General features: G+C 40.2%; 4 protein-coding genes and 6 long non-coding RNA genes across 10 annotated transcripts; 4 read left to right on the top strand and 6 right to left on the bottom strand.

The window, feature by feature from the left end:
* Nucleotides 1-16,029: 16,029 nt before the first annotated feature.
* LOC131247545 (uncharacterized) lies at nt 16,030-16,960 on the bottom strand. The gene is made up of 3 exons (XM_058247737.1): nt 16,762-16,960; nt 16,285-16,436; nt 16,030-16,191 (listed from the first exon to the last, which is right to left on the bottom strand). The coding sequence occupies exons 1-3, from the start codon at nt 16,958-16,960 to the stop codon at nt 16,030-16,032; spliced, it is 513 nt and encodes a 170-aa protein (XP_058103720.1).
* A 25,432-nt stretch (nt 16,961-42,392) lies between these two features.
* Nucleotides 42,393-43,725, top strand: LOC131251709 (uncharacterized). Its single transcript, XR_009174022.1, has 3 exons — nt 42,393-42,515; nt 42,956-43,021; nt 43,655-43,725. It is a non-coding gene; the product is annotated as an uncharacterized LOC131251709 (long non-coding RNA).
* An 8,395-nt stretch (nt 43,726-52,120) lies between these two features.
* On the bottom strand, nt 52,121-52,637 carry LOC131251666 (uncharacterized). The gene is made up of 3 exons (XR_009174014.1): nt 52,544-52,637; nt 52,387-52,450; nt 52,121-52,313 (listed from the first exon to the last, which is right to left on the bottom strand). It is a non-coding gene; the product is annotated as an uncharacterized LOC131251666 (long non-coding RNA).
* A 513-nt stretch (nt 52,638-53,150) lies between these two features.
* On the bottom strand, nt 53,151-54,995 carry LOC131247529 (uncharacterized). Its single transcript, XM_058247736.1, has 6 exons — nt 54,908-54,995; nt 54,675-54,746; nt 54,031-54,581; nt 53,815-53,919; nt 53,303-53,566; nt 53,151-53,209 (listed from the first exon to the last, which is right to left on the bottom strand). The coding sequence occupies exons 1-5, from the start codon at nt 54,993-54,995 to the stop codon at nt 53,417-53,419; spliced, it is 966 nt and encodes a 321-aa protein (XP_058103719.1). The 3' UTR covers nt 53,151-53,209; nt 53,303-53,416.
* A 141-nt stretch (nt 54,996-55,136) lies between these two features.
* On the bottom strand, nt 55,137-63,968 carry LOC131251590 (uncharacterized). Its single transcript, XR_009173992.1, has 3 exons — nt 63,353-63,968; nt 60,131-60,192; nt 55,137-55,212 (listed from the first exon to the last, which is right to left on the bottom strand). It is a non-coding gene; the product is annotated as an uncharacterized LOC131251590 (long non-coding RNA).
* LOC131251614 (uncharacterized) lies at nt 55,384-59,837 on the bottom strand. Its single transcript, XR_009174006.1, has 3 exons — nt 59,772-59,837; nt 55,498-55,558; nt 55,384-55,411 (listed from the first exon to the last, which is right to left on the bottom strand). It is a non-coding gene; the product is annotated as an uncharacterized LOC131251614 (long non-coding RNA).
* A 3,761-nt stretch (nt 63,969-67,729) lies between the features above and the next one.
* LOC131251557 (ATP-dependent DNA helicase Q-like 2) lies at nt 67,730-104,287 on the top strand. The gene is made up of 2 exons (XM_058252314.1): nt 67,730-68,007; nt 104,105-104,287. Exons 1-2 carry the CDS (start codon nt 67,813-67,815, stop codon nt 104,165-104,167), a joined length of 258 nt encoding a protein of 85 aa, XP_058108297.1. The 5' UTR covers nt 67,730-67,812; the 3' UTR covers nt 104,168-104,287.
* A 1,508-nt stretch (nt 104,288-105,795) lies between these two features.
* Nucleotides 105,796-106,199, bottom strand: LOC131251563 (uncharacterized). The gene is made up of 2 exons (XR_009173971.1): nt 106,072-106,199; nt 105,796-106,034 (listed from the first exon to the last, which is right to left on the bottom strand). It is a non-coding gene; the product is annotated as an uncharacterized LOC131251563 (long non-coding RNA).
* Nucleotides 106,200-106,464: 265 nt separating this feature from the next.
* On the top strand, nt 106,465-107,819 carry LOC131251542 (uncharacterized). The gene is made up of 2 exons (XR_009173970.1): nt 106,465-107,460; nt 107,601-107,819. It is a non-coding gene; the product is annotated as an uncharacterized LOC131251542 (long non-coding RNA).
* Nucleotides 107,820-129,027: 21,208 nt separating this feature from the next.
* On the top strand, nt 129,028-129,990 carry LOC131247513 (PAN domain-containing protein At5g03700). The gene has a single exon (XM_058247735.1). The coding sequence runs from the start codon at nt 129,028-129,030 to the stop codon at nt 129,988-129,990; it is 963 nt and encodes a 320-aa protein (XP_058103718.1).
* The last annotated feature ends 14,189 nt before the right edge of the window (nt 129,991-144,179 follow it).

Raw genomic sequence — 144,179 nt, 5'->3', positions numbered from 1 at the left:
GATTCCACCATGATGTATGTAATGATGTTTATGATAGTCCATGCCTTGGGAGCAATGATGGTTTGAAGTCCACATTGTAAGAGCAATGATGGTTAAATGTCCGCATTGTAACTCTCCCTAGGGCCCATTGTTAGGCCCATACTTATTGTGTGTGGGTCGTCTAGGCCCATCTTCGTTACGAAGAGAGTTCATTACCACATAACATGCTTAGTATATGTGACGCCCTGTCATTGTTGCACATGTGGGCGGGCACATGTGGGTGGACGTTGATGTGGGCGGGGCTTATGGGTCTGGGCAAGCTACCAGTGGTTGGCAGGCTACTATGCTAAAAGGCTACTGTGTTTGCAGTGGGAGGTTAAACTTGTCCCACATCAGAAGCGCTGTCCAAAGTAATGGTGGTTATATGTGTGGTTAGGACCTTCTTTGTACGAGGCCTTTTGGGGGCGACCCCAAGAACAAAACCATGTGGGCTGTGCCCAGAGTGGACAATATCGTATAATGTTGGTCGGGTCGTTACAGTATAGCTTCATGATTCATGCCCATACGCATTATATGTATGTTTGATATGAGGAGTGACTGATCATAGAATATGCCTTCGGGCAGATTGTTTATGGGGCTCCCTAATAGGTAGGGTTGCCCCATATGAGTGCACGATACACGCAGGATTATTGCATAACTGATAGTGTGATTCATGCACCTCGCATTTGTGTGATATGATTTATGTGCGCCCTAGTGACATCAGGGACATAGCATCCACAAGCATAATGTAGATGACATAATTGGATACCGAAAATACTGTTACTAGCATCGGGGTGTTATAGACGTCCCTTGGTGAAAATCCTTAAACCTAATGTTACTAAAGAATGACTCCAACGTCGAGACTGAGTGGATACATGAGCGCACAAGGGCCAAATACCACGAGGATGCATCTTCTACTGTGTCGTGGTCAGTTGAAAGGGGGTGTGGCCTTACCCACCCGAGGGTAGGGACAATTGCTAGGCTGAGTATGACCAGCTCATAAATGGGTCCGCTATCGATGTGTCGGATAGGTATTGGCAGACTATTAGACAGACAGATAGTGAGGTTTCTTATGCTCACTTGGAATGTGCACCTGAGAAAGGGGTAGTGTTATTTGGAGCGTATTAAACCCCAGTGATTTTTCAGAGTGAGAATTATACTGATATTTGATGCTCCAGTGATGAGCTACATTGATATGTGGATTTGGATGTGGATTGATATGCTTAAGTTACATCACACATCGCATGGTCTTAGTATGGCCGACACCATTCACGCCTTGCATCGCATGGCCTTGATATGGCCGATAGTATTCACGCCTTGCATCGCATGGTCTTAATATGGCCGATAGCTTTCATGCCTTGCATCGCATGGTCTTGATATGTCCGATAGCATTCATGCCTTGCATCGCATAGCCTTAGTAAGGCTGTATTCATGGATTCGCTAGCATATTTCGCATTACTTTGATATTATATTCTAAGCACGCTTATATTGTGCACACACTCTCACTACACTCTAACCTTTCTATAAGCTTATGCACGATTGATGCATGCAGGTGACGGTAGGACGTAGCCATAGCTTAATAGGAGCAGGAGAGTGCAGTCGAGCTTCAGGAGTTTCTTTTACTATTATCATTGTATTTCCCTTTATACGCATTGTACCTTAAAGTTTTTTATCATAGAAGATTTTGTGATGGTGTTCTTGTAGTTATTGTTCGTGGGTTATGCTATGATTATGCTTATTACGAAACAACTTCATGTTGTAAATCCTCCTTATAGGATCTCAGGATTGAAACCTGACATATGGGTGTCAGGAGCCGAGAATGGGGTACTACGGAGGCCGTTGCACCAGATTTGGCAATCGAGAATTTTGTGAGCCCAGTTTCTAAGTTTGGTGCATGACAAAAGTTGGTATCAGAGCATAACTTGGGAATAACTAAGAATAACATCACATGTCTGCTATGAGTTTAGAATAATTAAGTCCTGAGTTCGGATAACTTAGTGATCTTCTGTTATAAACCTTTAACGTGCATGACTTCGAGAGTTCTCAAAATTGATAGGCATCTTATTCTTCCCTATAGGACATGCCGCCCAGGAGAGCGACTCTCGTTCCACCACTTGCGACTCCCGCTCTACCACCTACGACTCCCACTCCACCACCAGAGATCCCTACTCCCCAACCTAAGGATGTCGTTCCTCCACTCAAGACCGGTGTGTATCCGACAATACCTGGGAGTGCCTCCTAGTTACGGCAGATGTTGCAGGCTATGACGACCACCCTTCAGGGGCAGGGCAGGCACCCCATTGTTTCGTCAGCCCAGGCAGAGCAGGAGCGCGCAAGTGCGCTTCTTTGAGAGTTCTGACAACTCGATTCCCCTCGTTTTTAGGGCGAGGTAGATCCGATAGTAGCCGAGAGATGGCGGTCCGAGGTGGAGAAGATTTTTAATACGATGGCATGTACGACCCAGCAGTGTGTCTGGTTAGCCATATTCTTCTCTAAGGTGAGGCCGAGCACTGGTGGACCTCCATCACCAGTGTTGCAGGAGTTGACTTCATCTGGACATGGGAGGAGTTCATTGATCGATTCGACCAGCAGTACTTTCCTGACTACATTCGTCGGCAGCGAGCGTTAGAGTTCGAGACTTTGGTGCAAGGAGACATGTCTGTGAAATACTATGCGGCTCGTTTAGTGGCGCTATCGAGGTTCGCGCTGTATTTGATTGATGATGAGGAGTGGAAGGCCCATCGTTTTGAGAGCGTCTTGCGTTGCGGTCTTCGAGGCCGTATTATTGGGCATGAGCTCCTGACTTTTCAGGTAATAGTACAGAGGGCTCAGATTTATAAGACTGAGTGGGCCGGCACATAGAGCAATCGAGATCAGAGGAGAGACCGGAAGAGGTAGGTCCCCTCCGGTTGCTCCCAGCAGCATCAACGGCCACAGAGGCACAGGAGCCACCCATCTACCAGAGCACCAGTAGCACCAGCGGTACCTCCAGCGCCACCCTAGCGGCCATTTACAAGCACCTATTTTGGATGTAGTAGGATAGGGCACCGCATGCATGAGTGCCCCTACCCTCAGCAACAACAGTAGCCGAGAGGGTCACATTAACCTCCACCGCAGCAGTAGCGACCCCAATAGTAGTGACCATAGCCACCTCAGCCGCCGAGGACCTAACAGCAGCAAAAATAGTAGTATAAGCCGCCCCAGCGGTAGTAGTAGCAGTAGCACCCTCCGAGGGAAAAAGAACCTCCCAAGCCAGCTCAAGCTAGGTTCTATTCTGCTCAGCAGGACCTGTAGTCCTCCGAAGGAATTGTTGAGGGTATACTTCCAGTCTCCGCATGTATCGCCCAATTTCTGTTTGATTCCGGTGCTTCATATTCTTTTATGTTTGAAGGATTCTGTCGTTCGATTGTATTGCTGACAGAATCTGCTCGCGAGGGGTTGACCGTATCGACGCCCTTAGGGAAGACTACAGTGTTAAGCCGATTTTTCTTGTCTTACCCCATTCTAGTTGGTAATATCTTTTTGCCTGCTGATCTGTTCATGCTGCCGATGTCCGAGTTTGATGTCATCCTGGGCATGGATTGGCTTACAGAGTATCACGCCATCTTGGACTGCTCCGCGAGGATAGTCACGTTCTGTATACCAAGCTTACTGCAGTTCTAGTTCGTTGTCGAGCCCAGATGAGAGCTATTGTCTTGTTTGATGTCGTGTGCAGTAGAGGAGCCCATGGCAGCGAGTGTTGATCAGTTGCTGGTTGTTTGTGATTTCCTCGACGTGTTTCAGGACATTCCAGGATTGCCACCATGCCGGCATATTGAGTTTTAAATTGATCTTATGCCCGATACCTTGCCTGTCCTGAAGGCCCCATATCATATGACACTGATGGAGTTGTCAGAGCTGCAACGGCAGTTGGATAAGTTGCATGAGTTGGGATTCATTCGTCCAAGAAGTTCGCCATGGCGAGTGTCGGTACTCTTCATCAAGAAGAAGGATGGCTCATTGAGGCTCTACATAGATTACCGCAAGCTCAACCGGGTCACGATCAAGAACAAGTATCTGCTCCTGACGATAGATGATTTATTTGATCAGCTACAGGGTGCACAGTTCTCTTCAAAGATTGACCTGCGTTCCGGTTATCATTAGATTTGAGTTTGGGTGGAGGACATCCCAAAGACGGCTTTCAGGACGCGCTAAGTCATTTTGAGTTCCATGTCATGTCCTTCAAACTGACCAATGCGCCCATCATGTTTATGCAGTTAATGAACGAGGTCTTCCATCCGTATCTTGATCAATTTGTTGTGGTGTTCATCGACGATATTCTGATATATTCGAGGACCCATGAGGAGCATGTGAAGCATTTGGAGATTGCGTTTCAAACCCTCCGTTCCCACCAGCTGTAGCAAAGTTAGAGACGTGCGAGTTCTAGCAGGAGCAGGTGAAGTTCCTCGATCACGTAGTAACGAGGGAGGGTGTTGCTGTGGACCCCTTGAAGCTTGAGGCAGTGGGTGAGTAGGGCCAGCCCACGAACGCATCAGAGATTCATAGTTTCCTAGGTTTGGCGGGCTACTACCGACATTTTATTGAGGGCTTTTCTCGTATTGTAACCCCGTTGACCAAGTTGACTCAGAAGGGCGTAGAGTTTGTTTGGAGTGATGACTGTGAGCTAGCATTTATGGAGCTGAAAGATCGCCTCACTTCCGCTCCTGTCCTCACTCTTCCCTCTGGGAGTGATAGATTCGTTGTATTTACCGATGCCTCGCATGTTGGTTTGAGTGTTGTCCTGATGCAACATGGGAGGCCAGTGGCTTATGCTTCTTGCCAGTTCAGGGTCCATGAGCTAAACTACCCCATGGATGATTTAAAGCTGGTAGCAGTAGTCTTCGCACTAAAGGTATAAAGGCACTATCTCTATGGGGTTAGGTTCGATATCTTCTTCGATTACAAGAGCTTAAAGTACCTATTCTCTCAATCCGAGCTAAACACAAAGCAAAGGTGTTGGATGGAGCTCCTGAAAGATTATAATTTTGATCTCCAGTACCACCCTAGCAAGGCAAACTTGGTGGCAGATGCCCTCAACCGTCAGCCACGAGGCCTAGTGCCACATATGATGATTTAGGAGTGAAAGATGCTTAAGGATGTGACAGCATATGACTTTAAGATCAGTTTGCAGTCTTCTATCGTTCAACTATCGAGACTGTCAATTCAACCCTCTCTTGTCACAAGGGTGATCAAGGTTCAGCAGACAGATGAGTCGTATAGGGTTACCGAGCAGAGGCAATATTTGGTTCTGATGGTGAACTTCGCTTTAGAGATTGATTATGTGTCCCAGATATTCTTGAGTTGCGAGAGATCTTATAACCGAGGCACATCGATCGTGGTTTTCTATCCACCATGGCTCGACGAAGATGTACGTGATATGAGGCGACAGTATTTTTGGGCGGGGATAAAGTGCTAGATCGCCGATTTTGTAACCAAGTGTGACACATGGCAATGTGTCATGGCCAATCATCAGAAACTCCCTGGTCCATTGCAGCCGTTGAGCATCCTGACTTGGAAGTGGGAGTACATGTCAACAGATTTCATTATGGAATTGTTGAGGACTCAGCGCGGTTATGATGCCATCTGGGTTATCGTGGATCACCTGACGAAGTCGGCACATTTTCTTGTGATTTGTGCGACCTAATCTTTAGACTGGCTTGCGAGATTATTCATCGAGGAGATTGTGAGACTGCACGGTATTCCAGTTTCGATCATTTCTGACCGAGACCCGAGGTTCACGTCTCAGTTTTGGAGGAGCTTTCAGAGAGCAATGCGGTCTATTTTGCAACTCAGCACCACGAATCATCCGTAAACCGATAAGCAGACCGAGAGGGTCAACTAGATCCTTGAGGATATGCTTTGGGCCTGTGTGATTGACTTCGGGAGTAGCTGGGATGAGCATTTACGATTGACTGAGTTCTCATATAACAATTATCAGGCAACCATTGGCATGACTCCTTTTAAGGCATTATATAGCAGATCGTGCAGATCTTCGAGTTATTGGACCAAGGTTGTAGAGCGGGGTCTCCTAGGTCCCAAGCTTGTGATGCAGACATCTAAGGCCATCGATATCAACAGGAAGAGGATGCGCACAACTCAAAGCCAACATAAGAGTTTTGCTAATCATCGGCATCGTCCCTTAGAGTTTGCAGTTGTAGGTCATGTGTATCTCAAGGTCTCGCCTATGAAGGGCGTAGTTCGATTTAGAGCGAAGGGCAAGCTTGCCCCAAGATTCATAAGACCTTTCGCGATCACTAGGTGCGTTGGCACCGTGGCCAATCGACTTGCCTTGCCATCTCAGTTGTCTGGCGTCCATAACATTTTTCATGTCTCTATACTGAGGAAGTGTGGGTCAGACGTAATCCCTGTTATTGATTGGCAGTCGTTGGAGGTTTGTGAGGACGCTTCTTACATTGAGCAGCCAGTTCGTATCCTTGATCAGAAGGAGCAGGTCCTCCAGACCAAGGTCATTCCCTTGGTGAAGGTTCAGTAGGGTCACCATTCTGTTGATGAGGCGTCTTGGGAGCGTGAGGCCAAGATTCGAGAGCGTTATCCCCATCTCTTTGATGATTGATTATATATTGTATCTTGTATGTTATTTCTCATTTTATACGATGATGCTATGTTTCCTTTTTCCTTATAAGTTATGCCTAGTTGCACGATAGTATAAATTTCGAGGATGAAATTTTTATTATGTGGGGAGAGCTGTAAGGCCCGTATCTTAGACCGTACCGTTCCGTAGACTCCCACGTCCTCTCGGTCGAATTCCGGTAACCCACGACTAGTAATTAGCGTTTGCACGTGTGACCATAAGTCGCATCTTAAAGATCTGAGTCGGCTCGACTCGAAACTTGTATCCTAACGACTGCGCCGTCGCCACGGTTCCAACGCCACGTCTCGCGCGTCGATGCGATACCCAGACCAGGAGTTGCGGGCCCACGTTCATTTCGAGAAAAATGCCGCGCATTGCAAATTCCAAAAGAATCTCTACCAAATGTCAAATTAGTCAATCAATGTACAGGTCAAGTACACATCCTATCACAAGTACAAACAACCCATATCCTACCCATTCCACTCTCATCCAAAGTCAACTCTCTCTCTCTCTCTCTCTCTCTCTCTCTCTCTCTCTCTCCACCCATCCTTTCCTTACACTCATCACCCATCACTCCACCTTTTCGTCCCATCACTTCTCTTCCTCTCTCTCATTTCTTTCTTCACTCTCAAGCAACCAAGGGACCCAATGTCCAAGCTACTCCAAAGAGCTAGGTGTGGTCCACTTCTTCCCCCCCCCCCCCCCCCCCCCATCTCCCCAACCATCCAAATTTCATCATCCTCCATCAAAGAAGGAGCTTAGGAGATTAACATTCCATGGAGCTAAAGGAGAAGGCCAATAGGCGGGTGATCCACTATTGATTTTCATTTAAGGGCCCACTTATGATGGGACCCACTTTGGTGTATGTGTTGTGATCAAAGAGGGGCACATAGTGGCGGGGTCCCTCCACTACAGTGATCTCTCTCTTTCTCTCTCTCTCTCTCCATATCTCTCTCTTTCATTGTTGATGGCTGACCTGATGATTTATATATTGTATCCATGTTGTCCATTTAGTGGACCACACTACAGCCCACTTGTGGTTCCCACCCTACTGCCTGTCTGTTTGGATAGGCCTTGATGAAGGAAAAACACAATATCAGCTTTATTCAAAGCCGTTGGTGGGCCACACATATGGACCCACCTTAAATACATGTGTTGTATGTCAGCACTGTCCATCTGGACGGTGCCATGTGGGTCGTAACTTGATGTATTACACTAAGGTCGTCTAAGGCCTAGACACTGGACAACAAATATTAAAAAAATAATAAAATACACACATATATATATGTGATAATATAATATAATATACTAATATATATATTATTATATGGTGGGCCCCACCTCTCTGAAATCAGATTGGCTGGTGTATCTCACACTAGCTAATAAATAGCTGATGTATTAACGTTACCAAGTTCTAACGTTCTGATCATGTGGGACCCACCTTGATCGTGAGCTATGTAGTTGCTATAAGTGAGGTAAATCCACACCGTTTGTCCATCTGGTGGGACCCACCTCTGGTGTAGACTAGACCGTCCATCTGGATGGTGGGCCTGGCCACCTAACCAGCTACCAGCTACATAGATGTCCCTGGGTGGAAATCCCCAAACCTGATGGTACCAGAGGATGATTTTAATTTCAAGACCAAGTGGATATATGAGCGCATGAGGGCCGAATACTAGGAGACCGCGTCTCCCACTGTATCGTGGTTAGTTGGAAGGGGGTGTGGCCTTACTCACCCGAGGGTAGGGGCAATTGTTCGGCTGAGTATGACCAGCTCGTAAATGGGTCCGCTATCGACGTGCCCGATAGGTATTAGCAGACTATTGGCCAGGTGGATAGTGAGGTTTTTTACTCTCACTTGGACTGCACGCCTGAGAAAGGGCAGTGTCATTTGGAGTATACTAAACCCCAGTGATTTTTCAGAGTGAGAACTATACTGATATTTAATGCTCTAGTGATGACATTCATTGATATGTGGATTCAGATGAGGATTGGTATACTTGAGTTGCATCTCGCATCGCATGGCCATGATGTGGCTAATAGTATTTATGCATTGCATCACATGGTCTTGATATGGTCGATAACATTCATGCCTTACATCACATGGTCTTGATATGGCCGATAGCATTCATGCCTTGCATCGTATAGGCTTAGTATGGTTGATATTATTCATGGATTCGCCAGTGTATTTCACATTATTCTGATATTGTCACGCCCTAAACTCGGTAACCGGATTCATAAGGAACCCGATAGTCGGTTCTGACTGCAATAGCCTCCTTAGTACCACATTCTCGGCTCCTAAAGCAGGTTCCAATCCCAGGATCCTAAAAGGAGGATTTCCATAACAGCATAATCATTACTAATACGAGCATACCCAAGATCACAGTAAGTACATCTGAGAATAATAAAGGCTCATATCACAAAATCCACTAAGAATTTGAACTTTTACAAGTATCCATAAGTTCCAAAAGCACATACATAAGATGATAGAAAAAGGAGAGAAAGATCAGCAACACTGGAGTCCTCAAGCTCAACTCTACTCCACACTTTGCCGCTACGACGCCTGCCTAGGATCTCCTGCACACATCAATCATACATAAGCTTATAAAAGCTTAGAGGGTGGTGACAGTTTGTGACAATGGTGCACAGAAGAATGGTAGGAGGAACAGGAAGGGAAACATGCTCCATGACAATATTACTAGCCTTACCAAGGCTTATCATGAATAGGATGCAATGAGTACTGGGCGTCTTACCAAGGCAATGCATGAAGGGGCTTATATAACCGATGCAAATGCGATGCGTAATAATGTCAGTGCTCATAACCAATCCATATATCAAGTATATTTCCAATCATAAGGAAATCAATGGGGTTCATTACACTGCTGGATGACTGTCGCTCTACAGACCCGCATAATCAAACAAGCATAAGAGACCTCACTACCAGCCTGTGGACAGCCAATCACTAGCGAGGCTTGACGGTAGTGGACACATTTCATGAGTTGGTCAGACTAAGCCCAGTAATGCATACTTACATCAGGCGAGTAAGGCCACACCCCATCCAACCAACTACACGACAGTGGGAGTTGTGGCTTAACGGTATAAGGCCCTCGTGCGCTCATAGTTTCCACTCGGTCACAGTGTTGGAGTAGATCCTTGACACCATGGAAGTTTTAGGAATTTCACCCATGGGCATCCTATGCACCCAGTATGCTCAAGTAATATTTTCGGTGTCCATACATCCAGCCATCCACGAATATCCCTGTGGAGGCAAGGCCTTGATAAAACAAGGACGGTATCATCATGAAATACGATGCCAATGCATGAGTCATATATACAGATCATGCACAAGCTTCAGGCACTCATTGTGCACGAGGGGAGAAACTCCATCCCTTAAAGACCACCATACAATGCAATCCATTAATACAAATGATACATATGTGTCACAATGAAGTAAGTGTGCTACTTGTGAAATATATTCCTCCTTCCCAAGGAGGGATAAGGTCTAAATACATAGATAGGTACTCTATGGAGAAGTGAGTACTTTGGGGTGGCGTACAAGCTAAGAGAGTCATAATCCCAATGAGGAAAAGGTCATACTCAAGGTCCAAGGTGGGCATTCAACCACCTATAAGGGCCCGATGGGCTTACCTTAGGGCCACCAAGGAGGACATCCAACCTCAACTGGGTACCAAAAGGTAGCTTACTACGCATATAAGTAAGGTCTAAGGCCCAAGTAATATATGGCCTAATGGGCTATACATGAAGCCCAACTTATAGGCAATATGGTGGGCCCTCAAGCAAGGTTTAGGCCCAACCATAAAGGTTATGAACCCACATATTGTGGTGGGCCTCATGGGCAGCCTAGTAGTTCAACTATGTGGGCAATTTCATACTTGAAACAAGTGAGTTGGGCCTCACATCTTAGCCCAAGTACAGGGTTAATTTGTGGGCAACCAAGGACCCAACTACTTGCATTTTATAGCCCATAAACCCATCACAATAGAAAGAAAAGTATAGGCCCAAAGGTCAGTGGGCCTACTTAAAAAGGTTCTAGTCAAAAAGGCCTAAGGAACTAGTCAATTAACCATAAACAATGTTCAAATAAAACTCAACTTGGATGGGCCTCAGATGAGCACTAATTACACCCAAAAATACTAAAGGAAAAGGACAAGGTAACTGATCAAATCATCCTCAAATCTGATGCGCCATGCTGTCCCAAAAACAACATTTATGGGCCTATCTAGAAAGTTTCATGCATAGGTAGCTCTATGGGCCTGGGTATGTGGCCCAAAAACTCATCCAAAGGGGCCCAATTGAATGCTAATGAAGGGAAGGATGATCAAGTCTCCTATGGACCCCACATGGATGAATGGTTGAATATAAAATACATTAAAGTAGGCCCACAAAGTGGCTTGAACGGCCAACCAAGGCTGGACGGCCCAGCCTAGATGTCTCAGTCTAGTGGGCCACTCCAGGATGCACCACAGATGGTAAAGAGGCCCGTTGGCCCTGAAAATTTTCAGGTTAGTACTTCCATGGGTGGGTCATACCTCCACAAAATTTTGTGATTTTTAGATAATTAAAACTATTTTAATTAATTTAGATAAAACAAACTATCCAAAAAATCTGGTTAATCTGGACATCCCAACTTGGTGGGCTGGTCCAGCCCTTACCACAGTGTACACAGGAGTCCATTGGCCCTAAAATTTGGTAGGTGAGTCCTAACATGGTCAGAACACTTCCACGTAAATTTTCATAATTTTTGGATGCCCATAAGTATCTTAATTAAATTCAGGATTACAGACTGTCCTGGGTGAAATGTTGTTAGAAGTATAATTGTCCCTTTGTTTGGGACCACATGGGGAGGGTGCGGGGCCTCCAAAATTCCTAAAATTTGGGCCCAAGGTCCCACATCAAGCCTAAAATAAGTTGGAACCCAAAAAGATGGCTCACTATCTGAGAAAGTATTTTTAAAATTTAGTTTTTGAGGGACTACGCTGTTGGACTGGACAACAGAAATTTCTGGCAGTCCACTATGTTGGCCAACTTTTTTGGATGCCCAAATGGGGTTCATTGGGGCTGAAATTTGATATTATTATAGGTGGCTCATGCAGTTACAAGTATAATATATTAATTTGTATCAGTCTTCCCACCTAATTACTAGAAATCAAGCCCCAAGGTGGCCCAAAAATCTATCCAGACAGATTTGGACAGCAACATGTTGCTATCCAAACCACCCCAAAAGATAAATAACAGGGAAATAAATCACCATTTTCTCAAGGTGTGGTTCACCTAGATGGGTCACAAAACTCCAAGACCTAAGCCCCTTCCAAGATCATACATAAAATTAAGCCTAAAGGCTATTCAAAATATGCTAACAATATGGGACAACAAGGTGGGCCTGGATGTCCAATCACTTGGGCCTGGTTACATGACACATCAGGTGAGCCACACATACATCAGATTTACTATAAAGATAGGAAAGAAAATATGAAGAAGAAACACAATCCGGCCATGGGGTAGGGCCCGGCCACTAATGGGCCCTCCTAAGAATGAATCATACTCATACAACTACATTGATTGTACATGCAACATAAAATCACTACATGCATGATCTATAATTGCTATGGATGGTTAGGATGTCATCCCAACATGATCTTTAAGGTCTAGATGACCTTGAGATGGAGTGGATCATTAAATACATCATGATGGGGTCTATGGAGAATGGCCACATCATGGATCATGACATGCGTGTAGGATGGGCTAAAGGGCCACATCCATGGGATCAAATGGGATCCCCACCATGGATTGGTGGGTCCCATATGATCCAACTATGAAGAAATGAAGAAATCATAGAATTGAAATGATATCAACAAAAAGGATAGTCACCCACAAGAATCCATCTCTCAAACTTCTATATCATGAATATCTTGGAGTAAGGATAAGATTTTGATGGTTGAGATGTGTTTTCAAGGGTTAGATTTGAGGGGTTTTGGGGGCTAGAGAATTTGAGGATTTTTGGAGGAAGGTTGCTAGCTATGGAGGGAAGAAATGAGGAGGGAGAGATAAGGAGTGTGTGAGAGAGACCATGATGGTTTTGTAAGAAAAATAATCATTACCATAGGGAGGAGTTTACAAAGTTATAGGTTAGACTAGGTCTCTTGGTGGTGTTAGTTATGGATCTTTGTGTAGTGTGTGGGTAGTGTACCTTGGAACTTGTGCCAAGGGTGATGGTGGTCCACATGCATTCCACCTAAGTGGGCTACATGATCAATGGTCATATAATGAAATGTACACAACTTTTGATCTACATATCGGATGGACATACAAGAAGCGTCGTTAGAACCGCAACGACGATGCGAACAAGATGGCATAGGTCTTAGGCCGATCCGAGTCGGGTCAATGTGACCAAACTCAAGGATGACCGCAAACACTAGCCAAGGGTCACGGGTCACTGGGATTCGACCGGTTAGACCGTGGGACCATGAGAAATGAAATGCATACATACACATACATGCACATGTAAGAACTCGGGTCGGGTCTTACAATCCTCCCCATCAACAATGAAATTTTGTCCTTGAAATTGACAAAACTGGAGTAACAAGGATGCATAAACATCATCATCATATATATATATATATATATATATCTCAATCATCAATCACAAGAGAAGCCGATACAAGCAATCAAGCATCGAACAAATGGGGATAATACTCTCTAATCTCGGCTTTGTGTTCCCAAGACACCTCGGCCTTCGAATGATTTCCTCAATGCACCTTCACTAAGGGAATGACCCTGGTGCTGAGGAACTGCTCCTTTCGATCAAGAATATGAATCGGCTGCTCAATGTAGGAAGCATCCTCATGGACCTCGAGTGGCTATCAATTAATCACAGGAATAATGTTCGACCCACATTTTCGCAATATAGAAACATGGAACATGTCGTGCATCGCGGACAACTTAGGAGGTAAGGCAAGCCTATAAGCCACAGCACTCAAGCACTCGGTAATCTCAAAAGGTCCAATAAATCTCGGGGCGAGCTTGCCCTTAACACCAAAGCGAACCACGCCTTTCATAGGCGAGACCTTAAGATATACCATGTCCTCGATTGTGAACTCAAGGGGTCGACGCCGACGATCAATAAAACTTTTCTGCCGACTCTTAGTTGTGCGTATCCTCTGCCTGATAATATCAATAGCCTCCGACGTCTGCTGCACAAGCTCGGGACCTAAGAGATGATGCTCTTTAACCTCGATCTAACAACTAGGAGATCTACATGGTCTACCATAAAGTTCCTTAAAAGGAGCTATACCGATAGTCTCCTGATAACTGTTGTTGTATGCAAACTCGGTGAGGTGCATATGCTCATCCCAACTACTCAAAAAGTAGATTACACAAGCTCTAAGCATATCCTCAAGGATCTGGTTGACCCTTTCGGTCTGCCCATCCATCTATAGATGATAAGCGATGCTGAGATGCAACGTGACCCCCAGCGCCTGCTGAAAACTCCTCAAAAACTGAGACATAAATCTGGAGTCTCGATCTGAAACGATCAAAGCTGGGACATCGTGCTGTCTCACTATCTCCTCAATGAACACATTTGTAAGCCAGTCCATAGACCAGGAAGCACGCACTGGAATGAAATGAGCCGACTTCGTCAGATGATCAACGATAACCCAGATAGCATCATGATCGCATTGAGTTATCAGCAAACCTGCGATAAAATCCATCGACACGTGCTCCCACTTCTACTCTAGAATGCTCAATGGTTACAAGGGACCAGGGGGTCTCTGGTGATCGACCTTGACACATTGGCATGTGTCACAGTCGGTCACAAAACTAGCAATCTGACGCTTCATCCCTTGTCAAAAATACTACCTCCTCATATCACGATACATCTTTGTGGAGCCCGGGTAAATAGTGAGTCTCGATCGGTGTGCCTCGGTCATCAGATCATGATACAACTCTAGCACATTCGAGACACACAATCTACCTCTGAAGAGTAATTCACCATCGGAACCAATCTGCCAGTCTGACTGCTCCACAGATGCGGCATCTGCTCAGTACTCCTGAAGTGACTCGTCTATCTGCTAAGCCTCGATCACCCTAGCCACCAAAGAGGGTTGAATTGACAAGCTCGAAAGCTAAATAATGGAAGACTGCAGACTGAACTCAAAGTCATACTTTGAAACATCTTCGAGTATCTGCCACTCTCGCACCATCATCTGAGCCTCTAGGCCTCATAGCTGACGGTTGAGCGCATCTGCCACCACATTTGCCTTGCCTGGGTGGTACTGAATATCAAAATCATTATCTTTCAACAGCTTCATCCATCGCCTCTGGCGTAGGTTCAACTCAAACTATGAAAATAAATACTTCAAGCTCTTATGATCTGAGAAGAGCTCGAACCTGACCCCATATAGATAATGCCTCCACACCTTCAATGCGAAGACAACTGCTACAAGCTCCAAATCATGGGTGGAGTATTTCAGCTCATGGACCTTGAGCTGGCAGGAGGTATATGCCATTGGCTTCCTATGCTGCATCAGTACAACACCCAAGCTAACTCTGGAGGCATCGGTGAAAACAACAAAACTCTCACTCCCATTAGGAAGAGTGAGAACAGGAGCGGACGTGAGGCAATCATTTAACTCTGTAAATGCCTCCTTGCAGGCATCACTTCAGATGAACTCGATGCCCTTCCGCGTCAACCAGATCAGCGGTGCTGCAATATGAGAGAAACCCTCGATAAACCGATGATAATACCCTACTAGATTAAGGAAACAACAGATCTCGGACGCGTTCGTGGGTTGGCCCCACTGATGCACTGCATCAACCTTCGAGGGGTCCACAGCGACACCCTCCCTCGTTACCACGTGACCGAGGAACTTCACCTCCTCCTACCAAAACTCACACTTCTCTAGCTTCGCATACAGCTGGTGGGCACGGAGGGTCTCCAGTATTATCTACAAGTGCTCAACATGGTCCTTCCAGGTCCTTGAGTACATAAGAATATCATCAATGAATACCACTACGAACTGATCAAGGAACGGCCGGAAGACCTTGTTCATCAGCTACATGAATATGACGGGCGCATTGGTCAATCCGAACGACATGACTAGAAACTGTCCTCCTCTCGGACCCGAATCTGATGGTAATCGGAGCGCAAGTCTATCTTGAAAAAGTACTTTGCACCTTGCAACTAATCAAACAGATCATCAATATAGGGAAGCAGGTATCAGTTCTTGATAGTGACTCTGTTAAGCTCACAATAGTCCACATAGAGCCTCAATGAACCATCCTTCTCCTTCACAAACAATACCGGGGCTCCCCAAGGTGAACTGCCGAGACGAAGAAACCTAATTCTCGGAGCTCATCCACTACTCCTGCAGTTGCCTCAACTCCAACAGTGTCATCCGATAGGGGGCCTTCGAGATAAGCATGGTACCGGGCACCAAATCAATTTGAAACTCCACCTGTGGACGCGGCGGCAAACCCGGTATCTCTTGGAATACATCTGGGTACTCGTAAACAACTGGTAGCTGCTCAATACACATTGCCATAGAATCCTTGTTGACAGAAGCCAAGAAACTAGATAATGGCTCTCCTCTGGGCTCGACGATGAACTGGAACACTGGCAAGCCTGGAATGTGGAACGTAACTATCCTCGCGGCACAGCCTAAGATGACACCATACTTCGCAAGCCAGTCCATACCTAGAATAACGTCAAATCCTATCATCGGTATCATGAACAGATCAACAGGAAGAAACATCTCACCCACTAACACTGGGCAAGAAGGGCAACGATGGGTCAATACAATAGACTTCCCCATGGTAGTCGAAACAGCCAAGGCCTCAGACATGGACTTCGATGTAATACCGGTTGATCGATAGAACTGCTCGGCCACAAAGGAATGGGAAGCGCCAAAATCAAACAAAATATGAGTAACATAGCAGAAACAAGAAGAATACCCTCAACGACTCCACCGGTTGATGACTGCGGGTCCTGGCCTGGTGCCTGCTGTGCAGAATAAAAGCGGCCCTTAGCTGGTAGAGGAAACAAACCAAAAGACTAGGTTGCGATACACACTCGACCCAAGGACTGGACATACGGATATCCCCTCTACTGGTGCTGGTGCTAGTGCTGTCTCTGTTGCTACTGCTTCTGCTAGGGAGGTCTACCTGGCTACCTTTGCTGCTGAGGAGGAGCCCTAGGAGTAGGGGCTGGAAGTTATGCTCTTTGCTGCTGCTGAGGAGGACGAGGAGGTAAATGCAGTGACCTTTGCTGCTGTATGGGGAGAGGGCAATCATGCCTCCGATGCCCAGCCTGTCCACAACTGAAGTAAATACTAGAAAATGGGCCAGAAGATGGAGCGGCTAGTGGTGTTGATGATGATGAAGAAGCTACTGTCTGAGCCGCAGCTGCCGAAACCCTAATCTGCCCCTCCACCTCTACTGACGGTGCTATCTGGAACTGTCGGCTGGTGTTCTCCTCTTTCGGTCTTCACCGGAACTCTTCTCTCTCGATCTCTAGGCCATAGCCAAGTCCTCCTCATAAATTAGTGTCTGATGGACGACCTGGTCGAACGTCTCCAAACAATGCCTTACCACACGGCTGCGAAGGGCAGGACGCAAGTCAGTCACAAAACGACGGGCCCTCTTCTTCTCATTGATCGTGAGATGAGGAGCAAATCTAGACAAGGCTAAGAGACAGGCCTCATACTGAGATACTGACAAATCTCCTGAACCAGGGTCTCAAACTCGATCGCCCTCTGGATCTGGACGTGCTTGGGGAAGAATTTCTAGTCAAAACGGACCACGAACTCCTCCCACGTCTAAATAAACTGAGGCCCGACCATCTTGGATACGGACGACCACCAATGATGGGCCTCTCCCTGAAGAAGATAGGTCGCAAGGGATACCCTCTGATCCGCAGGACACTGCATAGTATCAAAAATCCTCGCAATCTTAGTGCACCACACCTCGGCGGCAGAAGGGTCAGGGTCACCACTAAACCTCGGGGGATCATGCTGCCAGAACTCTTAAGATATCGCGCTCGTATGCAGCAAGTCAGACTGTCGAGAAACCTCGACGGTAGTAGGATGATGGGTCTGTAATGCGGTAGCAACAAGCTGCATCAGCTGATGGAAATGCTCGGCTCCTATAGGCATTGTCGGAAAGGCAGGAGCGGCACTCACCTCTGGGGGAGGTACGAGTGTGGCTGGTGGAGCAGGAGCCTCTGTAACCAGAACAGTAGGCTGAGGAGGGGGAACCGACGGGGGAACTGGAGCAACCGAAGGAATAGGCGCTACAGGAGGAACAAGCTGGATCAAGACCTCAGGAATCGGATCCTCAACAACTGGAGCAGGATGTGCTCTAGTAGAACGGGTATCTCAGGTGCCTCGTTGACAGGCACCACGACCTCGAGTGTCACGGCCATAGGTGCCACGTCTAGGTGGCATCGTCTACAAAATAACGACGATACAAGGAATCAGGGCAATAACAGGCTCAACACGGAGCAAAAGAAGGGTCTCGGGACACTACTTGTCCTATGCACTTAGCGGACATGTGATGTTATACCAAGTTATTCTAAAATTACTTATTATGCTCTGATACCAACTCCTGTCACACCCCAGACTCAGTAACCAGATTCACATGGAACCTGATAACCGGTTCTGACCGCAACAGCCTCCGTAGTACCCCATTCTCAGCTCCTAAAGCAGGTTCCGATCCTGGGATCCTATAAGGAGGATTTCCATAACAGTATAATCATTACTAATACGAGCATACCCAAGATCACAGCAAGTACATCTGAGAATAACAAAGGCTCACATCATAAAATCCACTAAGAATTTAAACTTTTACAAGTATCCATAAGGTCCAAAAGGACATATATAAGATGATAGAAAAAGGAGAGAAAGATCAGCAACACTGGAGTCCTCAAGCTCAACTCTACTCCACGCTCTACCACTACGACGCCTGCCTAGGATCTCCTGCACGCATCAATCATGCATAAGCTTATAGAAGCTTAGAGGGTGGTGACAGTGTGTGATAATGGTGCATAGAAAATTAGTAGGATGTACATGAAGGGAAACATGCTCCATGACAATATTACTAGCCTTTCCAAGGCTTATCATGAATAAGATGCAATGAGTACTAAGCGCCTTACCAAGGCAATGCATGAAGGAGCTTATATAACCGATGCGAATGCGATGCGAAATAATGCCAGTGCTCATAACCAATCCACATATCAAGTATATTTCCAATCATAAGAAAACACCAGGGTCCATTACACTGCTGGATGACTACTGCTCTACAGACCCGCACAGTCAAACGAGCGTAAGAGACCTCACTACCTGCCTGTGGACAGCCAATCACCAGTGAGGCCTGACGGTAGCGGACCCATTTCACGAGCTATTCAAACTCAGCCTAGTAATGCCCACTTACATCAGGCGAGTAAGGCCACACCCCTATCCAACCGACTACATGATAGTGGGAGTCGCGGCCTAACGGTATAACGCTCTCATGCGCTCACAGTTTCCACTCGGTCACTGCGCTGGAGCAAATCCTTAGTACTATGGAAGTTTTGAGAATTTCACCCATGGGCATCCTATGAACCCAGTATACTCAAGTAATATTTTCGGTGTCCACACATCCAGTCATCCATGAATATCCCTATAGAGGCAAGGCCCTGATAAAGCAAGGGTGGTATCATCATGAAACGCGATGCCAATGCATGAGTCATACATACAAATCATGTATAAGCTTCAGGCACTCATTGTGCATGAGGGGAGAAACTTCATCCCTTAAAGACCACTATACAATGCATTCAATTCATACAAATGATGCATATGGGTCACAATGAAGTAAGTGCGCTACCTGTGGAATGTATTTCTCTTTCTCAAGGAGGGAGAAAGTCGATACTCTAAGGAGAAGTGAAGTCCTCTAGTGGGGGACCAATACTTTGGGGTAACCCACAAGCTAAGAGAGTCATAATCCCAATGAGGAAATGGTCCTACTTAAGGTCTAAGTTGGGCCTTCAACTACTTATAAGGGCCCTATGGGCTTACCTTAGGGCCACTAAGGAGGACATTCAACCTCAACTGGGTCCTAAAAGGTAGCCTGCTACACATATAAGTAAGGTCTAAGGCCCAAGCAGTACATGGCCTAATGGGCTATACACAAAGCCCAACTTATAGGCAATATGGTGGGCCCTCAAGTAAGGTTTGGGCCCAACCATAAAGGTCATGAACCCACATTGTGGTGGACTTCAAGGGCAGCCTAGTAGTTCAACTATGTGGGCAATTTCACACTTGATATAAGTGAGTTGGGCCTCACATCTTAGCCCAAGTATAGGGTTAATTTGGTGGGAAACTAAGGGCCCAACTACTTGCATTTTATAGCCCATAAACCCATCACAATAGAAAGAAGAGTATAGGCCCAAAGGTCAGAGGGCCTACTTAAAAAGGTTCTAGTAAAAAAGGCCTAAGGTGTCACGCCCCAAACTCGGAGACCGGGCTCACAAAATTCCCGATCGCCGAATCCGGCGCCGACAGCCTCCGTAGAACCCCATTCTCGGCTCCCAGCGCCCATTCGCCAGGTTCCGATCCTGGGATGCTACAAGGAGGATTTTGTACGTCAGTTTGATTCGTAATAAGCATAACCAAAGGCATAACCCACAAACAACAACCAAAAACTCCATCACATTTCCACTATAATCAAAAACTTTACAAGTACAATGAGCATAAGGGAAATACAATGAATATAGACCAAAACTCCAAAAGAAGATCAGCCACGCGTCCAAGCCTCAGCGTTGCTGCGATCCAACGTCACCTGCACGCAACGGTCGTGCATAAGCTTATAGAAAGCTTAGAGGGTGGTGAAAGTGTATGCTCAAGGTGATAATGTAGTCATGCAGTATCAGAGTAATGCGGAACATGCTGATGAATGCTAAGAATCCCATTAGCCGTACCAAGGCCATGCGGTGTAAAGAATGATGTCGGCCATACCAAGGCCATGCAATGCGGAATGCAAGTCAAGCATACAAATCCTCATCTAAGTCCACATGTCAATACGGCTCAAATCTGGAATATCACCGGGGTCTAGTACACTCCAAGCCAGATTGCCGCCCCATCGCGCGCAATAAGGTGAGTGGAAAAGACCTCACTATCCGCCTGCCAATATCGGCTCGGCTCGTCAATAGCGGACCCATTCCTCGAGCTGGTCAAACTCAGCCTAGCATTGCCCCCTACTCTCGGGCGGGTAAGGCCGCACCCCCTTCCAACCGACCACGACACAGTGGAAAGCGCAACCGTCTGGTAATCGGCACCCAGCGCTCATGCACCCACTCGGTCTAGACGTTGGAGCAACCTCCTGGTACCATAAGGGTTTAGGGACTTTCACCCAGGGATATCTATCGCACCCCATGTAGAACAGTATTTTCGGTATCCAATCCTGCCAACCACGATGCGTCTGTGGAGGCTATGGCCCTGATGTCGCTAGGGCGTAGAGTAACCATATCACACAATGCGAATGCATGAATCACACTATTCAGTCATGCAGCAATCCTGCGCGTATCGTGCGCTCATGTAGGGCAACACCCCCTATGCGGGAGTCCCTAAACAATCTACCCAAAGACTTATGCTATGATCAGTCATCTCTCATATCAAGCATACATATGATGCATATGATCATGAATTTATGGAATTTAAACATGCTATATAGGATGGATGACATGCATAACGAAGGTGGGCCTAGACGACCTGCACATAACACGCATGGGCCCGCCAATGGGCCCTAGGGAAAGGCATAATGCGGACATTTAATCAACATCGTACTTGCAATGTGGACGTCAAACCAACATTGCTCCCAAGGCACGACTGTCATAAATCATGTCGGGATTGCACATTGCAATGGACCTTTGGTATATCCCATTGGGCCTTCAATACATCAAATGAGCCGTATCATATGGCCTATATTCATTAAGCGGGCCGCACCAATGGGCCTTATGTACATTGCAATGGGCTATAACCCGGGGGCTTCAGAACATATCAAATAGGCCTAAGCTTATGGGCCTTACACGTGTCAAATGGGCCTCGACAATTGGGCTCCATATGTACATCAAATGGGTCTACTCACCTGGCCTTATATGAATCAAATGGGCCTCACCAATTGGACCCCATGTGCACATCAAATGGGCCTCAACTCATTGGCCCCATCACATCAAATGAACCTCGACCCATGGGCCCCTAATACATTAAATGGGTCTCGACCCATGGGCCTTATATATACATCAAAGTGGGCCTCAACCATGGGTCACAAGTACTGAGGTGGGCCTCCCACCATCAATAAATTATATATAATATAATATATATACACACACACACACACACACATATATATATAATATTATATTTAATATAACATTATATATATACATATAACATATATTATATATAATATAATATTATATATATATATATATATAACATATGATATTATATATATAATATAACATTATATATACACATATAACATATATTATATGTAATATAATATTATATATATAAATATATACACACACACACCAGCACACACATGCACCCACACACACACGCGCACATATACGCACACAGTGGGCTCCACCGTCCAGGCGGACGGTGGAGGTAAAACACATACATCGTTGTGGGCTCCATGTGGGGCCCACCATAATGTTTATATGTCATCCAACCCCTTGATAAGGCCAGTGGGCCTTAGATGAAGGGTAGAAACAAATTTCACTTTGATCCTAAACTTCTGTGGGCCCCAAAAGGGTTTCAAAGGTAAGGGTTAAATCCTGCTGTTTCATACGATGTGGGCCACCTGAGCCTTGGATCGAGCTGATTTTTGGGGTGGGCCCACGTCAGGTAGGGGCCCACCATATGAACGGTTTAGATAGCATATAAACATCAAGGTGGGGCCCACGGCTACAGCCGTGCTGGGCCGTACGGCGGCCAGTCCGCCCGCCCGCTGAGCGCAGGCAGCGCCTGCGCGGCTCTGACACAGCAGCTGCTGCTGCTGTGTTCAAAAATTATTTTTTTTTTTATTTTCGTTTTCTTCCATGGATTTGCAGGTGGGGTCCACCTCTTGCAGATCTGCTCCGTCCAATGGCTCCCCATGCCTCGCGACAGTCAAAACAAGCCCAATATTGGCCCTGTTTCAGCGTATAAAAGGGTTAGGAGAGGTTTCAATGGTGCAAACCTCCATTTGCCACGGTATGGCCCGCCTGAAGGTCTGATGGATCCCACCTTCTGGCTCAACGCCTAAAATCATCTTGGGAAAGGAATGAACGGCATGGATTTAATACATACATCAAGGTGGGGCCTACACAAGTGGGCCATCCCCAACCCAAGCATTTTTATTTTTTATTTTTTACATTTTCCATGAAACGTCCAGCGTCCCTGGACGCTGGACTCTGCAAATATACTAGAGGTGGGCCTTGCTTATGTGGGCCGCCTCATGGAGGATGGTGTGTATACTACATGCAAGGTGGGCCCCACTCGTAGGTGAGTTGGATGGAATACATACCCTATGGTGGGGTCCATTCAAGTGGGCCACATGACCTCATTAACATAAAAATAAAAAAATAATTAAAAAAAATAAATAAATAAAATAAAACAATTAAAATAAAAAGGGAGAGAGATAGAGAGTGAGACCGTGTGATGGAGGGACCCCGGCACTATGGGCCCTCCTTTGCACTAAATCATACATCAATGTGGGCCCCATTACACATGGGTCTATAAAAATTAGATCCAACGGTGGAGATCCCTTCTCCACTAAATTAAATGGTCTAGATGACCCTAAGCATGCAAAGAAATAAACATCATGATGGGGTCCATGGAGAATGGCCCCATCATGGAATGATCATGATGATCCAAGTGGGCCATTGGCCACATCTTAGGGTCCAAAGTGAGATCCAAACCATTGATCGGTTGGCCTCACTTGGCCCAACTTAAAAGCATCAAAATCTATCCTATCCAAACACCCACCGCTAGATCTTCTTGCTCCCTTGGCTTCCTTAGCTCCTTGTACTACCCTTTGATGGAGGAAGATGGGAAATGGATGGTTGAGATGAGAGATGAAGGGGTGGGAAAGGTGGACCTCACAAATGAAGTTTTCTCACCATGGGGGACTCATACGTATGGTGCTCTCTCTTGGATTTGGATTTTTGAAAAAAATGAATAAGAGAGATAGTTGTAAAGGGAGAGAGAGAGAGAAAGAGATGGGTGATGGAGTGATGGGGGATGGTTTGGGTTGAAAATTGTGAAAAGGTGTATGGTTGTTGTTGAAATTTGGAAAAGAGGAGTGGTGAGGTGGAAAGAATGGTGGACTTTTGTAAAAGGTGGAGATGGGTTGATGTACTTGAGGTATGGGATGCTTTAATGGTTGATTGATGGGACTAATAGTAGAGATTCCCTCGAAATCCGCAACGCGCGGTGTTTCTTCGGAATAAACGCTGATCGGCATCTTCTAGCCTGGGTATCGGTTCGGTGCGCAAGTCACGGCGTTGGAACCGCGGCGACGACGCGGTCGCTATGATATAACTTTCAGACCAAGCCGACGTCGGTGCGCGGGACCTGGCTTATGATCGTGCGCAAACACCGAATACGGTGCGAAGGTTGTCGAAATTTGACCGGAAGGATCGCGGAAGCTAACGGAACAGTACGGATTAGGACACGGGTCTTACATAAGGAACTAGTCAATTAACCACAAAAAATGTTCAAATAAAACTCAACTTAGATGGGCCTTAGATGAGCACTAATTACACCCAAAAATATTGAAGGAAAAAGGCAAGGTAACTGATCAAATCATCCTCAAATCTAATGCACCATGCTGCCCCAAAAATAACATTTATGGGCCTATCTAGAAAGTTTCATGCATAGGTAGTTCTATGGGCCTGGGTATATGGCCCAAAAACTCATCTAAAGGAGCCCAATTGAATGCTAATGAAGGAGAGGATGATCAAGTATCCTATGGACCCCACATTAATGAATGATGGAATATAAAATACATTAAAGTTGGCCCACAAAGTGGCTTGAATGGCCAACCAAGGCTGGACGCCTCAGCCTGAATGTCCCAGTCTAGTGGGCCACTCCACGCCGCACCACAGATGGTAAAGAGGATCGCTGGCCCTGAAATTTTGCAGGTTAGTACTTCCATGGGAGGTATATACCTCCACAAAATTTCATAATTTTTAAATTAGTAAAAGTATTTTAATTAATTTAGATAAAACAAACTATCCAGAAAATCTGGCTAATCTGGACATCCCAAAGTGGTGGGCTGGTCCAGCCCTTTCCATGGTGTACACAGGGGTCCGTTAGCCCTAAAATTTGGTAGATGAGTCTTAACATGAGCGGAACACTTCTCTGTAAATTTTCATAATTTTTGGATGCCCATAACTATTTTAATTAAATTCGGGATTACAAACTGTCCTTGGTGAAATGTTGCTGGAATTATAATTGTCTCCATGTTTGGGACCACATGGGGTGGGTCCGGGGCCTCCAAAATTCCTAAAATTTGGGCCTAAGGTCCCTAATCAAGCCTAAAACAAGGTGGGACCCAAAAATATAGCCCACCATCTGAGAAAGTATTTTTAAAATTTAGTTTTTAAGGGACTATACTGCTGGACTGGACAACAGAAATTTCTGGTAGTCCACTATGTTGGCCCACTCTTTTGGATGCTCAAATGGTGTCCATTGGGGCTGAAATTTGATATGAATGTAGGTGGGTCATGAAGTTACAAGAATCATATGTTAATTTTCATCAGTCTTCCCACCAAATTACCAGAAATCAGGCCCCAATGTGGCCCAAAAATCTATCCAGACAGATTTGGACAGCAACATGTTGCTGTCCAAACCACCCAAAAGGTAAATAAAAGGGAAATAAATCACCATTTCCTTAAGGTGGGGTCTACCTAGATGGGTCATACAACTCTCAAACCCAAGCTCCTTCCAAGATCATACATAAAATCAAGCCCAAAGTTGTTCAAAACATGCCAACAATATGAGGCAACAAGGTGGGCTTGGATGTCCAATCACTTGGGCCTGGTTGCATGACATATCTGGTGAGCCACACATACATCAGATTTACTATAAAGATAGGAAAGAAAAGATGGAGAAGAAACAGGATCCAGCGATGGGGTAGGGCCCTGCCACGAATGGTCTCTCCTAAGAATGAATCATACCCATACAACTACATTGATTGTACATGCAACATAAAATCACTACATGCATGATCTATAATTGCTATGGATGGTTAAGATGTCATCCCAACATGATCTTTAAGGTCTAGATGACCTTGAGATGGAGTGGATCATTAAATACATCATGATGGGGTCTATGGAGAATGTCCCCATCATGGATCATGACATGCGTGTAGGATGGGCTAAAGGGCCACATCCATGGGATCAAATGGGATCCCCACCATGGATTGGTGGGTCCCATATGATCCAACTATGAAGAAATGAAGAAATCAAAGAATTGAAATAAGATCAACAAAAAGGATAGTCACCCATAAGAATCCATCTCTCAAACTTCTATATCATGAAGATCTTGGAGCAAGGATAAGATTTTGATGGTTGAGATGTGTTTTCAAGGGTTGGTTTTGAGGGGTTTTGGGGGCTGGAGAATTTGAGGATTTTTGGAGGAAGGTTGCTAGCTATGGAGGGAAGAAATGAGAAGGAGGGAGAGATAAGGAGTGTGAGAGAGAGACCATGATGGTTTTGTAAGAAAAATAATCATTACCATAGGTAGGAGTTTACAAAGTTGTAGGTTAGACTAAGTCTCTTGGTGGTGTTTGTGGTTGGTGGTGTTAGTTATGGATCTTTGTGTAGTGTGTGGGTAGTGTACCTTGAAACTCATGCCAAGGGTGATGGTGGTCCACATGCATTCCACCTAAGTGGGTCACATGATCAATGGTCATATAATGAAATGTACACAACTTTTGATCTATATATTGGATGGACATACAAGAAGCGTCGTTGAAACCGCAACAACGATGTGAATAAGATGGCATAGGTCTCGAGCCGATCCGAGTCGGGTCAATGTGACCGGACTTAAGAATGACCGCAAATACTAACCAAGGGTTGCAGGTCATCGGGATTCGACCGGTAAGACCGCAGGACTATGTGAAATGAAATGCATTCCTACACACACATGCACACGCGAGAGCTCGGGTCGGGTCTTACAGATATTACATTTTGAGCATGCTTATATTGTGCACACACTCTCACCACCCTCTAAGCTTTTTCTAAGCTTATGCATGATTGATGCGTGTAGGTGATGTTAGTATGCCACTATAGCTTGGTAGGAGCAGGAGTATGCGGTCGAGCTTCAGGAGTTTTCGTTACTATTATCATTGTATTTCCCTTTATGCGCATTGTAACTTTAAGTTTTTTTATCATAATAGATTTTGTGATGGTGTTCTTATAGTTATTGTTTGTGGGATATGTTATGGTTATGCTTATTATGAAACAAATTCATATTGTAAATCCTTCTTATAGGATCCCAGGATTTGAACCTGTCATATGGGTGTTGGGAACTAAGAATAGGGTACTACGGAGGCTGTCAGCGCCGGATTTGGCAATCGGGAATTTTGTGAGCCCGATTTCCAAGTTTGGGGCATGACACTACGATTTGCTATGGTGATGGTAATGACCAAAGCATCATCCTGTGGATGGTGGATGCCTCGAGCATCCTCTTCAATGAACACCATGCTATATTTTTCGAGCTTCCTCTCCTTCGAAGGCCGAGCCAGAACCTTAATCTCAGACTTAGGCCAACTAATGCTTCTTATATGGTTTTTTCGAGCATTATTTGAGTCTCTTCCGCCCTAGTGGCCATCGACAATGATTCAAATTTCTTTTGTGGGTCGATTATCACCCGGACGCTCTTTCGTAGTCCTAGCTCCTTAGTCCACGTGCTTCCCAAGGTGGCCCTCTCGGATGAGCCTCTCGATTTCCTACTTCAGATTATAACTATCACTTGTATTGTGCCCGTGATCATGATGGAAATAGCAGTATTTGTTTTTGCTTTGTCGGTTCGGGTTACCACGGAGTTCGTCCGGCTAGTTGACGAATCCTTTGTCCGTGATTTCCATCAGGACCTGCTCTTATGGCTTATTGAGCGGGGTGTACGTCGAGAACTTGTTGTCAAGTTACTTACCTGACCTACGTTCATCTCGAGGCCGATCATCCTTTCGTTTCTTACTGCTGGCTAAGTCGACTTCCTTTTTGGTCAACTTTTTTGCCGATGTATTTCTATTCTAAGCCGCTTCTTGCAAGATCCGAGTTTCCTCGACATTGGTGTATTTCTTTACCCGGGCCATGAATTTGGCCAAGGTGGATGGAGGATTCTTATCCAGGGATAAGAGAAACAGTTTGTCTCTTACCCCTTACATGTTTCGTCCAAATGCTTTCGAACTTATAATGCTTCGAGATTGAAGTGCTTGATGTAGTCCTTGAGGATCTCTCCCTCCTTCTGGACTATGTTATTCAGATGCACTGATGCCTTGAGTCTTTTCTATCTCCCGATAAAGTTGGCGACGAAAGCGTCACTAAGCTCGGTGAATGAGCTAATGGACCTCGGCTTCAGTTGCTTGAACCAAAGCCGAGCGACATCGGCCAAAGTAAGGGAGAAGGCTCGGCACATCATGGCATCTGAGGCATCATGCAATTCCATATAAGTCCCAAAGGACTATATATACTCTGTTGGATCGGCCTTGCTGGTGTAGGGCACGATCTGAGGAAGGCGAAATCGTTCTGATAGATGTGCTTGCATTATCTCATCCACGAACGGGGATTCCTTCTCCTCCGGTCCTGCCTGATTGGCCGAACGATTTTGCTTCAGGTCAGCAATCTGATTCTTTAGATTTTGGATCTCTGTCTTCCATGGTTCTTCACTGTCAGCCGTTCCCTCGACTGGAGGCCTATTACTCCTCCTCCGGTCTATTTCATGTCGTAGATTAGAAGCTGGCAGTGGGAATTCCGCAAAAACATGAGAAGGAGCAGGCTTGGCTGGGTCTTGATGTTGACTCGGCTGAGGAGCAGCTTGTGGGGTGGATAGCTGAGGGTCGGCGAATTGTCGAGCAACATTCGATCGACCATCCCCCAAGTTGGGCACTGTGTCCGCTGGGGATGCATTTGCTCCAACATTTGTCTCATGTAATTCATGTTAGTTCTGATCTCTTGAACTTCTCTTTCCAGTCGCTCGTTCCCTCGGTTTCGTCGGGTGCACCTGGTTAAACCAGAGGTCGCCTGGCGGGCTGTGAAGCCCCAGCGATTCTCCTGTCGCGTCTGCTGATCTGGGGCACCATTTATCACTGATGGACGGGTGACGGGAACCTCCTCAGAAAGGGCCTAGGCATTTTTTCTTGTTCTCGCCATGACAGGTTATATAGTGCCTTCAATAGAGCTGAAAAATGACTTTTAGTGTCGCTTCCCACAGACAGCGCCAAGCTGTTGATGTTGTTTTTGGCTCACCTTCTTCATGATACTCAAAGACTTGCATAGGAAGAAAACAAAGGAGACCCTGGCTTGACCAAGGGACCCTCCGATGCTAAAGTTAGAATCTAGGTCTAGGAGTAATGGTGTTAGGGTGAGAATGTGTATGTACCTTTCACCTATCGGCGTCCCCATTTATAGACTCAAAGAGCTTTCCTAACTGGAATAGATCTCTATCTTGAGCGATCTCGTAATCTTTGATCTTCCTAGATTTTTGGGATTAAAGCTTATCTCCTGAAGATCTCGGGTGGAGATGCGAGGCCGATTCCTTGAATCGGCTAAGGCGGAGCCTAATAAATAGCTTCCGAAAGAGGAGCGATGAACACTGCCGTGTTCGGATAGGTCATGTGGCAAATCTCCGACCGCTCTATTGGCCAACCGAAAGGGTGAGTCGGACTAGAGCTCGGTCAGAACTAGGGCTCGACCAATGAAATGGGTCAGCGTATAGTTGCCTCTATAAGGCCCTCAGGGGGACCTAGAGGTGTATTAATCCCACTTGGAGATCTCGCTTCGTGGCTCAGGGCATACAGGCTGCGGTCAGGCTTGGTGCCTAGTAAGTCTGGGTTATGTCTCTCCATCCAGTGATTCAGGCATGAGCTGTAGTTAGACTTGGTGCCTGGCGAGTCTAAACCATATCAACAAGGTCGATACGACGCCTAATCCGACTTAAGGACTTGTTATATTTTCCCCCAACAGTGCACTTGATCAACATACAGATAAAGAACATTAAGGCAAAAAATAGGGATTTTATCAATTTCTAGGGTAGGCTTGGTGGGGTTGGGCCCAGGGCCCACCGAACATTATTGGCCTCGGGCGCAGGCTTTTAGACTTACGTGTCTGGTCGGGCCTGGACCTAGACCGGCCCTGCCCAAAACCAACCCATTGCCCCTGGCGTTGAGATGCAGCACCCACCACCTACATAGAATACCCGGTTAGTGGGACCTACCTGTACTTACCTGAGGATAGGTTGTGGTCCTCATACCAGCCACAACCATCTGATCTTGAACATGATCGTCCTTCTTTACTTTTTGTTTAATTAATAAATGAGCTGGTTTTCCATATGTTGCAACCGACGATCATCAACATGTGTTGCTCCATTTGGGCTCACAATCAGAGGTGGTCGGATGATTAGAAGGGTCACGATTTTGGGTGCTACCGCAGACCGATCACAATAACAAATTCACATTGAATGGAATATTCTTTCCGTATGTATAACTGATATGGACGGCTGAGACTTTTTCATTGGTCACATTCAAATCAAGAAATCAATGGTTAGGATCATCTTTTCACGGTTAATTATCGGCTTATCAGACATTCTAGAAGCTTCAGATTATCCAACCATATTTGCATGTGGGCCCCATGGAGTGACCCATGGCCGTGATCCTGAACCGTGACACAGGAAAAATGATCTCTTAATGTTGGATGTGTGGCAGGTAAATAGAAGTTAGTGTTGGCTTATGATTCTTAATCTCTTGGTCAGATACTATATGAAAATTCTGTATCTTTTGAATGACTATAGAAAGGAGAGTCAAGGCATGGTTGGTTGTAGGTTGTTGAATTGGAGATGGTCTAAACTTCCTAATGTTGAATTAACATTAAGATGGTATGCAATCTAAAGGAAAACCCGCAACTTCAAACCTCCAAGCTAAGGGTCACTGGGTGCACATGCATATCCCAACCTCCATCGATGGTGAGAGGGAATCCCATGATGGGGAACCGCGGAAGCACACATAGATGAATCTATGGTAGTAATCCAATAACACCAAGCAAACACAAAGAGAACACAAAGATTTTAATGTGGAAAAACCCTTTCGGAAAAAAAACCACGACACAAAGCGACATATGATCTCTATGAAAGTAGAAATTACAAAGAGGAAAGAACTTACCCAATTCAAACAACATTGAATATCACCCTTGCTAACCATTTGAAACCTTATGACAATTTAGAAACCCTTAGAATAATTCCCAATTCTGTTTACACCCATATATATATGGCCTTGGAAAGAATCCTATAAGAAATTGGAAGCAAATCCCGCAAATTTACAGCTCTGCACAAAATCTATTGATAGCATCGAACACTCATAAATAGCATCGAAACTAATCCTTCGATGGCATCGAACTAACACATCAACTGTCCAGAGACAAAACATGATTTTTCGAAAATTCTCAATGGCATCGAAAAGGTGCCCAGTTAGTCTAGCGACCAACTGAAGAAAATCCATAAAATATCGATAGAATTGAGAACTGTTCGATGCCATCGAAGAATACATCGAATAGACTGTCAATGGCATCCACATACCCAATATCTGACTTGATTTAAGACATCAAATATAATAATATATAACATGTCTTCAATCATCAAATGTGCAGCTTCTTGTCCTATTCCCTTATTTCTTACATCAATTACAACACTAGGATGATGAACTTGCCATCACTCAGTGTCTCGTAATAGAGACAGTGATCGTATTCACTCCTAGTAAATTTCTAAATCAACATTAAAGAATCAATTTTTTATACCATTGCCTAGGCGACTGTTTTAGGCCGCACAATAACCTCATTAACCTGCAAATTTTGTTCTCTACCCCTTTAACTTCATAGCCATCTAGTTGCTTCATGTAAATCTGCTCTTCCAGCTCCTCATGTAGGAATACAGCCTTGACATCCATCTGTTCTAGCTCGAGATCATATTGGACAACCAACGCTAACACGAATCTGATAGACACCTGCTTAACCACCGACACGAATATATCTGTGAAGTTAATTCATTCTCTTTAAGCATAATCCTTCGCTAGCAGCTTTGCTTTGTATTTATCATGTTTTCTTTTGAATAACCACTTACATCCGATCACTTTTCAGCTATTTGGAAGCTCCATCAGCTCCCATGTGTTGTTTTTGTGCAACAAGTCCATCTCATCATCCATAGCCGCCTTCCACTTCTCTACATCAGGCTCATCAAGAGCCTCCTGAATAGTAAACGAGTCCTCCATCATCTGTAATGAGGGCGTATGTGATATTAGAGTTGTCCTTAAATCTTACCGGTAACTCACAATCATGCGTTGGGTATCTTCTCACAGATACCTGCTCCACCTACTCCTGTACCTTTGTCGGTGTTTCTGTCTCTGCCTGCATGCCCTGCTCACTCATGTGGCCCAAACGAGCATGCCACATATGAATAGTAGTGGAATTTGCTACAACCATTGCAGCTCCACCTATTGAAGTGCTCGCGATCAACTTATAAATGTTTTCGAGCCTCTGCGCTTTCATGATTACAAGTGCCCCCTTAGATACTTTAAGGGCACCATCAAATCCGGTGAATTTACACCTTTTTACCTCAAGTGCACCAAGAGAAATTAGTCTCTTCTTCATATTGGGAACGTGCCTCACCTCAATCAAGGTATGTTGTCCCATCAAATATCTTGATGCGCAGCATACCAACAACCACAACATTATAGGCATTATCATTGCCCATAAACATCTGTCCACCATCGCACTCTCTATAGCTAGCAAACCAACTCTGATGAGGAGTCATGTGATAAGATGCGCCTATGTCTAGAATCCACTCGTCCCTACGATCATCGTATAAGTGTCCGATCATAGACACAGACAAGACATCACCTTCACATTCATTCGTACATTCATCAGACGTGTCAGCATTGGCCTCCCTATAAGAAGCATCAAAGTCTTCTCTCTTCGATTTAAGATTTGCAAAATCATTCTTCATATGTCTTGTCATCCCATAGTTCCAGCACTTTTAACTTACCATTGCCCTTGTCCTTAGATTTGAATCTCGACCGAGAAGATCATGTATCTCGCTCAGTATTTCTGCCTCTCGTAAGCAGTGCATCAGAAGATGTCCATACATTATTGTTTATTTTTCTCATAGCCTTCCCCTGAATGAATGAGATAATGGTGTCCACACTAAAGGATAATTTATCGGTGCATAATGAGTCCTTGAATGATTCATACGACGCTGACAGAGAATTCAACAAAATACATGCCTGATCTTCATTTTTGACCACTTCCTCCATGTCTATCAACTTGCAAATCAACTTATTAAAATTACTAATGTGGGCTTTCACATCTTCACCCTCTGTTATCCTAGAGTTGAACAACTACAACTTTAAGTGTAGGCGATTCTTAAGGGACTTTTTCGCATAAACGTCCTCTAACTTCGCCCACAAACTCGTTGCGGTTTTCTCCCTCAAAACATTGTAGAGAACCATATCCATGAGACACAATCGGATAGAGGATTTGACCTTCTTATCAAGAGTATTTCAATAATGGCCACTCATAGACGATCGTCCCTCCTCGAGAGCCCCATCTTCACCTTGCTTAGTTAATAGGCTAATCATCTTAACCTTTCATAACTCAAAATTATTTTTACCTGAGTACTTTTCAATATCATACTTAGTGTTTCCCATTGATATTAATCCTTTAGATTCAAGCCTGCTCCCCAACGATAGCTTTGATACCACTTATTAGGGGGACTGTGGAAGACACAGAGATGAATCTAGGATAGTAATCCAATAGCACCAAGTAAACACAAAGATTTTAACGTGGAAAAATCCTTTCAGGAAAAAACCACGGTACAAAGCGACAAATGATCACTATGAAAGTAGAAATTACAAAGAGAAAGAGCTTATCCAATTCGAACAACCTCGAATCTCACCCTTGCTACAACCTTTGAAATCCTAGGACGATTTAGAAACCCTTAGAATAACTCCCAATTCTGTTCACACACACATATATAGCCTTAGAATCCCAAACGAAATCGAAAACAAATCCAGTAAATTTACAGATCTGTGAAAAATCTGCGTAGAATCTGTTGATGGCATTGAAACTAATCCTTCGATGGTATGGAACTAACACCTCAACTGTCCAGAGATAAAACATGATTTTTTGGAAATTCTTGATGGCATCGAACACTCATCGACAACATCAAAAATGTGCCCAGTTAATCCAGCAACCAAATGAAGAAAATACAGAAAATATCTATGGGATCGATAATTGTTTGATGTCATCGAAGGAGACATCGAACAGATTGTCGATGGCATAAAAAAACCAAGTATCTGACTCGATTTAAGACATAAAATACAACATCCCAATGGGGTGTTTCAAAATTTTCTTTAAAAAATTTGAATCTTGGAATTAAATCTTGAAATGAATGTTGAACTTCTCCCGTCAAACAAAGCAAATGTAACCATGTGCAACTAAGTCGTCCATGGAATATAGGAAAGGGAAACAGTAGAAGAGTTTTTCTTTATTGCAAAGCCTTACTATCTTCACGCATGGGATCCCCATCTTTTCATAAGATGGGTTACAACATGAATGAGGTTTAAGTCAAGGATAGTCCTGTGGATGGCTATAATCAAAAGAAATTAGTAGAACGTTTAATCTAGATTCCTACACTCACTATAGCTTCTAATGGCCATAACTTCACCTCTGGTTATTTATTTTAGGCCTAGAATTAGAAAGTTGTCAATGAGCTTTACATTATGACCAATGCCAAAGGCAATAGACCGCTAAACTTTTTTCCAAAATAAAATAACTTTAGGGTGTGAATTTTGAATTTCATTTTAAATTTTATTATTTTGTAATAAGTTACAACTTTTACTATTTTAAAGTATTCTATGATTTGAATAAGTCTAATTATACTTGAAGTCCTTATTTAAGTAAATTTGCTGGGTTTTAGAAACTTTATAAATAAGTTGTTTAATTATCATTCTAATAATACTTTGAATTTATGATTGTCTATTCTTTATCAATTGCTTTGAAAGACACTTTCATTACTCTCCACAACATTATCATTTTAAAGGTTTTGTTTTACCTTATAAATTTAATGCTCATCATGGATTTGAGATTTTTTTAGGAGGAAGAAGATAGTGAGTGATATATTCCTCTCCATTTCCACCATGCATCTGCTTTGACATATTTTATATCTTCTTTCCTACCAATGAGTCCTTATTATTAATGCATTGATTTGTGCACCAATTTGTCAATCATGTGAGTCCGTGTGCATTGAGTCAGTTGAGCCCTTGAAAGCTTAAGATCGAAGACACAAGAGGACATGAAGCATCAAGGAGTGAACAGATAAATTGATGTGCCTTGGTGACCCTAACCTTAGACTCAAAACATTCTAGCCTCTAGATGATCATGCCTTAATAAGTAATCCTTATTTGATCATCCCTCAACCTTAGGAGCTCAATTGGAACATTATAAGATATGTTAAAAGATGTGCAAAGTTGTTGTAAATCAAAATAGCCAAAAATAACAGTTTTCAAGTGGTCATTAATTCCATTGATAGGTGGTCGATGGGTCTCGATAGAATCAAATACTAGCTCGATGCGATCAAAGGAACAATCCAACAACTAATAGAAAATTCCTAGAGTTTCTCAATGGAATTGAGGGATAACTCAATCCTATCGAAGGACCTTTAATCCTATCGAAGGGCCTTTCGATCCTATCGAAAGAGCCATTAGGTAGCCATTTTATATCCATTGTAACATGATTTCTATAAAATGAGCATTTGGTTCTTGGGAAAATGGATTAGTTATTGGTGCAATAGAAGCCTAGGTGATTCATCACTCATATCCCTTATCCTAAGCCTTTAAACTAATGCAATCTAATACATCTTCTTAAACTTTACTATTCTAATGAGAATTTAAACCTCTATAATGAAGATAAACTCGATCTTCACCATTCTCTAGATATTAGACACTAAGCTTATAGGCATATCCTTGTCTAAATCCTTTAGAAGACCCATTTAGGTGAATCCTTACTAATAATAAACTAAAATCATTAGTTATAGGAGATTCTACCATCCTCCCATCACTTTGGTCACATCATTGGTACATCGCATGTAAGGTGTTTATTTATAGAGCTATACCAGCAACATTGACGGATGTAGGAGCAATTGAGAAGTCAATTCAAACACGAGATATCATTAAAGAAGCATATCAAGAAGGTACTATAAAATAGTCTTAATAGTCAATTCACACTCATTTATTGTGTAGGATTAAGTATAGAGTTTGCAATCCAAACTCGAATAGGTTTTGTGTACGACCTAGGCTCTCGTGTAGGGTTAAATTCATCGGACATGGGTGTATACGTATTAGTCTCAATGGGGAGCCTTCGATGGGAGTGTATGTAAGGCCTTGGATTAGGACTGCTAGTGGTTGTTAGTTAGCTAATAGAAACTAATTAAAGTCTCTACTAGGAGACACCGACATGGGTGGAAACGTGTTCCTCTGACGCTAGAATGTATGTGTAGGTTAGTAGTTAGCTTAGGAGAAACTATTGTAAAGGTTAGGGGTGAACTTATTGAAAACTCCTAAGATAGTGAATACTGATATACTCAAGGAGTATGCATCTACTAAGAGTGGAGTAGGAAAATCAAACCACTATATATGCATATATTTGTAATTTTTATTTGGGCAAATTTTATTCATGATTATGTGTTTGATTAGTTAAATTATATGTAATCTTGAATTGGATTGAATGGTAGGCACTTGTTAGGACACACAAGCTCACTATTTATTTATTTTTACTAGTTGCTTATAATTTTGAATCTATTGTAGTCTATGTGATTAGACCCACTTTGCTTGTAAGCCTAAGTATTATTTTCCTTAATTTTTTTAAGTAGGAAAGTTTTTTTAAGTGGTCCTATGCATCCCCCCTCTATAGGACTAAGCCTAGATTTTAAGCTCTGTCAAGCTTTCGCATGCGTTGTGCTAGACAATCCATGCAATTTCACATATATGTCCTTACATAGGCCACCATGTACTAGACAAATAAATGTTTGTAAGAGGAATGTTTTAGCCAATCGTTTGTTTGGTAGTCTGGAAGCAGATTGCGTGGACATGAGTGGTGTGTTGACGACACCTAGTTCCGTGGGCCTCACCACGATGTATGTGTCCACACTGTCCATCCATTTTATTTGAACATTTTAGGGTATGAGTCTTAAAATAAGTTATATCAAAATCTCAAGTGGACCACACCATAGAAAGTACTTTATGTCAAAACAGCAAAACAAAGATGGTCGGAAACCATCGTAAATCACGATTACAGACAGTTTTGAACCATTACAGGGGCTGTCTGATTTTTTTGTCATAAACATTACGACATTAGGACAAGAGAATAAAGTGAACGAGCTCAAAACATTAAGGAGCTCACTCACTACGTCTCATGCTCCACCTGGGTGCCATCCCTTGCCTCCCCGCATTCAATGATTAATCCCAAAAAGAACCAGAAAGAGAGGGAGCAATTGATCCAAGCACGTAAACGTTGTTCTTGCATCTTATAATAAAGAAAGATATTTTTTTTTATTGGTGTCCTCAAATTCTTTCTTATTCTTTTTGTAGCTACCTTTCTCCTCTAGATAACGAGAACTTTCTTCCCGTAACTCGCTACAAGAAGAGTTTCCCTTGAGGAGATATTCCTCTTTGATAGACCAAGCTGAAAGACAGATCTCATCACAACACTTGCTTTCCTTAAACTATCTAAACTAACAAGCAAAACTAAAAGAGAGAATTATCTCATCTAATAGCATTGGTAGAGAAAGAACCCCAAGTAAGTCAAGTAGTTAACCAAACACAAGTAGTTCATCACTCCTTCCTTTGACACTTCCTGAATTTCATTATGTTTGTTGTGTTGTTCCATTCATAGGTCCTGACGTCTGTCTCCACCCTCTCCTTAAGAAAAAGAAGAATGCTGCTTGATTGAACAAACATTGTAAGAACCACCACAAGCCACCCATGTTTATTTTTTTATATTGTGAACAAAGAGGAAAATGACAGAATAACCCTCCATTTTTTCCTTTGAATTTGAGTCCATAATAATTAGAAGGATTCATTAATGAGTCTCCTGGCCTTGCTCTGCTCACTTATCAAGACCCTTGGTTTTGTATAGGTTTTAAGATAGGCCACCCGAATGAGCTCGGTCCAAGGGAAGGGGCAGAAATATGTAGAATTTTCCCTCCTGAAAAGATTATTCTGGAATAGATGGGCAATAGTTAGGAGAGATGTACCAACAGCGAGTAGAAGAAAGGCTATTAGATATCGAAGGCCTGGCTAGAACCACATGTGCAAGTTTCCTTGCATATGGCTCGTCCATGATAACTTCTTTAGACAAAGACTCTGTTTTTTTCCTTTCCTGATGGTAAATCTTTCTCAAAGTCAAACAGGGATGATTTTGTGTGACTCTACTTCATAAACGGGTCAATTATTCAAGACATTCCATTATTGTCATGGGCCCTTCGCTTTTATTACATTAATGTGGATTACCATGAGAAATAACAATAAAGCTTTTCCAGACATTTGTCATTCGTGGTCTATGTTATGGTCGATGTTCTCCTTCTTTAATATAGATGTGAGACACACGTTAATTTCCTAGAGTGGCCAAATGAGGCTTAGCTGATCTTATTACTAAGGAGTCAACATGAACAATTAAAACTTAACCATATTTTATGTGTGGTCCATATTTGGATATACATACATTTTGACAAATAAATTGTCCAAGGCTAATTATTGTGGATGCGTACGAGAGGACTGGGAAGGACGCACCTCTGGTGTACCAACTATCATGCCCAAGGCTAATTATTGTTATGATGTAGAGATATATTTTGCTAATTATCGTGCCATATACTGTTATGGCTGCCTGCGACAACTGATTAACTATGATGGTTATGTGCTTTTTTTTTTTCTAGCAGATTGTAGTGAATTTTATTTTTTATTTTTATTTATTTATTCTTTCCAGGTTTATTCTACATTGATTTTTTTTTCCTGAATGCATGTTTCCTCTGTTTATGATTTATTATCTTTCGGATTGACGGGAATCGAGTAGAAGCTGCAACACAAAAGAGTAACACGTATGCATGAGGCCTACTCTTTGGCCACAAGAGTTTCTTAAGTCGCAACCAATTCATGATGAGTCTTAAATCCATGAATTGAAGCATGTTTACATTTTTGGGTTTCTAACAAACTTGAATTATCTTCTCCACCAAACTTTCCTTTAATTGAGCACTACTCCCCACCAAAAATTCATCTTCTTCTTTTTTTCAGTATATTTGGTGCTAGAAATTTCAGTAGATTATATCCTTCACCTTCCACATCCTTATTTGATTAACACTTCAGTACATCTTCGCAAATCAGAAGCTAATGTACTAACCCATTGTAATTAATGGCTATATATAGTTGCATCAATAAGGGCATTCTTTAAAGGCACGGAGACATGGAAGAAAGAGACTGTAATGAAGAAGGTAAGGTTCGTCCCTTACTACCCTAAAAACATATCCTTGATTTTCAGGAAGCAACCAACTGATTATAGTCGTCATCCTCGAAGCTGAATGGTGAGTATCATATTGTAATACATTAGGCTATATTTGAGCAAACCTCTATTAGAATCATAAAATCAAGCTTCCTATTTATTACAAACAGAAAATTTTCCTATTTGGTACCTCATCTGTGTAAATGTGGCACATTGTCGTGACTTGACTCGGGACCAAATGAGTTTATCTAAGTCTAAAAGACATGGCGTAGATACTTACAGTAAAAGAATATAAAATACAAATGTTGTCAAAGCATCCAACACTTATATTATTAAAATATCAAATTTATCTCTAAAATGATCTCATTTAACTCATATTTAAATAGAAATTGGTAAAACTTAAGAGTTGGGAAGTGAGATATGGATTTAAACATGTATAGAAGATTATCTTCATTAGTTAATTTAATATCTATAGATAGATTTTTTTATTTTTTTTGGGATGTAATTAATATATTTTTTCTATTTTGTTTTACAGGTTATAGGTAGGGACAAATGGGAGTTGGATCGATGGATTTTTTTAAAAATGTTTTTGGAACCATTCAACTTATTGTTGTAAATATTATTTTAATATTTATTTTTAACTATGTTGTGCAACATTTTTTGGATTTCAAATATATAGAAAAAAATACAGATTTTAATCAAATATGAAAAACCAAATGTATTAAAAAAATATTTTTACCAGTGATCTATATTGGTGCTTCGGCAAACCAGTATAGCATTTTAGTAGACCTTTAGTGGTAGTTCGACATACCTTTACCGACGCTTATAAGACCTTTTCAAGCACTTATCAGGCTTTTCCCAACGCTTAGGAAGACATTAACGGTGCTTTTTCAGGCTATAATGACAGTCATAAGAAGCGCTGGTAAAGACTGCTGACTGCCAGTAAAGCTCACCTATAACAACGATTAGCAAAACCACCAGGAAAGCCCAATGAGCCCCAGGAAATGAATTAGTGACGTCTTCTTTTTCGGCGCGTGTTTGGCCACTGGCAAAGGCTTTGCTATCAGTTTCTGGGACCTGTACCGATAGTTTTGGCCGCCGATAAAGGTATATTTTCTTGTAGTAAGAGTTCTTGGAGGGCGACTAATCGGGTTCGGGTCCAGGTCCCTTCTATTTATTGTCTCATTCTTGAGGTCCCTGATTCAGATTCAATGGAGTTTGTGTATGGATATGCATCAAGCGTTTAGACCTTGGATACCCATCAAGCGTTTAGACCTTGGTCTTGAATTGGGTCTAGGTCAAATTAACCTCAAATAAGAGTTTTACATAGTAGGGCTTGTGAGAGGATAGATTACATCACACAGACGTGTACCACCTTGATAAATGCAGCGTAAATTAGCTCTCTTACACACGTGCGGCTTAATAAACCTCACTCCATGGATTGAATAAACAATATATAGCAATATATACATAATAGCACTGTTATAATTATTAGATCTGACCGGATCTAATTTTAATCGGATCTGAGATGGACCCGACTGAGCCAATTACCACAGTATTTTAAGTGGGTCTAAAATGGTGGTCGTGAGCCCAATCTGATACTAGACGGGTCCAAGAATTTGGACTAAAGCCTACTAAAATCTGGCTAGGTTCTTCAGGTACCCTCATGTCGGGTACCATTGACCGCCCTAGTCGCCCACCGTGCAATTAAAACCAAGTTTTTCAGCTAGAAGATCTAATCCGCGCATCTTACCTGATAGAAATCCCAGAGCTCCCACACATTCCATGCATGTGTTTGCATTAGTAGGGATCACATGTGTGACGTCTATAAAAAACCCCGGATTAGAAATTTTAAGAATCCTCTCCTAATTTAGTAGGATGTTAAGCCCGATCTTCATGGTGTGGCCCATCTTTTTGCATTATTCTTATGTCCTAATGACACTGGTGTTAAAAAGTAAGCTACACATGCCACCACCTCAAGTTGTTTAGATAATCTTTTATCCTACGAGGTTTAAAATTGGTTCACCAGATTGTTTTATTCACCATTGAATGGCCTGTATCACAATGTGTCGCTATTTTAAGCGCATTTGGATTTCTTGTTCATGTAAAGTACCAATATTCATCGGGAACACATATCGGGTTTGGATGATACTTTGAACATTGATCATTTACCATGAGCCGTGTCCAAGAGGTTAATTTTCAACCTTTTCTGATGTCGAAAAGCAAGTGTTATATGTATTGGACCTGGCCCACTGGGCTTTTTATTAAATAGAAGAAATGAGTAGGGCATGAAACAAACCCTATTCTCCCATTTACGCCATCTCTCTTCCTTCTGGTACCGGAGTGGTGAATCTTGCCAACAATATCTACTATTCCGATATACATAAGCGAACTTCTTGATCGAAGACCACCATGACACTGCTTTTTTGATCCAGTAAAGGATTTCCTTGGTTCCACCGGTTGAATGTCACCATAGAATTAGTTGGGTTTTGCTATGTCGTCTCATTATGCAGTGAGATCTTTCTCTCTCATCCTCAATGCTAAGGTGTTAGACTAATTTGGTTTAGTGATCTGTTAGATCAAACATTTTTTTACCAGTTTAAATTGTTTGTGTAAGAGGGAAAACGTGTAGTTATGGTTTTCCAATGCACTAGCAACCGTTACTGGTCCAACATCTAATGCATTGAAGTCATGCACTACAACAAAAAGGGGATTAGTCGGCACTTTCGGAGTTGCATTGTACCGTTGCTGAACAGAATAGGGCGCTGCTAAATGAGGTGTACAAATTCAAAAAAAAAAAAAACCCTATTCATTCCTATCCCAGCCCGTGACTCTGTCCTTCTCCCCGCCCTCTCTCTCTCTCTCTCTCTCTGCAACTCCACGGCACCTCTCTCTACAACTCTATGAACGGACTCTCTGCTGCAACTCCAACAACTACCCACTGCAACTCTCTCTCTCTCTCTCTCTCTCTCTCTCCCCCATTCTGCCAAGCAAGAGCTCTCTCTCAATCGGGCGGTGAAGAAACCTCCATACGTGGCACAATCACTCTCGATTTCCCTCTCTTAGGTCTCTCTCTATCTCTCTCTGTGTGTCAATGTCGCCCTCAATCTCTCTCTTGAGATCAGTATCTTCAATGTTGAAACCCTAATTAGGATTTTACAATGGCGAATTCCTAATTAGGGATTTACGATGTTGAAACCCTAATTAGGGATTTACTATGTTGAAACCAAACATTTGAATCTTCATGCTATTATCCTGCGGGTATGAAACATTTGAATCTCCATGCATGTCATATGCCATATTTTAGAGATCATATACCTTTCTTCTCTTTTCTTTTTCCATATATACTCACCCTGATTTTGCCCATGTCAGTTAGTTCTCAATTGCTTATGGATATGTTCATTTAGCTAATGTTGGGTACATGATGTTTGAAACACTCTTGATTTATGCATTGTCTTTAACTTACCTGCTTGATCTTTACTCCTATATCAGCTCTAATTTTCCAGCATTGATTCTGATTGGAAGTTTGTTACTGGATTTTAGGAAGGAATTGGAATTTTGTAGAGATTATTGTAAGTGTTGTTTGTGTATATCTTGTTTTGAGTTGTTCTTGTTCCATTTTTTTCAGGATTATTTGGGTAACTTTTGCTGTATGATTCTGTTATCTTGAGAAATCTAATATTTGAAGTAGGACTGAGTCTGAATTTTAGAGTTTTTTTTTTTTTTTCGATTCTTTGGTGGGTTTGAAAATTATGAGAATGGCAACTAATTTCTGAATACAACCTGTTTGTTAGATGACTCCTTTCTTTCTACTTCTGGTATTATGGTAGTATAGCTTTTTTTTGTTGTATTACTGAAACTTGGAGGAAAGGGTGCATCTATCTGTAAGGTGGTGTAAATAGTATGATTGCATGTTTTGTATTAGTGTAAAGGGTGTCTGTAGTTTTTAGACCATTTTTTGTTTTTGTTTTTATTTTTTGTGTATGATTTGCAATAGAGGATTTCCAAGACTGTTTTCTCAAGTATAGATGGAAAGGCAATTTGTGGCACATTTGCCACTACCTAGATCAATAAAGAGGAATGACCCATGCGAGGCTAGCCACCAAACATGGAACAACATTAATAGCTTTGACCATCATTGGTTTAAAATGGAGCCACACCCACATTGGTACTTTTCTTCATTGTAGGTGAGTTTGTGTGGTTAGTTACACTCTTTTCAGGTGATTACGCTATAGTACCGGGCACTAGAAATCCTCCTTGGATCCTAACATTACTCCTGTTGATGTGTGGTAAGTGGCACTACACCAAAATCATTAATTAGGAACAACTACTATTTTTTTTCTGCGGAACTGTGATTTATGTGCGTCCACTTCCTGCTTACAGAGTTTTCTATCTTTTTGTCGGTCTTTTCTATCTTCCTTGAAGATATTGATCATGGCCTTTGTGTTTGGGCAGCTAGAAAAGCGAGAAGCTGCAAGGAGACTGTAGGATTTGTGGAATGGGATTGAAATACAGCCATAGTTGTATGTATTGTCATTTAGAAAAAGAAAAAGATCAACAAAATGAGACTAGACCAAAATGAAACAACAACAACTGGCCAAACACTTTACTGCACTTTTGTGTGGCCACTCTGAATCAGTGGGTCACCTGGTAGAGGCATCTGTACAATTATTTGTGACAGATCACTGTAGTTGGCTTGAAAGATGCATTTGTTTGATTATGTTTTGGGGAATTTCTTTTCTTCATGTCTTTTCTTTCCCCTGTTTTTGTATAGACTCATAGACAAGATTTGACTGGTGTTTTTATTAACAGAGGAGTCAATCTAGACCCATTAAGCAAGTGATCAAGGGTAAGAATTGCTTAATATTCATTTACTTATTCATTTGTCAGTTGGCACTACACATTGAGCAGTTTAAGTAAAATATATAATCAATGGCAGGTTGGACTGGTTGTGTATGATTCACAGGTTCCAATTGGTGCCACTCTTGAATACATAGATGGGCACTACATGGTAAATCTCCTTCTATTAATATACATGCCAAGCTTTTATTTAGGGAAAAAGATATCTACAGCTTAGTGCATGCTTGGATTTTAATTCGAGCTTGGTAATGTTGAATCTATTTACATTTTATGCCTATGAAATTTCTACTTGAATGTGTTCACAGTTACAAAAGCGACAGGTCTTTCTTTCCAGTTATGGTGCTTGCTCCTTAGGAGGAATGAATTGTGGATATGGCCCAAGTACTTTCAGGCTCTTGTAACTGAAAGCCCTATGAGGCCCACCGCGATGTCCATATGACATCAACTCTATCCTTCAGTTTCATTGCATCCTTTTTTAATGTGAAACAAAAAGTGAGGCGGATAAAATACTCAAGTTGCCACACCACGAGAAATAGTATGGAATGCTAGCCCATATGGAAATGCTGGTTATTCCAATGGAATTGTATAATATCTCCTTGAATTTGTTTCTTATGGGTTTTCCTTTCACGTTGTAGAGAAAGATTTAGATTTAGGTTCTGACTTGTATTTGGATGGATCAGATATCTTAGAGCAATTGATAAGAAAAAGGCAAGAGAACTAAAAGATACAGAGGTAGAATTGCAGCTCAATATCAAAGACAAATCAGATGAGTTTAGATTGCCTACAGAAGAGGCACTTCTCCATTAATTCTACTTCGAAGTTCTCCTGGTTCATTTTGAATTTGGAAACTTGAGGCTCTTATGATTTTCCTTTACGAGCTTCAAGAAGAGGCACAGTGACCACCGGATCTTCTAAAATCTTCAGCGCAGAATAAAAGAGTGTGCTATCTCTCTGTCAATCCTCTGCATTTTCTCCTCTCTCTCTCTCTAATTATAATTTTTGGATTGATACCCTTTACTAATTATATCATTTTCAGCATTGCTATGATATAGTTTTATTTTATTTTTTCTTAAATTCAGATGTTTCCAGTTGCAGAGCTTGCAGAACTTATTAAAGTGTTCAAAAATCCATGACCCACTTGCTTGGACAAATGCTCTAAAGGTGAAAAAAGACTGGCTTTATTCTAATCATACTATTATTCTTTAATTTGTAATAGCTTGGGTTGGGTCAAAATGTTGTTTTGTTGATCATAATAATTTTTACAATCTATCACATAGACCGTTTATGCTTTTGATAGTAAGCATTTATGTTACAGTGCCTAGAGGGCTTCAAGCATCTATTTGCTTTCCTGCTTAGGTGTTGTGATTATAAAAAAAAAAAAAAAACTGAAATTCAAAATCGGAATCGATTTTGATTTCACTATCTATGCCTTGAAATCCATTTTATTTTTGATTTTAGATTTCAATCGATTCCTCTCTCTCTCAACTGGAAGAAGGAAAGCTGCAAGCTTGGCTAGAAGCATCAGATTCTTATCTACTTAGGCATCAGTTGATATGAATTGCCCGGCTTTGCTGCCTAAATTCTTTTCCTTAAATTAATCCCTGTGAGTTATGTTGAGTGAGCTTTGCCGTGAATTAGACAACTTGCATCAGTTTCCCTACATGTAGGCAAAGGGATTAAAAATTGGTTTTGACATACGGTATCACTCACCACCAAAACTCATGACAGTTGATATAGGGCCAATATAGAGTGAGCTCTGTTCAGTCCAAATCAGATGGTTAGGTTTTTTAATAACTGTTTTCTTGGAGATATGGTTCATCCTGCAAAAAGATGGTTCTGATGGCTGTATTTAAGTGCCTCATTTGAGATGGATGAATGTGAAACTCCTCTTCCATGTCATTAAGAGGGAGTTTAGGACCACTCAATTGGTGCCATTTAGAGTTATGTCACTAGTGTGAAAACTAGTGCAGGGATTCAACCATTTCTTTGGCTCATTTAAGACTTAGCAGTGTGTTTGCAGAGACATCTGAAATAATATACAGTTTTATAGAGAAGGAGAATTGTAGAGTGGTCTACACTACATGGTAATATGCATAGCTTAGAATATTTTGAATGGTTGCAGAGTTCTGTAGTAAATTTTGTTCCTTAGGCCTATGCCAAAGTAGAGCATTCAAATGGTATAGAACTGTCAAGTAACAATAAGAGTTCAATTCTATCCTTTGGTTTTCATAATCACCACCACCTCCATTAGCCCTAATATATTGGAACTGAAAGTAGGGATGCAGCATGGCATTCAGTTTCTGTTTGTGAATTTTATAGATGCTTTGTGGAGAGATTTTGTTTTGGGTAGTGGGCTGGCCTTTTTCGTGACTGTTTAGAGATATAGTAGTAGTTAAAAACATTATGACTGTGTGTTTTGAGTATGGGATCTTTTTTTCCAACTGCTAGATTGACGATTTATTCTTGATTTTTTTTATCTTTGTTTGATCCGTTAATAACGCATGCTTTGCTTTGTGAAGGAAATATAGGCAATGCTTAGCCAGCGATCATATGCACACTTTTCAGTTTGTTCAAGTGCAGCCTAGGGGTTCAACCACTACCAAAAAACAGGGCAACGCCGACAGCTAAAAGCCGTCGGCAATGACCTTCCCCGACTGCTTTTAGCCGTCGCATGGTCCGTCGGTAAAGGGTGCGTCGGCAATGCTCGCCGACGGATAAAAACCGTCGGCGTTGTCGGCGACTAGAATCCATCGGTGTTGTTGGCGGCTATAATCCGTCGGCGTTATCGGCGGCTAACATCCGTCAGCGTTATCGGCGGCTATAATCCGTCGGCGTTATCGGCGGTTATAATCTGTCGGCGTTATCGGCGGTTATAATCCGTCGAGGTTGTCGGCGGCTAGAATCCATCGGCGTTGTCGGCGGCTATCATCCGTCGGTGTTATCGGCGGCTAAAATCCGTCGGTGATTCTCATAAATTTAAAAAAAATAAATATTTTGGATGATATATATGATTTTGATTTCTTCTTTTGTGTAGACTTTTCCTACTCAAATGAGTTAGTTCATTCCTTCGGAAAAATTGGCATATCTAGTTATAGATGTGAATTAATCAACACACACATCCAAAACTAAATATACCCATTTCTCCAAAGCTCTGAACGAACTAACCTATTGGAGAAGGCAAGTCTACACAATAATAGAAAAGGAAGAAATCAAAATCAAATATATCATCCAAATTCCAAATATTTGGATTGGATATATGCTTTAAAAAAAAGAAACCACATATCATTTAAGTCTTTGTTTTTTTTGCTACCAGACCTGTGGGGGTTTTCTTGAAGTCTTTGGCTTTAAATCTAGAAATGCAGTCCACATTCAACTGATGGGCCCTAACATGGATGCCACAAAAAACTCACATATGCTTCAATTCTGATACAAAGAGTACAAGTGGGGGGCCCATAATTTTAGGGACGTGTAGTTGATCTGATGGACCCACCATGCATACTGCAAGAACCTTCCAGGCACTTCAACTCTAATGATCTATGCAAGTGGGACAGATGGTTAAGTGATCTGGAGCATTGACATGATGACCACATGGACATCACAAAAACCTCAGGGACAATTAGGCTGTGATGTGTCACAATACATGCATTTTCATTTCTTAAATATTTCTACTAAACTTCGACAACCTGATGGACACTTTGATTCTGATAACCCACATATCTGTTTCTTTTCATATTTCTCATATTTCTATATTTCCACAAAATGTCTCCAGAATAATGCGTATATATTATAAAGCGTCAAAAGCTTATGGACACTTCATCCATTGAGATTTTTTATACCTGTGTCAATATGCATACTTTCTATTTTATCATTCCACTCATCGTGCAAATGACGTGTATGTTGTATCCATGTGGGATGTACCATGTTCTATATTTGAGGGCAATTTCCTCGCTGTGAGTACTAAATGAAATATTCACAATTCAATTTGCACGTGCATCGAAATGCAGGGTAAGCTAATAAATATAATGAGTATTGAAAGCTCGAGTAGGAATTAGTATCAACAAAAATTACCGTCATATCCATTTGTGCTGACTGCTTCTGGAATTCTTGCATCACTTTGGCCTGCTTTGCTAGTGCCATTCGCTGAAAACACCAATGTATTTGGAAGGTCATAAGAGAATGTACAAGAAACATTCTACTACCCTAGGGGCCTGTTTGGCCGGCCGGATTACACGGGCTTAGGTGGGATGGAATTGCATCTGGTCACGTGCCAATTCCACTCTATGTTTGGGAAGAGTGGAATAGCTTGGAAGTAGGTTAGATGGAATCGTATTGGGTCCCGTGCCAATTTCACTCAATGTTAGCAAGTTGTGTAGGTCCCATCATGATGTGTGGACTATCCACACCATCCACCCATTTTTCGAGATCATTTTAGAGCATGGGCCAAAAAATCAGGTAGATCTAAAGCTCAAGTGGACCCCACTATAGAAAGCAACGGGGATTGAATACTTACCATTGAAAACTTCTTTGGGGCCACATAAGTTTTGGATCTGCCTCATTTTTAAGCCCATACCATATAATGAGGTTACAAAATAAATGAACGGTTTAGATATAACGCATGTGTGTTCTTCTCAATAGTTTCAAATGATGGTGGGTATATCCTTTCAATGTACCACCCTATTCCAAACAAAGCAGGCAATTAAGCTTATCCAAAACTTGTGGCCCACAAGAATGTTTCAACGGTAGGAATTCGATCCCCACTGTTTCTGGGGTGTGGTCCGCTTGAGCTTTGGATCTGCCTCATCTTTCGATGCATGCCGTAAAATGAGCTGGCAAAACGAATAATGGCATGGATAAAACACAGACATCAGTGGGTCCCACAGAGTCAGGTTGGGTCACTCAACAATCCTGTCCCTACGAGAGGTGGGACCTGCTTCAATCGGACCTCCCAACCTACGCAGGAGAAGATTGTGGGACCTGGTTCAAGAGAACCTACACACAATCAGCTTCCGTACACGATCCAAAGCTGGTGTTATTTGATATAATCACTGGCAGAATGCACTCCCAGCCGTTGTGCATTTACAAGTAATAAATCCAAACCGTTCAGTTGGTGGGACCCAATATATGCAATTTTGTTCAGATCCTGAGCCCTGGTTGGTTGAAGCTGTTTGTACCATCTGACTGTTGACAGTTTTTCATTTCAACCATCATTACAGCATCCGTGGGGTCCATGACCACTATCAGAAAATTATCTAAAATGCTCCTCAGTCCCTTGAAAAGACAACTTAGAATATTTAAAGAACATGATAAGACATTTTAAAGGAAGTTGAGGTTTGCTCCTGTTGTTTAGATTTCACCTGTAAAAACCCTACAACGGCTTTAGATTTTCTTGCATCTTTTCCTCCTTTAATGTGAGTAGACAAGCCATGATCTTTGCTGCACTAAACCAAAATATAAGCACTTCTCTAATCAATGCTAAAGATCTACATTTTTCAGTAACTGAGTTACTATACATATAAAAAAATAGTCTAGAGATGGCCAATATGAAAAAAAAAAAAAAAAAACAAAACAAAAGATATTAAGATTTTTGAAATTGATTCCATGCGTGCTCACATTTATGCTCCAGATAGCCAAACTGCATCAAAATGTGATTAACCATTGCCTTGATAACCAAGTTGCATCAAAATGTGATCAACCAAAAAAAGGAAGCTAATAATTAGAAAAGCTTGATTTTTTTAACTCAAAGTATCAAGATTCAAGAATCACATTTCATTGGTCATGGCTTTTAAAGGTATTGAATACAGTTTTTTTTTTTTTTTTCTTTTGAGGAGGGCTTTCATGCATTTTCTTTTCTCATGAAAGGGATGACAATTCACAAAATGCAATATAAATGTCTTATCTAAATAGGTAAGGATTCTGCTCAAAGCCGACACTGATTTTGCCATTCCTTCATCCTATAGCCACTTATACATTAAATACCTATGTAACTCAATTGTCTTCGGTAAAATCAAATCACTGTCTTAAAAGAAATGCATATTTACATGAGTGATGACTCTTGTTTCAAACATGACTGCTTATCTTGGTTTCTACTTTTTAAGCTGAAGTGATTAAGTAATCTTAAACCAAACTCCCGAGAGACTACCTCGAGCAAGAGTAAGGATTCGTCGACAGTGATGTTTAAATGCCATACATACAGTTCATAACCTCAATTCCATTGAGATGAAATGAGAACACAAATATTACCCTAAGTCAAAACTTCTGCAGCCTCATGAATATTTCATCAGCAAACGTTCAATCCTCACATTTTTCAGCCCACTTGAATATTAGATTCTGCTCATTTTTTATCCCATGTCCTAAAATAAGCTAACAAAACAGATGGGCGCATCTCCAACTAGAACAGTAAGCAGCTTTGAGTGGCCACCATGATATATGTGTCCTATCCACACCGTCCATCCATTGTTTAGCATCATTTTAGGATATAAAAACAAAAATCAGCCAGATACAAGGATCAAGCAGACTACACAATGGGGACTAAACTCTCACTGTTGAAAACTCTCAAGCAAACTACACTGGTCTTGTTTGAAGGAAAACATTCTGCTAACATCAATCTTACGATTAAAAAATTGTAGATTTTTGAGAAACTGGGTTGATTACCTTGAAATCTTCATATCCTACCTCCATTGCATCTTCAAGTGCAGAAAGACCAGGTTGCACCTGCAAAAAGGGAACCCAAATAGCATGACAAGGATTTCAATACTCAAAAAAGGGTAGAATTACTCTAGTGATGAAGAGAGACGGCAAAAAATAGATAGCTCAATGAAGGTTAATAACTAGTATTTTTGCTAACAAGGTGTTTCAAATCCCAAATGTGTGTACAACCCAAGCTCCTTCATGCAACCACATATGGCAAATTGACATGAGTTCAAGATACAGAGAACTGGATGGGCAGAAAAAAAAAAAAAACAGGTTGCCAAATTTCCCTATTTCAAATGTTATGGTCCACAAGAATAGAGCAGCATGAATGTTAGGATAGGACATTTGCAAGCTGGTACTCAATTGGTGGACAACTTGGATCTTGCACTTGTGTTCCACATACCAACCTTGTCTGAACTCTAAAGCAAATCTCAGGAAGGGGAGATCAACCAGCTCCCTCCCAGTGATAAGCTTAGGAAACTGCTCCATGCTACAGAAAATTCATGATGTGCCACTCCCCTCATCTGAGAATTGGATGGCATAGATAGACATTACCTGCCTTGGACAAAAGGTCACCGTAGTTCTAGGAACCTCATGCAACACATTCTGTGATAGCCCACTACCATTTGAATTGCACATGGTATAGATTGCAATCATCAAATGAGAGAGAGGCCCACAACAGTAGATCTTTGCTAAAAACAATAAGAAAGTAATCTGCTAGACACAAACACAAACACAAACACAATCTAAAAGTAATCTGCTGGACACAAACACAATCTAAAAGAATGAGTTCAGACTCCGAAAGCGTCGGCTCCAACACTCGTACTTTCAGCCCAAACCGTAACCAAGAAGGACTCCGAAATTACCGAGTACTCATAAACATTCTTTGCAAGCATTTTCTGTCTATGTGCATGACGACCATACTATTAAGATCAATCCTCTTATTTGCGCTCCCCTAGGTGTGGATTTTGATAAGGATTGCGTTCATATCTTACTTCATAGATCATATTTCGAGATAAAAGGTGTCAATTATATAAAAAATTATAATTCAAAAACAGACAATAAAGAGCACAAATTCTGGTTATAAAGGTGATATTTAGAGTTAAGTTTACCTTCATTGTCATGTTGAAACCGTTCCTTGAATACAGGGATGTCCCTTATTGATCTAAAACATTTAAAGAGAATTACAATTAAAAGAAAGAAAGAAAGAAGAAAAGAAAAAAGGCAAGCAGGTAATTAGACACTCAAATGCAACCAAAAAGAAAAATATAAACTTATCTGGTTAACTCCCCCTGAAGTGACACCTACACCAACCTGCAACAACGGAAACTAGATCAGTCCCTAATGTGTACTTAGCAATCGAGGCATCAAAAAAATGTAATAGTACCTTTGGGGTGAGAACCAGCCAGTGCAACTTCAGCAGATGATCCTGCAACACTCAAAACCAGATCCTGCAAATAAGAGTACCTCTAGCATCAGCATCTTGCTATTTAAATGATTTTAAGATAGCCAGAGTAAAACCATTTACCCTTGAAGTAACTTACAGCAGATGATACTCTGTTTGAAGTGTAATTTCTGTACACCTGCTGGTGGCGCATTCTCTGCAACAGCTGCCATGGATGATGAAAATTCCCTACACTTCTCTCTCTCTCTCTCTCTCTCTCTCTCTCTCTCTCTCAAGTGCAAATTACACTTAAAGAAGTGAAAATTATTACAAATCTTTCAATTCCTCAAATGGAGGCTGAAAATTGAAATGCCAACCAAATATATCAATGTATAAATGTGGGTGTTAAATCCATTCCATTCAATATATGTGGGTGTAATCTGAAGTGAGTGTTAAATTCATTCGATTCCATAATATGCATGCATCTGTCTATGTTACTGTATAGTTTAAAAACAAAAGTTAATTGTGTTAGTTATTGTAATGTCTAATATTCATAAACATCACGGATAGATGGTTAGAAATAGCTTGGGCCATACGACAAATCCTCCTACACCGACCTCTCCAAGCGTATCATGATAACCATCTTCCTTCCATAACTCTGATTGCGGAGCTATAATCTCCATCAGGACAACACTAAAATTTCCATCGTCCATTTCTGCTCCATGGACACAGGTTTTTGGATCCACTGCATGCACCTCACCACGAGCATTACCCGTTTCTTCCAATCACAGAGATCGCATCTCTTGCCAAGATTTACCAAATCAGGCTACATGTACACATATAACATGTCGTTAGTATTTTTAAATGGAAGTGCATATAATCATAAGCTTAAATTAGTATTAGAGAAACGCATACATACCGACGATGCATGACTAGATTTAAATGGAGGAATTGTCGGTGGAGCCACATCCCCTTGTTCCCCTTGCTTATCTACAAAGCATTGAAACTTCTGGTGGAGATCTCCTAGGCTTTTCTACATTTCATCTAATTTATCTACCAAATTATCTTGTTCCCGCGACACCACACCGAGCTTATGTACAATAGGCATTGTCTTCTTCAATGTAATCTTGCCTACATTTCCACCTATCCCCCGCATGCGCCCTCTACTATCACTCCCAATTGACTGTAAACAGAATTGCAATTAGATTTATCAGAGAATGCATAAGTCTAAATAAACTCAAGTATTTGAAGGACATGCATATATACCTGTGTAAGGGCATCATCTACGCTGGTCATCCGAGATGCGGGATTACTACTTTGAATCGATTTTATTTTTTCCTATGACAACATCCAAAAGAAAAATTATAGTGCGGGAAAGAAGCATTTAAAATTCACATGGATAATGAAAGGATGTACGAGGGTTGCACTTACAAAGGTTTCTAGAAACTGCACTTTGTTATCCTTTGTTGTATGGGCTCGGATGTACACCTCAGCCCTACCAACCTCGGCATCAGTAGTAAGATTCCTCTCAATTGCCTTTTCCCCATAACATCCATGCCAAAACACATAAATAATGGAATTAAACGACTAATAAATTGAAATAATTATTATAAATAAAGTAGAACTTTGTTATTTTAGGACATGTACCATCTCATGACGTGTGGCAGCCATGCTACGCCGACCAAGTGTAGAAGGGCCAACTTGTTTGGCCCGATTGGATGCATTTCTTACACTTGATTCCTTGAATTTATCAGTATTGTAATAATCCACGAAGATCATCCAATCCTCAATAGGGACACCAATAGGGGCAGGATAAGATTTCACAACTGCAGGATCCTTGTCCTTAATATACTTTGCATGTAAAGTGTTCTTGAAATTTCTCCAAGCAGCCTTACAGCGATCACGAATGTATGGTGACCACGCTTCTTGGTTATCCTGAAATTCATAACTACATGCCAGGATATCACTGACCCTCTGAATGTATTGTGGAGGCACCAACCGAAAGTCTGTGTAGGTGATCGGAATGTGTGCACGGGTGAGAACACCAATGCTTGAATTGAATGCGATCTGATTTGCATCCCCTATATTCGGTTGCCCAAATTCATTAATCCCAATGACCCTTTTCACTGAAGTCCTCTCATGTAATTCTGAACCTCGGTTAGGACCTCTCTGCTTAGACGATGAAGATGACGACCTGCCTGCATAAAAAGAAAAATAGCTACACATGTTTCATCATCGCCAATATAAAAGATATTTTAAATCTAGACAATTAAGGAAAGTTATCTTATTACCTCTAGCATCTTCAGGGTCTGCAACTGCAGGGGCTGCATCCCCTAGCGGCTCTGCGCCGAATGCCTCTGCCTCTGAGTGAAAGATCATTTTAAAAGAAATGTTAAATCTAAATAGCTAACGAGAGCTATGTTATTACCCCTGGCATAAAAAGAAAAATAGCTACACATGTTTCATCATCACCAATATAAAAGATATTTTAAATCTAGACAATTAAGGAAAGCTATCTTATTACCTCTAACATCTTTAGGGTCTACATCTGCAGGGGCTGCATCCCCTAGCGGCTCTGCGCCGAATGACTCTGCCTCTGAGTGAAAGATCATTTTAAAAGAAACGTTAAATCTAAACAGCTAACGAGAGCTATGTTATTACCCCTGACATAAAAAGAAAAATAGCTACACATGTTTCATCATCGCCAATATAAAAGATATGTTAAATCTAGACAATTAAGGAAAACTATCTTATTACCTCTAGCATCTTCAGGGTCTGCATCTGCAGGGGCTGCATCCCCTAGCGGCTCTGCGCCGAATGACTCTGCCTCTGAGTGAAAGATCATTTTAAAAGAATTGTTAAATCTAAACAGCTAACGAGAGCTATGTTATTACCCCTGGCATAAAAAGAAAAATAGCTACACACATGTTTCATCATCACCGATATAGAAGAAATTTTAAATCTAAACAATTACGAAAGGCTATCTTATTACCTCTAGCATCTTCAAGGGCTGCATCCCCTAGCGACTCTGCGCCCAATGACAGTGCCTCTAAGTGAAAGATCATTTTAAAAGAAATGTTAAATCTAAACGGATAACGAGAGCTATGTTATTACCCCTGGCATCTTTATAGGATGCATCCCCGAGCGGCTCTGCCTCTAGATCCATCTTCAAGATCTAATTTGTAACGTAATTACTATAAAATTTTCTATCCAAATAGCAAAGTACCAAGTATAATAAAGAGACGAGTAAATTAATTCATAAATTTTTTCTATCACATTAATATGATAATGGAAAAATCAAAAAGGGCATAAATCAAAATCGTTTCGTTACATGCATAATATAACCAACAAATCAGGATTTTTTCCCTGCTCTCTTTCTTTTCTTTTTCTTTTCAACAACCACACAAATATCTTCACTGTCATTGAATAACAACTCGCCACCCATGTCTACTTCGGTGAGATCAAGTCCTACTTCAGCCTCAGTTACAACCCGTGTTTCTGATAAAATGCTTGTCTCATCTTCAACGAAAATCTTTCTTGGAACCTCCAAGACCACATGCCAATTAGGATTTTTTGGATCTCTAGAATAAAAAACTTGCACGGCATGCTCCGCAAGAATAAATGGCTCATCACCCACTTGGTCTGAACTAAGAAGATTAGACAAATTCACCAGTCTCAAATTCCCTACCGCATCGAAAGAAACACATTGGTGCGTCACCTTCACCCAATCGCACTTTAGTAGAACTGGCTTGTGCCCTTCTCGGTACTCCAATTGGATGATTTTGCGGAGGACTCCGTAATAAGGTACAGATTCATCCACTGGATTCTTATCCTTAGCACTAGATCGGAAGGTGGTCATACTCTCTGTGCTAACACCGCTATTCTGATTCATTTTATTCTCTTCGTATTCCTTGGTGATGAAGAGGAAACCATTGATACAATATTTATTGTACTGCATCGCAAAAGCCTTTGGTCCCCTAACTATATCTCTGAAGACTTCATTACTTGATTCACTCAAGTCTAGCTGTTTATTCAACCAAGGTATGAACTCATCATCACTCGCCACCTTAGTCCTAGTCCCAACAACTATATTGCGTTGCTTTAAGAAATTTGCATATCTCCTGCAAGTTAAGAAGGTTGTTACAAAATTGACAATTTTTTTCATAAATGTTGTTACAATGTTGTTGAATCAAATTTGAAATTTAAAAAAAAAAAGAAAAAGAAAAAAAAAGACATACATACAAGCTAAGTCCAGTTCGTACCCTTGCCATGTCTCATAGTTAGGATGACTCTTCAGTACCCAGGTGCGAGCCTGTTCGTACTCAATACCTTCTAAAACGACACTTTGACTAGGGCCAACTGGGCCAACCACGTTAACATCGAAGTCGTCAACAATATCTTATAACTTCGGCATGAATGAAATTGATCCGTCTAACCGTTTTTCCAATTTCTCCAAGAGGCTCGTGTTATTTTTCCCTCTATACTGGTTGCAGTATATAAGTGTCTCCTCTTGAATGTATCGTTCTGCTATACAACCTTCAGGTCGTGTCATATTGCGGACGTATGCCTTAAACGTCTTCATGAACCTAAAAGAGTTAATAACACATTAGAAAATGTAATTGCAGATGTTGGATCAGTTTATTCATATTAAAATCATATTATACCTTTCGAATGGATACATCCATCGATAGTAAACAGGACCACATACGCGAGCCTCATAAGCCAAGTGGATAGGCAAATGCATCATCACAACAAAAATTGAAGGAGGACATGTAATCTCGAGCTCACATAAAGTCCTAGCCATGCCCTTCTCGAGAGCCATTAACATTTCAATATCTATGATTTGCGAGCATAGGGCATTGAAAAATGTACTGAAGCTTCTAATTATAGTGCGCATAGGCTTATTATCCTTGAATGCATGTTGGATCAAAATTGGAAGCAGATGTTGCATCAATACGTGGTAATCATGAGACTTCATTCCCTTTAAATCAACACTATCTTCCTTTACGATGTTCTTCCAACTCCCACTAAAACCAACCGGAACACGAAGCTCACGTAAAGTCTGGATGAAATGTTTTTTTTCTTCTTTTCAAAGGAAAAAAGGACCTCGTTTTTGAATCACTTTGCCATCAGTATTTTCTAACCATAAATGCTTCTTAATTCCTAGCCGCTTCAAGTCTCTGCATGCATTAGCGTCATCCTTGGTTTTGCCCGTTGTGTTCAACATTAGTGCAATAAGGATTTCACATACATTCTTCTCAATGTGCATAACATCAAGGTTATGGCGTACGGGAATATCCTTCCAGTACTCCAGATCGTATAATATGGATCGCTTCAAGAAGCATGTTGATTCTGCATCATCATTTTGTTCCCGTCCTCCTGTACCACTTTGTTTCCTCTTTCCGATCTTGCCCCACTGCACATTTAGTTTCGAAACGATGCTTTCCACCTCAATCCCAGTCAGACGAATCGGTTGTGGTCGCAACTCCCCCTTCTTATTGAAGGTTCCTGCACTTGTATCTTTTTTGGCCTTATCGTTTAGAGGCAACCACCGTCTGTGACCCATATAAACGTGTTTCTTTCCATGGTGTAATCATAAGGAATCTGTGTGGGGACCACATGCAGGACAACCATACTTACCCTTAGTCCTACAACCAGAAACATTACCATATGCAGGAAAGTCATGAATTGTCCACAACAAGATGGCACGCATGTTGAACATGTTTCCATGGTATGCGTCAAATGTCATGATCCCTTTCCGCCACAAGTCTTGTAACTCAGCAATCAATGGCTCCAAATAAACATCGATATCCTTCCCTGGCTGTCGTGGTCCCTCAATGAGCAAAGTGAGCATAGTAAACTGCGGTTTCATACATAACTTTGGTGGAAGGTTATACGTCACACACATAACAGGCCAGGAACTGTACGACGTGTTGAGAGTGCCAAAGGGGTTAAACCCATCTGTAGCTAGACCCAATCGAACATTGCGAGACTCTGCTAAAAAATCCTTATACTTGTTGTCAAGAAACTTCCATGTGCTGGAGTCCACTGGATGCCCCATCTTTCCACTCTGCATTTTTCCTGTTGAGTGCCAGGTCATCTCATTTGCCACCCATGACACACTGTACATTCTTTGTAGCCTTGGTGTTAATGGAAAATACCTTAGCAGCTTAGCAGGTACTTTAGCTCGTTTCAACTTGGAATTAACATGGGTCTTGTACCTAGAAGTACCACAGTTTGGACAACTAATCTTCGTCTCATGCTCTCTCCAGTATAACATGCAGTCATTTGGACATGCATGAATCTTCTGGTAATCAAGACCCAACTTTGTAATGATCTTCTTCGCTTAGTAGGTATTAGTTGGGGTCTTATTACCGGATGGCAAGACATTCTGGAGTAGTTGAAGAAGAGCCGTAAAGCTTTGTTCACTCCATCCATGGTTGACCTTTAATTTAAAAAGTTGTACAATGAAAGTTAGCACAGTGAAATTGTGACAACCAAGATAGAGCTCAGTCATCGCATCTCGTACATTTGCTTCAAACTCATTGGTTGAAGCATCTCCGACAATGTCTTCAGCTTCGAGGGCTACATTGGGTTCATCTTGAATAACTTGGTCAAGGTTATTACAACCGAGGTCTTCAACAACCACATTGACAATGTTATTTATGTCTGCCACACTATGATACTGGTGAGAAGTGCATTCGGTACACTTGGGTGATTCAGGCTCACCGTGCATGTTCCACACCCTATATGTTGGATTAAATCCATATTTAATCAGATCTATCACCACATCATTGATTGTGCAGGGTAAACGTAAACATCTGCATCTGGTACATGGACAATGAATTGTTTCTCTACCAGGAAGATGTTCTTTTACGAACTTCACAAAGCTCATCATACCATCTATAAATGTGGGTCCGGGTAATGTAGAGTAATCCACTCCCTAGAGTCCATTGGATATCACCTGTAGGTAGGCACACATTTATACACCTAATTCATCATCCAACTAACTATTGACAACATTTATAAAAATAAAAGATATTCAACCAACTTTATGTAACAACTTGCAACTTAACCTACTGGGAACCGTCATGCACCGTAATATCTTACGGCAGAGCGGGTTCTGAGGAGTTACAAGTTGAATTAATACAAAAGAATATAAATGAAGAAATATAAATATAAATTAAGAAAGACAGTAGGTAAGCACACATTTATACACCTAATTCATCATCCAACTAACTATTGACAACATTTATAAATATAAAAGATATCCAACCAACTTTATGTAACAACTTACAACTTAACCTACTGGGAACCGTCATACACTGTAATATCTTACAGCAGAGCGGGTTCTGAGGAGTTACAAGTTGAATTAATACAAATTATACCTGATGAAGCAAGTTCTTATCTGCAGTAAGAGAAGTGAACGTCTAACAAATAAGATTATATTCCTGAAACAAAATAAGCACCATCTTTCAATTCAAGCTATATCAAAACATCACAGATATATGGTTGATTTGATTAAAATGGCATTTAGCATTCTATGGAAGCATTTAATGCACCACAGAATCCATTACGTTGTCAAAATGCATCATTAATATTTGAAATACGTTGACCACTACACTAAAAAGAAAAGAATTAGGGATGATTTCTTTTTTTTAAAGAAGTTAGCACCAAGAAAACATATTTATCTCAAAAACACCATACACAATCTAACATATTTGTACTTCATGTGTAAGAGCTTCACCTAAATGACCCAAGTCGTGCTATTGTGTATGTAGCTTGCCTAAGCAATCCAGCCGACAACCCCTGTAAAAAATAAAAAATAAAAAATAAAAAAGAAAACCACTACATCTTAGACACCTTAAAACAAAAGGCCTCAAACAAAAATAGGATGTAATACTCTTGGAGGAAGGGTTCTCTCCCTTAGCATGAATTTCTTGAATGAACTTGTTTTTCGGCAATATAAATGTACATGTCATGATTGAAATAAGATTTGATGCCAAAAAGTCCCTCTATGATTTAAGAACCATGCATTTAAATGAGGTCCATTGATATTTTTCCCTTTTACCATCCTACCCAGTGAGAAAGTTTGGATGAATCCCTCTAGCAAAGCATTTCCCTTTTAGTTTCAACCAATGCACATGGACTTTAATGAAGGAAAATGGAAAGGGCAAACTAGCCTTTTCTAAGATCACATGTTGTTGGTACAATGATTTGAAAACCTCTACTGTGGAAAAGACCCCAAGGGACCCAAGTCAGCCTTCCAAAAGGAAGTAAAATTTTAAATACCAACTGGGGAAAACTGGTTTATCCAAACCTGTTTGGGTAGAGAGAATTCAAAATATGGATGTTGAAAACCCCTATGAAATCTTCAAGAAATAGAAAATTGCAAAATCTATCAATAATTTCATTGTTTGGTTGTTTTCTATGAAAGTGTCAAAAGGTCAACTCAAATTATATAACAAGTGAAAATTTACATTTAACAGTTTCCAATACTAATTCCATTGTTTGGTTGTTTTGTATGGAAATGTTAAAAGATCAACTCAAATTGTCCACTTAACAAATCATCCAAGTCTTATTATTGACGAATGTTAAATGGAAATAATCAAATACATGTGAACCATATACTAGAAAAAAGGAGAGCTGTCTGTGTTAACATGTGAACAGATATTAGGAAAACCTTGTTACAATTTCCGAGTATCAAACAAAACCATGATGTCGAAGAATAATTATAACCCCTAAAGGTTTTTGGGTACCATATTTGCATTTTCCTTTCTTGATTTACCTTTTTTCCTTTTTGTAACTCAATATGGGTTCTTATTTGAACCCAAAGAAAAAAAAGCGGCTTGGTCGTCCAAGTTGCCCTCTCTTTAGCACTGGAAAATTATATTTCTAGAAGTTTTGTTAGCAGAAATTTTTTTTGCCAAGAAAAGAGTCAAACTCTACTAATATGTTGAAGAGAAAGGATAATTCGTTAAACACATCAGGAGAATGATTGAGAACCATCAACTGATTGTAGAAGGTGATTCAAGGAGTGTAATTTCCTTGGCATGAAAGAAAAAAGAAGAACAGCCAAAGCAGATTAGAGAATTGTTAGCTTAGGTAAGCACCAAATTTAACCTCATTCCCTGGGAGGCTAATAATCAGGCAAATAGGGTAGCAAAATAAGGTGCATCTCAACAATGTTCATCTAGGCATTCTTCTCCATTTACTTGATGGATGTTGTATGATATTTTTCTTCTTTTTCTTTAAATAAAATTCATGCTAACCATAGAAAAGAATGGATCATGCATGTGTATAGATGTGTGTATGTGTGTATGCATGGATGAATGGATCATGCATGTGTATATATATGTATGTGTCATTGTATGTATGCATGCATGCATGAATGATTGTATGGATGGATGGATTGATCATGAATGTGTGTTTGTATCTATGCATGTGCATGCATCGTTGGATGTATGGATGGATCCACCAATTTTCCCATGTTTCCCCAATGTTTCCTCGAATCAAAGACGCATGCTTTTACTCCCCCCATTAAAGGGAAATTTATCATTTGATCCCTAAATATACAAATTTACTTATTTTTTGCTATTATTCGACTCTTAAATATGCAAATGTGTATGTTAGCATCTCCTAAACTATCATTGAAAAATTCCACCATTTTTTCCATGTTTCTCTAAGTCAATATGACATTTGAAAATCTACATTTAATGGTTTCTTTTTTTCTTTTTTCGCTTATGTGTGGAAATGATTTTACTCATTTTTTTAAGAAAATCTAGGAAACAAAATTGATTACCCCCTTTTTTTTGGTTTCCCAAACAGGGAAACTGTCATATCAGGGGAAATCATTTTCTTTTCCATGGTTGTCCACCTTCCTACACAAATGCCATGCTCTGGCTAATGGCTATGTTGTTGCCTACTCAAAAAAATAAAAATAAAAATAAATTTACACATATTCTAAAAAAGATGAACAGTCAAGATTCAGAATCTTTTATATGCCTACCATGTGTGTGGTGATTAAAGGTTGAATAACTAATTCCGTATTCGGCGTTTAACATCTAATACATCCTCATACTGTAGCAATCTAATCCCAAAGGAAAAGACACATGGTTGAAACAACATTAAGATTACAACATTTCTGAAGTGGCAGGCCGAGTGTTGCAAAACTGTTTCAAGTTTTCAGATTGTAGGAGTGCTAAAATGTGGTCCCTAGTTCATTGATCCCAATAGTCGAAATCAGGGGCTGCACTATGGATGCCCCATTCAGCAAATCTCCCAGATTGGAGAAATCCCAACCCTTGTAGTAGTTGCCAACAAATAGGCAGTCAAGAAAGAATTACTACTATCCTTCACATTCAACCACAAAAAGGGCCAAATAACATAGTTCTAGGATCTCCCAATCTGTACGGATTTTTATCCCATGGGCCATCCATGGTGAGGCCTGCATATTTTCCTCATTCAACAAACCTCACAGCTATATTTAGCTAATGATAGCAAACTTGGCTGCATACTAGTGAATTACAGCATCAGCGCCGGAATCTATTCACAGAATGCAAATATACCAAATGCTGGACACAACAATAAGTGATGACAGAACGTAACCAGCTCAATGAAATGTCACGATCTTAAGCTCCTATGCTTGCCTGCTACTGAATTGATTCTTTGTGCAAATTCTTTGAGGGATCCAATGCCAACAAACTACTGACTTCACTAGTTGCAACCACATCTACAGAGAGACCCAATTTCCCAAAGATGGAAAAGCCCATGTTCCATCAAATCAAAAGTAAAGTAAACAATGGTGCAAAAAGGTGAGGTCACAGAGTTTTGGTTATTCACATAGAAGCTCTGGCCTCTGGGTAAACAAGTTGAGAGAGATTCTGAAGGTTTTAGCAATTTAAATTGCTTTGTACATGGCACCAAAAGTCTAGCAACACTATCTAGGAGCACAAGTGAAGTCACTTACTCTTTCAGATCCAAATCAAGCAACTCAGCAACTGGTTCTGACCGCGCCACAAGTTCAGGGTTCACCAGTTTAGCAGAAGGCAAGATTCACCTGCAAACCAAAATAAAATAACACCAACACATCAGTCAGGTTTCTCAAGTCAGGTCATTGAGGATAAATATTCCTAGCCGCAGATTGGCATATGCACAACTATCCCACCCATGCCTACAACAGCACCTACATGTAGTTCCACGCTATTCATCATGCCGGCCCCATGATGAATGTTTAGTAGCTCATATTTTTGCCTGCTGATCATCAAGCAGCATGTGTACAAGACAGTGGACGGTTAAAAGGGGCCAACCAACAGCCTGTTTTCGATGTATATGTGCACCACCCAATTTCAAGTCGACCATCAGGTGGATCCCACAAGATATGATGCCCTCACCCAAATTCAAGGCTACTAGATTGATCATGTGGGCCACAGTTTATGAAACAAATGGAAAGTCACAGGGAAAAAAAAACTTGGCAAGTTTTTCTACGCTGTCTGCTACTTTCTAACATTCTGGCCCACATGACAGTTTTTTTTTTTTTTGAAAGGTGACGATTTTATTAGACAACAGCCAAAAGGCAACAAAAAAAAAAAAAAAAACAAAAGCAACTGAAAAGAGAAAAGACTACACTAAGCTAGAAATATAGCCAACAAGCTCAAACACAAGCCCTTCATGTCAGGAAGCCCACTTCCTGATGAAATTAGAAACCTATCAAAGAAGTCCATGGGTGAAAAGCAAAAACCTACCGGGGAATTGCATCAGTCCGTGAATCTCCCAGCAACTCCCGCACGGATCCCAGTTTAGATCTTCAATCTTTGATTTAACGCTTCCATTGCTGAGATTCGGATCACATTTGGAAGATAGAAATGCAAGCAGCTCTAAGAGGGACCCGCTCGATGAAAATGGCAAAAAGAGAGCTCTGAGAGGGACCCGCTCGATGCAAATGGCAAAAAGAGAGCTCTGAGAGGGACCCGCTCGATGCAAATGGCAAAAAGAGAGCTCTGAGAGGGACCCGCTCGATGAAAATGGCAAAAAGAGAGCTCTGAGAGGGACCCGCTCGATGAAAATGGCGAAAAGAGCAGATGAGCGCTCGTTATTTCGGAATTCCTCTTCTAAATCGGATAAACAGTTCAAATCCGATATTCTGTGCGTCTACCACTGTTTATAACAAAACGCCGGTTAATAGTCGTACATGCAAGAGGGACCATTTTCTGGATGCCTAAAATTGTATTATATAACAACATTATAAATATTAATCACTTACAACCAAACGGATTATTTGAATGGTCTGGATAACTCTATATAATTACCATTATTTTTATAAAGGAATCACCACTATTTTAAATTCTGCTTAAAACCCACAGTTTTTACAGAAAGCAAAAAACGGTAAACATACCTTTGGAAAGGGCAGGGATCTATGGGCCCCACCATGATGGATATACTTCATCCATGCCGTCCATACATTTCTCAACATCATTTTGGGCTAGACCACCAAAAATGAGAATTAAATAAGTCTCGAGGTGACCACAAAATGGGAAAACGGTAGACGGTTGGACGTCCACCATCCAAAACTGAAGTTTCCCCAACGGATTATCGATTTTCACCGATGGCTAAAAGCCGTCGGTGATACCGACGGATATTAGCCGTAGCCAAAACCCCTCAAAGTCCGTCGGCTTTGCCCCTTTTTTTGGTAGTGAACTTTCTTGACCCTTGGACTATTGGGACAGATCATGGATAGGTCATGCCCTGTTTTGGCTCTACTAATTTTCATTTGATGCACTCTTTAAAGAAAGCAACACATCAATGGTAGAATTGAATGTAACATAAGTATGTGCACACTGTAGATTTGAGGCAGGGTGAATTATCAATCAAGTCCAACTATCTATTTTCTGTATATTAGGTGGCAGATTCAAAATACATCAATGCTATGCTCATCAGGTAACTGGTGTAAATCATTCCTTAATGGAATTGGTGGACATTTATTGGGTGGTCAAATGAAGCTGTCCATGAGGTGGGTCCCTCCATGTAGATGCCTTGGCCTGAGAATAGGTCGGTCCAATCATCAGGCCGGCTATACTTTCTCTTAGCAATCAATTGGTTCTTTAAGCCATTTATCTTGTGGTGCGTAATACCCTATGCTTCATTGTCTTACTTCAATATATTCCTAGGTTGTGATTTGGAAACAGTTGATGCCACTTACTATTAGCTGTGGTACATGCTTGCTAGTCATGTCGGTATCACTCTTACTAGGTCTTGCTATGCTTTTTCTATGCGGTATATTATTTATTTGATTGATATTTTTCTATTATTCTACCATAAATTTCTTTGCTCCCATGAGCCGCTATGCTAGTTCTGACAAATGGTGAAAGCCTTCCATAATGCTGGAATTGAGGTATGGTAGATCTTCCATTGTGAGCCATGCTAACTGATTGACATGTATTTAAATTTACTGTCTTCCTTTAATATATTTACTTTGTCACCTAACTTGTTATGGACCATCAACTGAGATTGACTAAAGGTCGTTAAGGTTGTTTTGTTGAGACATGAGTGACAATCTTAGTTAAAAATGCCATGACCAGCCGAATCTCGCACTGGGCTGCTTGCTTATGTTCTTTCTTCTTAGCAAATGCCTTAGCTCTTAAATGCTACAGAATTCAACTAAACATATGTGCATATTCCATTTGCTTAAATATTTAACTACTGCATAATTGTCTTATTGCTGATTGTGATCTCTTTCATACTAATCTATTTACAGGTTTATTACATGCTCGATGTTGACAACAATTCTCAATTACTTAATTTCTCTGGATGTGGTACTTCCAATCATTCCCTTCAATTTGTCCAGCCTTTTCCATCAAAGTTCTTTCTTATGACATCTTTTAAAGCCAACTCTGTTAATATACTATTAAGCTTCATTTCTTGATGAACAATGCTAAGAGAATTTGTGGCACACATGCGATATTTGGGCTACCATCATGTCATGATCACGGTGAAACAAATCATACCAAACAGAGCATGGGAAAAACTATTATTTTCCATATACTCATATATGAGCAATAGCTGATTTCCTTCCATACAGCATCCATAGAGTTTTACAAGATGCGGGTGTTGCAAAGCAGAAATCATGCCTATATCATCCACAAACTGATACAGCATCCATAGAGCTTTACAAGATGTAGGTGTTGCAAAGCAGAAATATCTCATCCACAAACTGATACAGCATCCATAGAGCTTTACAAGATGCGGGTGTTGCAAAGCAGAAATCATGCCTATCTCATTCACAAATGGGTATGCAAATCTATTTACAATTGGGGAATTTTTGTACTGGGTTTTGCATCATTTGATGTTTTGGAAAAGCCTGCAGTTGTTCCTTGCCTGATTTGGTGTTTATGTAGGAGGAGCAATCATACAGTCACAACCTCTTATTGTTTTGGAAAAGACTAAGTACATTCTTTTGATTACACAACTGGCTTGAAGTAATTTTTAGAATGGTGTGATCGTACCTATACAAAAAGAAACTTGAGATTGTGTGTGCATGGTGTGGGTTCACACTCTTATATAGTTGAGGCTGCCATCATAAATAATATTAAGATGCATCTCTGTTTAATTAATTTCAGTCCATTCATAGCCCTTGATTACATACAGATCTTTCCTTCAAAGAAGGAAATAAGGAATGGCCTAGAGAAGCCCTCTTATAGAATTACCGTGATCTTTCCTTCAAAATATTTTGTTGTAGGTGATGTGGTTCTGTTTAATTTGGGAGACAAGCTTCTTGAATGGAATTACCGTGAGCTTACATTTTTTTCTTTTCATTTCAAAATTCAGGCAAAAGCTCTTGCGGAGAAAAATATGCGTGACATTCTTGTTCAAGGGGAGCAAGCAGAGAGAAATGTAAAATATCTGTTCGCAGTTCAGAAACTCAAGGATTTTCAGACAGCTGCTCTCAAGGCCAAGAATGGCTACGACTCATTCCATATTGCTGCTAAGCAGGGCCATCTTGGTAAGCATTTGATTTGATTTGATTTATTTATTTATTTTTTAATTTTCGTCTTTTCTACTTCTACATGGAATGCTCTGTTAAGTCCCATCTTTTATTTATTTGTTTGTTTTTTCTTTTTAGTTTTTTGAGAGATGGTTAAACCCGTAATTGTGGTATGTGATATTTTCCTTCTCTTCATAAAGTGAACACCATGGTTTAGTACAACTCTAACATGATATGCAAAATGGTTGTTTTGAACTACAGTTCTCTATCAGAGTTTGGTTTCCTTGGATTCGAGTTGCGTTATCCAATGGAAAATCCAAATCATTAGTTGTGTGGGAAGCAGTTGATGCATGTCTTGTTGTCATCTGATAGGGAAGAAGACAATTGAACTTGAAATATGCATTGGACAAAATGGTAACACCGCAAATATAAAAGCTACCAAGCGTAGTATGTCATCAGGTTTAGAGATGAAGCTTGATGAGCTGCGGAAAGAGCTCTCTTCAAGTCATGAAGGAATATTGCCAGATACCATTCTTTCCACCCAAAAGATCAGCATGTTAAGCGCCGAAAAACTGAATTCCATGGAGCAGCTAAGGACTAGCCTGGTTCTGACTATCATAGGAGTAGTTTTCAAAGGGCTAATGGTGGGTAATCCACTCTTCTCGTTGCATACTAGTGGGGCAATCCAGAGTTCAAATCACTTCAGCCTTTTGACGCCACTCATGCTAGGAGTAGACCATATAGAGGATTTGTTTTTATTTATATTCAAGACCATTTATTATAATAAATTTTGTTTAATATTCAGTTTTATTTGTATTACATCATTTTTAAGTTTCAAATATTTAAAAAATACAGGTTTTGATTGAATTATATATAATAAAAAATTACTGGCATGCTAGAGCCTGGCAAATCCATACAAAGGCTTTTAGCGGCGCTCGTGTAGAAATCTTACGGCACTTAAAAGTGTCCACAAACCACTTTTACCGGCGCTCTAAGTGATTTTTAGCAACGCTTATTCGCGTCGGGGAAAAAGATAATTGCGGCGCTCAGAAAAGCGCCGGTAAAAGTTAACTAGCGTCGTTATTACCTTTAGTGACATACCCATTTATCGGCGCTTGATTAGCGCCACTAATAAAATCACCGGTGCTTTTAGGGACTTTTAGCGGCGCTTATGAGCGCCGCTAAATGTCCCATTTGTTGTAGTGATGTCACTGTAAGAAAATGAACTTTACCGGTGGCTAGACAAACACTCAAAAAAGGGCACCTGCAGAGGATTCTCCTGCGGCCAGCATTGTTTACCGGCATTTTTGCTGCCAGGCCAGTGTAGATTAAACATTTGTCGGTGGCTTTACTGGCATTTTTACTGGTTGCTGGAAAAGGCTTGAACAGTGCCGCCAAAGGCCTGTCGATGCACTGATAAAGTTCTGTCGAAACACCGGGAACAACATGAAAAGCATTACGAAAGGTCTACCGAAACGTGGGGAAAGGTCTGCCAAAATGCCATTTAGACCTATAAAAATGCTAGTAGAAGCCTATCGAAGTGTCAGTAAAAGGCTCCCAACAAGCCAAGCATAGTTACAAAGGCATGCAACCGGCAGTATATGCCATGAAAAATGCCGGTAAAAACTGTAAAGATGCGCCGGTATAGGTGCTGACCGCCAGTAAAAAAATATTTTTTATTTATATTTTGATTCCAACCTTTATATTTTTTAAATATTTTGATCGGAACCTATATATATATATATATTTAATATTTGAAATCTAAAGAATGTTGCACAACACAATTAAAAATGAATATTAAGTAAAAATATTACTTTACAATTACACACACACACACACACACACACACACACACACACACACACACACACAAAAAGTTAAAAATGGTCCAAATACATAAAAGAAAACCCACCCTCAAGCCCTCATATGTCTCTGCCTACAACCATCGCCTTTATGAGAATAAGTGGTATTAATTCTATCTTTACGCACCCAACAATCATTCTCAGTTGCAGACTAGTTTAGTCCACCACAATAACGTCCTTACACGCTTGCAATTCTAAAAGGTAGCAAGTCTTCCCTCCTAAAACAATGATGTAAGCATGTAATGGCCCTTGCGTGTCAAAAGGAATTCAATAACATATAGGGATTTTGACCATACTAGCATTATGATATGGTCAAATTCTCGAAAATAAAGGGAAGTTTCAAATATTCCCAAGGTAGTCTACTAATAAGTTTTTAAAAGTTTTTTGGACTAAATTGCTTGTCTTTGGATCAACAGGTATACGAATTTTGAATAAAGAAGTTACATAGTATCCAATCTCGAAAAAGTAACGTGGAAGAGATTTGTTATTAAGCCTACTGGAACCTAGATCCAATCTGTGTATTTTCTTTCTAGTCCTCTATGTAAGACCCGTGTCCTAGTCTGTACTGCTCCGTTAGCTTCCGCGGTCCTTCCGGTCGAATTTCGGCAACCTTCGCACCGTATCCGATGATTGCGCGCGATCCTAAACCGGGTCCCGCATACCTAAGTCGGTTCGAACCAAAACTTGTATTATAGCGATCGCGCCGTCGCCGCGGTTCCAACGCCGCGACTTGTGCACTAAACCGATACCCAGGCCAGGAGATATGGGCCTGTGTTCATTTTAAAGAAACGCCATGCGTTGCGAATTTTGAGGGAATCTCTACGATATGTCCCATCAATTAATGTCAAGTACAAGCCTTACCCAAAGTACAACAACACATCCCTACTTTTTTCAAAAGTCCACTCTCTCTTAACCTCACCATTCCTCTTTTTCACATTTTCAACCACAACCATACTTCTTTTCACAAATTTCAAACACAATCCTACTTTCCCATCACTTTTTCTTACACCCACCACTCCATCCATCACTCTTAATATTCTCTTTCCCTCATTTACTCAAACAGTGCCCAACCATCCAGAACTGATTTTCTGCAAATACGTGGTTGCACTGATTTTCATCCAAACTGTCCAACCATTTTGGAGATAATTTAAGGCCCATTGTTGAAGCCCATTTTAATGTATTAGTGGACCTTGTTGAGGCCCACCTTAAATTATATAAGGCCCATATTATGAGGCCCATTGTAATATATGCAAGGCCCATGTGACTAGGCCCATGTTGATGCATTTATGGCCTGTCGTTGACGCCCACCTTGATATATATATATATATATATACGTGACCCATGCATGAGGCCCATTTGATGTATTGGAGGCCCATGGGTCGAGGCCCAATGAGATGTACATGAGGCCCATTATAATGTGATTCCACCATGATTTATGTGTTGACTCTTATAGCGGTAGTGCCTTGGGAGCAATGTTGGTTAGATGCCCACATTGTACGGACGATGTCGGTTAAATGTCCGCATTGTCACTCTCCCTAGGGCCCATTAATAGGCCCATACTTGCAGTGTGTAGGCCGTTTAGGTCCATCTTCGTTTTGATCAAAGCCCATCACCACATAACATGTATAGTATAGATTCATGATTCATGATCGTACGCATTATATGTATACCTGATGTGGGGATTGACTGATCATTGCACATGCCTTCGGGTAGATGGTTTATGGACTCCCCGATAGGCGGAGTTGCCCTACATGATCGCGCGGTATGCGCAGGATTGTTGCATGTCTGATGGTATGATTCATGCACTTGCATTCGTGTGATTGTGCTCATTGTATGCCCTAGTGATATCAGGCCCATAGCCTCCACAAACACTTCGTGGGTGGCTGGATTGGATACCAAAAATGATTGGTTCTAGCATACGGGCACCATAGATGTCCCTGGGTGAAAATCTCTAAACCCGATGGTACTAGAAGATGACTCCAACGTCGAGACTGAGTAGATATATGAGCGCATGAGGGCCGAATACCAGGAGGCCGCGTCTCCCACTGTGTTGTGGTCGGTTGGAAAGGGGTGTGGCCTTACTCGCCCGAGGGTAGGGGGAAATATTAGGCTGAGTTTGACCAGCTCATGAATAGATCTACTATCGACATGCCGGATAGGTATTGGCAGACTATTGGCCAGGCGAATAGTGAGGTTTCTTATGCTCACTTGGATTGTGCGGCTAGGAGAGCGGCAGTGCCACTTGGAGTGTACTAAACCCCGGTGATTATCCAGAATGAGAACTGTACTGATATATGATGAGGATTGGCATGCTTGAGTTGCATCTCGCATCGCATGGCCGTGTTATGGTTGTTAGTATTCATATCTTGCACCGCATAGCCTTGGTACGGCTGATTGCATTCATGTGTTCATCACCATGATTCCTCATTACTTTGACCTTGCATTATGAGCACGCTTATATTACGCACACACTTACACCACCTTCTAAGCTTTCTATAAGTTTATGCACAATTAATGCGTGCAAGTGACGCCAGGACACAGCTGTAACATAGTAGCAGCAGGAGCATGCAGACGAGCTTCTAAAGTTTTGTTGCTTTCGTTATATTGTATTTCCCTTTCATACGCACTGTATCCAAAAGTTTTTTATCATAGTAGATTTTGTGAAGGTGTTCTTATGGTTATTGTTCGTGGGTTATGCTTTTGGTTATGCTCATTATGAATCAGACTGATGATATAAATCCTCCTTGTAGTATCTCAGGATCAGAATCTGGTAAATGGGTGCCGGGAGCCGAGAATGGGGTTGTACGGAGGCTGTCGGCGCCGGATTTGGTGATCGGGAATTTTGTGAGCCGGGTTTCCGAGTTCAGGGCATGACACTCTATTTATATAGGAAGATGCTAACTTCTTGTTAACACGATCTCAGTGTGGCCCACAAAACCTAATAACTGATAATTGTATCCATTCGATACATACTATTTTCTTATGATGTGGTCAATGTGACATGCAGATGTTGATTATACTTCCAATGATGGCCTTTCATGAAATTCTGAAGTTAATGGATGGAGCGAATTTCACACATATACGAGGTGGACCCCACAGACGATGTATGAATGCCCTTAGAAGTTTTCTTGTGGTGTAGTCCACTTAATCTAATGAATGGAGTAGATCTTTGATACATATCCCATTATGGGCCACACAACGATTAATACATGACAACCTAGACCCTTAACTCATGACAATCCCGACACTTAACACATACTCAATAGTGAGCCCCACAGATGGTGCCCTTATAGTGTTAAGAGTTAGGGTCAAGGTTGTCTTGTGTTAAGGGTTAAGGTTATCATGCATTAAGCGTCAAGGTTGTTAAGGTCAAGGTTATCATATGTTAAGAGTTGTGGTTGTCATGTGTTAAGGGTCGAGGTGATCATGTGTTAAGAGTCGAGGTTGTCATGTGTTAAGGGTTGATGTTGTCATGCATTCACTACCAAAGGCTACAAACTAGATCCATAGCCATTAGTACCATAGACATTTCTTTTGAAGGGTCAAGGTTGTCATATGTTAAGGGTCTAGATTACTGTGTATCATCGTTGACCCTTCACACATGACAACCTCGACTCGTAACACATAACAACCTATACCTTTGACACATGACAATTCTTGATGTAGAAATTTGGTCATCCCTTCTAGATCATCATGTACCTGCAATACCAAACCACAATGTGGACCTTTGTTGCTTCAGGGAACCCTTTGATGCCAAAGTCAGAACATGCATTCTAGGTCTAATAGAACTAGGGTTGTTGTGCATACCTTTTACCATGAGTGGGGATGTTATTTATAGCCCTATGGTGTTGATTACATATACGGCAATGAATCTTCTATACAGTCACATATCATGCAAGGAATTATCCTCGGGATCTCAGGCGTTATCCTCAGCATGATTCTCGATGAAGATCTCGGGGGATTAACCCTCCTTGTGTAGGAAATAGATCTCTCAGTGGTCGGGTCCCAAGGAGACCATGATGGACTATCGATGTCGTCCTCTAAGTTGGGGTGGTCGGCTTTCGAGGGTATGCAATCAGTAGCCGAGTCGAGCTCTAACTTGGTTTGGCTGAGGTCCTACTGACCTAACTGAACTATTAATTGTGGTTGGAGCAAGTCTCTAAGGTCGAGTAGGTACTTAGTCATTCGTTGGTTGTAACAGTGAGATGTCAGACAGAACTATGGTCACTGCTTGTGGTTAGTGCTTAAGCTGATCGTGGAGGTCGTGCTCAATTATCTATACTGAGCTCTTACCCGACCTCCTTTTTCCGAGCTACTTACCTTGTTTTCTATTCCGTTTGCAGTTGTTTAGTCAGTCCATTTTTACCCATAGCAACAACCATGACCCACACCCTTAATATATGATAACCTAAATGCTTAATATATGACAACCACAACCCAAACCCTTAACACATGATAACCTAGACCCTTGACAACCTATATCCAAATCCTTAACACATGACAACCTAGACCCTTAACACAGACAACCCAGACCCTTAACACATGATCACCACTTCAACCAATGAAATACATTACAAAATCCAAATTCAATCTCATTCATTGTCTTCCACATAACAACCACAACCATCCTTATCTACCTTAAATCCCTTTTGACAATCACTTCTGCCCACAATAACAACAACCACAACCATCCCTCTTTATCCACAATCAAAAGTGGCTTCCATTTATAAGAAAATGTTATTTTACAATAAAATAAAATAAAATCATTTAAAATATTTTTCACGTATCAATGACTTCTATCTCTAAGAAACGTGATTTTCAGATAAAAAACAACACTTTTTTAGGGCCTTATAAGTTGTTGGCGATGCCCATGCTGAAGAAATTGATGGCGGTGAATGTACACTAGAAAATGTTGTCGATAGGGGTGGTGGTGGTTCCCTAGAAAACATGTTTGAAAAAGAAGAAGAAGCTCTAGGGAAATAATAAAGAAAGAAGAAAAAGAAGCTCTGTACAAAGACCAAGTTCCAAAGCAGAGCAATTTAATCCAAAAAAAACTTTTAAAAACTTGTAAGTAGACTACCATCGGAATATTTGAAACATCCCTTCCTTTTCGAGAATTTGACCATACCACAATGCTAGTATAGTCAAAATCCCTAACATATATATTACTTTTGAAAGTCAAAGATTCTCTTGAAGAAGCTCTCATCAATGAATCATAAAGAGATTTCAAACATAAATGTTCTCGTAGGCTTTGTATGGAAACTTTCCAATGCATATAGTTGTATTTGGACTCATTGGCATCCACAACAACAATCTGGACCCTCCATCAAGTTTGTCCACTCTTCCTCTACTACTATGCAATACAACAATTGGATAGTCCCAGATCCATGGTTATACCTATCTTCTATTTACAATTTTGTCCATCTATTTTTGAATGCCATTAAATGGATGGTTTAGATCATCCATTTAGTAATGGTTCTTTTAGTACAACCTATGAAGAGTGGATTGTACTTGATGGATACTCCCTAATCCTTATAGGTGAGATGGATACCAACAAGTCCAAATGCAACTATGTACATAGGAAGGTTTCTCAATTAATGTTTTACCAATCACGGCTTTTTGTTTCACTTACCAAATGGGTAGGAGCTTTTGACAAAAGATAACCTCAAATGGAAATGACAAGGCTATAATGATGTGATGATGATAAACAAATGATTTCGTAGTTATAAATAGCCAGCAATGATCAGGAAAGAAAAAGAAATAAGAACATAATGTAAGGATCATACTGTCTTGGCATTCATTTCCATCGGCATCTATTAGGGTTGGTTCTAATATATTAATCGAATTTGCAATTAGATCTTCCATACAATTAGATCTTCCATATTTGAGATGTTCAGCATCCGCATGTGGCTTTTCTTGTCTTCCACCCACAGAACACAAAGCTTATTCTTAGTCCGTATATGACACTCCTCACTTGAAAATGAATAGTAATAATTTCAAACAATAACAACTATTTATTTCTTCAATGCATGTTAATACATGAACGTCACTAGTAGGATGTATTTGGGGTTACTTTGTAAATGAGAATTGCATTAAGTGTTTTACCTCAAATCATTAGTGAGATAAGAATAGTTCCTCCCTCACTAGCAATTTGCAGGGACCACATTCCATCCAATGAAAACCCAAACTTCAAAACACAGATTAAGATGAATATCAAAATAAAGGTAAGTATCAGGTAAATACATATCTAGATTTATATCAAGTGGCATATTAGGACTTGGGCATTCAGTTGAAAATTTTCATATAGAAAGCAATGTTGTTTTTAGATGTCTTAAATCAATTCAGAAACAAGGTCTGTCGATGCCATCGAGCATTGTTCGATCTCATCGAACAGTTGCTCAATGCCATCGAGAATTTTTGGATCTTCTCTAGTTGGTTGTTGGACATATTGTGTGTTATTTCGATGTCATTGAAGAGTGTTCGATGACATTGAAGATCAAGTTCGATGACATCAAAGATGGTTTGATGTAATCGAGAAAATTCAATTTTTCATGTTTTGTGTAAGACCCAACCCAAGATTTCTTCTGTGTGCATGTATGTGTGGGTATGCATTTCATTTCTCTTGGTCTCACAGTCTTACCGGTCGAATCCCGGTGACCCGCGACCCTAGGATAGTGTTTGCGGTCATCCTTAATTCTGGTCACGTCGACCCGACTCAGATCGGCTTAAGACCTATGCCATGTTGTTCGCATCGTCATAGTTCCAACTATGCGTCTTGTGCGTCCATCCGACTTGTAAATCAAAAGTTGTGTACATTTCATTATATGACCCTTGATTATGTGGCCCACTTAGGTGGAATACATGTGGACCACCACCCTTGGCACAAGTTACAAGGTACACCACCCACACTATACAAAGACTCCATATCTAACACCACCAATCTCACACACCACCAAGAGACCTAGTCTAACCTACAACATTATAAACTCCTCCCTTAGGCAATGATTATTTTTCTTACAAAACCATCATGATTTCTATCTCTCTCTCTCCTTATCTCTCCCTCCTTCTCATTTCTTCCTCCATAGCTAGTAACCTTCTTCTCCAACATCCCAAAAATACCCAAATTCTCTAGCCCTCTAAACCCATAACCCCTCCAATCCAACCCTTGAAGATACATCTCAATCATCAAAATCTTCTCCTTGCTCCAAGATTTTCATGATATAGAAGTTTAAGAGTTGGATTCTTTGTGGGTGACTATCCTTTTTGCTGATTTCCTTTTATTCTTTGATTTTTTTCATTTCTTCATAGTTGGATCATATGTGACCCACCAATCCATGGTGGGGATCCCATGGATGTGGCCCTTTGGCCCATCCTACATGTATGTCATCTTTCATGATGAGGTCATCCTCCATGGACCCCATCATGATGTATTTCATGATCCACTCCATCTCAAGGTAATCTAGACCTTAAATGTCATGTTGGGATAGCATCCCAACCATCCATAGCAATTATGTAGTGATTTTATGTTGCATGTACAATCAATGTAGTTGTATGGGTATGATTCATTCTTGGGAGGGCCCATTAGTGGCGGGGCCCTACCCCTTCGTCAGATTGCCCTTTTTCCTTTCTTTTCTCTTATGATGGATGATGTTATGTGTTGCCCACTTGGTGGGCCTGGGACGTCCCAAAAAATCCAACAAGGGTGCGACGCCCATACCCTCTATTTTATGATTTTTAGGCACTATATTTTGATGCATGCAAGTGCCCTGACCTAAGTCTTTGATCTGGACATATGTGGGGCCCACTAAGGAAGGGCACACATTATTTTATTTGCCAAATATATATGGTTGTAGGCTGATATGTCCAGCCATGTATTGATGTCCAAAAATCTGGACTGTTTACATGGACTGCTTTAGCTGATGTTTGGTATGGATTTAGTCTATGATTCTACTATTTCTTCTTGATGATTGTGGGGTGTAATATGAAGGTGTGGACCCCACCTTGAAGTATGGTGGATCACACCTCAGATGGCCCATGATATGGTACCCAAATAGGGGGGCCCAAATAGGGGGCCCAAAAACGGGTGTGCGGTCCACCTTGCTGGACAGTCTAGCCCAAAAGAATGTGGGGAAAACCCAAATTCTAGCTTATTTTTCTAAGTGGTGGGCCACTTTTGTGGACCCCACTTTGCTATATTTTATGGAAAAAATACTAATCATCCATCCCTCATCTCCTATATGAAGTTTGGGTCCATCTTATTGGATAAACATTGCATGGACAACAACATTTTACTTTAAACAGATTGTAATCCCGAATTTAATTAAAATATTTTTGAGTATCTAAAAATCACAAAATTTTATGAAGGTGTGGCCCACCCATGGAAGGACCTCCCTGCAAATTTTCAGGGCCATCGGGCCCCTGTACCGACCTTGGTGCGGCCTAGAGTGGCCCACTAAACTGGGATGCCCAGGCTGGGGCGTCCAGCCTTGGTTGACCATCCAGGCCACTTTGTGGGCCCACCTTAATGTATTTTATATCCCACCATTCATCCATGTGGGGTCCATAGGGGGCTTGATCATTACCTCCTTCAATAGCATCTATTTGGGGCACATTTGGATGAGTTTTGGGCCCATTTACCTAGGCCCATAGGAATACCCACCATGGGACGCCCAGCCCATTAGGCTGCTACTGGACGTCTAGTCCAGCAGCATGGCCCATCTGATTTATGTGTTTAATCTACTCCCTTTATCTGATGGACCCCCTTATGACATGTATGGGTCATCAGGAACTAAAATAAATATATAAATTAATTATTTTTGAATTTCCAGCAAGCCAAATTGTGGGTGGGCTGGAATTTCAGCAATAGGCCCAAAGTTGCTACCCATAAATGAATGTTTTGGGTCATCATGGTCCACCAAATTTAGGGACAATATTACACATATCTTGTCCCATTTTTTATTAGATTTTAGGCTTAATTAGTGCATGCTTGAGGCCCACCCTAGTTGGGGTTTTTATTGGGTCCATACTTCTAACTAATTGTTGGACCATATAGCCTTGGTTGGGATGGAACTTTTGATAGGCCCATTAGACCCTTGGGGCCTATATTTATTATGCCATTGTGATGAGTTTTATGGGCTAAATGTTCAAGTAGTTGGGCCCTTGCTTGCCCATTAAAATAAATCCATACTTGGGCCAAGATGTGAGGCCCAACTTACTTGTTTTAAATATAAGGATTACCCATATGTTGGAATAATGGATTGCCCATTAGGTCCACCACAATGAGTAGTCTTATGATCTTTATAGTTGGACTCAAACCTTACTTAGAGCCCACCATGCTACCTAAGTATTGGGCTCAGTGTATGGCCCACTAGGACAAGGATTGCTTAGGCCTTGGGCTTTGTCTTATATATGTGTAGGTAACGGGCTACCTTTTAGGACCCAATTGAGGTTAGATGTCCTACTTGGTGGCCCTAAGGTAAGCCCATAGGGTTCCTATAGGTGTTTGAAGGACCACCTTGGGCCCTTGATTAGGACCGCTACCCCTTGGGCTTTATAACTATCTTAGCTTGTGGGCTACCCCAAAGTATTGGGCCCCCACTAGAGAACTTCTCTTTAGAACACATGTCTATGTATCTAGGCCTTGTCCCTCTTTGGGACGGAGGAGTATAATTCTCATCATCATCACTGAGTAGCACACCTACACCATTATGACTTATATGCATTATTTTTTTTGAATAGATTACATTGTGTGTGGTCAATGGTTGACTTGATAGAGGGATGAAGTTTCTCCCCTTGTGCACATCAAGTGCTTGAAGCTAGTGCATGATCTATGTACGTGACTCATGCATTGGCATCACATTTCATGATGATCTGCCCTTGTTTCATCAGGGCCTTGCCTCCATAGTGACATTCGTGGATAGTGGTATGTGTGGACACCGAAAATGTTATTTAAGAATACAGGGTGCATAGGATGCCCATAGGTGAAATTTCTAAAACTTCCATGGTACCAAGGATCTGCCCCAACGCCATGACCGAGTGGAAACTATGAGCGCACGAGGGCCTTATACCGTTAGGCCGTGACTCTAACTGTCATGTAGTTGGTTGGGTAGGGGTGTAGCCTTACTCGCCTGATGTAAGGAGGCATTACTAAGCTGAGTCTGACCAGCTAGTAAATGGGTCTGCTACCATCAGGCCTTGTTGGTGATTGGCTGTCCACAAGCAGGTAGTGAGGTTTCTTACGCGCGTTTAAATGTACGGGTCTATAGAGTGGCAGTCATCTAGCAGTGTACTGGACCCCGATGATTTCCTCATAATTGGAAATGTACTTGAGATATGGAATTGGATATGAGCACTGGTATCACTTCGCATTTCATTCGCATTGACTACTTAAGCCCCTTTATGCACCGCCTTGGTAAGGCGCCCAGTACTCATTGCATTGTATTCATGTTAAGCCTCAGCAAGGCTAGTGATATTATCATTTTTCATGTTTCCCTTCCTGTATCTCTTATTATTCTTTTGTGCACCATTATCACACACCTTCACCACCCTCTAAGCTTATATAAGCTTATGCACGATTGATGCGTGCAGGAGATCCTAGCTCAACATCATAGTGGCAAAGCTTGGATTAGAGTTGAGCAGAGGACCCCCCCTCCCCTAGTATTGCAGATCTTCTTCCTACCTCTTTTGCTATCAGATGTATTTCTTTTCTGTTTTGTACTTGTAAAAGTTTAAATTTATAGTGGATTTTGTTATGTGTGCCTTTGTTATTCTCAGATATACTTACTGTAATCTTAGGTATGATCATATTAGAAATGGTTACACGGTTATGGAAATCTTCCTTGCGGGATCCTAGGATCGGAACCTGCCTCAAGAGCCGAGAATAGGGTACTACGGAGGTTGTTGCAGCCAGAACCGACTATCGGGTTCCTTGTGAATCTGGTTATCGAGCCTGGGGCGTGACATTTTGTCTCTAGACAATTTTGTTGTTATTTCGATGACATCAAAGTGGGTTCGATGCCATCGAAAGTAAGTTCGATGACATCGAAGTCTCATCGAACATATGCACAAAATTACAGATCTGTGAGATTTGTTTTTAATTTCAATTTTGATTCTTCTAAAGGCTATATATTTGAGTGTAATTAGGATTGAGAGGTAATCCAAGGCTTTTAAATTAGTCCTAGGGTTTCAAGGGTGTAGCTTGGGGATTGATTCGGGGTTGTTCGGATCGGGTAATCTCTCTTCTCTTCTAATTTTTTCTTTCATAGTGATTATTTGTCACTTTGTGCCGTGATTTTTTCTCACAAGAGTTTTTCCACGTTAAATTCAGAGTGTTTACATTGTGCTTGCTTAGTATGATTAGATTACTTCACTTGATTCATCTATGCGTGCTTTCACGGTTCCCCAACAAGCAGTACTTGTAATGATTGTGGGTGCCTTACTAAAATATGTCGGTGAAGCAAATTGGTGCATATAACATATAAATCATCGTGAGCCCCACAAAATGTAGTGTTGCAAGAATCTTGTGCAACCTTCAGATGCAGACAACCACGTACTGTAAACTTCTCATAGTTTAAGACATCAACCACACACGTAGCATGTCCCGTGAGCCATTTGGTAACATCCATTGCCCAAACCCAAACTTCAAAACACAAACATGGCATAAATTCAAAGTCAAATTGACTTCATAAAGCTAATAAATAAAGTGAATTCTTAGTCAGCATATCTCCCGTTCAGATTATCAACCACACAGGGTAAAGGGATTAGGGATCTTAGTTCAAAGATCTATAAATCCAATAAATTTAATGTTTAGGAGAAACTGTGTATTATTTATGTTGAAAACCACAGAAACACTTAGAGATGAATCAAGAAAAGTGTTCATAATCGCACAAGCAAGTCTAAACAAGAAAAATCTGAATTTTATGTGGAAAAACCCTTTCAAAAAAAACCACGACACAAAACAACGAGTAATGCACTATGAAAGCATAAATTACAAGAGATAGGATCATACCGATTCGAATATGCCTCAAATCTACTTCATAAGCCCTAATTATGACCTTGAACCCTTAGGAACGATTTATAAAGCCCTAGAACACCTCTCTCTATCCTAAATCCCGACTGCACTTGATATATAAACTATTACAACTGGAATAGGAAACAAATCCCGCACTTACGTAACTCTGTGCGTGCGTTCGATGGGACCTTCGATGGCATGGACTGCCCATTGAGGATCTATTAGTGGCATCGAACTCCTTTAATGTCATCGGGTAGCAACATTAAATTGTTCTAGCAACCAACATGGATTTTTGAATTTTCTCGATGAGATCAAGCACCTGTCGATGACATGGAGTGATCTGTAAATGGCATTGACAAACCCTGTTATTGTTAGATTTAAGACATAAAGAACAATTTCCACCATTCTTCAATCTTCATTCATCATATCTCCTTATCAATTATCATCTCTAATCCTGCCTTCCATCACAACTCCATCATCACTTCTCGTGCACACTTCATCTTTCATTTACACCTTTGCAAAGCCTAGAGAAGTTGCATAGAACTCGAACTTCTCTATGAGAACCACCTTAGTAAACATGTCAGCCGGATACACGCTTGTGTGGATCTTCTTTAAAGACACACCTCCTTCCTCAAACACTTACAGATAAAATGATTACACACATTAATAAGTTTAGTACGTGAGTGATAAACATAATTTTTAATTAAATTGATAGGTTTTTCCTTGTCACAATTAACCGGCACGGCTTCCTACTAAAACCTAAACTGATTTATCATTCCTCTCAACCAAACATCTTCCTTTAATGCTTCTGCCACTACCATATACTTAACTTCGGCTGTGAAAGGAGCCACTACAAATTGAAGCTTCAACATCCAACTGATGGCTCCACCCGCTAGCACATACAAGTAACTAGAAATCGACCTATTATTATCTATACTGCCAGTATAATCTAAATCCACATAGCTTACTAATTCATCCTCTGATTTTTCAAATGTCTAGTCGTAGTCCTGTGTACCTCAAATATATCAAAGTAGTCATTTCACTGCCTCTTAGTGTTGCTTGCCGGGGTTAAACATATATCTACTAGCAATACCTACTACATGTGAAATATCTGGTCTTATACAGACCATGACATACATCAAGCTGCCAACCGCACTCGAATAAAGCACATAAGACACATTCTACTTTTCTTCATAATTTTAGGACACTATTCAGAAGATAGCTAAAAATGAGTTGCGTGTGGAACATTGATGGGCTTTGCATTTCTCATCTCATACTTCGTCAATACATTCTCAAGGTATTCTACCTAAGATAACCTTAGCCTGCTCCTTCTCATGTTTCTGTGTACGTGAAAGCCGAGAACTCTCTTTGTAGCCCCCAAATCTTTCATCTCAAATGTCACTGATAACTAAGTCTTTAGTATATCAATCTTAGACATGTTATAACTAATGATAAATATGCCATTGATATACAAAACCAGGATAATGAATTTCCTATCATTTATTGTCTTGTAATAGACACAATGATCATACTTACTCCTGATAAACTTTTAACTCACCATGAAAGAATCAATATTCTGTACCACTGCCTAGGCAACTGTTTCAGGCTATATAACGACCTCTTCAACCTGCAAACCTTATTCTTTGCCCCTTGTATTTCAAAACCTTTTGATTACTTTATGTAAATCTGTTCTTCCAATTCTCCATGTAGGAAGGCAGTCTTAACATCCACCTGTTCTAGCTCGAGATCGTATTGGGCAACCAATGCTAACATGAATCTGGTAAATACTTACTTCACCACATGTGTGAAGATCTTAGTGAAGTTGATGAATTCTCTCTGAGTGTATCCCTTCACTACCAACCTTGCCTTGTACCTATCACGTTTCTTCTTGAAGATTTCACTTGCACCTAATCACTTTACGATTGAAGGGAAGCTCCACCAGCTCCCACATCTCATTTTTATACAAGGAGTCTATCTCATCATTTATAATTGCTTTCCACTTTTCAACATCTGTCTCATCAAGAGCCTTTTGAAAAGTAGATAGATCTCCATCACCCATAATGAGGAAAATGCAATATTTGAGTCATCCCTGTATCTCGCCGGTAATCTGCGATCCCATGGTGGATTCCTTCTCACAGGTGGCTACTCCACCTACTCCTATACCTGTGTCTATGTCTCAGTATCAACCTGTGTCTAATCTCTTTCTAACCAAACATCCACAACCAACTTTTCTACTTCCTTGTGCTCAACCTTATAGAACAAGAATCCCTTGTCAAATTTGACGTCGCAGATAAAGATGATTTTCCATGTGACCAGGTCATATACCCTGTACCCCTACATACAATTACCATAGCTGACAAAGATACACTTTTCAGCCCTTTGGTCTAGCTTATTTCTCTTAACCGATGATACGAGAAAACATCACAACCAAATATGCACAGTCCCAAGTTGTCTACCTGCTGATTACTCCATACTTTCTCTAAAATTTTACATTTAATGGCTATAGAAGGGGATCTATTTACCAAGTAACAAGCTATGTTAATGACCTCTGAAAGTACGAGCTATAGATGTCCTAGAGGGGGGGTGATAGGACAATACAAAATATTTCGATATAATACGGAATAATAAAATAAATACTCTCAATTGCTAAGTATTGAAATATTAATTTAAAATAGTTCATAAGACAACCTTCACTTAAAAGATTTGGGCAGGACAACCTTATTTCACGACATTTTTGAAATCAAAATATCAAACTTAGAAAGAGACAATCAATTACAAAGAAAGAATATAAAGAATTAAACATTCACCATCATGCACAATGAGTTATAATGGTTCGCTGCTTAAACTCCACACCTATTCTACTTCCAAAATTACTACCCTTGTAGTTCTGGCTTTCACTATTTCAAGGTTTTCACAGGGTTACCTTAACAACCTTATATAATTCTTGTGATTTTCACAGGCTATCACAACAAAACCCTCTTAGTAATTTTCATGGGCTATTACAATAAAACCCTCTTTGTAGTTTTCATGGGCTCGCCACAAAATAACCTGCTTTGTGATTTTCACGGGATCATCACAAAACAACCCACTGAGATTTCCAAGCTATCTCAGAAAAATCCAAAATGAAATAAAATTAAATACAGTACTTATGTTCAATTGGCGAGTCGAAGACATAACTGTAGCTTCATTGCAGTGATTTTCTTTCTTGGGATATTGATAAAGCCATATATGTGTTCAATCTAAAAGAATATAGGGATCTAATATATTTTCAATGTAATAAATAATACCTTATTGCTACAAATTAAATTCTCTAATTCTCAAGTACATTATGGATTACTCTATTAAAAAAATTAAACTAACTTAGAAAGAGAATAAAATAAGCTAAATCAAAAAAAAGAATTATCGCACAATTAGCTTAAGGAGGCTTGAACTTTCACTCTTTACTTGAGAAGATAGATCTCAAATTTTCGTGTTTTAATGAGTGAGAGAAAACCTCTATTTATAACCAAAGGATTTGGAAATTCAGTTGACCTAATTTTAGGTTCGGCTGACCGAATTCCAACGATTGCATTCCAACGTATCTTCAGATTTTGCAGGATGAAATCTTTCAAAAATTTTGCTGGCCCAAGTTAAAATTCTACTGGCCAAATCACCCATTCGGCTAGACAAATACATGGTTCAGCTAGTCGAATCTCCATGAGATATGAAATCTTTTCTTGATGGAAACTTGACCGAACATACTTCGGGCTAGCCGAGCAAACAGGTTCGGCTAGCCGAACCCAAGGTTGGGTTGGCCAAACCTACTTTGGAAAAAATCTTTCTTACTATATACTTGTCCAAATTATGTTGGTTGGCCGAAGGTAGTTAGGCTTATTGAGCCTGAGGTCGGGCTGGCCTAACTTTAGTATATTTTACTTAGAATCATATGTTATCGTGATATCATGTGAAATACACCTAACCTAGGGTCAATCTAAGGTTATACCACCTAATGGTTGACACATACAAAGTGTTCCGATCTTTAAACCAAGTAATTTAAGGCTTGAGATGTTCAGTCTTCCTTAAGATATTGATCGAGTCTTTATGAGTTCTTCATGAGTTGTTGAAGAGTATCTTCATGAGTGCTTGTGTTCCTTTCAGGACTATGAAATTTGACAATTCTAATTATGCTTAAGTATAAACACTTATAATTTCCCTCTTTGTTAATTTCATGACAAAACACAATCATATACGACTCATCATACAATCATACAACTCATCACAGAATATTACAACATCTCACAGACTTATCATACTAATATGAGATCTAGTTTAAAACAACATCTGTACACCGCCAATGATACCATATCTTGATGATCTTGATGCTCCCCCTTAGAACATGCAGTCGTAACTCCCCTTAGTACAAGCATCTGTAACTCCCACTGAGCACTTAGTCACATAGAATATATTTGTATACAATCTAATACTTTATCACATGCCAAAAAATATGATTACATAGAATTCATGCATGCAAGTGTTGTGCTCAGATATTCATTCAAGTGGAGTTGTGCTCATATATCCATAACCATTTTCTCCCCCTTTTTGTCAGAGGTTGACAAATGAAGAAGGAATTAAATGATATATGCAACGTGAATATTAAGGATAAGAGCATATAAAATAAGGATATAAAGTCATTAAGTTACATGAAGATTAACATCCAAATGTGTGTAAGGGAAAGCCATCCAAGAGTGCATATAAAAGTTATTACAGACCATAATTAAAAAATATCAGTTGGAACCAGCGGAGGACAGTGCGACCATCTTAGGATCATTAATTTTCAGACTTCGATTGAATCGATGAACATATTTTTTTCATGTACTTCTTATGTTGTTTTTGAGTTTGATGTAATGATTCTTGAAATACATGTAAGGCGTCCACCTTCCTCTCTAAACTCTCCAACCGATAAGAGAATTGCGAAGGTTGAAAATCCGAATCATTTGTATTAGCAGAATCTTCCAAGATAGTAAATATGTCATTCATGTCGATATCACCTTCAGGATCCTCTTCCTGATCGCGTTGCTTCTCAAGCCTCAGATCTAACTTCATCATGTTCAAGTTTGCATTACCAAAGGGAAGTTCGGATTCCAGTGCTTCGATCGCTAGAATTTAGACATTGAACTACAAAGCAAAGGAAGTAATAAGAAATGTAAAAGGAATGGAACCATGACGATGATAGAGATGATATGGAATAATCAAATGAGATATCAAAGAAGGAAGACAAATGCGAATACTGGATGCAACAACATGCATAATACGCATCATCAAGGGAGTAAGATCAGTCTTATTCCCAACCCTTGGATAAACATTAGATGTAAAGATACAATGAAGAATGTGGTATTTTGAATGTAAATTATAAGTGGGGAGAGAGTTACTGGACCTCCATTTAGTGTTAAATCCACATAACACCCAGGTAATGGTAGTTCTTTCTGAAGAATACATATCTTCAAAAAGAGGTGAGATAGGTAACCCATCATCCGCCATCTCAATGTTGATAACGGATGATATGATGGAGGGTGTTATGGTGATAGTTTCTTTTATAAATTGAATATTAAATGATAGATTATCGGAAAAAACTTAATTTATGGATGCATACATCCCTTGTGCAATGGACCAATAAGTCGCTCTGCCCCATTTTCAAAATTTCTTCCATCCTACCTCAAAGAGAAGATCAAATAGACCATATTGAGCGATATGATCAAGATTAACTGATCTCTCAATAATGATGCTCCAAGAGTGAAAATCCCGTACATTCTGAATCATCCTCTAGTGCACGTATGAACTACATAGCCTGAGGAATGGAGCGAGATGAGGAACTGAAATGCGGTCTACGTATGGTACATTTAATCCGATGTTCCATGGAAGAAAATGAACAAAGAATAACAAAGTGGGTGATGGGTTTGAGTAGATCAAAATTTTAAAGTAAACCCACCAAAATGAAAGTTTTAGATTCAAAGAAATTACAAAATTCACAAATAAAGCACAACCAAGAACTTAAGTCTAGAAGGAAATATCAAATAAACTACTTACAAGGAAGTTAGAGAAATGGGTTGGCCGAAGGAAGCACCGGCGAGCTGAAGAAGATGAAGTGTAAATGAGCAATTTGGAGTTTTTCCCACCAAAGAAGACCCTTAAAGACATTTTACAGACTTTTATGTAAGGACAAACTCATATTAATTAAACTACTATGTAAACCTTGTAAGAACTCAAAACCCCAGTAGAGAGAATTGAATCCCGCCTCAATGTAAGGGAGAATGACACTTTTCCTACCCAACCCTAACCAAACTCCAAAGGCCAATATGAGGTGGCCTATTCAAATCCCTCCACTTCCCATGTAGAGCAATTTAATTCCATCACCCCTGTTAGAAGTGAAAAAGTAATTGACAAAGAGTTCCTAAGAAGGTTGAAAAAATTGAGGAATCTACGAAAGCTAAAGTGAATGGTGAACCTAGAAACACTCTACAAGGGAAAGAGGTTGAGCTAGGTCATAAAGTGGTGGCTCTATTTCCCCAGCGCCTTCTCTCATTATAGTGCCCAACTGAAATTCAAGATATTTTAGAATTTTTCCAACAAGTTAAGATCAATATTCCCTTCTTGGATGCGATTAAACAAATTTTGTCTTACGTTAAAATTCTAAAGGACTTACGCATGGTAAAGCGTAAGCTAAATGTATAAAAGAAAGTTATCCTGATGGAACAAGTGAGTGCCATCGTAAAGAAAAATGCTCCCTCAAAATATAAAGATCCTAGTAGCCCTACAATCTCATGCATCATATAAATTTTTTGGATATAATAAGCATTGCTAGATTTGGGGGTGATTGTGAACCTTATACTTTATTTGGTATACGAGCAATTGGGACTTGGGAAATTAAAACCCACCAAGACAACCCTACAACTAGTTGAACGATCCATGCTCATACTGAAAGGGGTGGTCGAGGATATGTTAATCCAAGTCGACAAGTTCTACTTTTCAGTTGACTTCACCGTTTTGGATACCCAACCGGTTATAAATGCTAGCACCAAAATTCCCATAATCTTAGGACGTCCATTCTTGGTCACTTCAAATGCAATAATAAATTGCTAAAATGGAGTACTGAAGCTTTCCTTTGGAAAAATGATGTTGGAACTGAATTTTTTAATTTGTGTAAGCAACCATGAGATGGAGATGAAATCCACAAGGTAAACATGATTGATACACTGTGGAAGATGCGCTTTTGTTGACTAGCATCTACAATCCCTTATAAGCATATCTCGCTCACTTCATGGACTCTGATGATCACATGATTTTAGATGTTATGAGCACTATAAGTGCTTATACTTAAAGCATAATTAGGATTGTCAAATTTTGTAGTCCCGAATGGATCACAAGCACTCATGAAAATGTTATTTGAGGATTCATGAAGACTACGTAGAGATTAGATCAATATCTCAAGGAAGACTCAACATTTAAAGCTTTAAATATGCATGGTTCAAAGTTGCAAGCATTCTATATATATCAACCATCAAGTGGTATAACCTTAGAATGACCCGAGGTTAGGTGTATTTCACATAGTGACATGATAAACATAATTCTAAGTAAAATACACGGAAGTTAGGCCAGCTCGACTTTTAGTTCGGGTAACCTAATTACCTTCGGCTAACCTAACATATTTCGGGCAAAGTATACAGCAAGATGGAATTTTTTCGCGTCAAGTTCAGCCACTCCAACCTTAGGTTTGACCAGCCTGAAGTGTTCGGTCAAGTTTTCAACAACATTAGATTTTTGGATCTCAAGGAGAATCAGCCAGCTAGCTAAACTAGAGGTTCAACCAACCGAATTTTGGTTTAGGCCAACCGAATTTTTAAAAATTCTTATCTCGCAAAATTTGAATGTTGTTGGAACAATATCGTTGGAATTTGGCTAGTCGTACCAAAAATTGGGCCAGCCAAATTTTCAAATTCCTTGGCTATAAATAGAGGCATTCTCTCATTCATTTTAACAAAAAAAAAATGTGAGCAATATACTCAAGCAATGAGAGAAAGTCAAGGCCTTCTTAAACTATTTGTTTGGTAAATCTTATATTTAATTTAACTTATTCCATTCTCTTTTTCTAGTTAGTTTTAATCGTTTTCAATAGAGTAATCCATACTTTACTTGAGAATTAGATAATTGAATTTGCAGCACTAGGGTTTTTGTTTATTACTTGAAAATACATTAGATCCCTACATTCTTTTTGGGTTGAACTCATACACGTCTTTATCGATATCCCAAGAAAAAAGATCATTGTAATCAAACTATAGTTACATCTTCGACTCAACATCTGAAGATAACTATTATATTTACCTTTATTATGTTTTGGGTTTTTCTAAGATAGCCCAGAAATATCAACTGGTTGTTTTGTAGTGAGCTCCTGAAATTCACAAATTGGGTTTTGTTGTGATAGCCCATGAAAATCACAAGAACTATATAAGGTTGTTAAGGTAAACCCGTGAAAACCTTAAAATAGTGAAAGCCAAAATTATTTTGGTAGTAATTTTAAGAGTGGAGTAGGTGTGGGGTTAAGCGTTGAATGGCTATAACTCCTTGAGTAGTGGTAGTGAATGTTTATTTATTTATTTATTTCCTTATGATTGATTGTCCCTTGTTAAGTTTGATATTTTGAACTCAAAGACGTCATGAAATAAGGTTGTCCTGCCTAAATCTTTTAGCTGAAGGTTGTCCTACGAACTATCTGGAATCAAGATTTCAATACTCTAAGCAATTAAGAGTATTTGTTTTATTATTTTGCATTATATTGAAATATTTTATATTGTCCTATTCACCCCCTTAGGACATCTATATCTCGTCCTTACAAGTGTTTTGTTAGATTCTGCGTCAGTATTTGAAATTGACCGATATAGGCCATCTTTTAAAAAACTGCCCCTTAGCGATTTTAGGTTTCTGCCATCAAGTATCGAAACACCTAAGCTTGACCTGAAACCATTTCCCTTTGAACTAAAATATGCCTATTTGGGTCAAGAGAACATATATCCAATAGTGATTTCTTTCCACCTAGATAAAGAACAGTAGAGCAAGTTGATTGCTACTCTTAAGAAGCATAAGAGTTCCCTTGGATGGACCATTACATACCTCAAGAGAATTAATCCCCTGACTTGCACTAACTGTATACACCTGGAGGAAAATGCCAAAACATTAAAAAAAATAAAAATAAAAAAAATAAAAATAAAAAAACACAACGTCATTTAAATCCAAATATGAAAGATGTGGTAAAGGCTAAGGTGTTGAAACTATTGGACGTTGGTATCATATACACAATATCTCATAATTAATGAGTGAGTCAACATAGGTGGTACCTAAGAAGTCTAGAATCACCATCATAGCTAATACCAATAATAAACTTATGCCAACTAGAGTTACCACTGGTTGGAGAAGGTGCATTGACTACAGGAAGCTAAATACCATCACAAAGAAAAAATATTTTCCCTTGTCATATACACTTGGAGGAGAATGCCAAAATAGTGAAAAAAAAAACCACAACTTCATTTAAATCCAAACATGAAGGATGTGGTAAAGGCTGAGGTGTTGAAACTATTGGATGTTGGTATCATCTACCCAATATCCGATAGTCAATGAGTGAGTCCAACATAGGTAGTACCTAAAAAGTCTAGAATCACCATCATAGCTAATACCAATAATAAACTTATGCCAACTTGAGTTCCAACTGGTTGGAGAAGGTGCATTGACTACAAGAAGCTAAATACCATCATAAGGAAAAACCACTTTCCCTTGCCCTTTGCTAATCAAATATTAGAAAGGTTGGCCACTCATTCTTATTATTGCTTCCTTAATGGCTACTCAGGATAAAATCAGATTGAGATAGCCTTAGAAGATTAGGAGAAGACTAACTTTACATGCCCCTTTAGCACATTTGCTTGTCGATGGATGACATTCGAGCTATATAATGCTTCTGCAACATTCCAGAGATGCATGTTTAATATTTTCTTAGATACGGTGAGTGCAATTTTTAGAACTTTTTATGAATGACTTTTCAGTTTTTGGTAGTTTGTTTGATAAGTGCCTTGCGCACTTAAGCATAGTTTTAACGGGGTGTGAAGAGAAAAACCTCATGTTGAAATATGAAAAGTGTCATTTCATGGTTCAGAAGGGAACTATCATGGGGCACATGATTCCGTCCAATGGAATCGAGGTGGAGAAGGCTAAAATTGACTTAATTACAAATTTGTCGACCCCTAAAAGCATATATGACATTCATTCTTTCATATATCACGCTAGATTTTATAAGAGGTTTATTAAAGATTTTAGTCAGATTTCTATACCATTGTAACCTCCTTCATAAGGACATCCCATTTGAATGGACTGATGCTCATCATGAGGTTTTTACAAAGCTTAAAGGCATGTTGATAACCGTACTAATCATGTAGCCACCCGATTAAAGTGTTCCTTTTGAAATCATGTGCGACGCTAGTGACTATGTGGTTGGGATTTTGTTGGGCCAAAATGAAAGACGAGAAGTCATACGTTATGTACTATGCAAGTAGAACATTGAATGGTGCCCAAATCAATTACTTCACTACAAAAAAGAAACTCCTTACTGTAATATTTGCACTAAACAAATTCAGGTCTTACTTGATCGGATCTAAAATAATCATCTTCACCAATCAGGCGGTGCTCAAGTACATTCTTTCAAAGAAGGATATTAAGCCTTGTTTTCTTGAATGGATCTTCCTACTTTAGGAATTCAACTTAGAAATACATGATAAAAAATGAGTGGAGAATGTAGTGGCTAACCACTTATTGTGAGAATGTAGTGCCTTAAAACCACCTTGATTAGTGCACTACCATGAGTTCCCATTGATGTGAATATTGTAAGGAGTCCCTAAAATGGTATTGGTTAGTGCGTTTCTTTGGGATCTCTTGGATTTGATGTTTGGATTCGCTAAAACAGTCTTGTTCAGTGCACTGCCATGTGATATCCTTGACAATGTGTTTGAGCTCCTAAAACCATCTTGTTCAGTGCACTACCTTCAATGTCCTGGGATTGTCTTAAAATTGTCTTCATCGGTGCACTTTCTTGTACGTTTTCCTATGATTATTGTTTATGGATATGTGAATATGCAAAGCGATAATTGGTTTAAGTTGATTTATGGTAAACATTACATCTATTGTATCTCTGGCATGAGAATTTGCCATGTTATTCTCTTTGTTGTATTTGCACTATTATTTCAATATTCTTCATAAGCTCGTTGGATATGATCCCATAAGCCATCGTGCTAACATCCCCTTGAGTTTTGCAGGTGTAGATTAGGAGTACTACGGGCAAGTTTGATGCTACTTTAGTTTTCTTTGTTTAATTGGGGCTTACTTTGAATTTATATTTTATTTTTATAATTAGAATAGTTTGATTTTGAATATCAATGTAATTAAAGATTCAAGGATTGATTGTGGATATTTATTTTATTGAGAATGATTTCAGTTTATTTTCATTTACTTTGACTGTGATTGCCAATGAGAATGAATGAACCTTATGTGGATTGAAATATAATTTGATTTAACAAACCTCACCGACCAGGATTTAGATTTGGGCTCGGGCAACTCGGGTACCAAATTTTGTAGCGTGACATATCATGCCCCTAAAATGGCGGCTGGGCACTTGACTCTGCCCATGGGAAACGACATGGAGGATTATTATTATTTTTGGTATAGTTGCGCTAGTGTCCAAATTTACACATTTTGCATGTACAACGCAAGTCGACAATGTATCATAGCAAAAGACCAAACTTTAGCATTTTATATTTTCATATAAAATACATATAAAATTTATAATACATTCTGTCCGCTGGATGATAAAATTAAACATCGTGGGGCAAAGTTCTCATCTGCCAAATGCTTACTGCAGTTCTCTAGGGTTTTTTGAAAATTTTAAAATTAAAGGTATGAGCTCAAAGGAGCCTAATAAGATCACCTCTTTATACCATTCAATAATTTAAAATAATAATAAGTACAAATAAATATATGCAAGTAAGAAATAAAGCAAACAACGAGGGAAAAAACAAAAAATAATAATAATAATAATAATAATAATAATAATAATAATAATAATGCCGGATGAATGCAAATTAAAGGTTCCCCATCCATGTGCTCTAACCCGTAACCTCAAATACTAGATTGCTTCCTGGCAGACACTATGTAAACATGGGTTAGACCCTACCATTCCATATGTCCTTCTTCAACCAACAATTGTACCCTATCATTTTTTATGTTATTAATTATTCATAATCAACAACATTCAACAAAACACACCATCATCCATCCTCCTCTTTCTCTATTCACACCCAACAACAGAGGGTAGAAACCCATGAACACATTTGATCCGGATATGACTGACTAGATCCACAGCTAAAAAAGTTAAAAAGAAATTTTAAAAAAAAAAAAAAAAAAAAAAAAAACAACAAGAAAGGAATAAAGAGTGTGATGTATATAAAGAAGAGTTATATGATACACAAATTGGGTATGATTCTTGATCTGCAATCATTCATAAATTACACACGTGTCATATATTAACTCAAATAAAACTGACTAGATTGTACCACTGATCCACTGTTGCCAAGTTAAAATTCTAAGATCACGGTGGTTGAACAATCCTAACATCCGATTCTTTAACACTTTTATGTGAAGATAGGATCATTGGATATTTTCATTTTTCAACTGTCCAATAAATGTCCACCATTCCAATAATAAGATAATCAGTGAGCGTAATTTTTATCTCGTGATACACCTAAAGTAGATACCATAATCATGATTTAATTCGACTATTTGGAAGCCACTTGTTCAATTTCTTAGTGCTGGCGTATTATCACAAATATATAAAAGTTAGCATACAGTGTTTGTACGCGATCATTTTTCTCCGCGAAAATTTTCTGGAAAGACAACAGCAATATCTGTATTATATTGACTTTATTCACTCTGGTACGCAAGAGAGATTGAAAGACAAATAAGAACCCATATGAGAAAGAGAGATGAGTGAGAAACCCACGTGTAAAAGAAAAGAGTCAGGAGTCTTAACTCGTTCTGATAAACATTGTAGATGTACCCGCCTGGCATGTGCAAACGAACACACTTGTGGTATATCACAGGCGCTCATCGGCAATCTACACTCCCTATGTATAGATTTCATGTTAAAAATAGATTAATATGATCGTTAGGTAGGCCACACATGTACAAAATAGCTGAACAACTGAAGATTCAAGTTCAACACACCTATCACCCACCTAATGATCAAATCAGCACGATTATTTTAAATTAGGGATGAAAATGGTATGGAACAATGGGTCACTGCACGAACCGCTCTACTCTTAGATTGGTACACCTACAAAGTGTACTCGAAGGAACGAAAATTGCAATATTGCATTTATTAAAAAGCACGCCCTAAAGCAGCGGTCAAACGCAGGAGAGAAGAAGAGTGCATATAATAAATGCAGCTAGTCAAACCCAAACAATTGGGTTCGGAGCCGACATATCCGCTGCACATGTGTGCATGCATGTGCGTATGAGAAATGTTCTCTGGATGATAAGCTAAGGTCTGTCGAGCGGATGGTTTCTAATCTTTCATGATCATACAAAATCCAACCCATTCAATAGGTTGTTCCCACCATGAGCATCAACTTCTCAGAAAATCACCCTCATCCACTATTCATTCAGGCTCACCTTAAGAAAATGTATAGGAACTTATAAATAACAAGTGTGATATGGCCGATTAGTGGATTCGGATAATTTTTATATAAACTGGTACTCATAGCAGGGTTAACTTACCGGACGGGCTGGATGTTGCAAAAACATGGATGTTTAAAGTTCTTTGTTTGGTGGATGGTGACTTGGCATCCAACCAGCTGGATGGGAGAGAAAATGAGAGAGTAGCAACACATTGCTCCCGCGTAGTTCAACAAGATACCATCAGGATTTAGCCATTAGAATTTGGTTTTGTTCAATGACCCAAATCATTTATTTAATAGAACTACTCTTAAATGAGGGATGTCCCTAGAAAACTAACGAATTGAATATTTCACCCCTATAGTCATACGAAAGAGGTTGAAAGAGACTGAGTGGCTGCAATAATTAATCCGATTGAAAATTTTTCTCTTGACATTTCTTACCAATAAATTAAAACTGATCGTATAAACGGTTTGGATCATTGGAAGAGGATCCAGAATCTAAGGTTAAAGTCTTAACGTACCATATTGCAATACGTCACGATGTACTGGAGGAACCCCAAGTAGTAAATGATACGGGTTGGTTTCATTGGTTGTCATGTTAAAGTCAAACCACATGGGATCCATCTAGATAAGACAGACCAGGTGGGCCCATCTGGAGACAGACAAAAATGGCAAGACAGAAAATCCCCTCCATTGGTCCAAGTTTCATTCAACACGCTACATGGTCTCCTGTGCGGTCCACCATGATTTATGTATTTTATCCATTTCATCTATCCATTTTCTTTGATAAATTTAAGGTTGAGCCTAAAAATAAAGCACATATAATGGTAAAATAAACCACACCACAAGAAACGGTTGAATTGAACTTCTACGGTTGAAATTTTCTCACGAGCCACGTAATTAAGATTTGGATCAAGCTTATATTTGTGTCCTCGGTTCATCCACGTCTATATGATATTATGGACATATTGGATAACAAATAAACATCACTGTAGGGCGCAGCAAGGTTTCAACAGTGGAGATCATTGTCGCCGCTGCTTCCCGTGGTATGATCTACTTTTTGGATATGCTTCAGTTTTGCGTTAAACCCCTTATAAAAAACGGAAGGATAGGGTAGATAGACCACAAACATTGAAGCTGGGCCCAACTGAGTTTAGTCAGTACGATAAGAATCCGATTTCACTGTTATGTCCAATAGCAAATTGATAAAGACTAGTTATTTGATATGGTCGGGCAGAGAGTCGTGCACCGACGAATTAGAACTCATCGCGTAAAGGCAAGGGTAAACAACTTATGACATCCTGCCGTCTTTCACCACCACCGTGTCACTTGCTTTGGAAGGAAGTAGCTAGGAAGAAAACATGGGCCCCACCGTCAACATCATGGTCCTCGGAGATGAGGATGATCACCTCACTAGGTGGGCTACATCTGTAAGTTTGTCAGATTGTCGCTTGTCAATTGATTCCAACAGTGTTGCCCATCTGATGAGCAGATCGGCCAGATTTTTGTGCTTGGTGATCTTCATGTGGATCCTGAAGTTTTCACGGTACTGATGTCCTACACATGTGGCATGTTGATGGAAAAGAAGGTGCAATGGCAAAAGCTGTGGTACGTAGTCTGCAGGTGATCTGTTTTTCATAGATAGTGTGAAAGGGACATACCCGTGACGCAAATTATATCGTCCAGATCGTGGGGCGCAGTTTGGATGCCATATCTTTTAGAAATTTCCAAAATTGGATTGAATGTATGATCATAATCTCTCACAAACGGGTAGGTGTTTGTTGGACGGTTGACTTTTATATGCGCAAAAAATCCGCTTTGATTCATTGTTTTCAGCCTGAGGACGGGAATCCTTTACAACACCTAAGCGGACAACCCCTACTCTCCGTGGAACCCAACATGCTGTATATGTGAATCACTCGGTCTATCAGGTCAATTCTTCAATGCTACGGCTTTTTTAGCAAAATAATTAGCAATAACATGTAATAACCAATAAAAAACAAGTAAGAGAGAGAATCAAAATTTCTTAATTTTCTTCTCTCTCTCTCTCTCTCTCTCTCTCTATATATATATATATATATATATATATATATATATATAAAGATGAATGCTCAGACGTGAGCATGGGTGAGTACCTTTGTACACGTGTCATGGGCACAGAATCTGAGTAGTACATGTGATGCGGCATCCCTTGAAACTTCACAAGCCCAACTTGCAGCTCGATACAAAACTCTGGTGGGCCATGGCAAAGAAAATAGTTTCCTCCCTTGATTTGCATTTCTCTTTGCTATGGCCAACTAGAGTTTTGGATCAGGTTGGAAATTGAGGCCCTAAAGTCTCACGTGGACTGTTCTTATTTTGTGCCTAAGACACGTGTGCAAAGGTGTGCGCAAGTGCTCACATGAGGTGTGCAAGTGAGCATTCCTCTCTCTCTCTCTCTCTCTCTCTCTCTCTCTCTCTCTCTCTGCGCGCGCGTGTGTGTGTTTATAGAAGAGGTAGAAGTAGCATAAAACTATGAGGAAGAGAGACATAGAGGAAGAAAGACATAAAGAAAGAGGAAGTTCTAATATAGAGAAAGAGTAATACACGTATTCTTCGACACTCCCCGTCAAGTTGTGACTGAGATATCGATAACGCTCAGTTTGCACAATGAATTTTGAAACCTTTGTTTTCCAACAATTCGTGTGAAACAATCGACTAGTTGGTGCTTTATTCATAGGAATGGGGTAGATACCACCCTCACCCGAACCTTCTCCCTGACTAAATGGCAATCTACTTTAATGTGTTTTGTTTGATCATGAAACACATAATTAATTGCAATATAAATGGCCACCTAATTGTCACAGAATAATTCAATGGGATTATCATCATGAACGCCCATGTCTTTAAGCAAAGCTTTTATCCAAATAATTCACGCATGGTTGAGGTCATTGCTTTATACTCTGCTTCTACATTAGACCGAACAACAATATTATTATTATTTTTACTTTTTCACATAACTAAGTTACCACCAACAAAAGTACACACACCAATTATAAACCTTCTATCAAGATGGCGACATTCCCAATCAACATCCGAGTAGCCCATAATTTTTTTTATTCTTATTGCACTTGCTTAGGACTCCTTTTGTAGGTAAGCCTTTTAGATACCAGATGATTCAATTTCTACCTTTCATGTGGATGGATGATAGCTTGTGCATGAACTAACTGACCAAAGAGACAGCTTGAGCATTGTCTGGATGGGTAATAGTGAGGTATATGAGTCGTCCAACCAATTGTTGATATTGGCCAATCTCTTTTATATGATTTTCCATTTCTTCAGAAAGTCGAACATTACAATAAACTAGTGTATTGGCAAGCTTTACAACTAATTTTCCCGTCTCCTTGAGGAGATCTAATATGTATTTTCTCTATGATTAGAAAATTTTCTTTTCTGAAGAATGCACTTTTATATCCAAGAAATACTTCAATTTACCAAGATATTTTATATTGAATTGCGTCTTAAGATCATGCGTCAACTGTAGAATTACTTGATCATCATTGCCTGTGATAATAATATCATCGACATATATTAGAATAATCACCCTTTTTAAAGCTTTATGCTTGACAAATATTGTATAGTCAACTCCCCTCTATTTATATCTAAAAGCAATTAGAGGCTTTCTCAATTTTTCAAGCCATGCTCTTGGCGATTATTTAAGCTCATAAATTGTTTTCTTTAACTTGCATACTATACCATGCTCCCCCTCTGGAGGATGTCCTGGAGATAGTTTCACACTACACAAAATTTGTCAAACTGGTACGGTTCGGATTTTGGTTCAGAAACGGCTTTAAGCCATTTCTGATTTGAAACGGTAAGGAACCGTACTGGATTCATTATGTTATACATGGTTCTTTCCACTGTTTTGTTGGTGTGTCCCAATTGAGTGTTGGATCTTCTTATTTCTTCTTATTTTGTTTTATTATTTTATTTTGAAACAAATTGACGGAACAGATTCAATTAAAAACCTCTAAGTGGACCCCACAAGGCCCAAGAGGCACGTTGCTCTATATCTGCCACAGACTACCGATGGGTTTTAACCCTTTTCTTACACCAAAAGCCCTAAATTCCTCGTTTTGCATCTCCCTCTCTCAATCTCCCTCTCTTTTGATCTTCCAATCTCAACCCTCTCTATCAATCCCCCTCTCACTTTACATCGTCGTTCGATCTCCCTCTCCTGATCTCAACCCTCTCTCTCGATCTCCCTCTCCTGATCTCAACCCTCTTTCTCGATCCCCCTCTCACTCTCCCTCCCTCTCTCTGTGTAATAGGCCCACCGAAAACGGGTCCAGAACAGATGACGAGAACGAGTTCTGGGAGAAAGTGAGTGTGGCGGAGGAGAGGAAAGAAGCTATATATGGTGGTGTTGTGGTGTTCTCATCGAAGGTTCTGTCTCACTCGTTTGTAGGGTGCTTTGTGTCGCACTCCAACAAAGTGAGATATTCAGTCATTTAGTCATCTGAGTATACTTTCACATGAAAAACATAAATGATTATGTTCCTTACCAATCTCCAATTTGTTAGTAAATTACCAGTTATTATTAATTTTTTTTGTTTTCATTTTATACAAGTTAGGCCCCTTTTTCATATTTTTGGTGCATGGATCATACATAATATCATAAATTTAGGTCACTGAACAATGGCCTTACTTGTAAAAACTAAAAAATCCATTGTATATAATCTCCTATATGTCATGTATGCTAACTGTTTGATGAAATGTCTCAACAAGGAATGTTTTGTGTGGATCGCATTTGAGTTCCATTTTTTTTTTCTCTACCCATGAGTCGGCCCATATGGTTGTATGGTTGGATGACTGCAAATTTTTTTAAAAGTTATGGAAAATTAGTAAGCGATATTTTCTGAAATTAGGTACCTCTCTTGTTGAGCATTGCTGTTAGTCATTGTTTTTTTTTTTTTTTTTAAATCACTCTTATGTTTCTATGTACACCATCTGCTGTCATCCTGCGATATTTGGTTTGGAAAATCATCTTGTGATTTATAGGAACTGGTTTTATCTTGTGTTTAAAGAATCAGCTGGACACCATATGTTGTCGTCTTTTGATATCCCATATGTTGTTTGCAACAATCCGCTTGTGATACATCGTTTGAAGTAGATTGTGATGTGTTGTGAAGGAATCCTGTGATATGTTGCAAAAATCAGACCATCTACCATTATCTAGATGCCATTTATTGAGTATGTTAAGAGGTCTTTTGGGTTTTTCTAGAGGATCTGATTGATTCTATTTCCAAAAGGGAGAATTCATCATTATTTACAAAAGGGAGCCAAAAACAAAGAGTTTTTCTGATGCAGGACAATTAACCACCTACTTTAAAAGCTCGAACTGTTAGAGTATGGCGAATTAATCCCTTTATCTCATAGCCCAAGCCCCACATCACATGGGTTAGGACCTCGGCCGAGCCCCCTTCGTAGGCCCTAAATCACATGGGCTGCCTACCCCGAGTGTGTCCCCGCATCCCACGGGCTACCCCACTCGAGCCTGGTGTGAAATGCACATTAATCACCCCTGGTAAGGAGTCTCGAACACGAGACCTCCTCCGTGGGCCACACCCACCCCGAGTGTGCCCATGCATCCCACAAGCAACCCCACTTGAGCCCAGTGTGAAAATGCCCCTGCATTAATCACCCTCAGTGAGGAGTCTCGAACACGAGACCTCCTGCTCTGATACCAATTTGATGCAGGACAATTAATCACTTGCTCTAAAAGCTCGAACTGTTAGAGTATGGTCAATTAATCCCTTTATCTCATAGCCCAGGCCCCACATCACATGGATTAGGGCTTCGGTCGAACCCCCTTCGTGGGTTCCAAATCATATAAGCCGCCCACCCCGAGTGTGTCCCCGCACCCCACGGGCTATCCCACTCGAGCCTGGTGTGAAATGCGCATTAATCACTCCTGATAAGGAGTTTCAAACATGAGACCTCCTCCGTGGGCCACACCCACCCCGAGTGTGCCCATGCATCCCACAAGCGACCCCACTCGAGCCCAGTGTAAAAATGTCCCTGCATTAATTTGATGCAGGACAATTAACCACTTGCTCTAAAAGCTCGAACTGTTAGAGTATGGCGAATTAATCCATTTATCTCATAACCCAGGCCCCACATCACATGAGTTAGGACCTCAGCCGAACCCCCTTCATGAGCTCCAAATCACATGGGCCGCCCACCCTGAGTGTGTCCCCGCATCCCACGGGCTACCCCACTCGAGCCTGGTGTGAAATGCGCATTAATCACCCTTGGTAAGGAGTCTCGAATACGAGACCTCCTTCGTGGGCTACACCCACCCCGAGTGTGCCCATGCATCCCACAAGCGACCCCACTTGAGCCCAGTGTGAAAATGCCCCTGCATTAATCACCCCCAATGAGGAGTCTCGAACACGAGACCTCCTGCTCTGATACCAATTTGATGCAGGACAATTAACCACTTGCTCTAAAAGCTCGAATTATTAGAGTATGGCGAATTAATCCCTTTATCTCATAGCTCAGGCCCCACATCACATGGGTTAGGACCTCGGCTGAACCCCCTTCATGGGCCCCAAATCACATGGGCCGCCCACCCCGAGTGTGTCCCCGCATCCCACGGGCTACCCCACTCGAGCTTAGTGTGAAATGCGCATTAATCACCCCTGGTAAGGAGTCTCGAACACGAGACCTCCTCCGTGGGTCACACCCACCTCGAGTGTGCCCATGCATCCCACAAGCAACCCCACTCAAGCCCAGTGTGAAAATGCCCCTACATTATTTTTCATATGAAAAACGATCTGTTTTCTGCCATCTATTTCTCTCATTAATCAGCTTACCATGACAAGCAGATTCCTAATACTACATGGATCTACTTTGAGCTATCAGCTCCCCCATTTTGCGTGGTCAAAATAAATGTAAGCTCATGATATATGATTTAATTGTGGACTTGTTCTATGTATGAATTGAATGTTTCTTTTGCATGTGCTCCTTGGACTCAGATTGCGTAGTGTGGCACACAGCACCAATGTCAGTACTGTGCACTATTAGAAAAGCTGTGGGGCCCATCATGATGTATGTGTTTTATCCATGACAAGCAGATTCCTACTACCACATGGATCTACTTTGAGTGATTAGCTCTCCCATTTTGTGCAGTCAAAATAAATGTTAAGCTGTGATTTCGTGTGTGCCACTAATTAGATTGGCAAGAGTTCTACAAATGGCTCTGCCCACCAGACATTACTCTCCATCACTAATAGATTCATGTGTGCCACTAATTAGATGACAGGGCATTTGAGTACAAGTAAAACTTAAAATTCACTCTAAAAGTTTTTTTTTTCCTTATATTTTCTTCCCTTCATTTCTTTGATTTATGCTCTATGTTTCTGTCTGTTTTGTGTTATTTGAGAAGGAAAAACAAAAGCAGGAAGGACACTGAAGTGGCATATGTAGAAGGACAAAGAAGTTTACATTTTCTTCATTCTTCTTTTTACTTCTCTGATATTCCATTGTATTAAAGAAGTCTTGTACTAAGAAAGATTTGATTCACAACTTAGAAAATCACAACGCAACAATATTTTTGTGAATACAAATTCCTCATGTTTAAAGTAATCAAATGCCTGATTGGTCAAAATCTTCTCCATCACCATCTGTCAGCATTGCCTGCAATTTTCATATTTTTATGCAATCAGGTGGTCTTTTTTTCTTTTTTCTTTTTTCTTTTGTATGCTGCAGGTTGCATTGTTGGACAAGGGGCTATGATATTGACATTTTCAAACTTTATATATTGACAAATTCAGTCTTTGCATAATCTATATAACACAATGAATTCACAATTAGCAGGGGCTGAGCAACTCTCTAATTACCTCTTAAAACAGATGGATGTGCTTAATATAGAGTCAATGCCTGTAAAGAAACAGAATGTAGCAAAAGAGTTGTTTGGTTCAATTGGCCTAGCCTATGATGGTGATGGCTTCTTCTTCTTCTTTTTTTTTTTTTTTTTTGTTTCTTTAATGAATTTCTAGTATGTGTTGTGGTATTTTTTTCCTCCTTTATTTGATTATGTTGTTGGGATTTTGATGTTTTGTTTAATATGAGTTGCATTGAGTTGTGTTTTTTTTTTTTTTTGAGAAATTGGCAGGCATCATTGGAATGTGAAACGGTTTTATCTAGTGTCAATTGTAGAGGAATCGTTCTATCCTCTTCTTATTCTTCTTCTTTTTTGGGTTAGTTTCAGTCTTCTATGATTACTCTGTCGACTCTATGAATGGTTCATTGCTTTCCGTATTCTATCGTTTCCACTTGCTTCTCTCTTAGTAGTTAGTTAATTGGAGTTCCACAACAATTTACTTTTTGTGGACAAGTATAGCAGTAGGGAGTACTATGTTAAAATGCTCCAGGCCATGGTCAGATCATTTCTTATGTTATTTGTATTCTTTACTTCTCACAGTTATGCATGACTTGCGACTTATTCACACAGATCTGAAGCCAGAAAATATTCTTCTTGTTTCTGTAGAATATGTGAAGGTGCCTGATTCTAAGGTGTACTTAAAACATGCATATTTAGGTTTACAATTTCATATGAGATTCTTATTGAAGTTCAACCTAGTAAATTTGTTTTCCATTTTTTATTTGTTGAAGTATGTATCCTCTGACATGCATCATCATCTCAATTTTTATTTTTTTATTTTTTTTTGGTTTGTTTTGTTTTTTGTTTTTTGTTTTTTTTTTTTTTTTTTTGTTTTTTGGTGATTTGTTTATGTTATATAGATATGTTATATGTATGCAAACATGCTACAAGGATTTAATTGTGTGTATTTTATTTGTACCATGCAGAAGGCTTCCTTCTACAAATGTTCAGTCACCTGACATAAATGCACTGTAGTTCTAGAAATGCAAAGTTATTCCATTCATATGAGTTTTTAGACCATTTCCACCTTTTTGTCTAGAGAATTCCACAATTGGATGCTCAAACTACATTTTTCTATTGTTCTTCTTTTAACACATTTGTGACTGCCATTTTCAGAAAGCCTGCATTTGTTAGTTTTCTATGCTGAAGTTGGGCTAAAAGGCTTTCTTCACATCATAATTTGTTGCAACTTGTTGACAGATGTGTGAAGTCGTGCGGGATGTTGCAAACTATTTCCCAACGGCAATAATTAGTGGAAGATGACGTGATAAGGTACTGGAGCAATTAGCTACTTTGCATGGAAAATGATCCAATTTTGGACCTGTTTATCTAAGTTATCGTGCATTGCATTTCCATATACTTGGCATGCATGTACAGTTCATCTGCTAGGCATTGTCACGGATGGCACATGGCCCAAATATGCTAGTCAGTGCATCATAGCTGCCGAGTGGACTTATGGGATTGCAAATGTTCTGAAGACGGGTATTGATGCTACCAAGTTCCTTGCATATTAAGATAAGTTTACCAAATTCATTCTGTAAACCAAAGCTTAAACACTCTGCAACTGAATGTTCAAACTCAGAGCTGTTGGATGGTTGTAATGAATTCTCGATATCTTGGATCCCCATTCGCATTGAGTCTGTGTTAGCATTATCATCTATTTTGAAGTCTCCGGGCTACTTTGACCCCTTTCCATCTTGGTCACATTCTTGTTTTTTTTTGGCTGACGTATATATGGGAGCTAATCCCTTCGCACTCAGTCTCTCATACAAACTCTGCTATTTGTAGTTGGCATATGGTGGCATCAATGGTTGCAAGACAAACTGTACCACTGCCCCATTGTTCGAGGCATTTGGAGGAGTGTCCTTTTAGTCAGGTCCATATGAGTCCATCCAAAAAAAAAAACAAACAGGGGCATGCATTGTGTACATCGCCGGTATCAGTCAAATACATCCAATACAACATGGAGGCTAGAATTTGAATTTTGTTTTTGTTTTTTTTTTTTTTTTTTTTTTTTTTTGAAAATCACTCTTCTTTTTTTATTTTATAATAGGTGGACTGTGTGTATGTAAAACAAGTGAATGGTCAATAGAATTGACCAACAACCCATGGTGCAGGTGAACAAGTTCCCTTTCTTTTTTCTTTTTCTTTTTAAAATAATGTTTGTACTATTCCCTTTTTTACTTTTATGATTGGCTGGTTTTCAAATGGCTATGGATTGTTGTTTTACCCTGCTATCTAATCTAGTCTTTGAGTACTCTTTTGAATTTTTGAGCTATTGATCAAAATGTCAAAGTACTTTTGACTAGGTTCTTTAGGTTTAGAGAAACCCAAGCTAGCTTACTGTAAGTATTGACTGACTCAATTTGAATTGACTTGATCAAGTGAATTTGTTCATTACAAGTCAATCAAACTTAGACCCTTTTTATTTGCAGGAATATTCTTCCTATATGTCTTAGAACTGCATATTGTCATGTCCAAGCCTTTATTATTGTATGGCATCTCAATTCATGGGAGATGCATTGGCCTTCTCTGATCCAATTATATAACTAGTAGGACTTGTTGACTTGAGTTATGGTACTTTCCCTTCATTAACAGTCACGTGTTTATCAAATCTGTTTTCTTCTGACTATGGCATGATCCAACTGATTCACATAAGTTGGATGCGGTGGATTCGCATAATATTGTGATGCATGGTAGAACTTGATAGATTTTATTGGCATAGGTATTTAACTGAATGACAAGGAAAGTAAATGGCTATGAACAGGACATTTCAGTGAATGAAATTTGCAACAGTTTCCAGAACTGAGTTCCAGATGATGAATTCAATCCTTTCATCATGAGTATACTTGATTTTCCATTCGTCCATGCCAACCAAAAACCAAGATGTATTTATCTCTTTTTAAAACTGAAAACCTCAATTTCCTTTTGAGAGGGCTCTGCTTCACAAACTGTGTTTTACAATAGTAACTTAATACAATGTTCTCATGGTTATATCTCGAGAAAAGCTCATTTCTTGGAAATGCTAACCTTTTTCTATTGGTTTTCATTACTTTCAGCATCTCCACCAGGCATCAAGGTAGCATTTGCATTAGAGTGTTGTGGAACAAAACATGCCTTGTTAGATAACCTAATCTCTTATGCATTTGCATTACTTGCCAAATAACCTAATCTCTTATGCATCTGCATTATAGTGTTGTGGAACAAAACATGCCTTGGGTAAATAACTTGGCATTTCACAGTGATTGATCAATTCTAAATTGTTTGGAATCTTATATGATTTGTGATATTTGGGATATTTTGATAAACATGATGCATAGGTGCAGTATATGCCTTTTATTAATGATTGGAGCAATCAATAGTTGTGAAGCTAGTTCCATTACATTAACTAGAATTCTTTGCTTGCTTTACTCCTATTTTCAGGAAATGGTGAAGGGTAGTTCCATTACATCCACCAGCCAGCTTGTTGAAGAAATGAATGACTATTTAAATCAAATTTATTTTTCTTTAAGAACTATTATTGCTCCTTGTTGCTTTACTCCTTGTAATGCTCCTATGTTCAATTTTTGTTTTCTCATGACACTTCTTTGCAGGTTCATCAACATAATTTTTGTTCAAATTATAGAAACCATACTAATGATAATTTTTGTTTCTTTTTTTGTCCTTTAAATTATAGAAACCATACTAATGATGATTTCCAACTTCATGCATATGCCGCTTTTGGGATTTGAAAGTTTAATAACTGGGGAACTCATTGTGGAGCCCCACAGTGTTCCTTCTCTTCTTTCCAAGTCATCAATATTTTTTTGTTTCCTATGGTGTGGCCTACCTAGTTTTTGGAATACCGCACTTTTTAGGTAGTTCTTTAATCTTGACAAGGAACATTAGAAGAATGGTTTTAATGTAATCTGCAGGTTTGGGAGATACATGTGCATTGACAACTAATATTTTAATGGGGTGGATCTTATGAAAGTTCCACCCAAGGGGCTCTCAGTTTGTTAGCCTGGTTCTTTTTTGATTATGGGAGATATGTGTGCATTGACAACTAATATTTTAATGTAATCTACAGATTTATGGCTAATGATGGGAAGATGAAGCTGAAGGCAATGCTTCTAACCCATTCCTCTTCAGAAATACATTCTAGAAAACTTCAGAACTTTGGTCTGATTTCTATTATTGATTATACCTGCAATGCCATTCCAAATCAGCCTAGAAAGCAAGTCCAATTATACCTGCAATGCCATTCCAAATATCTTTTTACAATGTACATGATGCATTTCTCATAAGAATCTAGAGTATTACATTCTGGATTTTGAACATTCCTCAGCAGAAATTTTCAGCATCTCTACCTTTTGCTAGTTCTATATGCATTACAAGTTTCAGTTAAGACGATTGCCGGAGTTTCCTTGTTGAACTACCATAGGTGGTGTTCTTATGTTGTTATAAATTTTACAGGAGATGCATTTTTGCACCCAGCAAGTGAACAAGTTTGCCTCGCTTGGTCTAGAACGAGCTCCCCTCGAGTCACGAGTGCATCGATCATATCCAAAAACCAGGTGAGTCAACTAACAACAGTCCCCCATATGTATGTTCAATTGTCACAATATTTTCACACTGTTTTGATAGTTGATTGTTGTTCTTTCAATCTATTCACATGTTTTTATTCTTATTTTTTTACTTGTTGCTTGTTAGTTAGGTACATAAAAGGCCATCACATTGTGGAGCTCTTCATCTGCTTGACGGACTTTCATTGAATTGTCTTTTTATTTTGAAGTCTTCCATTGTAGATTTTAGTTTTTACTGTCAGGTTTGCAAGTCAGATAAATAATGTTTCAAATTACATCATAGTTGTTTTTACTATCTTTTGATTCTTAAATGAATATGGCTTAAATATATTTTATTTTAATTTATTTTATACAGCAGGTTTTTTTGTTTAAAATCGTTCCGAAATAAGAAAAAAATACTGTTCTCAAATATGACCGTTGGCGCCAGAACAGTTTAAAACCGTTCCTAAAATTCCGTTTCAAAAAATTGAAACGGTACCCAAAACGGTTCTGAACCATTCCTGATTTTCTACGACGCCTCATTTAGGAACGGTATTAAACTGTTTCTAAAGCATTTAGGAATGGTTTAAAACTGTTCCTAAATGACGATTTTGGTATACTATCATCTATACTTCTTCATGAAGATCTCCATGTAAAAAGACATTTTTACATGTAATTGATATAATGGCCACTATTGATTAATTGTATTGGACAACAACACGTGTATAAAGCACATCTTGACCACATGTGCAAAAGTTTCTTAATAATCAATGCCATAATTATGGGTAAATCCTTTCGCAACCAATATAACCTTATATCTTTTTATGATGTTATCACTTTTTTATTTGATTTTGTACACCCATTTGCAGCCAATTGGTTTTTTTTTTTTTTTCCATTAGGCAAGTGCACTATTTTTCAAGTGTTTTTTTTTTCTTTTCGTAAATCCTCCTAATTCTGCATGCATAACCTTCTTTTATTCATCTTGTGATCATGCATCTGCAAAGCTGTCAAGTTCGACATGGGTAAAGATGGAACTTACGAAAGCTACATGTTGTTTAGAATATTTTTCAAGGGATACATATGATTGGATTGGATAAGTAACGTGACACGAAAAATCAAATAAATGAGTAGTATGATGAATAACTCTTTTCTTTTCTTTTCTTAAGGCAATAAGAGTATGAGAAAGAGGTATACCTAGCATAGAAAAACTTGTAGCAGAGGATGAAGATTGATCAGAGGATGTTGGAGTCACAAGGTGTAATATCCTAGAAAAAAAAATCAAAATTTTCTCTCTCCAATTACATGCTATTTTGCTATTTTAGAATTCTTGCTCATATGATTAGAAATTGTTATTTATAGCATGAATTATATGCATATAAGGAATATTTGTGTACTTGTTATTTTGATTCGTTGAATTCTCATGATCTGCCTCTTATAGAGAGAGAATTATTTTAAAGAATTCTCACTTGATTGTCCATTAGCTCTGAGTCATTATAGATTTTCAGCTTTTTGGCTTCCTTTTCTCTAGCTAATTGTTCACAACCCCAAGTGTAGGGTCGCAATGTAGTAACAATCTCGGTGAGACCGAAGTCGAATCTACAGGGACTAATCTCGTGTGTTTTCTGAAAGCAACTAGAAGAAGAACTAGAAAAAGATGAAAATCTAAATCTGAAATATTTAAGTAATTGTGAGAGATTTAATGAAAAACTTAAGAAACTCAAAGGTAGGAAACTAGGGTTTCCAAGGATCCACTTGTTGAGATCAAGGAGATCTATGCTTGATTCAAGTCACACGATTGGAAATGGAGTCCCATCCTATCCAAATGAAAGATATCTGAGTAAAATCAAATATGAACTTCCTTTGACCTAGTTCTCAATGGATGAGAGGTATGAGAACTGGAAGTAATTCCATCATAAAACCATGCCCAGGAGACAAGGCAAACAACAAGATTTACCAATCCCAAAACCAATCTGAGAGATTTGTGAAAGTTAGGGATGATTCCATCATCCAACCATGCCCAAGGGACGATGGAGAACAACAGGATTTTCTAATTTCACAATCTCAATACATGAAAAGAACATACTCGAAGCTATCGCAGATCTATTGTAATTTGAGTCACAACGAACCATTAAAAACTAAAAGTATTCCTTATAATCAAACTAGAATCAAAGAGAGTTCAATATAAACATGAGTCAAAGTAATAGAAACATCTCATCACGCTACAAGCTTCACCTCTTAACCCTATTTAAGAGGTTTAGCCAACCATAGACATGATTGAACTAGAATATCTTAAGAAAAGTATAAAAACTATTAAGGAAAGGGAAGAAAAACTCTTGGCGATGGCTTCTCCACGCTTTTGCTCCACTCCTCAAACCTTAGATGATGCCTAGGAGTGCCATAAGGACCCCTATTTATACTTTTAGGCCTTAGACTTTCGCACTGAGTTGAAAATTTTTAGAAACTGCTTCAAATTTTCGCACTTTGTGTGCTGGCTACGAACCTAGGACTGGTTAAGGGTTTCCTTCGACTAGTCAAGGATGACCTGATTTTAGCGATTTTAGTTACTGGAGTTCAAGTCGAGGCAGCTCGACTGGTCGATCCAGGACTGGTCGAGCAGAGTCTAGGACCGGTCGAGCGTATGCAAGACTAGTCGAACCGGAACTGGGACTGGTCAAGGATCACGCAAATTCACTTCAAAACTCCGATTTTCTTCGTTCTCGACTTGATTTTCTTAAATCTTCAATATGTGCATTCTTCATTCTTGGTCTTGGTGATTCTTGAGCATTAAATCTATGCTTTTAACATCCTTTTTAATCCAAGCTATTAAATTCACCTTGCACCACAAATATGATTAAAATAGAAAATTAAGCATTATCATGTTCATAAAACCAAGGAATAACTGGGGTCCAATATGCATGTAACGCCCCGGCTTTTCAGGACCCGAGTATAAAACCTGTTTTCCAAAAAATCGAGTGTTAACTTATAAAGAGCAAAATCCCATATATAATTTTTTCTTTCTTCATCAGAGTTAACAGATAAGCGTAGAATAGACAAGTCAACATAAAGAAAAATTTGTATTTTATTTAGAATATATAAGTGGTTGCCCATAATGACTTATACAACCAATGTCTCTAAAATTAACAATTATGAAATGAAATAACATTACATGTGAAACAGAATAAATTATAACAATCTTTGGATGTAAAATCCTATAGCAATCCTTAACAAATACAATCATGCGCTCTTGTCAATTATAGCCTGCTCCTCATCAATAAGAACGTGAATATCATCCGGGCCTACTCCTTATATGAGGTCGGGTCCTCAGACCCGATTCTTATTATTTGGGGTTAGTCTATGAACCCGTGACCGGCTTGAATCCTTTTCTGGCCCTGTTGAGATACATGGGCCCACTCATGAGTTCTCGGCCCACTCCTCAACACCTTTAGGTCATTAGTCTTCTAAAAACATTCATGGGCCTGATCTTTAGTGATCATTAATGGGCCTATTCTTCTATAAGATTAATGATCACAATTCTTGGGCCAAACCCGTATATGATTGACATTGAAATCATTATGTTTACATTGATTAACAGATCTAAACCATCCATGATGTATTTCTTAGGCATCTCATATAAAAATCGACTAGGTGGGCAATGAAGGGTGTGTATACACCATAATTCAATGTCATATATGTAAAAGTTGATAAATTTGAAATAAAAAAATTTGTTTGTCATCACTGCCCATCTTATGATAATTCTAATCAGATTCTGAGTGCCTTAAGGATGAAGCATAGATCATACGGATTAAACACTGATTCAGCCCCATTGTTGGCCCATCACCCATCCTTAAGAGTTAATGTCATGCCCCAAACTCGGAAAACAGGTTCATAGAATTCCCGATTGCTGAATTCAGTGCCAACAGCCTCTGTAGTACCATATTCTCGGCTCCCAGCGCTTATACGCCAGATTCTAATCCTGAGATCCTACAAGAAGGATTTTCAGTGTAAATTTGTTCCATAAGAAGCATAACCACAAGTTTACCCAAATCACAAAGGCAACATCATTATCACATATCCACTAATATAAACAGTTGAATACAGTGCTGAAAGGGAAATATACATATATCGAAAATCAAAGCTCTATAAGACAGCCGCATGCTCCAAGCTCAACGCTGATGCGACCTAACGCCACCTGCACGCATCTATTATGCATAAGCTTATAGAAAGCTTAGAGGGTGTGTAAGTGTGTGCACAAGATAAGTGCCAAGAATGCAATATGTAGTGCGAATGAAATGACCAAGTTGGAGTATGAAGTCAGGATGATAGCACGTAGTATCGCAGGCTGTGGAGTCCATCACAAGGGATTTCTATCCAAACCAGTCCATACCTAAATTTGGATAGCTAGACTCAATGTGGTAAAATCCTGATCTCAGGTTGGTCACACGCCCCAACCGAAATCCTAGCCACTGCAAAGGTACACACGATGACTTGATTGCGCACCACCAGCCCGAGTGGATAGTGAATAAATGAGTCAAATGCTGAGTACGCAACTCCCACTCAGTAAGTCCACATGTCGGTATAGCTCATCTCTGGGATATCACCAGGGTCTAGTACACTCCACAATGGCTGCCGCCTCCCTAACCACAAACCAGTGAGTGGAAAAGACCTCACTATCCGCCTAGCCAGTACTCTGTCAATACCTACCTACATTGTCGATAACGGACCTATTTACGAACTAGTCATACTCAACCTAGCTTATTGCCCCGTCACTCAGGCGGATAAGACCACACCCCCCTCCCAACCAACCACAACACAGTGGGAGACGCCGCATACTGATATTCGGCACTCAGGTGCTCATGTATCCACTTGGTCTACACGTTGAGGTATCCTCCGATACCAAGAGAATTCTCGGACTCTTACCCAAGGACATCCTACGTGCTTACAGTGCTATAACCAAATATTTCTGGTATCTCATCTGGTTATCCACGATGAACCTGTGGAGGCCACAACTCTGATATCGCTAGGGCGCCAAGTGATTATGTCACACAATTGCAATATGCATGAGTCATACCATCCAGTCATGCGTCAAACCTGTGCGTGCCACGCGACCATGTGGGGCAACTCCGTCTCTCTGGGAGCCTCATAATAATCTACCCAATGACATATGATATGATTAAATACTCCTCATATTAAGCATATATATGATACGCATGGGCATGGATCGTGGAGCTATACTAAGTATGTTATATGATGATTATGTACTCTCCTCATATCAAGGATGAACCTAGACGGCCTATTCAAATCAAGAATGGGCCTAACGAGGTCTAAGGGAAGGTCACAATGTAGACATTTAACCGTCATTGCTCCCAAGGCATGGCCTATCATAAACATCATTGCATACATCATGGTGGAATCACACGTCACATCGGTCCTTATATACATCGCTTTGGGCCTCATACAAGGGCCTCACATACATCGCATTGGGCCTCACTCATGGTCCTTGAATACATCATAATGGGCCACATTCCATGGGCCTCGAATACATCACAATGGGCCTCATCATATGGGTCTCATATACATCAAGATAGGCCACACCAATGGGCGTCATATACATCAAGATGGGCTGCAACGATAGGCCTCATATACATCAAGTGGGCCGCTTCACATAGGCCGCACTAATGGGCCTCATGTACATTAAGTGGGCCGCTCATACATCACAAAGGGCCTCATTACGTGGGCCGCAAATACATCACAATGGGCTGCATCACATGGGCCTAATACACCTCGTAATGGGCCGCATCACTTAGGCCTTACACCTCACAATGGGCCGCATCACCTTGGCCTAATAAGCGTCACAATGGGCCGCATCACATGGGCTGCATCTTGTGGGCCTAAAATACATTACAATGGGCCTCACCAAATGGCCATAAATACATCACATGGGCTGATCCAAAGGCCATAAATACATCACATGGCCCTGATTCAAAGGCCATAAATACATCACATGGGCCTGATGGGGCAACCCATGGTTTAACAAAAACAAATGGACAACGTGGTTAAAACATACATCACAGGTGGGATTTCCATGTGAACGGTATGGGTATTCAAACATCTCAAGGTGGACCCCACCCATCCCACGACAAAACAAATGGACAGCTAGATATAGAATGCATGCATCAAGGGGCCCATCGTCCCACAAAACAGACGGGCAGCATTGTTGCAAAGCACATACATCATGGTCAGCCAATACAGCACCGTCCAGATGGACGGTGTGTATATAGAATCAAGGTGGGTTCCCACAAATCTAGATGATGTAGATAAAATGCATCACGGTGGGGTCCACATCTGTTGGGCAGCATGGATAAAATACATCACAGTGGACCTACTGCCATCGGACCGCATGGATGAAACACATCGAGTGGACCCTATTGCCGTTGGATGACGTAGATAGAATACATACATTATGGTGGGGTCCGCATCCAGAAAATGGATGAACGGCATGGCTGAAACACGTACAACATGGTGGGCCCACGTCCAGGAAATGGACGGACTGTGGACATAAAACACATACATTTAAGTGGGTCCCATGGATGGTGTGTATACAACACTTACAATAGGGTAGGGCCCACCGCTGCTGGATGGCATGGCAGGTGGATCTCACAGATGGACACTGAGGATAAAACACTTACATCATAGCGGGCCCGTCAGATGGACGGCGCAGATAAAACATTCACATCACGTGGGTCCCACGCCCATCAAATGGACGGACAGCGAGGATAGAACCCATACATCGAGCTAGAGCTGTACACGAGCAGAGTATGCTCGGTTACTTGCTCGACTCGACTCGACTCGTCATGAGTTAGAGCTGAGTACAATCGGTTTTTTAAGACATGTTTTGATTTCGAGTAGAGTACGAGTAGGGCAGTACTCGACTCGATACTTGATACTTGACTCGTTAAAAACACGTGCAAAAAAAAAAAAAATCTAGTCCGGTCGTTTTCAAACAGCACCCGTTCAAAAACCCCCTTTCCTTCTTCCCTCCCAGCGCCCGTTCGAAAAAATCCCCCCCCCCCCCCTCTCTCTCTCTCCTCCCTCTCCCAGCACCCGTCCGGCCGTCCCTCTTCTTCCCTCTCTCTCTCACTCCCCTGTCCCCTGTCCGGTGGTGCTAGACCCTGCCACTCGTCCCTGCGGCCTGTCCGGTGCCGGAGCTCATCGTTGCCACTCATTCGGTGCCACAGTTCATCCCCTGTTACTCGTCTGGTGCCACAGCTCATCCCTACTACTCATTCGTCATCCCTGCCCTGCACGCACATGTGAGTCCCTATACATACTTTCTTTTCTTTTTCTTTTTATTATTGTATGCATTGGTTATTCTGAAATTTTCTTTTTTCCCTTTTTTTTTGCAAGTGGAACCCTCGATTTGTGATTCAAATATGCCCAAGATGGATGGAGAAATTGGCATCAAATCTATCTAATTTTTTGCCATGAGAAGGGCCCACAATCTATCCATTTTGGATAGCCACTTTGGACCATAAATTTGTCCCAAATCGCACCTTTAAATGGGCCCGAAAGCCACCCCAAATATGAACCGTTTGATGGCCCAGAAAACTGTCCAAACCAGGACCATTGGATGGTCCATGAATCTGTCCTTTTCTAGAACTTTAAATGGCTCAGGTATCTGTCCAATTCTGGACCACAAAATGACCCACTAACCAGTCCATTTTGGACTGTTAAACCGCCCACAAATTTGTCCAAAATATGGACCTTGGATGGCCTCAAATCTGGCCAATTGTCCAGAAAACTAGCCGAATTTGGACCTTTGGATGGTCCATAAATCTGTCCAAATCTGGACCCTTGAACAGCCATAAATATGTTCATTGATGAGCCATAAAAATTGTCCAAAATCGGGCCACATGATGGCCTTTAAATCTGTCCTAATAAGATTGTAAATAGGGCATACGAATCTGCCCAAATCAGGACCCTAAACACATATTAGCTATATATATTAGCTATATATGTTAATATAGCTAATATATGTTAATATAGAAATTGGTAATATAAAAATATGTTACTATGGAAATATGTTAATATGGAAATTATTAATATGTTAATTATTGTCCTCTACTATTCAAGATCCAAACCCTAATAGTTATGTTTTCTTTGTTTCTTAATTTACTTTATAAATAATAGTTTACTTGTTACTTTGTTAGTATTGAATGCTACCACTTTAAGATTCCTTTGGTTTTTCATTTTACATTTTGTTATTAGTTAGCAAGATGATGAATGTCAATTTCAACATGCTCCTTTAATTGCATAGATATGAATTATTTGTATTGTTCTAGTTGTAGTATAGGATAATCAGTTGCCCATTTGAGGATTTCTCTATTGCCAGACATAGATTCAGTGTGTTCTTTGATGCATAGAAATTCTCAAATTGTCCATTTTTAGACAGTTCAGGGTTAGATTGTAATGTCTTCATGTATTTCAATTTCAGTGCATATGTCTGTTCTAGTTTCGTCTCTCCTTTTTCTCTCTGGATATATTTCATGTATTTATTTCCGTCATCAAATGTCCACACTTTGTGTTGATGATTGATATGAAAATCAAATACAAGATTAATATATTCTGGAGAGATAAGGGGAGATGCTACTGAAATTTTGGCATAGCATTTAAATTGAAAAATAAAGTCATTACAATCTATCCAACCTTGAATGGGTAACTGATTTAGACAGTTAAGTAAGTATGCCTGTCTAGCGGTCTAACCGTCTAGGTATAGCCGTATAACATATCGAGAACTTTATTTTTATATGACTAGTCAAGACGAAAGCCCCAATACCCCTGGAAAGGGTGCATCAACCACATCTCCTCTAATCGTATAGGGAGACACAGATACGTCAACTGTATGCAAAGGAAATAAGAAGAGATCAGCAGTGTGGGATGATTTCAAAGATGTGACAATTAACGGTGTATAGAAGATAAAATGTAATCACTGCAAAGGGTTATTCAGCAAGATTCAAAGAGGATCTATGACATATCTAATTAGATATTTGAAGATGTGTCCTAAGAGACCAAGACTCCCTCCTCCCAGCAAACAGTTGCTGTCATTTACGAGGTCAGAAGGGGACGACTCTCAAGGCGTAGTGTCCACTCATAAGTTTGACAAAGAGAAGCTGAATGAGTGGTATGCTAGATTAGTGATTCTAGAAGAAAAACCTTTCAAAATGATAGAAAGTAAAGGGTTTAGGGCTTTCTATCAATTCCTTAACCCTCGGACTGAGAATGTCTCCCGCGTCACAGTGCAGAGAGTGCATAAAGATGTACGCAAAGGAGAAGATGAAACTGAAAGAAGTTTTGGCTTTAGTGTTCAGAATAGCTTTGACGTATGATTTATGGACAGCGTCCAATCAAAGAAAAGGATACATTTCATTAACCTCTCACTATATCGATAAGGATTGAAAACTATGCAAGAGAATTTTGAACTTCCGCAACCTTCCTCCACATACTGGTTTACTTATTTCAGATTGTATTTACAGTTGTCTAGAAGGCTAGGGCATTGAGAAGAAAATTTCAGCAATAACTTTAGACAATGCTTCAGCAAATGACAATGTCATTTCATGCTTACGTAACCAGTTTAGGGCTACAGGAAATTTATTTTTTAAAGGAAAAATATTCCAGGTCAGATGTTGTGCCCATATTGTAAATTTGATTGTACAAGAAGGGCTGAAAGAAATTGACAACACTATAAAGAACATAAGAGAAAGTGTGAAATATTTAAGGGAGTCGCCATCAAGACTGAGTATATGGAATGACATCATCCAACGTTTGAATGTGTCATCTAAAAAAATGTTGAAGTTGGATGCCTGTACACGTTAGAACTCGACCTATGAAATGTTAGATACGACAATGGAATTACAGATTGCATTTCCTGAATACGCGAAGCATGACAGAACGTATTCTTGGTTGCCGAGCAAAGATGATTTGGCCAAAGCACAACAAGTTCACACATTTCTCAAAGTTTTTTATAATTGCACGAAGATTTTTCTGAGAATCAGTATCCAACCGCGAATTTGTTTCTTCCGTATCTTTGGAATATTAAGGATGCTCTACAGAAAAATGCCAGTGCGGGTCCAAATTTCATACGCCAGATGACAGTTGGTATGAAGACGAAGTTCGATAAATACTGGGACGAATGTCATCTGTTGATATCCTTGGCAGTTGTTCTTGATCCTTGTTGTAATATGGGGTTGGTTAGCTTTATTTTCATGAAACTTTATCCTACTGAAAAAGCGGCAGCAGAGACGTCTAAGGTTCGTCAAGCCCTTAAAGATTTGTACAAATCGTATGTTAATACTTTACCTGCAGCGGGTGTTGAAGAAGTAGAGATGCGAATATTTCTGTACCTGGTAATCCAGATGTGCTAAATGAATACATAGCATACTTCGCACAAGCACGAATGAGATTTGATACTAAGGAATTAGAGCTAGAAATGTACCTCAAGGAGCCAATCGTACTGCGATTCGAATTTGATGTGTTGGAATGGTGGAAGATGAGGGTTAGTGAATCAAAATACCCTACATTATCTGTGATGGCACGGGTCATATTATCAATACTAGTTTCAACTGTGGCATCAGAATTCGCATTGAGCACATGGAGCAGGGTTGTGAGCAAGTATCGAAGCTCACTTTCGCCAAATACAGTTGAAGCGTTGATTTGTACGGAAGATTGATTACGCCCGATATGGGGAGAAGATATGAATGATGATGATGAAGAAGAGGAGATTGAGATTCGTGATGAGTCTCTACCTGTAGATTAGTAATTATTTTTGATTTTTCAATTCTTTTTGGTTGAAAGTTAAATGATCTGTGATATTATTTCACTGCAACTGCAAATATGAAAGTGTTGATCTTTTTGGAATGTGGTTTGGAAGACTTTGAATCTTTGATATTTATTTACATGTCTCTTCATTTGCTTTTATTTTTGAATTTTGCTACATTTATATTGCTGTCTTTGGTTCCTATATCAAGTTCAAATTATTTATCAATATTCTGATTTTTTTATTATTAAAAATTGAGTGTAGATATGTCGTCATCTGACCTATCGATAAACATTTGGGACTACGCTTCCCTGGTTGAATCACCACCAAGGTCTGGAAAAATAAAGATTAAGTGTGGTTTGTGTGGCGCAAAGTTTGTGGACAAAACTAATCACTTTCGCTTACACTTGTCATGTCGAGGTGGTGATGCAAAACCATGCCCCAATGTCCCTAAGGATGTCCAAATTCTTTTTCAAGCCTTGTTAGATTCGAATAGAAAACCTTCTACTCCATCCAAACCTTCTGCTTCTGGATCTAGTACACGAATGACATCCACAAAAGATACAGAGGAGGAAGCCAGATTAAAAGCTTTGGAGGAAGAACAATTCTAACTCGCCTTAAAACGTAGTATAGAAGATGTTTCTAAACTTCAGCGATATTCGAGTCAAAGACAACACGATGTTGAAGTAGGGTAGAGTACGACAAACAAGAAGAAGAAAAAGAGTAATAAATTCAAATTCCTGACCCGTCTCGGTGAATTTTATAAGGCATTGGGTAATACATACAATTCTTCACATAAAGAAAGTTTGAAAAATCTAGTTCAAAGTGTAAAAGAGTACGAAGGAAATATCTCTTCGCCTTCTGGCTCAGAGGAAGTGAACCAATATGTATATGAAAAAATAGATAGCAGTTCCGATGGATCAGATGACAATACAGGAAGGCACTCCTTTTATGGAGGTTATTAGTTATAAATTGTCATTTTAAACAATGTAATGTAAATATGTTAATGTAATTATCGGAGTTTTTTAATCATAAATTATGTGCATTTTATATATTTTATTGCTTTGGTCAACTTCGAATTCCAATTGACAATCGAATTAAAATTCAAATGAATCTCAATTTATGACTCGAACTCGGCTCAAAGTTCAAACTCGTTGCTCAAAAACCCTGCTCAAATTGGGTTCAAATTCAAACTCGAACTCGAACTCGCCTCAAATACTCGGACTCTACTCCACTCGATTTCTACTCGTACTCAGCTCGTACTCAAGCGATTAGAGTACGAGCATGGATTCCATGCTTGATGGCCGAGCAGAGTCGAGTACGAGTATGACTCAGGCATTAAGAGCTGAGTACGAGTAGGGCGATACTCGGCTTGGCTCGACTCGTATACAGCTCTACATCGAGGTGGGTCCACGTCCAGGAAGGGATGGACAGCTGGGATATAAAACACGTGTTGCATGGGTCCCACCTTCCCTATCTGGATAGTGGACTGCATGGATGAAAACATGCATCAAGATAGGGCTCACCATCCAAATCTGGTGGGCCACGTCAAAATGGATGGGTGGTGAGATATAAAACACATGTATCAATGATGGGCCCCACGTGGCACCGTCCAAAATGGACGGTGTAAATATACAATGCATACATCTAGTGGGACCCACCTCCACACGTGTAGAGTGGATCCCACACGGATGGTTGAGTATAACACCTACCTATCTCAGACCCATAGAACTTTGCTGATGCAAATTGACGGATGGTCTGGATGATCAAACTCCACTTGCTGACGTCAATACATCAGCTATGAGAGGTGGGGTCCACATAGATGGACGGTTTGTATGATCAGACCCCACTTGCTGACGTCAATACATCAACTATATAGTTGCACGTGTTAGAGGCATCCCGTCTTCAAGGTGGGTCCCACGTGCTGGAGGCAGCAAGGTGGGCCCCATGTGCTGGAGTTAGCACGGACGACATTAGATGCAACAGATCAAGGTGGGTCCACGTGGAGGCCCACCACAGCTTTGGATTAGATGATATTTGTGTTTTTCCTTCATCCAGGGCATGTCCCAATGAGCAGGCAATAAGGTGGGCCTCACGATCAGGCAGTCTGGAACAGGTGGGCCACACACTATTACAAAATAGAGAGAGAGATAGAGAATCGAGTGATGGAGGGCTCCGCCACTATTAAATGCAAGTAGCATCTTATGAAATGGGTCCCAAATAGGATCATACCATCAATCGATAGGCCCCACTTGGCCCATCACAAAAACACAATCTAATCCTATAAATCACCCACCGTTTCCACTTCTTCTAGGCTCCATGGACTCCTTTGCTCCTAGACTTTCCCTTTGATGGAAGTTGATAAAGGTTGAAGGGTGGAGATGGGAGATTAGGGGGTAGGAAGTGGGTCACACCATAGCTTCTCTATGGGAAGCTTGGACGTCCTCTCCTTAGGAGTTGCTCGGGAGATGGACTTGAGAGAGAGAGAGAGAGAGAGAGAGAGAGAGAGGTGATGTAAGAGTGAGTGATGGGTGATGGGTGAGTGTAAGAAAGAGATGGGTGGAGAGAGAGAGAGAGAGAGAGAGTTGACTTTGGGAATGGGAGAGGGATGGGTTGTGTACTTGCTGTACTAAACTTAAGATTGATTGATTGATTTAATGTTTGGTAGAGATTCTCTTGGGTTTCACAACGCGGCCGTTTCTCTCAAAATAAACGTGAGTCCACAACTCCTGACCTACGTATCACATCGGCATGCAAGACGCGGCGTTGGAACTGCGATGACGGCATGGTCGCTAGGGTACAAGTCTCAGGTCGAGTCGACTTCGGTTGACAAGGTGTGACTCAGGGTCACACGCAAACGCCGATTACAGATCGCGGGTCGCCGAAATTTGACAGGGAGGACCGCGAGAATCTATGAAACGGTACGGACTAAGATAGGGGTCTTACAGCTGATATGGACCATTGGAATATATGGTGTGAAACCTTTCCGTTTGCTTCACTTTAAGATCCCTTTATTTCCAAAAGGGTCAGTACCAACAAACTTATGGACCATATCAGAGTAATTAAGTTATAATCTATTAAGAGACAGGATTATAATCACAATCCTAAGTCTATATTTGTAGTATTGGATTCGGTTGTGTTAGCCGCCATAATGACCTCAATCGATGAAAATTCTACAAGTACAGACTTGTAACATTGGGATAAGGAGGATTGCATACAGTTATGTTCACATTTTCATGCGTACGGTAACGAAAACACAGATGATTACCGTTTGACAGTTACGTGAATGGGTGAAGTAAATGGTGCTGGTGATGTAAAGCTGAAAGACTCATCTCAGCCACATGTATTAAGTGTCTTAGATTTACATGACTAGCATCACTTAGCTTCATGTTCAGGAGTATCACTAGCATGTTGTTATTACTGCCCATAGGAGGAACGATGATGATGTAACAGATTCTCACCAAGATGTAATAGTTGGGCCCATTTTCATCTTGAATGATTCAGTTGATGCCTCCCTTAGCAACTGAATTGATTAACATTGCTTGATATTTGTTTACATTCACGAAATTGCTTAGTGAAATAATGAACTAACGTGAGTATATGTTTATCTCTTTATTTTCAGTCTCAATTCCAACTAATTCGCATCAAGTCGCTGCCCTAAATGGGTCTAATTATGCTCAATGGAAGAAAGCCAATGAAGTTGTGTTAGGCTACCTTCAATTAGATCTTGCCCTGATAACACTAGAACCGCCAAAACCATGTGATAATGCCACTGAAGCAGAATATAATCGATGGGAGGCATGATTTAGATAAAATGATACATGCCTGAAAGTCATTAAGTATTCGATTTCTGAATCGATGAAGGGTGTCATACCTAAAACAGATAAGGCCAAAAATTTCCTGACTGAAATGGGAAAACGATTTAAGAAATCTAATAAGTCTGAAATGGGCATTCTTTTGAATAAATTAACTTACTCATCCTATGACGGAAAAGGTAATATCCGTGAATACATAGTAGAGCATATCAATGTTATTTCTAAGATCTGTTCTCTAGGACTTGTACTCACTGATAATCAACTGGTTCATTTGATCATGAACAACCTACCTCCCCAATTCGGCACGTTCTCGGTAAACTATAACACTCTGAAGGACATGTGAACATTGGATAAACTTATCACTCAGTGCGTCCAAGAAGAAGACAGGATCAGGCAAATGGTCAAAGTTCAAAATGTTAATATGGTGACCTCAGGTCATGGGCAAGGGCAAGGGAATAAAGGTAAAAGGAAAAAGAAACAAGGTTCTAATAATGGATTCTTTTGTCCTCCATTTGGAAACTATGAGAATCAATCTGGAAATGGATTAAAACGCAAACGGGTTAAAGGCAAACCATGCTTCTTTTACAAAAAGACGAGTCATCTAAAAAAAGACTGCGAAGTGTTTAAAAATTGGCTCATAAATAAAGGTAATCATTCTGTTCTTGTCTGTTTTGAATCTAATCTGACCGATATGTCAGTGGATTCCTGGTGGATAGATTCAAGAACTACTATTCACATATGCACTTCTATATAGGAATTACTATAGGCCAAGCCACCAACTGATGCAGAGCGCTCAGTATACATAGGTAATGGTGCCAAGGTTGACGTGGAGGCAATATGAGTTTATAGCCTTAATTTGAAGTCTGATTATTTTTTAGATTTAGTAGATACATTTCGTGTGTCGTTTATAAGACGCAATTTAGTTTCAATTTCCTGTTTGGATAAGTTGGGATATTCATTTCACTTTGGAAATAAAAGCTTTAGTATTTACTTTAATTCGATTAAAGTTGGAACCGGCTCTATAGTAAACAACTTATACCAGTTAGACTTGATTGTCTCTCACGTTTATAATATTAATACCTTACATGGAAATAAATTGGGATCCAAACGAAGGCTAGACTATGAGAATTCCTCCATATTGTAGCACAGGCGGCTATGCTATACATCTCGTGAGAGATTAGACAGGCTTGTGCGAAAATGAATTTTGCATTCTTTAGACTTCTCTGACTATAAAGTGTGCATTGATTGCATAAAAGGAAAACAGACCAGAACTAGAAAGAAATGTGCAGCTAGAAGTGTAGGTCTCTTAAAGGTGATACATACGGACATTTGTGGACCATTCCCTATAGCTTAATAGAGTGGATACAAATATTTTATCACTTTTATAGATGACTACTCTCGTTTCGGGTACCTCTACTTATTAATGAAAAATCAGATGCCCTGGATGCTATTAAAATCTATAAGGTTGAAGTTGAAAGTCAACTCGATAAAAGGATTAAAGTTGTCAGATCTGACCATGGTGGTGAATACTATGGAAGATATGACGAATCAAGACGCAATCCAGGGTCATTCGCTAAATACATGTATGATTATGGCATTATCGCCCAATACACTATGCTCGGTACTCCAGAGCAGAATGGTGTGGTTGAGAGACGTAATCGCACCCTTATGGATATGGTGCGAAACATGATTAGTAATTCAACATTACCAGAATTACTGTGGGGTGATCGATCAAAACCGCAGTTCATATACTAAACAGGGTCCCTAGCAAAGCAGTAAGCAAAACTCCTTTCGAGTTGTGAAATTGGAGAAATCAAGTCTCTGATATCTACATGTTTGGGGTTGTCCTGCTGAGGCCAAAATTTATAACCCGCATGAAAATAAGCTTGATCTTAAAACTATAAGTTGTTTCTTCATTGGATACCCAGAAAGATCAAAAGACTATCGATTCTACTGTCCTTCCTACTCTATCAGGATTGTTGAGACTGAGAATGTCAAATTCATTGAGGACACTGACAACAGTGGAAGCACAAATATAAGAAATTTTGTATTTGAGGAACAAATGACTATGACTCCAGTTATAGTCAATCCAAATCACGTGGATATTAATGATGCAGTCGATTCTGCAATCACTGCAGAACACCACGTAGAGCCTCATATACCAACCACTGATGAGGAAAATAAAGATCACACCCAACAAGAAGAACCATTGAAAAGATCTAAAAGAGAGAAGGCATGTAAATCGAGATGATTACATCGTATACTTACAGGAGCACGACTTTGACATAGGGGTGGAAAAGGATCTTGAATCCTTTACACAAGTCAAATAAAGTATTGGTCATTCTCGTTAGTTTGATGCAATGAAAGATTAGTTGAAATCCATGAGAGACAATAAAGTATAGGATCTTGTAGATTTACCCACTAGAATAAAACCGATTGGTTGTAAATGGATATTTAAAACCAAACGGGACTTCAAAGGTAATGTCGAAAGATATAAAGTCAGACTTGTTGCCAAGGGTTTTAACCAACGTGAGGGCATTGACTTCAAGGAGACTTTCTCACTAGTATATAAGAAAGACTCATTTAGGATCATAATGGATCTTGTAGCTCATATGGATTTAGAGTTACATTAGATGGACGCAAAGACTGCATTTCTCAATGGGGATCGAAATGAGAATGTATGCATGTTACAGCCTGAAGGTTTTGTAGCTAATGGCTCAGAACATTTGGTTTGTAAACTAAAGCAATCCATCTATTGGTTGAAATAGGCATCGTGACAGTGGTATCTAAAGTTTCATAAAGTAATTTCCTCATACGGCTTTATAGAAAACACTGCAGATGAATGTATCTACATTAAAATCAATAGGAGTAAGTTCGTTATGATGATTTTGTATGTTGATGACATTCTGTTGGCTAGCAGTGATACCAGGATGTTGAGCAATACCAAGAAATTCTTATCTTAAAGATTTGAAATAAAAGATCTTGGTAAAGCGTCTTACATAATTGACATTGAGATTCACCGTGACAGATCACTTGGACTGCTCAACCTGTCACAGAGGGCCTATATTACTAGGGTACTCGAAAGGTATGAAATGCAAAATTGTACTTTCGAATAGTCGCCCATTGTGAAGGGCGAAAAATTTGGCATATTTCAGTGTCCAAAAAATGATTTGGAAAAGAATTGAATGAAAGAATTTCCGTACGCATCAGTAGTAGGGAGCATCATGTATGCTCAAGTTTGTACGCGACCAGACATTGCCTTTGTCACTGGAATGTTGAGAAAATACCTATCTAATTAAGGAATGCAACATTGGATAGCTACAAAGAAAGCATTATGGTATCTACAGAGAACAAAAGACTTCGGACTCACATACAAAAGATCTGATCGGTTAGAGTTGATCGGATATTCAGATGTAGACTTTGTAGGCTGCGTTGACACTAAGAAGTCTACTTCAAGATACATCTTCATGATGGTTGGAGGAGCTGTGTCGTGGAAAAGCATGAAACAATCAACCACAGTCTCATCCACTATAGAAGCTGAATTTATTGTCTGTCATGACGTATTTAATCAGGCACTACGGTTACAGAGTTTTTTCTTAGGTTTACAGGTACTGGAGCATATCTCGAAACCATTGAGAATATTTTACAATAATTTGGCTATTATTTCCTTCTTTAGTAATAACAAGCATTCGTCAAGGTCGAGGCATATCGACATCAAATATCTTGTTGCAAAGGAAAAAATTTAGCATCATCAAGTGTCCGTGGAATTCATCGGCACTAAGCAGATGATTGCAGATCCGCTCACTAAAGGACTCCCTATCACGGTATTTCAGGAGCATGTGACATCCATGGGAGTCATTGATTCCATAGATGTTTTTATTTAGTGGGAGTTGAGCATATTTTGATTTTCACAGACATTTAGAGATCTCGTTTTATACAGATTGTTTTTGGATGATTTTGATATAAAGATTTGTTTCTGCTTCTCTATATATATGCGCAAATTTTGAATAAGTAGAACTACGGTTGTGTCTCATTGGAGACATGTAAAAGCTTCAGGACCTCTTAAGGATAGGCACATATCATCACACTAAAGTGTGGAATCTTTATACCACATTTCATAGTTCTTGATCTATGTCGTTAAGATTGAAAGTACTTGTGATCGCACTTAGCTTCACTTCGCCTAAATTAAATGTTGTGACGACTACCGCGTTTCAATACTGACAATCTTGATGGACCAGATTGAATAACATTACTCATATTGTCCAACTACTTCATTGGTTAACCATTTAGATGTTTTCTTAAAATCAAAACTTGTTTTCAACATTATTCTATATGACAATCATTAATGTTGCTTAATGAAGCCCAAGTGGGAGAATGTAAGAATTCTATATGGTGGGCCTCACTGATCAACGGTTTGGATTGTCCTAGCAGTTGGACTATGTGGTTGAGCAAACCAGTGGGCCCCACTTCAGGTGATCTGCTGCGCAGCCGTGCGTATTAGGGCTGGAATGATATAGTTGTCTTATGCAGACAACAGTTGAGTTGAACAAGGACACAACAATGTGGAGCAGTGGGAGAGAGAGTTATGATGGGATTCAAACTCTCTTCTCCACATATTCTATATAAGAGAATGCTAGGTTCCCAATCCTACACAGCGACAGAACTCGAAGTCCCATCTGATATTCTGTATAAGGTTATGAAGGAGAGGAAGACTACAACATTGGTATTCTGGTATTCTTATCTCGCATCTATGGCGTCTCAGCTAGGTAAGCCATCCGAACCCTAGATCTCCATGCTCTATGCAGAGCAAATCCCTGGATTTTCGCATCCACCCGATAATGATGAATTGCAAGCCACCACTATGATCGTGAGGAAGTTGTTGTACACGATGAATGAGGAGATAGACATGCAACGACACATCTTTTGAACGAGGTGCACTGTGAACCAAAAGATTTATGATTTGATCATAAATAGCAACAGTAGTGAGAATATCACATCAAAGATTAGTGAAAAAGTCAACACTAAAAACAGAGAAGCACCCTTCCCCATATAGGATTGGATGGATTAAGGATGTCAACAAAATAAGGGTATGTGAATGATGTTGTGTTCCTTTCTCAATTGATATCTATATGCGCTCCTCTACCAGATTCATCACTGAGCATGAGATAGCTATTTTGTTGTAATGTCTGGCCCGGGTTGTGGGCCCTCCTTTTTCCTTTTTCCTTCTTTCTTTTCTTCCCCTTCATCCCTTTCTGCTTTTTAGTTTCTTTTCGCTTCTCTCTTATAATTGGGGTGTGAGTTGTTTCTTTTTTTTTTTTTTTTTATTCTTTTCTTTTTCTTCTCATTGGTGTCTGCCCCTCCTATTGTACCTTTCCAGGCTTTACCTTTTGTAAGTAATTAAGAGAATAATGCTTGCTTCTTCTTTTTTTATTATTATTTTTTTTCCTTTTAATATTGTGTGATGTGATTGATATAAAGGCTTGTCACACATAAAAGCTACTCGGTCGATCGTAGCAGTACGATGTTAATGCAACACATAAAAGCCAAGATAATATATTTATTTTGGCTAAAAATGATAAAAAAGATTATCCTCACCATTATTAGAATGGATAAACAACCCAAGATTTTTGAAGTGGAAGATAGTCTCGGATAACAATAATGGATTTTATCAAAGATTACTCATAGTAGAAAAATTATCCCCACCCTTATTAAATGCAAGTAGCATCTTATGAAAATAGAAAACGGCTTGTGTGGATCCCGGGATTTAATGGATTCTTAACACTTTGATGCGGGTGCATGTTGTCCGGCAATTTTGACTTCTCTTTCTAAGCCATGATCAAAAAATGAAATGAATCCAAATCTTTCGTGGACCATCCCATAGAAAACAGTGGTGATTGACCATTAAAAACTCTCCATGGGCCACAATTTTTGGAACAAGCTGATATTTTTGTGATCCCTCCATCCAACTCTGTGACCTTATGAACAGGTTCGTCTGTACAATAATTCCAGTTGCTATTAAAAAGTTTTTAATGGTGGGTATTCAATAATTCCAGTGGCTATTAAAAAGTTTTTAACTGTAGGTATTCAATCGCCACTGTTTCCTGTGGTGTGGTCCACCAAACATTTTGGACATGCGGATTAAGCTCTACAATGAGCCGTCAAAACGGATGAACTGAATGGATGAAGGGTACATACAGCACGGTGAGGCCTACAGTCAGGGATCCACCGAAGCCGCCACCATGAAATCCACAGTGGGCTCCATAAGCAGAGTTGCGTGATAAACATTCTTAAAATCATCATCGGCGATCTGGCCTCCTAATTTCCAAGTTTGAAAATGCTTGCTACAAGCATCCCAACGAAAAGTAATAGAACAAACAGTATCCATCTGCTCCATCACCCTGTTATATACGTCAATATACCCCCTTCTCCTTCTCTCCAATGGAAAAGCCCATGAGCTTATCAAAGCTCTCTTCCTTTCTTCTCCTCCTAATAACGTCATGGGTACGAATCTCCTCAATCCCACTTGAAATCCTCAAAGGCTTCTCAGCCACCCCCGACCCATCCACCCTAACTTTCCAGCCATTGCTCACCGATCCCACCTCCGTTTTCTCCTTTGGTTTCCTCCGAGTCAACTCATCCCGTCTCGCCCTCTCCATCGTCCACGTGCCCTCCTCCCAGCCCGTCTGGCGAGCCCACATCATCCCCACCTCGGCCCGGTGGGCCCCACCAACCCGCCTCTCCTTCAACGGCTCCCTCGTCCTCTCCGACCCCCACTCAGGGGTATTTTGGTCAACCCTAACTGATGGAGCTGCTGCAGCGGCCGACCCTCTCCGTCTTCGTCTCCTCAACTCCTCCAATCTCCAAATCCTCGATTCCGTTACCGTTAATGTTATCTGGCAGAGCTTCGACTTTCCCGACGATACCCTCGTCGAGAACCAGAATTTTACTTCTGCCATGACCCTGCGCTCCTCCAACGGTCTGTATTCCATGAGGGTGATACACGATTATCTCGGTCTATACGCGGATTTCAAAGGCGAATCAGATCAGATTTACTGGAAGCACACTGCCATGGAAGCCAAAGCTCAGATCGAGGAAGGGCTCGGGCCGATTTATGCCCGAGTCGACTCGGACGGGTTCCTGGGCCTCTACCAGACGGAGAAAGCTCGCGTCGACGTCATGGCCTTCACGAGCTTCTACCGCGGGGTCACCGGCTTCCGGCGTCTCCGACTGGACCCCGACGGGAACCTCCGGGCGCATTTCTGGAATTCTACCAGCTGGGTCACCGAGTTCGAGGCGATCCAGGACTCGTGCGAGCTGCCGAGCGCGTGCGGGGCTTACGGCTTCTGCCAGCCGGGGAAGGGGTGCTCGTGTCTGGACAACCGGACGGAGTTTTCGGTCCCCAGCGGGTGTTCCGCTCCGGAATCCGGCGACTTCTGTGGCGGGAGGGGTGGGGCATTTTGGGAATTGAGGAAGAGCGGCGTCGATCTGCTGCACAAGGAGCTGATGGGGTTTGAGAAAGTGGGGTCTTTTGAGGAATGCGAGGGGTCCTGTATGAGGAATTGCAGCTGTTGGGGAGCGGTTTTCAGTAATGTGTCGGGTTTCTGTTACCGAATCTGGTACCCGATACAGACGGTGCTGGGGTTTGGGGATGCGACAAGAGTGGGATTTTTTAAGATACGGTTGGTAGGAAAAGGAAAAGAGGATGTGGGTTTTGGAGCTGCAGGGGTACTTTTGGTAATTGGAGGGGTTGGGGTTTTGGGAACGGTGGTTGGGTTTGTAGTTTGGCTGCGGTGGTGGAGGAGAAGGAAAGAGAGAGAGAGTATGGAAGGAGATGACCTTTCACCTGGGCCGTACAGGGATCTGAAGAAGAGCCTGAGGACGGACAGCTTCAAATCGGTAGAGCTCTGCCGAAGGTAAAAAAAAAAAAATGCAGTCTTATGCGCGTGTTGGAACCACGTTTGGGAGATCTAAGCCGTTGATCTGACGAGCCTTTGTGTGGATAATGGGGTCCAGCTGGAGAATCTTTGAGATTGAAGGATCCTGGCAACATCCATTTTAAGGGCATCTTCAACGGCCAAATTCAACGGAGTGGTCCAGCTCCATTCGACGACGGGGCCCACTCGCCCCTTAGCTCGCGTGCGCTCTAATTAGCTGCGATTCTTCCAACTTGGTTTGAGAATGGCATAGTGGACTATCAAGATGCGGCCCAACAAATGAATAGTGCCGATTACAAGGGTGCATGTATGGTGATGGTAGATTTAGTTGGTACCTGAGCTTACCAGTCATTTCCTTTTTCTTTTTTACTGGTTGATCCAACGAAAGAGAATATAAATTACCTTGAAGAGAGTCACCACCTTCCTTTATTCTCTCACCAAAATTTTTGACGTCACCCTTGTATTTGTCCACCATCATGGTCACATCTATTCACCTAGAGTCACCTATGCACATGCACACCTTTGCACAAGTGTTATGGGCGTCTAAATCCAAACGGTCCATGTGATGCGGAATCCCATCAAACCCTTAGGGACAAATTTTCACTCTGATCTAAAATTATGGTGGGCCATGGCAAAGAGAAATGAAAATCAAGGGAGATTGTTTTCAGTTTTCATCCGTCGTCAGAGTTTTGAATCAAAGTAAAAAATTGGGCACGGTGTTTTTGCTTCTTCACGTTCAGATTTTTTAGTCAAATTACTTATGACGGGTTCTAAAAAATGTTCCCACCAGTTCATTCGTCAATTTGAGTCATGCTAACCTATGCATGTGTGCACCTTTGCACACGTGTTATGGGCGTCTAGTTTGAATAGTCTATGTGATGTGGAATCCCATGAAACTCTAAGAGACAAATTTTCACCATTATCTAAGATTCTGGTGAGCCATAGTAAAGAGAAATGCAAATTAAGGGAGAAACTGTTTTCATTTTTCATAGCTAAATAGAGTTTTGGATCAAAGTAAAAATTGGGCTGAGGTGTTTCATGAGATGCTTCTTCACATGGAATGTTTGAATTTGTGAGTTAAATCACATATGATGGGTTCTAAAAAATGTTGGCACGAGTTCCGTGCCAACTGGTGCACAGACAGGTGAGCATTAGGCTATTCGAGTTATGCTCACTTGCGCACCTATGCACATGTGCACCTTTGCACACATGTTATGAGCGTCTAATCCGAACGGTCCATGTGATGCGGAATCCCATGAAACCCCGGGGGACAAATTTTCACCCTGATCTAAAATTCTGGGCCGTAGCAAAGAGAAATGCAAATTGAGGGAGAATCTGTTTTCATTTTTCATGGCCCACCAGAGTTTTGCATCAAAGTAAAAATTAGGCCTGATGAGGTGCTTCTTCAGGTGGACCATTCAGATTTTTAAGTTTATCAACTTTATTCTCTTTTTAAAATCCTTGCTTCCATGCACAAGGAGTTGATCATATCTGCTATTTTTAAGAACGAAGTCTTACTTTTTAAAATCCTTGCTTCCAATCCACAAGGAGTTGATCATATCTACTATTTTTAAGAAGGAGGTTTTACTTTTCTTTCTTTCTTTTTTTATTCTCCTCCTAATTTGTCATTCAGTCACATCCTGGTAGTTTATTAAAATGATCTCATAAAATGGATGAACAGTGTGGATCACACACATTCATTATGGTAGTACATCACCCAATACATCATCAAAAAATTCTCCCTACATGTCCCTCACTGGATGCGGTAGTGGATATTGCAAATCCAAAATGAATATGCCATATTCATCTTAAATCATCAACGCATATACATAGTTTCCAAAGCTTCAATTTATCATTGATTGATTGCTATAACCAAACAGTTTTGTAGGATTAAAATGTGGGATTAGAAAGTCTATCCCATCTAATCCATTCTAATACCATGTGCCAAACTGGCCCTTAATACATCTCCTAGCCAAGGCTTTGGAAATTGCTTTTAGTGCACTGCCAATGAAAATAAGTTGATTATGATACCATTGGATCAAAGTCTTTATACTATGATGCCGAATTTTAGGGTAGTGTTGTTTATGGCTGATATTATCCCTATTATTGTTATTAAGGGTAGTGTTGTACCGTATCTGAAATGTACACTACTCCATAAAAATAAAATGGCCATTGGCATATTTGTGCCTTGCCGTTTGTATGTTGGTGGATGATTCCTAAATGATTGTGAAAGGTTCCTAACCGAACACTGTATTTTGCATGCCGATGGCTAAATCGGCTTAACAGTACTGATCGGTTATTATTAGTTAACAATGGAAACAAATTGTCACCAACACGTCAAGAAGTATTGTAAGCGTCGGAAATGCGATGGAGAACTTCCTTGATAAACTCAAGATTCAAAGGCCTCGGTCAAGTCCTTATCGCCCAAAGATGAATGGCGGAGTCAAAGATGCAAACATGAAACTCATTCGTATACTTGAGAAGATTGCCAAACATATCGTAATTTGTCAAAGATGCTTTCATATGCACTATGGGCTTATCAAATGTCCTTGAGCATTGTTATGGGCATGAGACTTTATGAGTTGTCTTATGGAAAGGAGGCAGTTATGCCAGTCGAAGTTGAAATTTCATCTCTTCAAGTATTACTAGAGAGTGAAGTAGAGGAAGGTGAGTGGCAACGAGTTCGATATAACCAGCTGTAACTCGTAGTTGAAAATTACAAACACGTGTTGTGTCACTCAAAATGCTACCAGATAAATCATCAGTTAGGCTTACAATAAGTGAATGCGAAGAGGAGCTTTAAGGTCAATGACATGGTAATGAAGCATATCTTACCATTGCACCTCCTAAACCCCAGGCGCAATTTCAAGCTCTTGTGGGATGAACGTTAAGTACTTACTGGAGGTACGAGGCACATTTCATCTCACCAAACGGTAATGTGAGAATCTTCTATAGCCAATCAATTCTGACAATGTAAAGATCTATCACAAATAACCTTGGCCACCAATGCCGATGGGTACGAGCTGAAGCCATTGCTAATGGGAAAGGTTAGCCGTCGTAAGATTCCACCTCACCCCTAACTGAATAAATGTTTAAATAAGAAGGTTTGAAAAAATAAAATAAAGAAAAAATAAAAAAAGGGCAACCAAATGGCCTAGACAAGAAAAAGATTCTAGCCCAGAAAGCAAAGATCCCTAGTCATCATCCATTTCCCTATCAGGATGGTCATAACCCCCAAGCTGATAGCTTTACGATTGTGGTCGGAAACAAGGGTAGGCGGGCTGCCAATCAATCCGTAATGATGGAATCCAGCCCTAGTTGTTGTTATACAAAATAGAAAAGGGAAAGAAGAAGAAGAAGAAGAAAAGAAAAAAAAAAAAGCGCCTATGAGAAAAGGGCAATGTGAAAAGCCAAAAAAGCTTCATTGGCAAAAAGTCATAATTGCCAAGTGGAATGAAAGATTTTTATATAATAAAAAAAAAACCTCGAAATGTGATGAAAACTTGAAAGGATACCATGGGCAAAAATAACAGGTGAGCTTGACGCAGTGAAATTTTGAAAGGGCACTATGAATAATAATGATAATAAAGAAAAGAAAAATAAAAAACAAGTACATAAAAACTCAGGCAACATGAAGAGTTGATAAATGGGAGAAAGGCAATTATGAATTAGGAATGCTTTTTAGCTCAGCCCAAATCCAAGGGGCAGGATATTACTATACACTGTCTTAAGGGCGTGTTTGGATTCACGTATAGTATTGTACTATGATGTAAAACTGTCCCATCAAGGTATTAGTGGTACTATAGTGCGAATGCATCTGCAAATTGAAAACCACTCACAATGTTTGGATAAGAGTGCAGTTGTATTTAGAAGAATTCATCATTTTCAAAATCAGTGTTTGGGAATGGAGTCTTCATCAAGCCGCACTGCTACCCAAGTGAATAAGTATGGAATTAACGTCCACCCGCCCGTGATTAACTTCCACCCACCCGTGAAAAGGAAATTGTTGAAAGACATCTGGGCTTTGGATGATGTAATTACTGTCCACACTCTAAGTGGGCCCCACCATGATGTTTTAAATAAATTCATTCCATATAACTACTTTTATAGATCATCTATAAAATCAAATTGATCAGAAGTATATCCAAACAACATGATTGACCACATTACAGGAATTGTGGCTATTCGACGGTTGAGATTTCAGTTACAATTCCGGGCCACAATGGTTATGGATCATCATTAATCAGCCATTTCTTACTGTTCATCTGGGCTTGTATAACATAATCAACATGAGTATGTGAAATAAAAAGTATGGGATAGTTTTGGGTGGATTTAATCAGTGGAATAGTTTATCATAGAAGTCGTCACTTGGAGTGGTCCATCAGAGACTTATATCCCTCACAATATCTGAATCCAGCCTTGAAAGAACATGTAAAAATGGAAGGATAGATTGGATGTGAAACATGCGTCATGGTGAGGCCCACAGAACATAAAGACATATAGATCTGTAGCATCATTTTTGCATTTAAATAAAAACTGGAATTTACAATTACGAAACATAATATCATTGGAAGTAATAGACAATACTACATCTGAAATGTTCCCGACACAGACGATGGATGAAAAAAATACAAACAAACTATAATTAAGTTATGCATAGTTTGAAGTTAGAAATGTTTGCAAACGATGTCGACATAACCCAGCAACTACAGTTTAAGATACGATAGAAGAAACAATCTAGCAACTACTATATTTATCAGCAACACCCCAATCACAACTTTGAAGAGCGCATTCATCATCCCAGAAGGATCATGTTCTCCTCTCAAGTCTGTGTACGATTCGCATGGAGATTGCATCCCAACAAAATCCTCTTGCACTTGAGCCGAACCATGAGGAGGAGAAGCATCAGTCTGAAATCTCCTCGTGGGTCTTCCATAATTCTGGTATGTGGTGGGTCTTTCATAATTCTTGCATGTGGTCTGCAGACAGGTAAAAATAAAATAATTAGCAAGAATATGAGAGACATGGTATACAAATCGCATCTCAACCAAAAGGATTATATTGGGAATTCCACGTGACCATTTGTACTTAGGTTATATATCCGCACCTGAAAATTCTGCCAAGCTCTCGCAACCTCCTCGTATGACTTGTAGGATTGGTGCCTACATCCACTGTAGCAATCCACCTGTGCTTATGCATCCTCCCACCTGTAATATAATCCACGATGTCTGCCAATAAATTTTAGATATCAATCTCAACTGAATATAGCATGTGGCAGCAATTGCGATCATGTAAACTGTTAATAGAATATTTTACAATTTATGAAGTAATAAGTCAAATAACATAACTAGAAATTCTTCCATCCACAATCAATCCTATGTCTTACCTTTTCAATAGGTTTTATTAACTGTTAAAGTGATATTCAATCCCATGAAATCATGGAATTTGATAATTCCCTACAATAACATGAAATATACATATCCTCTTTGTAGATTTATGCATAGCTAAAACTGCAACAATGATCAAGTGCTGACTTTTTCAGCATCAATTACAAAACAGATAATGAATATATATGATGTCAAGAGATGTCATTTTCATCTGCCAGGAAACAAAATAGAGACTCAACATATAACAACATATACATGGAAATAGTAACGAACATGTCAACATAATAGGTCCAAACATTATAAACAATGAACATATCATGGTGAATCAATCGACTGTTCCTGCGTTTTGAGGCAGATAATCAGCTGTACCTGCACTCGTGCATTTCACTCCTATATTACATACATATCAAAGCTAATCCTAATATCAAGTATCAAACAATAAATGCAGTGTCAACATTAGTAAAGCAATATCAAGAAGATCCCATAAGTTGGTTGCTGGGTACTCATGTAGTACCCTAATCATCCAGCCCACCAAAAACATCAATCCAAAAAACTAACTGTTTAATTGACAAAAACCCAGTAGTTTAAGAGTTCCAGTTCAGCCAACGTGGAGATGTTTCTAACATCTGCATTGCGGTCGAGGAGCTTCTGTACCCACTCCTTCCTCCTTTCATGTTCCATTTTCATGAAAAAATCGGCACTAACAATATCATTGTGGAGGCTACGGCCCTGATGTCACTAGGGCGTACAGTAATCATAATGTGAGATGTATGAGTCATACAATCCAGTCATGCATCGATCCTGCGCATACCGCGTGCTCAAGTGAGATAACCTCCGCCTATCAGGGAGTCTCATAACAATATGCCCAATGACATATGCAATGATCAATCACATCTCATAACCAACATGCAGATGATGCGTATGGGCATGTATCATGATGTTATGTTGTCACATACTCATAATCGGTATCAATAACCGACATCGACCATCAATCACAACAATGTGGACATTTAACCAACATTGTCCCCCAAGGAATGGTGGACCCATGGGCTCACACTAGGGCCAAACATACAACACCATGGGTCCCTCTCAATAGCGTAATACACACCATGATGGACCTTTCACATGGGCCTAACATACATCACAATAGACTTCATCGCTTGACCCTCCAATGCATCACAATGGGCCTTAACTATGGATCACATATACATCATATAGGTCTCGACAATCGGCCTCGGCAATCAAAATCGCCCTGGATTGATAATCAGCCTCGATCGATATTTGGCAGTCGACCACGACAATTGGAATCGGTCAATAGTCGGAATCGGCAAATCGGTCACGACGATGGCACCGATAACCAACAGATAACAAAGCGGGGTCTATAAATGATCAACCGATCGACCATAGTATAAAGATCGGTACTCAGCCGTGGTTATATCAAATCCGAAAGCACGGAGCCATCCGTCTACGGTGAATGGGCCCCACTTATTTGGGTTAACCCACGAAGAGAATGGGCCTAACAAGGCCTAAGGGAAGGTCACAATATGGACATCTAACCGTCATTGTCCAACAATGTGGACATCTAACCAACATTGCACCCAACGAGTGACCCACATAAGGCCAAACATAAAGTCATAAATCAAGCGGGTCACATCACATGGGCCTAATGCACATCGCTATGGGCCGCCTCACATGGGCCGAAAATACATCTCAATGGTCCTCATCATATGAGTAGGAATATATCACAAAGGACTCATTAAATGGGTCGGAAACACGTCTCAATGGGCCATAACGTATTGGCCAAGTATACATCTCAATGGGCCATGACCCATGGGCCCCATTACATCATAATGGGCCGCAACCCGTGGGCCTCAAATACAATAAGTGGGCCACATCAATGGGCCTCATACATATCAAGTGGGTTGCATCATATGTGCTGCACTAATGGGCCTTGCCCATTGGCCTCGGATATATCACAGTGGGCCACGTCTCATGGACCTAACAAGACAAACAGATGGCCCGCACATGGGCCAAACACATCATAATGGGCCACATACGTCACAATAGGCCACACTAATTCATTAAGGTGGGCCTCATTATATGGGCCGTACCAAAAATCATTTTAATAGTTGTAGGTATAACATGTGTATCACTGCACCCATGGCCCATGTATGATGATCAACACTTGTACAAACATATCCATGTAAATCAGCGCCAACCAAACATTGTCCAGCACTATCCCAACATTATGGACGATGTGGATACAAAATACGTACATCTAAGCGGGCCGCACAAGTGGACGGTGTGGGTGAAGTACACACAGCATGGTGGGCCTGTACAGTGTAGGCGGGCCCAACACATGCAGCAAGCAGGCCCTACGCCATCAAGATGGGTAAACGGTGCGGGTATACAATGCATTTATCATGGCGGAATCACACATTGAAAAGGTCCTTATATAGATATACAATACATTTATCATGGTGGAATCACACAATGAAAGGGGTCTTATATACATCATATTGGGCCTCAACCCATGGGCCCTAAATACATCTAATGGGCCGCATCACAAGGACCTCATATATAACAAGACAGGCCTTAACAATGGGCCATAAATATGGTAAGTGGGCCACATCAATGGCCACATGTATATCAAATGAGCCACACTCAAATATAAGTGGTGATCATGATTTCCACTACTAAAATTTCCAAGGCCCGCCATAACATTTATTTCCCATCTAATCTAATCATAAGATCTCAAGGATTTCAAAGATAGCCGTTCAATCCTCACCATGCACTATGGTCCACTTGATAAATAAATCTGTCTTATTTTCGTCCCAAACCTTAAAATCATTTTCCAAAAATGGTTGGACGGTTGGATGAAACACATGCATCATGGTGGGTCTCATAGGGATAGAAGGCATAGATAAGTCACATATTCCGTGATGGAGGTCCACAATTATGGACACAACACATACATAAATGGGTCTTAAATAAGACCCACCAAAATGTTTATTTTCTACCTAACTTAGGGCCCAACATACTGTCCATCCAAACTGGGGCCAACATGATGTTTATTTTCCATCCAAACTGGTCATGGGGTCACATGGGCCTAGGGCCCACTGTAATATTTATTTGTAATCCAACCTGGGCCACTGTAATATTTATTTGCATCCAACCTGTTGATAGGGTCACACGATCATGGGACCCACTGCAATATTTACTTGCATCCAATCTGTTGATAAAGTCACATGGGCCAGGGGCCCGCTGCAATGTTTACTTGCCATACAACCTATTTATAAGGTCACGTGGGCCTTAGCCCACCGTGATTTTTATTTTCCACCCAACCTGTTGATTGGGTCACATGGACAGGGAGCCCACTATGGTGTGGTTCACAGATCTAGTCCACCCATTAGGTGTGTCCCACCTGGCTGAGGGTCTAGACCAAGCTTCAGCCTCATCCAAATTTCAGGTAGGCCCCACCAAATGTTTTTATATGTTTTAGGCATGTCTTCACATGATTTTAGATGATATGGCCCACCTGAGTTCCGTATACGACTGATTTTTGGGTGGGCCGTAGCCAGGAGGAAGGCCTACCAAATGCACGGTGTCGATGTTTGAAACGCATCATGGTGGGGCCCACAGCTGGGGCCGTAAGGCCCAGCCATCCATCCGCCCGTCAGCATGCCAGTGCGCAGGCGCTGCCTGACGCTGCTGCCTCTCACCTCCCTCTTCTTTTTTTCTTTTTTTTTTGGGAAATTTATAGGTGGGGCCCTCATCAGGGAAATCCGTCGTGCCCATTGGCTTCTACAGCTTAAGAGAAGCCAAACAAGACCAATATGCATCATATTTGGCAAATAAAAACATCAAGATGGTTTCTTTAACGGTAACCACTACTATTTCCTATGGTATGACCCGCTTGATTCTCGGATCAGCCTCATCTTTTGGCTCAACGTCTAAAATGGGCTGAGAAGTGAAATAGACGGCGTGGATTTTATACATACATCAAGGTGGGGCCTGCATCAGCAGCCCATCCCAAAAGCCCCCTTTTTTTCTTTTTTGTGGATGTTAGTACACTCACTGTCAGCTCATACTTCACAGTTGCAACGTCCAGCATCCCTGGACGCTGGACGGTTGCCTAAGACATACATTTAAGGTGGGCCCACCTACGGACATGTTGTCTAGGTGGATCACCCAAATGGTTGGATGATGCGGGTAATACACACTTCAAAGTGAGGTCCATTTGATGAACGGTTGGACATCTCACAACTCATTAAGTGGGCCACACAATCACATCTTCATACACAAAACAAATGAACAAGAGAGGGAGAGAGAGAGAGAGAAGCACCTACTAATCGGCCTTTTTCCTGGACTTTCTTCTTCCATCAACGCATCCTAGAGATCCAAAGGGTGCTATTCAATGGTCGAGATTGATTTCGGAGGGTGGAGATGAGAGTTAGAAAGGTTGTCCATACAAGCTCTATCCATAGAGTTTGGAGCTTGGACGTTTTGGCTTTCATGGATTGCTTGAGAATTGGTTTGAAAAGGAGAAAGAGATGTGATGTAATAAATGGAGGATATGGTATTTGTTGACTTGTTGGTAAGAAAGGAATGGGATGAGTATGGGTGTTGTTGACTTTAAGTGAGAGAGTGATGGGTAGGGTATGGGTTTATTTGACTTAATTGATTGATGGATTGATGTGACGTGTCATAGAGATTCCTTCGGAATTCGCAACACGCTGCGTTTTCCTCGAACTAAACATGGGCCCACATCTCATGGCTAGGGTATCACATTGGTGTGTGAGACGTGGCATCGGAATCGCGGCGACGGCGCGGTTGCAAGGGTACAAGCCTCGAGTTGAGCTGACTCTGGAATACGGGATACGACCCAGGGTTGTGCGCAACCGCCGACAATAAATCATGAGTCGCCGAAATTCGACTAGGAGGACCGCGGAAGCCTATGGAACGATACGGCTTAGGATACGAGCCTTACAATCATCCTGCAGCAGCCAAGCAGCCCAGACCTGGTCCTCAAGGCTGAGACCATCCACTTCCTCTAAAATGCCTAATAGTTTTTAGAGTCGGGTCATGGTTTTTCCCGTTGCCATAGTAATTATTAGGGACCTGACTGCCTTAGCCATTTCACCCATCTTATCTCCAATGTGGTCACTAGGTTTACCCCTTCGTTGTCGGGTTATGCCAGTAGTAGTACTCTAACTGTTTTTAAACCCAAACGAGGTTTCCATAGTACCTGTATGAACCCTCTTTGACTGTTTCTATGGCCCCTCATTGGGACAACGGGCCGAACCACTGTCATTTTCATCATCTTCGTCTGAAGAAAGGTGTACTGTTTCATTGCCATCCTCTTCAAACCCATCGGAAGAATCAACTTCATCTCTTTGGCGGCGGCGGCTGGAAATGGGTGAAGAGTATGCGGTACTAACATATGATCCATGGGCACAATTATTACCAAACATAAAACTCAGGTCATTGTACCTATCAATATATTTACCTTGTACACTTTCCGCATATGGGTGAGACTGTAAAAATAGAAAAGTATAAGTTAGTATGACAACAACTATATAATCAGATACGTTCACCCACAAAAAATGAGGATGAACAAATATTTTAATTTAAGATATGTGTAGCTTCTAACCCCAGTGTTTATAATAATTTTAAATTCACGTAAACATGGTTTACAAAATCATTAGCAACAACCATTTTATCCTCTCAGATATGCACAGCTGAAACATTCAATATAAATCAACCATTTATGAAAATCAGATATACATATTTTAATATGTATAGTCTATAACGGATAAAATCAGTAGATACAACCATTTCAACTATATTTCCTTTTCAGATACGCATAACTGAAAAATATCAGTACATAGAACCATTTTCATTTCAGATATGTATTGCTGAAAAAGGGCGACGCATCAACAATGCATATGATTGACATAATCAGCAGCAACTTCTGTTGCTTTCATGAGATATACATGAAGTAGAAAATAAGAAGTATCTACAATATTGATGTATCTTACTGCAATATAAGCCTCCCATACATTATCGGTAGTGATGACCATTTTCAATTTGGCATCCCAACCAAAACCACTCGTGTTTAACATATCCTTCACAACCCAATAGAATTTTTTCAGAGTGCGAAGACGGTTAGATATATGTTTGTTCTCGAGTTTAACTCCACATCTATCAATGATTTCAGTTATAGTTGTTTTGTAAGCTTTAGGCTTGAAACTAACGTCGCTCTTCTGATTAAGATTTACCTGCTCGACCAGTGCATCGACCAAATGATTATCCATCACATCAGTCCATTGAATGCGAACAGATTTCTTAGGGCATGCAGATTTTCGATTTTGCATTGTCGAAGACACAGGTGATGGTGCTGTCAGTAATGCTGCTGAGCTTTTTATAACTGGTGTTCCAAATATTTTGCTGGGTGATGACAGGGCCTTGTTGGGGGAGCCCTTGCATTTCAAAGGAGATGCAGTCACCTTCTTATCTCGGGCTATCTTATTGGAACTCCGTAGGAAGTTCATTTTCCTACGCGGTAGTAACAATCAATGGAAAGTAGTCTGACACAAACAAGTGTAAGACAAGAAATAGGAGGATGAGGCATATTAAGATTAAACAATACAAACTGAACCATAAAAATTAATTAATTGTCAGGCTTCATGAAGTCCTTTTAAAAGAAATTTAAAACTAAATGGGTCTTAACATCCTAAAAGCACACCAAAATAGTTTTCTCTAAAAATCTGTTGTTCCAAAAATAGCTTAATACATGAAATAAAAAAGGAGAAATTAACGCGGCTGGCGAGTATGAGGAAGACTATCGTTCCACATTCTCTCCGTAATATCATCCATTTTTTGACTCACTCCTCTCTCGCACGGTTTATCAGACAAGATAAAACGCAATCTTCATCAGCATTATTGACTTCAATAAGGGGATGGCTAGATTTTCTTAGAATTGTCTCTACTATCCTCAACTGCTTCATTAAAATCGTCTTCACCAAAAACATGGATGAAGTTGTGCACGACACAACAAGGTATAATAATTTTTACTTATGTTAACTGTGATGCTATCTGCAGTATAAGGAATCGACCCTTTCAAAGACCGAAGCACCGTTTGATAACATTTCGCAATTGGGCATGACGATAATTGAATAGTTCTTTTTTATTAGCAGACTTCCTTCCTGTACGAAATTCATTCAAATGATATCGGACACCTCAATAAGGTGTCATAAATCTAGGAGAGTGGGCATATCCCGCATCCACAACATAATATTTTCTTACACAAAGCAATATATAAAAATTAAGCATGTGAACAATCGCATGCTACATATGTAGATGAATTAGCAATAGTCATATTAATTACTATGAGGGACAAGGAAACAATTAGGGCGACGAGTTAATGCATTTTGCAATACATGAGCATCAGAGGTTGAACCATTCCAACCCGCTAGCACATATACAAATTCATATCGAATGTACAGGCTATCATTACGTTCTATGATAGAAAACCTTTTTTATTACGAAAAGTTGCACTTTCGCCTTTCAGCAAATAGGCCGGAATGTGGATGTCATCGAGTGCCTCAATGCAATCGTATAAGCAACATTCATCTTACATTTAGGTCGTTATTACGCAAACATCAATGTAACTGTATCATAATTTAAACATTATGAGATTATATTACTTGAAAATAGGGGCTACACATTGGATTATCGGATATCTCTTTCGGAGTATGTAAACCTGGGAACTTGACATATTCTAGATAAAGAACATAACTCAAACTTGACCAATTACAGCATTAAGAACCCTATTGAAGTGTCGACTCATTGTCTCTCCAGATCGTGAAAACCGATGACCAATGACACGATTTCATACATTGTGCCTGATTGTATACAGGAACATGGCGACTTGTTCTTCTAAACTGCACCTTTTAATATCACACAGTAAATTCCTATCTCTTAACAAAAAACATAACTCAAAAAATTTATCGCGACCCATTCGTAGCTATAGAAGACAATCGACATCACTTTTCCTTATGATTCCATTCATAAATCTATTTCTAATTACATGACAATCTGGAAAGGAAGACTTCATACAATAACGACGATAATATTCAATAGCTCCCATCATACATGCAGAGGCTGCAATTACAGTTAGTGCAGCTGCTATTTCATTTTCATTTCAGTCACTATTAGATGGATCCTCACAACTAGAGTCACCGCTACCAGACCCCATGAGTGAAATTGTGAACTGACGTGTTACTTTTTTCAAGTTACTTTGCATATATAGATGCAAATATCATGAAAACCCAAAATGTACAACAAGATTATGATATCACATGCAGAGTATTTCTGTTAAACACTATATCGATTATTAACATGATTGCGAATATATCATAGATCTATTTCCTCTATAACATGAAAACCATTTTCATACATCAGACATAACACATGATATGGACAGTTATTAAGCAACCAACAAGCATGTCTTCAAATACAATCAGAAATACATGTTAGTAATAGCAACCACATCAATTAGGATAGCTTGACAATATATGATCAGATTTTATACTACCCAAAAAATGGAGAAATTTTCTTAAAACTAAAATATAATATGCGTCTTCAAAGAAGGTGATCAACCAGCATATGAAACATTTCAAATGAGAAGAAGCATGTTCGATGCAGTAGAAAACATTACTAACATAGACAGTGAGCTAATACCTAGCCTAATGAAGAAGACCTGGACTCGAGGCATCAACTA

Source organism: Magnolia sinica, chromosome 1 (assembly GCF_029962835.1).
Source record: "Magnolia sinica isolate HGM2019 chromosome 1, MsV1, whole genome shotgun sequence".
NCBI lineage: Eukaryota > Viridiplantae > Streptophyta > Magnoliopsida > Magnoliales > Magnoliaceae > Magnolia > Magnolia sinica.
Note: the sequence above shows the minus strand (reverse complement) of the source record. Positions and strands in the feature narration are given on the sequence as shown.

Coding starts and splice junctions, on each gene's coding strand:
- LOC131247513 (XM_058247735.1), top strand. CDS start 129,028: ATGACCCTGCGCTCCTCCAACGGTCTGTATTCCATGAGGGTGATACAC.
- LOC131251557 (XM_058252314.1), top strand. CDS start 67,813: ATGTCATCAGGTTTAGAGATGAAGCTTGATGAGCTGCGGAAAGAGCTC. Junction 68,008..104,104: donor TAGTTTTCAAAGGGCTAATG/GTGGGTAATCCA, acceptor ACTTGTTGACAG/ATGTGTGAAGTCGTGCGGGA.
- LOC131247545 (XM_058247737.1), bottom strand. CDS start 16,960: ATGATTGCCCTCTCCCCATACAGCAGCAAAGGTCACTGCATTTACCTC. Junction 16,437..16,761: donor CACCAGTAGAGGGGATATCC/GTATGTCCAGTC, acceptor CTTCTTGCCCAG/TGTTAGTGGGTGAGATGTTT. Junction 16,192..16,284: donor TCCACATTCCAGGCTTGCCA/GTGTTCCAGTTC, acceptor TGTATTGAGCAG/CTACCAGTTGTTTACGAGTA.
- LOC131247529 (XM_058247736.1), bottom strand. CDS start 54,995: ATGATCTTTCACTCAGAGGCAGAGTCATTCGGCGCAGAGCCGCTAGGG. Junction 54,582..54,674: donor AGACCCTGAAGATGCTAGAG/GTAATAAGATAA, acceptor CTTTTTATGCAG/GCAGGTCGTCATCTTCATCG. Junction 53,567..53,814: donor TGCAGTTTCTAGAAACCTTT/GTAAGTGCAACC, acceptor TTCTGTTTACAG/TCAATTGGGAGTGATAGTAG.